Below are 144179 nucleotides of genomic sequence, written 5' to 3' on the forward strand. Positions count from 1 at the left end.
ATAATGCTTGGTAAAAGTGTGCAGACTCGACCAGGTAGCCGCCTGGCACACCTGCTGAGCCGTAGCCTGGTGCCGTAATGCCCAGGACGCACCCATGGCTCTGGTAGAATGGGCTCTCAGCCCTGAGGGAACCGGAAGCCCCGCAGAACGGTAGGCTTCAAGAATTGGTTCCTTGATCCACCGAGCCAAGGTTGACTTGGAAGCCTGCGACCCTTTACGCTGGCCAGCGACAAGGACAAAGAGTGCATCCGAGCGGCGCAGAGGTGCCGTGCGGGAAATGTAGATTCTGAGTGCTCTCACCAGATCCAACAAATGCAAATCCTTTTCACATTGATGAACTGGACAAGGACACAAAGAAGGTAAGGAGATATCCTGATTGAGATGAAAGGAGGATACCACCTTAGGGAGAAACTCCGGAATCGGGCGCAGAACCACCTTGTCCTGGTGAAACACCAGGAAGGGAGATTTGCATGACAGCGCTGCTAGCTCGGACACTCTCTGAAGAGACGTGACCGCTACTAGAAAGGCCACTTTCTGTGAAAGGCGAGAAAGGGAAACATCCCTCATAGGCTCGAAAGGCGGCTTCTGGAGAGCAATTAGAACCCTGTTCAGATCCCAGGGCTCTAACGGCCGCTTGTAAGGAGGGACGATATGACAAACCCCTTGCAGGAACGTGCGTACCTGAGGAAGTCGTGCTAGGCGCTTCTGAAAAAATACAGATAGCGCTGAGACTTGTCCCTTGAGGGAGCCGAGCGACAAACCTTTTTCCAACCCGAATTGCAGGAAGGAAAGAAAAGTAGGCAATGCAAATGGCCAGGGAGAAACTTCCTGAGCAGAGCACCAAGCTAAGAATATCTTCCACGTCCTGTGGTAGATCTTGGCAGAGGATAGTTTCCTAGCCTGTCTCATGGTGGCAATGACCTCTTGAGATAATCCTGAAGACGCTAGGATCCAGGACTCAATGGCCACACAGTCAGGCTCAGGGCCGCAGAATTCTGATGGAAAAACGGCCCTTGAGACAGCAAGTCTGGCCGGTCTGGTAGCGCCCACGGTTGTCCTACCGTGAGATGCCACAGATCCGGGTACCACGACCTCCTTGGCCAGTCTGGAGCGACGAGGATGGCGCGGTGGCAGTCGGATCTGATCTTGCGTAGCACTCTGGGCAACAGTGCCAGAGGAGGAAACACATAAGGGAGTTGAAACTGCGACCAATCCTGAACTAAGGCGTCCGCCGCCAGAGCTCTGAGATCGTGAGACCGTGCCATGAAGGCCGGAACCTTGTTGTTGTGCCGGGACGCCATTAGGTCGACGTCCGGCATCCCCCAGCGGCGACAAATTTCCTGAAACACGTCCGGGTGAAGAGACCATTCCCCTGCGTCCATACCCTGGCGACTGAGGAAGTCTGCTTCCCAGTTTTCTACGCCCGGGATGTGAACTGCGGATATGGTGGATGCCGTGTCTTCCACCCACGTCAGAATCCGCCGAACTTCCTGGAAGGCTTGCCGACTGCGTGTCCCTCCTTGGTGGTTGATGTATGCCACCGCTGTGGAGTTGTCCGACTGAATTCGGATCTGCTTGCCTTCCAGCCACTGCTGGAAGGCTTGTAGGGCAAGATACACTGCTCTGATTTCCAGAACATTGATCTGAAGGGTGGACTCTTGCTGAGTCCACGTACCTTGAGCCCTGTGGTGGAGAAACACTGCTCCCCACCCTGACATACTCGCGTCCGTTGTGACCACCGCCCAGGATGGGGGTAGGAAAGACTTTCCTATTGACAATGAGGTGGGAAGAAGCCACCACTGAAGAGAATCCTTGGCCGCCTGAGAAAGGGAGACGTTCCTGTCTAGGGACGTCGACTTCCCGTCCCATTGGCGGAGAATGTCCCATTGTAGTGGACGCAGATGAAACTGCGCGAAAGGGACTGCCTCCATTGCTGCTACCATCTTCCCCAAGAAGTGCATGAGGCGTCTCAAGGGGTGCGACTGGCCCTGAAGGAGAGATTGCACCCCTGTCTGTAGTGAACGCTGTTTGTCCAGCGGAAGCATCACTATCGCTGAGAGAGTATGAAACTCCATGCCAAGGTATGTTATCGATTGGGTCGGGGTGAGATTTGACTTTGAAAAGTTGATGATCCACCCGAAATTCTGGAGAGTCTCCAGCGCAACGTTCAGGCTGTGTTGGCATGCCTCTTGAGAGGGTGCCTTGACAAGTAGATCGTCCAAGTAAGGAATCACGGAGTGACCCTGAGAGTGCAGGACAGCTACTACTGCTGCCATGACCTTGGTGAAGACCCTTGGGGCTGTCGCCAGACCGAAAGGCAGGGCTACGAACTGAAGGTGTTCGTCTCCTATAACGAAGCGTAGAAAACGCTGGTGCTCTGGAGCAATCGGCACGTGGAGATAAGCATCTTTGATGTCTATTGATGCTAGGAAATCTCCTTGAGACATTGAGGCGATGACGGAGCGGAGGGATTCCATCCGGAACCGCCTGGTTTTCACATGCTTGTTGAGCAGTTTTAGGTCCAGAACAGGACGGAAAGACCCGTCCTTTTTTGGCACCACAAACAAATTGGAGTAAAAACCGTGACCTTGCTCCTGAAGAGGAACAGGGATCACCACTCCTTCTGCCTTTAGAGAGCACACCGCCTGCAGAAGAGCATCGGCTCGGTCGGGAGGCGGAGAAGTTCTGAAGAATCGAGTTGGAGGACGAGAATTGAACTCTATCCTGTACCCGTGAGACAAAATGTCTCTCACCCAACGGTCTTTGACCTGTGGCAGCCAAATGTCGCAAAAGCGGGAGAGCCTGCCACCGACCGAGGATGCGGAGAGAGGAGGCCGAAAGTCATGAGGAAGCCGCCTTGGTAGCGGTTCCTCCGGCTGCTTTCTTTGGGCGTGACTGAGCCCGCCAAGAATCTGAATTCCTCTGATCCTTTTGAGTCCTTTTGGACGAGGAGAATTGGGACCTGCCCGAGCCTCGAAAGGACCGAAACCTCGACTGTCCCCTCCTCTGTTGGGGTTTATTTGGTCTGGGCTGAGGTAAGGATGAATCCTTACCCTTGGACTGTTTAATGATTTCATCCAATCTCTCACCAAACAGTCTGTCACCAGAAAATGGCAAACTGGTTAAGCACTTCTTGGAAGCAGAATCTGCCTTCCATTCCCTTAACCACAAGGCTCTGCGTAAAACCACGGAGTTGGCGGACGCCACTGCCGTACGGCTCGTAGAGTCCAGGACAGCATTAATAGCGTAAGACGCAAATGCAGACATTTGAGAGGTTAAGGACGCTACTTGCGGAACAGATGTACGTGTGACAGTGTCCACCTGCGCGAGACCAGCTGAAATAGCTTGGAGTGCCCATACAGCTGCGAATGCTGGAGCAAACGACGCGCCGATAGCTTCATAGATGGATTTCAACCAGAGTTCCATCTGTCTGTCAGTGGCATCTTTAAGTGAAGCCCCATCTTCCACTGCAACTATGGATCTAGCCGCAAGCCTGGAGATTGGGGGATCCACCTTTGGACACTGGGTCCAGCTCTTGACCACGTCCGGGGGAAAAGGGTAACGTGTATCCTTAAGACGTTTGGAGAAACGCTTATCCGGATAAGCGTGGTGTTTCTGAACTGCCTCTCTAAAGTCAGAGTGGTCCAGAAAAGTACTCAATTTACGCTTGGGATACCTGAAGTGGAATTTCTCCTGCTGTGAAGCTGACTCCTCCACTGGAGGAGCTGGGGGAGAAATATCCAACATTTTATTGATGGACGCTATGAGATCATTAACTATTGCGTCCCCATCAGGTGTATCCAGATTAAGAGCGGTGTCAGGATCAGAATCCTGATCAGCTACCTCTGCCTCATCATATAGAGAGTCCTCCTGCTGGGACCCTGACCAGTGTGATGAAGTCGAGGGTCGCTCCCAGCGAGCTCGCTTAGGCTGTCTGGGACTGTCGTCCGTGTCAGAGCCTTCACCCCGGGATGCATGGGACCCCCCCGGAGCACGGATTTGTTCCAAATGAGGGGGGCCAGGGAGCATTGAATCAACAGTGCCCAAGGTCTGAGGTACCGGTCTGGACTGCAAAGTCTCAAGGATTTTAGTCATAGTCACAGACAATCTATCAGCAAAAACTGCAAACTCCGTCCCCGTCACCTGGACAGTGTTCACAGGTGGTTCTCCTTGGGCCACCTCTAGCAGAGGTCCCGGCTGAGCAAGTGCTACAGGGGCCGAACATTGCACACAATGGGGGTCAGTGGCACCAGCCGGTAGAACAGCCTCACATGCGGTACAGGTAGCATAGAAAGCCTGTGCCTTGGCCCCCTTGCTTTTTGCGGACGACATGCTGTTGTCTAGCAATCTAGGAGGGTATATAGCCAAGAATAGCGACCGTACAGTGCAATGTATAGCATACAAGCAAATGAACACTTCGGCACTAGTGGGGTCAGCACCCGAGGTGCCGCTTACCGCCCGCTCCAAACGGGTGTGTGGTCGCCAGAATCCCGTGTCTGGGTCTCCCAGAGCTTGTCTCCCTTCTCCACTGAGACAGCAAACAGGAATGGCTGCCAGCGTCCTGTGAAGAGGGGCGGGCCGTGGGCGTGCCCCAGACAAAGAGCGGGAAACTAGCGTCCCACTGTGCCCAGTGAGGGGGCTGGAGTATGCTAAGCAGACTCCAGCCCTCGGCGCTGACGTTCTGGACAGCGTCCCGCCCTTCCCCTGACTGGCAGGCCTGGGGGCGGGAACGAAACGGAACTAGGCCGCAAAAGCCGGGGACTCGATTTATAAGCGCGGCCGCCGTATAAGCACGGCCAGCGCGGAAGTCCCCGGCGCACCACAAGTCCCAGCCGCGCCGCAGTGTAAAAAACCGCCAGCAGCGGCCGGCGCGGCAGTTCCTAATACATAAACTCACTCAGCAAAGCTGCAGTGAGTAATAGCACAAGCGCGCCGCGCTGCTGCCCCCGGCGCACTAACACACCCAGCAATGCTGGTGTGTGTGTGCGCGATCTGTACGGGGACACAGAGTACCTTAATGTAGCAGGGCCCTGTCCCTGACGATAATCAGCTCCATGTCCAGCAGATTCCCAGGGGCTGTGGACGGAGCACGGTCTCCTGTGCCATGGAGACCGATAGGATCCCACTTCACCCAGAGCCCTAAGGGGATGGGGAAGGAAAGCAGCATGTGGGCTCCAGCCTCCGCACCCGCAATGGGTACCTCAACCTTAACAAACACCTCCGACAAAAGTGGGGTGAGAAGGGAGCATGCTGGGGGCCCTAGTATGGGCCCTCTTTTCTTCCATCCGACAAAGTCAGCAGCTGCTGCTGACTAAACAGTGGAGCTATGCGTGGATGTCAGCCTCCTTCGCACAAAGCATGAAAACTGAGGAGCCCGTGATCCCACGGGGGGTGTATAGGCAGTAGGGGAGGGGCCTTACACTTTTAAGTGTAATACTTTGTGTGGCCTCCGGAGGCAGTAGCTATACACCCAATTGTCTGGGTCTCCCAATAGAGCGACAAAGAAAACGCAGGTTGTGAAAAACGCACCAAAAACGCACCAAAAACGCACCTAAAAAGCAGCAAAAACGCACCTATAATTACAAGCATTTTTTGTGACATTTCCAGACTCTCTCTGACAAGGTGCAGTTTTGGCTGCAGTTTTGGCTACAGTTTGTGAACACAAAAAGATGCAGCGTGCGCATGGGCTATGTGTGCACGTTTGCGCTCTGCACCGCACCTAAAAGGTGCGCTTCAGAGCGCAGCTGAAAAGCTCCGTTCTGAAGCGCATGGTGCCAGCAGAGAACGTGCGCTCTGCATGCAGCTCCTGCCATAGACAGAGCAGGGGCTGCTGGCAAAGCGCACGGAAGAAGTGACATGTCACTTCTTAGAACGCGCGCTCCGGGCAGCAGCCGAAGCGCTGCGCTCTAAGACGCCACGTGCGCACGGCCCCTGCACAATCTCCATAGATTGTGCAGGGGACGCAGGAAGCATGTAGTTACGCTGCGCTGCAGAGCGCAGCGTAACTGCATGAATTACGCACACGTGCGCACATAGCCTTAAGGCCGGTCCCACTTGCGATTGCCGCGCGTATATCTCGTGCAAGTTTCACGGTGCAACACCCATCATGGACTCACACTCTCACAGGAGCGGGTCGGTTGCATGCATCTCTGCAGCCGACCCGCTCCTGTGAGCAGCATGTGAGTTTGTGACAAGTGATGCGCGAGCTTCACGGTGTATCACCCGTCACAGACTCACATGCTGCTCACTGGAGTGGGTCAGCTGCATAGAGATGCATGCAACCGACCCGCTCCTGTGAGAGAGTGTAGCTATGTTCAAACTCTGCATCTTTTCTAACCACAAAGATGCAGCGTTGTTGGCCCCAAAAACCACAGCTGCGGCAAAAACGCATAAAAAATGCATGTGTTTTGACGCATTTTTACCGCATTTTGCCCAATGCACTTTTTTAAGTCAAATCTATTGACTGGAAGGGCTTAAAAAACGCTGGAAAAATGCAAAAAGAATAAGATGCAGTGTGTGAACATAGCCTAAGAATGGGTCCAGCAGCAATCTGTTGGCAAAAAAGTTGTGCAAAAACATCTCTTTTTGTCTGGTTTTAAATAACTGATTTCAGCTGGATGTTTTTTAGCTTTTTTTTTTTTTAACATTTGAAGTCTGTGGAAAATGGATCCATTAATTAGCCAACCATTTTTATTTTATTTATAAAGGATTTTTTTTTTTTTGCTTAGGCTGCTTTTATACATCCGTTTTTTGCTGTGCGGCACAATCCAGCTCTTTGCAGAAAAAACACAACCGTTTTTTTTTTCTGCCGGTTGCGTTTTTTCCGCATAGACTTTCATTAGTGCCGTATTGTGCAGCATGGGCTTGCGTTCGGTCCGGTTTTTGCCGGATGCGGCATATTTAGCTGATGCGGCGGCCGGATGGAACGTTGCCTGGCACGTTTTTTTGGCCGGCAAAAAAACCCGCATCGCGCTGCATCCGGCCGATGTGGCGCTTTTTCCAATGCATGCCTATGGATGCCGTATGCGGCGCGATGCGCCAAAAAACGCATCCGGCCGCCGCATGCGTTTTTTTGCACTGCGCATGCTCAGTAGCGTGTTGCAACCGGCAAAAAACGGACGGGCTGCATGTAAAAACTTATACAAAGGATGCGTTTTTTTCGCCGCATCCGTTGCATAGGTTTTAGAGGCGGATTTAGCCGCACTGCTAAAACCGGAGGTGTGAAAGCAGCCTAACTGGATCAGTTTCAAATGAAAGATAAATAGCAATCCATTAACAAATCCGTTTTCAATAGACTCCAATATTAAAAAAAAAACATCCAGCTGAAATCAGTTAATTAAAAGCGGATAAGAAAGTTGTGTCCGGACAACTTTTTAAGCAACGGATTGCTGCTGGATTGCAAGTAAATTGCATTGAAGTCAAAGGTAAATGAGTCACAGAGACAGAAAAACAAACACGTTTAGGGCTCTTTTCCCACTAGCGTATAACTTCCTGTGCGAGAGCATTGGAAGCGATATGCTAATGTTCCACTGGTGCGAGCGTCAGCCGAGGGTCATGCGACTGTGATGCGATCTTGCGATCAGATCACAGCTGCGGAGAAGAGGGAGGGAGCACTTTCTCCCCATCTTCTCCACTGTCTGTCTCTGCTTACATTGCCCTGCACTTGTATGACATGCGAGTGCAGTGCGATGTTTCACACGCTCCCATAGGCTTGCATGGGGGTGCGTGAGCTGAGACTCGCTGCCAAACGCAGCATGCTGCGATTCATTACGCATGCCGCTGTGGCATGAGAAATCAAACACAGATGGACACTGCCCCATAATCTTGCACTTGTGTAAGTGCAATCCGATGTTTTATCGGATCGCACTCACACATGAAAATCGCAAGTGAAACAGTCCCCTTACGCTGCTTTCACACATCAATCCGGTTTGTGCCTGATGCAACGGTTCCGTCTCAGAGTGTGTAAAAACTGATGGGATGGATCCGGAAAAAAACGGATCAGTTTTTTTTTTTTTAAAGCTGAGAGAGAGGGAGAGACCCCATCATCACCGCACATGCATGCACTCCCGCATGCATCATCACCGCACACACCCCAGCACTCCCGCATGCATCATCACCGCACACACCCCGGCACTCCCGCACTCATCATCATCACCGCACACACCCCGGCACTCCCGCACGCATCATCACCGCACACACCCCGGCACTCCCGCACGCATCATCATCACCACACACACCCCGGCACTCCCGCATGCATCATCACCGCACACACCCCAGCACTCCCGCATGCATCATCACCGCACACACCCCGGCACTCCCGCATGCATCATCATCACCGCACACACCCCGGCACTCCCGCACTCATCATCATCACCGCACACACCCCGGCACTCCCGCACTCATCATCATCACCGCACACACCCCAGCACTCCCGCATGCATCATCACCGCACACACCCCGGCACTCCCGCACTCATCATCATCACCACACACACCCCGGCACTCCTGCACGCATCATCAACGCACACACCCCGGCACTCCCGTACGCATCATCATCACCGCACACACCCCGGCACTCCCGCACGCATCATCATCACCGCACACACCCCGGCACTCCCGCACTCATCATCATCACCGCACACCCCGGCATTACCTCAGTGACGTCACCGCTGATAGCGCGCCTCCCTTCAGTTGCTGCGTGGAGCTCCCAGGAGCAGCGGTGTTTTACTGTCACTCCTGTCAGCTTCATGTAGCAGAGCTGAAATCGTCGCGGGACCTCTGTGGATTACGTCGGACCTGGAGGGGTATTTGGGGATTTTAATAAAATGGTGAAAGAGGGTGTTTTTTTGTCTTTTATTACAAATAAAGTATTTTTTCGGGTGTATGTGTTTATTTACTTCAACTTACAAGTTAATCATTGGGGGTGTCTCATAGACGCCTGCCATGATTAACCCCTTATTACCCTGATTGCCACCGCACCAGGGCAATTCAGGATGAGCCGGGTAGAGTCCCGGGACTGTCGCAACTAATGGATGCGGCAATTCCGGGCGGCTGCTGGCTGATATTGTTAGGCTGGGGGGCTCCCCATAACGTGGGGCTCCCCATCCTGAGAATACCAGCCTTCAGCTGTGTGCCTTTATCTTGGCTGGTATCAAAATTGGGGGGGACTGCACGTCATTTTTTTTTAATTATTTATTTATTTTACTGGAAGATATAGACCCGCCCACCGGCGGCTGTGATTGGTTGCAGTGAGACAGCTGTCACTCATCATGGGGGCATGTCTGCCTGCAACCAATCATAGGCTCCGGTAGGCGAGGAAAGCAGTGAATACGAGATTGAATAATTGGCGGCCGGCATTTTCAAATCAGGAGAAGCCGCCAGAGGAGTGTGAGAGCCGTGCAGCGCCGCGCCGGTGATCGGTGGGTGGGTGAGAGTGAGTCAGTGAGTGTGAGTGTGAGAGAGAGAGGCTGGGGCCACACGGGGCACTACTGCGATGCTCGCATGACACTTGGCTCGCGCTGGCAGCACAGCAGGAGCCGAGAGTCATGCTAGTGTCCCTGCATCTGCGGTCCGACCGTGCGAGCGGACCTCAGCTGCGGGAGGCGGGCAAGTTCTCAGGAGGGGCAGGCCGACACGGAGGAGGGGAAGGTGAGATATATCTCCCGCTCTCCTCCGTTGCCGGCTATCGCTCTGCACACGCGGTACACCAGTGTACCGCGAGTGCAGATTTTTCTCTCGCCCCATTCACTTGAATAGGTGTGAGAGAAAAGAGTCTCGCATTACAGTTGCAGCATGCTGCGATTGTTTTCTCGGTCACATTAGGGCTGAGAAAATAATCGCTCATGTGTGCTGACACACAGGCTAGAATTGGTCCGAGTGGAATGCGATGTTTTATCGCACTCCACTTGCACCGATTTTCTTAGGCCAGAGAGAGAGAGATATTTTCTGACAAGCAATGTTTTTCTCACTTCTGGGCATGCTCAGAAGTAAAAACCGTACATGCTTCCGGCGTTTGATGCATGCCACCGGATTCGGCGTGCATAGACTTTCATTCTGCACCATGTCGCATGCGGCGCTATGCGGTTTTTTGCCGCTGGCAAAAAACGTTCCTCGCTGCGTCCTGTGCGGTTGCCGGAGTGATGATTTTTGCCGCAACCGGCAAAAAACGGATCAAACGCAAGTACATGCGGCACAATCTGGCGCTAATAAAACTCTATGAGGAAAAAACGCACCCGGCGGCAAAAAAACTGATGCGTTTTTTATGCAAAGCGCCAGATTGTGCGGCACAGCAAAAACCTGATGTGTGAAAACAGCCTTAGAAACACTTGCAACTCTGTATCGGAGATGTGGTAGGTCACAATGCAAATTCATAAGGAATCTTTAGATATGATGTTGCAATTTTTCACAACAATGTCTCTTCTCAGGGTACTTACCTACAATCAGGACCCACTAAGTGTGGCATGTGGAGGGTCCTGACCTGCAGGACCACGAGTCTCCTCCGCAGGAGACAGCAGCTTCTCGTGCCCACGATCAGGGTCCTGGGCGCTGTGGTCTCCTCGTTGTGTTCTCCCTACGGAGGACACTTGCGACTCCGCAGCAAACAATTGACATCCTTGCGGCTCAGAAAGCCGCACTGCAGGTCAGTTTTCGCTGCCGGCTGCACACGCACAGTGGGCACGGGATTTCTAGAAATCCCATCCGCTGTTCTTGTACTGTACAACGTAGCGTTTTGGATGCATCAACACTGATTGTGGGCACATACCCTTAATCTCTTCCCACCCCATGACACATTACGTTATGGAGAGGATTAGGGAGCTGAGCCCACTCCACGCAGGGCAGTTCAGCTGTCACATTTCTCTAACAACAGCTCTGATCACTGCTGTTAACTCCTTAAATGCCGTTGTCAATCTCTGACAGCGGAATTTAAGTAGCGTGAGTATGGTTGGGCGTTTGTCCAGACACCTATCGGCCCTCCAGCAATGCTATCTGTAAGGCCTCTTTCACACATCTGTGTCTCCGGTACGTGTTTGGTCCGTTTCCTCACATACTGGAGACACGGGCACACGTAGACCCAGTAAAATCAATGGGTCTGCGCTCACGTGCATATTCTGCCATGGACCGTGTGAACGTGTGGAGCATACAACAAGTAGACATGTCCGTTTTTCTCTGGCATCACGGGTGTCACACGAAACGCAAACGGGTCACACGGAGGTTTTCTGTGCGACACACACCGGAGAAAACACGTGTCTGCGAGAAATAAAAAAAAATACTTTACTCACCTTCTCCAGCCCTGCAGTCTCTGCCGCTGCTGTCACTTGCTTCCGACCCCCGCTCATTATGCTCATTGCATATTCACTTCACTGCGGCCGGAAGCTGCAGCAGCGGGGAGGCGGCAGGACCGGAGACCGAAGATCAGCAACGCCAGGGACAGGTGAGCAGAAAGTTCCCGTTCTCCGTGTGTTATCACGGAGAACACACGTGTGTCATAAACACGGCTCACAGAGTGCAAAACATGCGTGATTTTCACGGACGTGTGAAAGAGGCCAAATGCAGATGGGCTGAAATAGAAATCTGGGCTCTTGCTATTTTCCTATTGCCGGACATATTACTTCTTTTATCATTAAGCTGCGACTTCTTCATGTCTTATGGATCTTGTATAAATTAATATCAGCCTTTTTAGAACATTATCAGATGCTGGATTTTTTTTTATTTTTTTTATTTTTCTACTTTTTTTTGCAGCACAGCAAGTGTACATTCAATCGAATCTTCAAAGGGTGAGCTATCATTTATCTATTTTGCACATTTACAGAGGTTGTCCACTACTTTTACATTGATGGCCTATGTGGCGCCAGACCCCGTGGGCACGTCACCTATCCTTAGGATCATCAATGTCTGATCGGCCGGGGTCCAACACCCCGCACGTCCGCTGATCCGCTGTTCTCAGTGCGAAGGGCAACTTGTGGCCGGAAATTCTCAGTCCCGGAGATCCCCAGTCAACTCATAGCAGCCGCGGCCAGGTACTGCACATCCGCCTCCCATTCACATCAACAGGAGGCGGATGTGCCATACCTGTCCGCAGCCGCTGTCAGAACCGAGAATTTCCGGCCACGGGTTGCCCCCAGCACCGAGAACAGTTAACCGGTGGGGGTGCCTGGGGTTGGACCCTGGCCGATCAGACATTGATGACCTATCCTCAATGTAAAAGTAGAGGATAACCTTTAAAGGGAACCTGTCACCAGTTTTTTTTACTATTAAACCAAAAGTGTCACCTTCTGCAGCTCCCTGTCTGCATTATATGAAGATGCACCTTGTTGCTGACCCCCCCCCTTTCAGACCGCAAAAATAACTTTATAAAATCTCATCGTTTTGTATGCTAATGAGCTGTGTTGGCCAGGTAGGCGGGGTCTATTTTGGCTCCTGTCCCTCCTCTTGGCCTTGCTCGCCGTCCTCCTGTCATGATTAACGCGCCGCCGGCCAAATCTCGCGCAGGCGCAGTTCGCTCTGCCCCTATTACGGACCGAGCAGAAAACAGTTTCCCTCACGCGCCGGTGATGTATCTGCGCTTGCGCGAGTCTTGACCAGCGGCGTGCATGAGGACGGCAGGCAAGGCCAAAAGGAGGGACAGGAGCCGAAATAGAGCCCGCCCATCTGGCCAACACAGCTCGTTAGCACACAAAATGGTGAGATTTTATAATGTTCTTTTTGCGGTCTGCAAGTGGGGGTCAGCAACAAGGGGCATCTTCATACAATGCAGCCCAGGAGCTGCAGAAGGTGACACTTTTGGTTTAATAGTCAAAAAACTGATGACAGGTTCCCTTTAATGGCGAATATGGGGGGGAAAAAAGCAAAAAAAGCTATGAAAATTAAAAAAAATTATGGTACTTTATGAAATTTTTAAATATAAAACACATTTGGTATGGTCACCTGCGTCAGCGTCTGCAATAACTAACATATTTATCCGATACGCCAAACGCGTAAAAAAAAATATGTACAAGTCAGAATCGCAATTTTGGGTCATTTCACCTCATAAAAAAATGCAGAATAAAATAAGAAAGTTGTGTGCACCCCAATACGGGAATGATGAATACTACAGATAAGACTGCGAAAAACAAGCCCAGATGCAAGTGTATGACCAAAAAAAGAAGGACGTCAAGGCTCCCTGAAAGCTAAAAGAGGGCTTGGGGCCAGGAGAATGGCCACAAAGAAAATTATATACTACTTTGAGGGCTGAATATAAATGTTCAAACACAAATATACATATTAATATTTAATATATTATTTAGATTCTTCCCTTTCAATATAAATATAAATATAAATATATATATATATATATAAATAAAAATAAAATGAAGCGCTCTGAGGTGAGGAGACGCGGTGTATGTGGTGCGGACATTTACTTCTGAGGCGAGCGCCGCTACCTCTCCACTAATAAAGGAGATGGGCGGGGCAAAACTCGGACTGACAGGCGCTGCAGCCAATGAGCGCCCGGTAAGTGACTGTCAGCCTGTCCGGTGTTGCCGGAAGTATGGCGGCGGCGACCGTGTGAGGTGGTCGCTGAGGCGGTGAAACATGGCGGCGCCGGGAGGCCGCAGCGGGGATGTCATACACCTCAATGTAGGGGGCAAGAGGTGAGTGGAAAATGGAGGGTTAAGTGAGCGCTGCTGGCATGAAAAGCAGAGAGGAAACGGCTGTATACTACTGGTGTGAAGACCTGTGTGTGGTTGTGTTCGTGTGTCAGGTCCATGCCCCTTACATTATGGCTTCCTGTACTGAACACAAGATATTTTTTTTCCTTTCTGTCCTAAAAGTTAAAGTAAATGATGTTTAACCCTCTGGATCTGGGGGACATCGGTTGGCTGCCAGGATCTGGTGGGGACATTGGTTGGTTGGCAGGATCTGGGGGGACATTGGTTGGTTGGCAGGATCTGGGGGGACATTGGTTGGTTGGCAGGATCTGGGGGGACATTGGTTGGCTGGCGGGATCTTGGGGGACATTGGTTGGTTGGCGGGATAAGGGGGGACATTAGTTGGTTGGCAGAATCTGGGGGGACATTGGTTGGCTGGCGGGATCTTGGGGGACATTGGTTGGTTGGCGGGATCTGGGGGGACATTGGTTGGCTGGCGGGATCTTGGGGGACATTGGTTGGTTGGCAGGATCTGGGGGGACATTGGTTGGCTGGCGGGATCTTGGGGGACATTGGTTGGTTGGCGGGATCTGGGGGGACATTGGTTGGTTGGCAGGATCTGGGGGGACATTGGTTGGCTGGCGGGATCTTGGGGGGCACTGGTCGGTTGGCAGGATCTGGGGGGACATTGGTTGGTTGGCAGGATCTGGGGGGACATTGGTTGGCTGGCGGGATCTTGGGGGACATTGGTTGGTTGGCGGGATCTGGGGGGGACGTTGGTTGGCGGGATCTGGGGGGACGTTGGTTGGGGGGACATTGGTTGGTTGGCGGGATCTGGGGGGGACATTGGTTGGTTGGGGGGACATTGGTTGGTGGGATCTGGGGGTGTTGGTTGGTAGGATTTTGTGGTCGTTGGTTGTCAGAATCTGGGGGGGCAATGGTGGGTTGCCGGGCGGGGGGGGCACTGGTGTGTTGCCGGGAGGGGGGGCACTGGTGTGTTGCCGGGATCAGGGGGGCAAACATATTCTGTGTCAAAGTTCATTAGCTGATAAAGTTTGTTGAAAGGCTGCACTGCAGCCTATCAACAAGCTTTATTGCATGCTGAAGATGTGTGTACGCTCCTGTGAACAAGAAAAAATAAAAATGACTGGATCGCCTCCTTATTTTTGATAACCACTGCAGGTACAGCAGTCAGCTGGGGGCTGGTATTTTTTATTTATTTATTTTTTAATTTTATACTTGCGGGGTTAGTAATGGGGGGTGACTGATAGATGCCCCTCCATTATTAACCCGTGGGCTTGATGCCAGCTGTCAATTCTCAGCCGACATAAGCCCCAATCGGGAAAAGGGCCAGAATTTGTGCAGCTAATGGATACGCTACTTCTGGGGCGGCTGCGGGCAGATATTTGTAGGCTGGAAAGGTGCCAATAATATGGGCTTTTTCAGCCTGTTGTCAGCCCCCAGCTGTCTGCTTTACCTAAGCTGGTTATCAAAAATAGGAAAGGAGCCCACGTCATTTTTTTAATTTATTTGTCGGGAAGTGTTGTCTGCCTCCCCCGTCTGATGTTGGGAAGCGTTGTCTGCCTCCCCCGTCTGATGTTGGGAAGCGTTGTCTGCCCCCCCCCCCCCCGTCTGATGTTGGGAAGCGTTGTCTGCCCCCCCCCCCCCCCCGTCTGATGTTGGGAAGCGTTGTCTGCCCCCCCCCCATGTGATGTTGGGAAGTGTTGTCTGCCCCCCCCCCCTCCCCGTCAGATGTTGGGCAGTGTACATCTAGGAATCACTGGTTCGGGACGCCATCTGCGCGGCGCTGACATCACAAAAAGAGTAAAGTTGGCATCGCTCCCGCTATTGTTCAGTTTTTTCCATGAATACATCTAGGCGGAGATGTTCATCTCAGGAAGTTGCACAGAACCAACACTTATGTGCTAAATCTGTGCTGAATCTTCTCTCCACCCATGTAGGGAAAACTTACACCTACTCATAAATGACTTTCATTCCATACAGTAATGAAAATGGCAGGAATTACAATTAGATAGGGAGTTACAGATCCACAGTGTTCCACAACCCTTGTGCCCTATTCCCAGGGGTCCCGGAAGCTCTGATGTTGGGGGCTTTGCTCCTTATCTCCTAACTGGATAAAGGCCGGTGAACCTAGCCACCGTTACTCCTGAAAATTGGTATCTTGTCAGTTTAGAAAACGTGTTTTCATGTAATAATGAAGGGTCCTCTTCTTAGAAGTAGGGAACTTCCCGATCGGAGACCCCCTTGTGTTATTAGTGGAGAGATCTGCACTGTGTATAGCGTATTTCTGTAACAGCGAAGGTCTATGTGCTATTAATACGAGTGACCACCATGGTATAATGTCATTGTCACCCGCAGGTTCAGCACCTCCAGGCAGACCCTGACCTGGGTATCGGACTCCTTTTTCTCCAGGTATTGTATAATATACATTTTAAGAGTTTCGCATTGTTATAGCATTATTGGGTTGTAATCCCAGTACAGTGGCACCTCGGTTTACAAGAACAATCCGTTCTGGGAGTGTGCTTGTAAACCAAGTTTACTCGTCTAGCAAAGCAAGATTTCCCATAGGAAATCATTGCAATGCAGACAATTCGTTCCACAACTTGTGCAATGTCCCATCCTGGTCCCCTATTGTGCCATTCCACACACGCACAAACACGCATGCACACACACACATATTATGCTCACCTTACCTTCCGTTCCATCGCCGGCCTCCTGGTTCTTGTAGTTCGCCGGTACAGGATGTGAATCAGGTAACCATCGCAACCGATGCCGGGCCTACCTTCGGCTGCCGGGCCTACCTTCGGCTGCCGGGCCTACCTTCGGCTGCCGGGCCTACCTTCGGCTGCCGGGCCTACCTTCGGCTGCCGGAGCACTGACGTCAAAGGCATGTGCCGCTTGCCTCTGATTGGTCAGCACGCTGTCTTTGAGTAGTGGCTAACAGCGGAAGGTCGTCCATCGTCGCGATGGTTACCGATACACATCCTGTACCGGCGAACTACAAGAACCGGGAGGCTGGCGATGGAACGGAAGGTAAGGTGAGCATAATATGTGTGCGTGTGTGTGTGTGTGTGTGGACTGCAAGAGCGGGACAGAGAGCGGTGAAAGTACGGACCCGGAAGTGTGTGCGGTGAGTATCTGCTCGTACGGCAAAGCTTGCTCGTAAAGTGAGTTACAAGTTTACAGCAAGCTTTCCTCGTATAGCGAAATACTTGCAAACCGGGTTACTCGTTAACTGAGGTTACACTGTATTTATACTGAAACTGACCTGCAGCCGTCCTCACAGCTTCTTTACATCAGCTACATACACCATGGAGAAAAAAAAATGACCAGACTGATGTACTTACTTCTGTAAGGCCTCTTTCACACGTCCGTGAAAATCACGCACGTTTTTCACGGACGTGTCAGAGGTGTGTTTTGCCCTCCGTGAGCAGTGTTTATGGCACTACATGTGTTCTCCGTGATAACACACGGAGAACAGGAACTTTCTGCTCAACTGTCCCTGGCGTCGCTGTCCGTGGTGCTGATCTACGGTCTCCGGTCCTGCCGACTCCCCGCTGCTGCTGCTTCCGGCCGCAGTGAAGTGAATATGCAATGAGAATAATGAGCGGCAGTCAGCAACAAGTGACAGCAGCGGCAGAGACAGCAGCGCTGGAGAAGGTGAGTAAAGTTTTGTTATTTTTTTTTACAGACACGTGTGTTTTCTCCGGTGTGTGTCGCACTGAAAACCTCCGTGTGGTCCGTTTGCGTTCCGTGTCACACCCGTGATGCCGGACAAAAACGGACATGTCTACGGGTGGAGCACACGTACACACGGTCCATGGCAGAATACGCATGTGAGCGCAGACCCATTGATTTTAATGGGTCTACGTGTGTCCGTGTCTCCGGTCCGTGAGGAAACGGACCAAACACGTACCGGAGACACAGACGTGTGAAAGAGGCCTAAGAGACTTTTCTAGGCCCGTAATGTGATTTGTGCAAAGGTAATTGTACAGGAGGAGGAGGTGAGCTGTGATCGCCTAGTGCAAACGGGTGGGTCTGTGTTATTCACTGTATATAGAGGGGTTATCAGTCATTGAACAGGAAGAGGAGGTGAGCTGTGATATCACCTATTGTGGATGGTGCATCCTGGTTATCTACTGTATATAGGAGTGATAGCAGTCATTATACAGGAAGAGGAGGTGAGCTGTGATATCGCCTATTGAGAATGATGGATCCTGTGTTATCTACAATGTAGAGTGGTGTTAACAGTCATTGTACAGGAGGTAGAGGAGGAGGTGAGCTGTGACATCACCTATTATGAATGGTGGATCCTGTGTTATCTAATGTATACAGAAGAGTTATCGGTCATTGTATATGAGGTGAAGGAGCTAAGTCATGACCTCACATAGTGTGAATATTGGATTCTGTGTTATCTACTGTATATAGAGGTGTTATCAGTCATTGTAAAGGATAAGGGGGTGAGCTGTGACATCACCTATTAATGGTGGATCGTGTAATATACTGTATATAGAGGTGTTATCAGTCATTGTACAGGAGGAGGAGGTGAGCTGTGACATCACTTATTGTGAATGGTGTTATTAGTTATTGTACAGGAGGAGGTGAGCTGTGCTATCACCTGTTATGAACGGTTGATCCTGTGTTATCTATTGTATATAGTTGTTGTACAGGAGGAGGAGCAGGTGAGCTGTTCTGTCCTCTCTCTCTCTGTGTAATGACCTCTGCACAGGTAGCAGAACACTCTCCCAGACAAATCAACTTGTCATCTGCAGGTTATTGATCTCACGTGCCTGGAGTAAAGCAGATCTCCAAATACTGTTAATAGATACCCAGGCGCAATATCTGCCCCCGTAATTGTGCAGGAAATCGGATCAAGAACATTTAAGGATGCTTTACACGCTACGATATCATTAATGTTTTATCGTCGGGGTCAAGTTGTTAGTGCCGCACATCCGGCGTTATTAACGATATCGCAGCGTGGGACACTGACATGCGACCTTAAGCGACCTCTAAAATGGTGAAAATCGTTCACCATGGAGAGGTCGTCCCAAACTCAAAAATCGGTAAGGGTTGTTTATCCAGGTGGTTCATCGCTCATGCGGCAGCACACATCGCTATGTGTGACACCGCAGGAGCGAGGACCGTCTCCTTACCTGCAGCCGGCCGCAATGCGGAAGGAAGGAGGTGGGCGAGATGTTACGTCCCGCTCATCTCCGCCCCTCCGCTTTGATTGGCCGGCCGCTTAGTGACGTTGTGGTGACGTCGCTGTGATGCCGAACGTCCTCCCACTTGAAGGAGGGATTGTTCGGCAGTCACAGCGACGTCGCCGACCAGGTAAGTACGTGTGATGCTGCCGTAGCGATAATGTTCGCTACGGCAGCGATCACAAACAATCGCATGCGCGACGGGGGCGGGTGCTTACACGCTCGATATCGCTAGAAATTGCTAGCGATATCACTACCGTGTAAAGCCCCTATTACAATTACAAAAAAATTTGTTATTGCTGGTTTTGATTCTGAAATTATTTATTAATAATAATAATAATAATAATAATAAATTATTATTATTATTATTATTAAAAATAATACATTCTCAAAATATTTTTTCTTTGTCGCGCCATTGGGAGACCCAGACAATTGGGTGTATAGCTTCTGCCTCTGGAGGCCACACAAAGTATTACACTTTTAAAAAAGTGTAACCCCTCCCCTCTGCCTATACACCCTCCCGTGGATCACGGGCTCCTCAGTTTTATGCTTTGTGTGGAAGGAGGCACACATCCACTCATGCATTCTCATACTTAGTTATGTCGGATGGAAGAAAAGAGGACCCCGATGGGGTCCCCGGCATGTTCCCTTCTCACCCCACTAAGTCGGCGGTGTTGTTAAGGTTGAGGTACCCATTGCGGGTACAGAGGCTGGAGCCACATGCAGTCTCCTTCACCATCCCTTATGCGGCTCTGGGAGAAGTGGAATCATATGCGGTCATCCATGCTGGGACCGTGCTCCATCCGCAGCCCCTGGTGGAACCTGCCGGACCGGAGCTTCTTCACCCTCAGGGACCGGGCCCTGCAACTTGTAAGGCACTCTGTATCCTCATGTGGGGACTGTACAGGGGTCGCACCTTCTCCCCGGAAGCCGCGGTAGTTCCGTCCGTTGTCTTATCGGCAGACTTCCGCGCCGACCGTGCCTGCTTGTCGGGCGCGGCCTTAAATTTAGTCCCTGGCTTCGCCGCGGCCTAGTCCGAAAAATCCCGCCCCCGAGCCTGCCTGTCAGGGGTAAGGGCGGGATTACCGACATGACGTCGGCCTTGAGGGCTGGAGCATCCTGCATGTCTCCCTCCCCCCTCATTGACCACTTGGGGACTCCAGATTCCCGCTCTCTGCTGGCGCCGCCCCCGGCTCCACTCCCCCCCTGAGAGCTCCGGCAGCCATTTTTACAATTCTGCCGGTGGATGCTACTCAGCAGCAAGGCGCTGCAGCTCCGGGGGATCCACGACAGGGAATCTGGAGGACACACTCCGCTTGTTTGCGGTTGGTAAGCCACACCGGTCACCCGGTGCTGGTTCCCCTAGGGTGCCGGGACATTATATATATATATATATATATATATATATATATATATATATATATATATATCTCTATAATAATAGATATATATATATCCGTTCGGAAAGGTTGTATCCCCTTTTCCCATATACCCTCAGTGGTCACTCTCCTAAGAGACAACAGCATGTCGTCCACAAGGAGCAAAGGTACTAAGGCACAGGTCTTTTTTGCGGCCTGTACCTCTTGTGGGGCTATGTTGCCTGCGGGATCCACCTACCCTCACTGTGATCAATGCTCGACTCCTGCCACGCTTGCTTAGCCGGAGCCTAGGGCACTTGTGGGCCCCTCGGCTCATGTAGATCCCCCTGCTCCCCCTGAGCAGGCTGCAGGGACAGAGTCACCGTCGTTGGCCTCTTTCGCTGAGAAACTCTCTGTCACTTTCTCAATCCATTGCAGTCTATGGACAAATGGTCATCTAAGCTCCTTGAGGCATTGCAGTCCAGACCGGGCCCTTCACAGGCCCCAGACCCTGTTAGTTTGTCTCCTCCAGGCCCTTCTCGGTCCGCGCCGCAGCGCGCCCCCAGGATAGCCCCTAGGTCTCAGGCGGAGGAATCCTGCCCGGATCGCAGCCCCAGACCTGCTAAGCGGCCTCGCTGGGACTCTTCCCCGGCCTCCTCACGCTGCTCTGGATCCCAGTTTGAGGACTCTCAGGAAGACGAGGCGGACGTGGGAGCTTAGGGCTCTGACCCTGACTTCGCCCTTAACCTGGATACTCCTGAGGGGGACGCCTTAGTAAATGATATTATCTCGTCCATCAACCAGGTGTTGGATCTCTCACCACCGCCGCCTCCTGCAGAGGAGTCGGCTTCTCAGCAGGAGAAACACCAGTTTCGATTCCCCAAACGTACGCGCAATACGTTTTTTGATCACTCTAACTTCAGGGACGCTGTCCAGAAGCCCAGAGCGGTCCCGGACAAGCGCTTTGGGAAACTGCACACTGACACGCGTTATCCCTTTCCACCTGAAGTCGTTAAGGGCTGGGCACACTCTCCCAAGGTGGATCCTCCAGTCTCTAGATTGGCGGCTAGGTCCGTTGTGTCTGTTGCCGATGGCTCATCCTTGAAGGATGCCACTGACAGACAGATAGAGCTCTTGGTGAAGTCTATTTATGAGGCCACGGGCGCATCTTTCGCCCCGGCCTTTGCGGCCGTGTGGGCTCTACAAGCAATCTCCGCATGTCTGACTGAGATTAATGCTGTCACGCGGAATTTTGCTCCGCATGTTTCTTCTTTGACCTCTCAGGCATCAGCATTTTCGTCCTACGCCATGAACGCCGTCCTGGACTCCGCTAGCCGTACGGCTGTAGCATCCGCTAACTCAGTGGCAGTCCGCAGTGCCATGTGGCTGCGCGAAGGAAAGCAGACTCTGCTTCCAAAAGGTTCTTAACTGGTTTGCCTTTTTCTGGCGAACGTTTGTTTGGCGAACGGTTGGATGAGATTATTAAGGAATCCTCGGGAAAGGACTCCTCCTTACCCCAGTCCAAACCTAAGAGACCTCAGCAGAAAAAATTCCAATCGAGGTTTCGGTCCTTTCGTCCCTCCGCCAAGCCCCAATCCTCTTCGTCCAACCGGCTGGAGAAAGGCCAGAGGAACTCCTATGCGTGGCGGTCCAAGTCACGCCCCCAAAAGGCCGCAGGAGGCACTGCCTCCAAGACTGCCTTCTCATGACTCTCGGCCTCATCTAGCCACATCCTCGGTCGGTGGCAGGCTCTCCCGCTTTGGCGACGCCTGGTGGCCACACGTCCAAGACCGATGGGTGAGAGACATTCTGTCTCATGGTTACAGGATAGAGTTCAGCTCTCGACCTACGGCTCGCTTCTTCAGAGCCTCCCCACCCCCCGCACAGGCCGACGCACTTTTTCAGGCAGTGGACGCTCTAAAGTTAGAAGGAGTAGTGATTCCCGTTCCCCTTCAGGAACGTGGTCGCGGATTTTACTCCAACTTGTTCGTGGTGCCAAAAAAGGACGGGTCATTCCGTCCCGTTCTGGACCTCAAGCTGTTCAACAGACATGTGAGAACCAGACGGTTTCGGATGGAATCTCTCCGCTCGGTCATCACCTCGATGTCACAAGGAGACTTCCTAGCATCGATCGACATCAAGGATGCTTATCTCCATGTGCCGATCGCACCCGAACATCAACGTTTCCTGCGTTTCGCCATCGGGGACGAACACCTCCAGTTCGTCGCATTGCCCTTCGGCCTGGCGACAGCCCACCGGGTTTTCACCAAAGTCATGGCATCCGTCGTGGCGGTCCTGCACTCTCAGGGCCACTCGGTGATCCCCTACTTGGACGATCTCCTAGTCAGGGCCCCTTCTCGGGTGGCGTGTCAACAAAGTCTTACCGTCACTCTGGCGACTCTCCAGCAGTTCGGGTGGATCATCAATTTCCCGAAATCCAAGTTGACGCCGACCCAATCACTGACTTACCTCGGGATGGAGTTTCATACCCAGCCAGCGTTAGTCAAGCTACCGCGGGACAAACAGCTTTCTCTGCAGGCGGGGGTGCAGTCACTTCTTCGGAGTCAGTCACACCCCTTAAGGCGCCTCATGCACTTCCTGGGGAAGATGGTTGCAGCTATGGAGGCAGTGCCGTTCGCGCAATTCCATCTACGGCCACTCCAATGGGACATTCTCCGCAAATGGGACAAGAGGTCGGCTTCCCTCGACAAGAACATCTCTCTTTTCCTTGCAACCAAAACATCACTTCAGTGGTGGCTCCTACCCACATCTCTGTCCGGGGAAAATCCTTCCTACCCCCAACCTGGGCCGTGGTCACCACGGACCCGAGTCTGTCAGGTTGGGGAGCGGTTTTTCTCCACCACAGGGCTCAAGGAACCTGGACTCCAATAGAATCGTCCCTTCAGATCAATATCCTGGAGATAAGGGCAGTATATCTAGCCCTATTGGCTTTCCATCGGTGGTTGGAGGGCAGGCAGATCCGAATCCAGTCGGACAACACCACTGCCGTCGCCTACATCAACCACCAAGGCGGCACTCGCAGTCGTCAAGCCTTCCAGGAAGTCCGGCGGATTCTGCAGTGGGTGGAAGGCTCAGGCTCCACCATCTCCGCAGTTCACATCCCGGGCGTAGAAAACTGGGAAGCAGATTTTCTCAGTCGTCAGGGCATGGACGCGGGGGAATGGTCTCTTCACCCAGATGTGTTTCGAGAGCTCTGTCGCCGCTGGGGAACGCCGGACGTCGATCTCATGGCGTCACGACACAACAACAAGGTCCCGGCCTTCATGGCACGGTCTCGGGATCACAGCGCTCTGGCAGCGGACGCTCTGGTCCAGGACTGGTCGCAGTTTCGACTGCCATATGTGTTTCCCCCTCTGGCAATGCTGCCCAGGGTACTGCGCAAGATCCGGTCCGACTGCCGTCGCGCCATTCTCGTCGCTCCAGACTGGCCGAGGCGGTCGTGGTATCCGGATCTGTGGCATATCACGGTGGGTTAACCGTGGGCACTTCCAGACCACCCAGACTTGCTGTCACAAGGCCCGTTTTTCCATCTGAATTCTGTGGCCCTCAACCTGACTGTGTGGCCATTGAGTCCTGGCTCCTAGCGTCTTCAGGGTTATCTCAGGATGTCATTGCCACCATGAGACAAGCCAGGAAGCCAACGTCCGCCAAGATCTATTACAGGTCTTGGCAAATCTTCTTATCCTGGTGCTCTGATAACGGTTTTCTTCCATGGCCGTTTGCATTACCCACATTCCTTTCATTCCTACAATCTGGAATGGACAAGGGTTTGTCCCTCGGCTCTCTCAAGGGCCAAGTGTCGGCCCTCTCCGTGTTTTTTCAAAAGCGTCTAGCCAGGCTTCCGCAGGTCCGCACGTTCCTGCAGGGGGTTTGCCACATGGTTCCACCTTACAAGCGTCCGTTGGAACCTTGGGACCTTAACAGGGTTCTGACGGCTCTTCAAAAGCCGCCTTTTGAGCCGCTGCGGGATGTCTCTCTCTCCCGTCTTTCTCAGAAGCTGGCCTTCCTGGTGGCAGTCACATCACTTCGGAGAGTTTCTGAGCTTGCAGCGTTGTCATGCAAAGCCCCCTTCCTGGTTTTCCACCAGGATAAGGTGGTTCTGCGTCCTGTCCCGGAATTTCTCCCTAAGGTGGTATCCTCTTTTCATCTAAATCAGGATATCTCCTTGCCTTCCTTTTGTCCTAATCCTATCCACCAGTGTGAAAAGGATTTGCACTCTTTAGATCTAGTGAGAGCACTCCGGTTCTACGTGTCTCGAACGGCGCCCCTGCGCCGTTCAGACGCGCTCTTTGTCCTTGTCGCTGGCCAGCGTAAGGGCTCTCAGGCCTCCAGGTCAACCTTGGCTCGGTGGATCAAGGAACCGATTCTCGAGGCCTACCGTTCTTCTGGGCTTCCGCTCCCTTCAGGGCTGAAAGCCCATTCTACCAGAGCCGTAGGTGCGTCCTGGGCATTGCGGCACCGGGCGACGGCTCAGCAGGTGTGTCAGGCAGCTATGTGGTCTAGTCTGCACACTTTCACGAAACACTATCAAGTACATACCTATGCTTCGGCAGACGCCAGTCTAGGTAGGCGAGTCCTTCAGGCGGCGGTTGCCCACCTGTAAGAGGGGGCCGTTTTCGGCTCTTTTTATTGAGGTATTCTTTTACCCACCCAGGGACTGCTCTTGGACGTCCCAATCGTCTGGGTCTCCCAATGGAGCGACAAAGAAAAAGGGAATTTTGTTTACTTACCGTAAATTCCTTTTCTTCTAGCTCCTTTTGGGAGACCCAGCACCCGCCCCTGTGCCCTTCGGGCTGTTGTTCTTTTGTGTACACATGTTGTTGATGTCGAATTGTTCTTATGGTTCATGGTTTCAGTTCTCCGAACATCCTTCGGATTGAATTTACCCTAGACCAATTTATAAGTTTTCTCCTTCCTGCTTTTGCACCAAAACTGAGGAGCCCGTGGTCCACGGGAGGGTGTATAGGCAGAGGGGAGGGGTTACACTTTTTAAAGTGTAATACTTTGTGTGGCCTCCGGAGGCAGAAGCTATACACCCAATTGTCTGGGTCTCCCAATAGGAGCTAGAAGAAAAGGAATTTACGGTAAGTAAACAAAATTCCCTTTTTTTCGGACAGTACGAATTCTAAACACTAATCAGAAATATTACAAAACAATATTTTGCTTCTTGGCCAACATTGACATGGTCTTTTTTTTTTTTTTCCTGTTTTTTCTTCTTCAGTCTTCTCAGCGGCCGAATTTCCTCCCTGAAGGATGAAACTGGCGCGGTGAGTTGTTTTTTTTTTTTTATCAGAAAGCCCCTTTTAATTGACCTATTTCAGTGTGATAATAATGACTTTGCTTATTCTTCTATAACAGATCTTTATCGACAGAGACCCCACAGTGTTTGCTCCGATACTAAACTTCTTACGAACCAAAGAACTCGATACCAGGTTAGTAAATGCAGAGGACACGTAGCGATTCCTTTTGTGATCTCTTTTGCATGCGGTACATATCTGTATTTACCCTCGTGCCATTTTTCCTCTTTGGTGTTTTGCAGAGGTGTAAACAGTTCCCTTCTCCTACATGAAGCTGAATTTTATGGGATCACGCCACTAGGTAACACGGTTGTCTTGCTTTGTTGATCTGTATTACACGAGAAAGAATGTAATCTATTGATAAATCTCTTCTTTTTTCTCAGCGCGACGCCTACAGCTGTGTGAAGAGTTGGAACGCTCCTCATGCGGGAGTGTATTATTTAATGGATACCTCCCCCCTCCAGGTAAGAGGCTGAAAATCTTTTAGGATTTTTTTTTTTTCCTTTTTAATTTTACCCTTTTTGAAACTACTTAAAGGGAACCTGTCAGGTGCAATATGCACCCAGAACCACGAGCAGTTCTGGGTGTATATTGCTAATCTCTGCCTAACCTAGATCTTTTACCTTATGCTAATGAGCAAGCGGACTAGTCCCCTGGGCGTTGGTTCCCCTGGCTAGTCGACCCCATTAGTAGGTTAGTATACCTCTGTAGGTGTGGTCACATGCTAATGAATGTGCAGCCGTCAGAGTATGATCTCACTCACCTCTCCACCGCCATTGCCACCCGACACTGGATTTCGGCATGACCCCGGAGTTTCGGTCATGGTCACTATGAAGCCAGGTGTATACGCGCCCTGGCTTCAAACTGAAGTAGTGCGCATGACCGAAACTCCAGGATCATGAGCACTGAGCCGAAATCCATTGTCGGGCGGCGATGGCAGCAGAGAGGTGAGTGAGGTCATCCTCTGACGCTGCACATTCATTAGCATGTTGGCACACCTACGGGGCGTACTAACCTACTAATGGGGCCGACTAGCCAGGGGAACTAACGCCCAGGGGACTAGTCCCCTCACTCATTAGCATACAATAAAAGATTTTTAGAAATACTTTCTCTAAAGATCATTTTATCTATGCTACCAGATACAGGGACGGATAGGCAGGAATTAGCAATATACACCCAGACCTGCTTGTGGTTCTGGGTGCATATTGCACCTGACAGGTTCCCTTTAAACACCATTGGGGGGAAATCACTACATAGGAATTATACAGCTGATAATTAATAGTTGTAAAAAATATCTGAAAACTCCAAGCTCCGCCAAGTGTTGACTGCCTGCGAAAATAGTGATGATCTAACTCTAGTGTCGAGGTTCAGGAGCAGGCAATGTAAGCTGCAAGTTACAGCATGCCGAGTCCCCTCCCAGATTTTCTACAGAGAAGAGGAAATGTTGAGTAAAATGTTCCTCAGGAACACTTTGCCCAAACCTTTTTTTTTTTCTTTTTAACTTTATTTAAATAGTTTTTTCTTTGTCGCTCCATTGGGAGACCCAGACAATTGGGTGTATAGCTTCTGCCTCCGGAGGCCACACAAAGTATTACACTTTAAAAAGTGTAACCCCTCCCCTCTGCCTATACACCCTCCCGTGCATCACGGGCTCCTCAGTTTTATGCTTTGTCTGGAAGGAGGCACACATCCACTCATGCATTCTCATATTAGTTATATCGGTTGGAAGAAAAGAGGGCCCTCACGGGGCTCCCGGCATGTTCCTTCTCACCCCACTACGTCGGCGGTGTTGTTAAGGTTGAGGTACCCATTGCGGGTACAAAGGCCGGAGCCTCATGCCGTCTCCTTCACCATCCCTTAGCGGCTCTGGGAGAAGTGGGATCCTGAGCGGTCATCCATTTACTGGGACCGTGCTCCCTCCGCAGCCCCTATGGGAATCTGCCGGACAGGAGTCTATTCATCCTCAGGGACCGGGCCCTGCATCTCTAAGGTACTCTGTGTCCCCATGGGGACTGTGCAGGGAGCGCACCTTCTTTCCGGACGCTGCAGCAGCTGCTGATTTGAGAAGACCAGCGGACTTCCGCGCCGACCGCGCCTGCTTGTCGGCCGCGGTCTTAAATTTAGTCCCCGGCTTCATCGCGGCCTAGTAGCAAAAATCCCGCCCCCGGGCCTGCCTGTCAGGGGTAAGGGCGGGACTGCCGATCTGACGTCGGATGTGAGGGCCGGAGCATCCTGTATGTTTCCTCCCCCCTCACTGATCACTGTGGGGACCCCAGATTCCCGCACCTTTCTAGCGCCGCCCACGGCTCCACTCCTCCCCTGAGAGCTCCGGCAGCCATTTTTTGGCATTCTGCCGGTGGAGGATTATCAGGAAAGAGCTCTGCAGCTCTGGGAGACCTAAGGCAGGGAATCTGGAGGACACACACTCCGCTTTTTAGCGGTCGGTAAGCCACACCGGTCACCCGGTGCTGGTCCCCCTAGGGTGCCGGAATAGATACGTATTTATATATATATTTCTGTTCGGTCGGGCTGTATACCCTTTCCCATATACCCTCAGTGATCACTCTCCTAGGAGACAACAGCATGTCGTCCACAAGGAGCAAAGGTGCTAAGGCACAGGGTTTTTTTGCGGCCTGTACCTCTTGTGGGGCTATGTTACCTGCGAGTTCCACCTACCCTCACTGTGAGCAATGCTCGACCCCTGTTTCGCTTGCTCAGCCGGAGCCTCGGTCACTAGTGGGCCCCTCGGCTCATGTAGACCCCCCTGCTCCCCCTGTCCAGGCTGCAGGGACAGAGTTCGCCTCTTTTGCTGAGAAACTCTGAGTCACTTTCACAATCCATGGCTCAGTCTATGGACAAATGGTCTGCCAAGCTGCTAGAAGCTTTGCAGTCCAGACCTTCCCCGACTTCTTCACGCTGCTCGGGTTCCCAGCTTGAGGACTCTCTGGAGGACGAGGCGGACGTCGCAGCTCAGGGCTCTGACCCTGACGTCGCCCTTAACCTTGATACACCTGAAGGGGACGCCTTAGTGAATGATCTTATCTCGTCCATCAACCAGGTGTTGGATCTCTCTCCCCCGCCTCCTACTGTAGAGGAGTCGGCGTCTCAGCAGGAGAAACACCAGTTTAGGTTCCCCAAACGTACACGTAGTGCGTTTTTCGATCACTCTAACTTCAGAGACGCTGTCCAGAAGCCCAGAGCGGTTCCGGACAAGCGCTTTACTAAGCGCCTCACTGACACACGTTACCCCTTCTCCTCTGACGTAGTTAAGGGTTGGGCTCAATGTCCCAAGGTGGATCCTCCAGTCTCTAGGCTGGCGCCTAGATCTGTGGTATCGGTTGCAGATGGCTCATCACTAAAAGATGCCACTGACAGGCAGATAGATGGATTTCACCAGGAGCTCTATGAAGCCACGGGCGCGTCTTTTGCCCCGGCCTTTGCAGCCGTGTGGGCACTCCAAGCTATCTCAGCTTGTCTGGCTGAGATTAATGCGGTCACACGTAATTCTGCTCCGCAGGTTGCGTCTTTGACTTCTCAAGCGTCAGCTTTTTCTTCCTACGCCATGAACGCAGTCCTAGATTCTGCTAGCCGTACAGCGGTGGCATCCGCTAATTCTGTGGCAGTCCGCAGGGCCATGTGGCTGCGCGAATGGAAGGCAGACTCGGCCTCCAAGAGGTTCTTAACCGGTTTGCCGTTTTCTGGCGACCGCTTGCTTGGCGAACGATTGGATGAGATTATTAAGGAATCCAAGGGAAAGGACTCCTCCTTACCCCAGTCCAAACCTAAGAGACCTCAGCAACGAAAAATACAATCAAGGTTTCGGTCCTTTCGTCCCTCCGCCAAGCCCCAATCCTCTACGTCCAGCAGGCCGTAGAAAGGCCAGAGGAACTCCTATGCGTGGCGGTCCAAGTCACGCCCCCAAAAGGCCGCAGGAGGCACTGCCTCCAAGGCGGCCTCCTCATGACTCTCGGCATCCCCGGGCCGCATCCTCGGTCGGTGGCAGGCTCTCCCGCTTTTGCGACACCTGGTGGCCACATGTTCAAGACCGATGGGTGAGAGACATTCTGTCTCACGGTTACAGGATATAGTTCAGCTCTCGTCCTCCGACTCGTTTCTTCAGAACCTCTCCGCCCCCCGCTCGGGCCGACGCACTTTTTCAGGCAGTGGACGCTCTGAAGACAGAAGGAGTTGTGATCCCCGTTCCCCCTCAGGAACGTGGTCGCGGCTTTTACTCCAACTTGTTCGTGGTGCCAAAGAAGGACGGATCATTCCGTCCCGTTCTGGACCTCAAACTACTCAACAGACATGTGAGCACCAGAAGGTTTCGGATGGAATCTCTCCGCTCGGTCATCGCCTCGATGTCACAAGGAGACTTCCTAGCATCGATCGACATCAAGCATGCTTATCTCCACGTGCCGATCGCACCCGAACATCAACGCTTCTTGCGTTTCGCCATCGGGGACGAACACCTTCAGTTCGTGGCATTGCCTTTCGGCCTGGCGACAGCCCCACGGGTGTTCACCAAAGTCATGGCATCCGTCGTGGCGGTCCTACACTCTCAGGGCCACTCGGTGATTCCCTACTTAGACGATCTCCTAGTCAGGGCACCTTCTCGGGTGGCGTGTCAACACAGCCTTACCGTCGCTCTGGCGACTCTCCAGCAGTTCGGGTGGATCATCAACTTCCCAAAATCCAAGTTGACACCGACCCAATCACTGACTTACCTCGGGATGGAGTTTCATACACAGTCAGCGGTAGTCAAGCTACCGCTAGACAAACCGCTTTCTCTGCAGGCAGGGGTGCAATCTCTTCTTCGGGGTCAGTCACACCCCTTGAGGCGCCTCATGCACTTCCTGGGGAAGATGGTGGCAGGGATGGAGGCAGTGCCGTTCGCGCAATTCCATCTGCGGCCACTCCAATGGGACATTCTCCGCAAATGGGACAGGAGGTCGACTTCCCTCGACAGGAACGTCTCTCTTTCCCTTGCAACCAAGACGTCTCTTCAGTGGTGGCTCCTTCCCAATTCTCTATCGCAAGGAAAATCCTTCCTACCCCCAACCTGGGCTGTGGTCACCACGGACGCGAGCCTGTCAGGGTGGGGAGCGGTTTTTCTCCACCACAGGGCTCAGGGAACCTGGACTCCGATAGTGTCTTCCCTTCAGATCAATGTTCTGGAGATAAGGGCAGTGTATCTAGCCCTATTGGCTTTCCATCGGTGGCTGGAGGGCAGGCAGATCCGGATCCAGTCGGACAACGCCACTGCCGTCGCATACATCAACCACCAGGGCGGCACGCGCAGTCGTCATGCCTTCCAGGAAGTCAGGCGGATTCTGCAGTGGGTGGAAGCCACAGCCTCCACCATCTCCGCAGTTCACATCCCGGGCGTAGAAAACTGGGAAGCAGATTTTCTCAGTCGTCAGGGCATGGACGCGGGGGAATGGTCTCTTCACCCAGACGTGTTTCGAGAGATCTGTCGCCGCTGGGGAACGCCGGACGTCGATCTCATGGCGTCACGGCACAACAACAAAGTCCCGGCATTCATGGCTCGGTCTCAAGATCACAGAGCTCTGGCGGCGGACACATTAGTTCAGGATTGGTCGCAGTTTCGACTGCCTTATGTGTTTCCTCCTCTGGCGATGCTGCCCAGAGTGTTACGCAAGATCAGGTCCGACTGCCGTCGCGCCATTCTCGTCGCTCCAGACTGGCCGAGGCGGTCGTGGTACCCGGATCTGTGGCATCTCACGGTGGGTCAACCGTGGGCGCTTCCAGACCGCCCAGACTTGCTGTCACAAGGGCCATTTTTCCATCTGAATTCTGTGGCCCTCAACCTGACTGTGTGGCCATTGAGTCCTGGCTCCTAGCGTCTTCAGGGTTATCTCAGGATGTCATTGCCACCATGAGACAGGCCAGGAAGCCAACGTCCGCCAAGATCTATTACAGGTCTTGGCAAATCTTCTTATCCTGGTGCTCTGATAATGGTTTTACTCCATGGCCGTTTGCCTTACCCACTTTTCTTTCATTCCTTCAATCCGGAATGGACAAGGGTTTGTCACTCGGCTCTCTCAAGGGACAAGTATCGGCGCTCTCTGTATTTTTTCAAAAGTGCCTAGCCAGGCTTCCGCAGGTCCGCACGTTCCTGCAGGGAGTTTGCCACATAGTCCCACCTTACAAGCGTCCGCTGGAACCCTGGGACCTTAACAGGGTGCTAACGGCTCTTCAGAAACCACCTTTCGAGCAGCTGCGGGATGTCTCTTTATCACGTCTTTCGCAGAAGGTGGCCTTTATAGTGGCAGTTACATCGCTCCGTAGAGTGTCGGAGCTGGCAGCGCTGTCATGCAAAGCCCCCTTCCTGGTCTTTCACCAGGATAAGGTGGTTCTGCGTCCTGTCCCGGAATTTCTCCCTAAGGTGGTATCTCGTTTTCATCTCAATCAGGATATCTCCTTACCTTCATTTTGCCCTAATCCAATTCACCAATATGAAAAGGATTTGCACTCCTTAGATCTAGTGAGAGCACTCCGACACTACGTGTCTCGCACGGCGCCCCTGCGTCGTTCAGATGCGCTCTTTGTCCTTGTCGCTGGCCAGCGTAAGGGTTCGCAGGCTTCCAAGTCAACCTTGGCTCGGTGGATCAAGGAACCGATTCTTGAAGCCTACCGTTCTTCTGGGCTTCCGCTTCCTTCAGGGCTGAAAGCCCATTCTACCAGAGCCGTGGGTGCGTCCTGGGCATTGCGGCACCGGGCTACGGCTCAGCAGGTGTGTCAGGCAGCTACCTGGTCTAGTCTGCACACTTTCACGAAACACTATCAGGTGCATACCTATGCTTCGGCAGACGCCAGTCTAGGTAGGCAAGTCCTTCAGGCGGCGGTTGCCCACCTGTAAGAGGGGCCATTTCGGCTCTTTTTTATCGAGGTATTCTTTTACCCACCCAGGGACTGCTTTTGGACGTCCCAATTGTCTGGGTCTCCCAATGGAGCGACAAAGAAGAAGGGAATTTTGTTTACTTACCGTAAATTCCTTTTCTTCTAGCTCCTATTGGGAGACCCAGCACCCGCCCCTGTGCCCTTCGGGCTGGTTGTTCTTTTGTGTACACATGTTGTTCATGTTGAATTGTTCTTTTGGTTCATGGTTTTCAGTTCTCCGAACATCCTTCGGACTGCATTTACCTTAGACCAATTTATAAGTTTCCTCCTTCCTGCTTTTGCACCAAAATTGAGGAGCCCGTGGTCCACGGGAGGGTGTATAGGCGGAGGGGAGGGGTTACACTTTTTCAGTGTAATACTTTGTGTGTCCTCCGGAGGCAGAAGCTATACACCCAATTGTCTGGGTCTCCCAATAGGAGCTAGAAGAAAAGGAATTTACGGTAAGTAAACAAAATTCCCTTCTTTTTCCCCCTCTCCCATCTTGGTGTGCTTTTGTAAGATCCTGAACAAGAGTTACTTTTTTTTTTTCTAAGTTTCTTTAGAAGCCAATCCACCGGACAGATTCTCCGGGGGTCCTGTGATGCTGCTCGGCAGGAGCTCGGTGCAGTGGACTCAGAGGAGATGCCAGCAGACTCCGGATCGTGTTGCTGTACCAGCTCACAAGGATTTGGAAGCTAGTATTCGAGTCCAAATGAAAAAAAGAGTCGGTTGTCCAGGTGCTGCACAGATCCGATAGACACCGGGTTTTATTGCACATCACGTTTCTGGGACGATCTGTCTCTTTCATCAGTGAGCACCTGATGAAAGGGACGGATCGTCCCAGAAACGCGTTTTAGTTAAAGGGAACCTGTCACCATTTTTTCGGCATATAAGTTGCGGCCACCACCATTCTAACATGCTGTATATATGAGCCCAGACCGCTGTGTAGAACACAGTTTATAATATTCACCTAATGGTCGCGCTGCAGTGGAGTTGGGCCATATGGGTGTCTCCGTTGTCCGGTTCCGGCGCCTCCTGTTTTGGCCTCCTGAAGTTTGTGTACATGACTCGTTTTAAGTCATACACCCTCGCCGGTCTCGCGCAGGCGCACTACAATACTTCGATCTGCCCTGCTCAGAGCAGATCAAAGTGCACCTGCGCAGGACCTCAATGCCGGCAAGTGTGGCATCATGCACCCTGACTACAGAAGAAGGAGGACAAAGATGGCCGAAGGATGTGGCACCGGAGAACGGAAACGCCCATATGGCCCAACTCCACTGCAGCGGGACCGTTAGGTGAGTATTATAAAGTGTTTTTTATGTTCTACACAGCGGCCTGAGCTCTTATATACAGCATGTTAGAATGCCGTATATATAAGAGCCCACTGGCGGTGGCCGCAGCTTATATGCCGAAAAAACGGTGACAGGTTCCCTTTAACTCAATCACCCAGTGTCTATTGGATCTTTGCAGAGCTCGGACAACAGCCTCTTTTTTTTTTTTTTTTTTCTTTTTCTTTTGGACTTTGTCGTATACTAGCTTCCAAAACCTTGGGATTGGCAGCACAATCTGGAGTCTGCTGTCGTCTCCTCTGAGATCGCTGCACCAAGCTCCTGCCGAGCAGCGCCAATAAGCATCACAGCACCCCTGGAGAATCGGACCGGTGGATTGACTTCTAAAGAAAGTTAGAAAAGAGTAACCCTTGTTCAGGATCTTACGCTTGGTCCAGAGTTGTGTCTGTCAGCACAACAGAATTAGTGAGTGACAACAATCTCACTTTCTTTGTCGCTCCTAATTGGGAGACCCAGACAATTGGGTGTATAGCTATGCCTCCGGAGGCCACACAAAGTATTACACTAAAAGTGTAAAGCCCCTCCCCTTCAGCCTATACACCCCCCGTACTGCTACGGGCTCATCAGTTTTTATGCTTTGTGCGAAGGAGGTCAGACATCCACGCATAGCTCCACAGCTTAGTCAGCAGCAGCTGCTGACTATGTCGGATGGAAGAAAAGAGGGCCCATAACAGGGCCCCCAGCATGCTCCCTTCTCACCCCACTCTTGTCGGCAGTGTTGTTAAGGTTGAGGTATCCATTGCGGGTACGGAGGCTGGAGCCCACATGCTGCTTTCCTTCCCCATCCCTCAATTAGGGCTCTGGGTGAAGTGGGATCCCATCGGTCTCCAGGCACAGGAGACCGTGCTCCATCCACAGCTCCTGAGGACCCTGCTGGATAGGAGCCGAGTATCGTTCAGGGACATGGCCCTGCTACTTGGAGGTACTCTGTGTCCCCGTGGGGACCGCGCACAGCAACACTCCAGCATTGCTGGGTGTGCTAGTGCACCGGGGACAGCAGCGCTGGCTGCATTTGTGCCACTATACACTTCAGCGTCGCTGAGTGTATTTGTGTAGGGGGACTGCCGCGCTGACCGCCGCTGCCATGGTTATCACTGCGGCGCGGCTGGGACTGTTAGTGCGCCGGGGACTTCCGCGCCGACCGCGCTTATACGGCGGCCGCGCTTATAACTATAGTCCCCGGCTTCTGCGGCCTAGTCTCATTCTTTTCCCGCCCCCAGCCCTGCCAGTCAGGGGAAGGGCGGGACGCTGTACAGGTCGGCAGCACTGAGGGCTGGAGCATGCTTTGCATACTCCACCCCCCTCACTCTGCACAGTGGGGCACCAGTTCCCGCACTTTTCTGGGTCACGCCCACGGCTCCCTCCTCTCCCCAGGACGCTGGCAGCCATTCCTCTCAGCTCTGCTAACGCTGGAGAGGAGAGACAAGCTCAAAGAGACCCAGGCAGGAATTCTGGTGCCCACACAAACGCTTTGCGCAGGCGGTAAGCAGCACCTGTGGTGCTGGCCCCACTAGTGCAGAAGTGTATTTATAGTTTATATGATTATAGTCTATACTTTACACTGTAGGGTTCACTGTTGATTTGTGGCTATTTACCCTCCTGTATTGCTCAGAGGAGACAACATACTATGCTGCCTGTGCAGCATGTACGGCTATACTGCCGGCAGGTTCCACTGACCCTCATTGTGTACAATGCTCGGCCCCTGTGGCACTTTCTCAGCCGGAGCCTCTGCTAGGGGTGGCCCAGGGAGAACCACCTGTTAACACTGTCCAGGTGACAGGGACGGAGTTTGCAGTTTTTACTGAAAGACTTTCTGAGACTATGGCTAAGATATTAGAAGCCTTGCAGTCCAGGCCGGCATCTCAAGCCAGGGGCACTGTGGTATCATTGTCCCCTGGTTCCCCTCAGTTGGAACAGCAATGTCTTCCCGGGGTGTCTCATGGATCCCAGGGTGAGGTCTCTGACACGGACCGCAGCCCCAGACCGACTAAGCGAGCTCGCTATGAAATTCCCTCGACATCATCACAATGTTCAGGGTCTCAGCGAGAGGACTCTCTGTATGATGAAGCGGAGGTAGCTGATCAGGATTCTGATCCTGAAGCCGCTCTCAACCTTGATACTCCTGATGGGGACGCCATAGTGAATGATCTTATTGCGTCCATCAATGAAATGTTGAATATTTCTCCCTCAGCTCCTCCAGTGGAGGAGTCAGCTTCTCAGCAGGAGAAATTCCGTTTCAGGTTTCCCAAGCGTACAAAGAGTATGTTTCTGGACCACTCTGACTTCAGAGAGGCAGTCCAGAAACACCGAGCTTATCCAGATAAGCGTTTTTCCAAGCGCCTTAAGGATACACGTTACCCTTTTCCCCCTGACGTGGTCAAGGGCTGGACTCAGTGTCCCAAGGTGGATCCTCCAATCTCCAGACTGGCGGCTAGATCCATAGTTGCAGTGGAAGATGGAGCTTCACTCAAGGATGCCACTGACAGACAGATGGAGCTCTGGTTGAGATCCATCTATGAAGCTATCGGCGCGTCTTTTGCTCCAGCATTCGCAGCCGTATGGGCACTCCAAGCTATCTCAGCTGGTCAGGCGCAAATTGACGCACTCACGTACGTCTGCGCCGCAGGTGGTGTCCATAACCTCTCAAACGTCGGCATTTGCGTCCTACGCTATTAATGCTGTCCTGGACTCTGCGACCCGTACGGCGGTTGCAGCCGCCAATTCGGTGGTAATACGCAGGGCCTTGTGGCTGCGGGAATGGAAGGCAGATTCGGCTTCCAAAAAGTGCTTAACTGGATTGCCATTTTCTGGCGACCGTTTGTTTGGTGAGAGATTGGATCAAATCATCAAACAATCCAAGGGAAAGGAAACATCCTTACCCCAAGCCAAACCAAAAACACCCCAACAGAGGAGGGGACAGTCGAGGTTTCGGTCCTTTCGGGGTGCGGGCAGGTCACAATTCTCCTCGTCCAAAAGGCCTCAGAAGGATCAGAGGAACGCCGACGCATGGCGGTCTAAATCACGCCCTAAAAAGACCGCCGGAGGTGCCGCTACCAAGGCGGCTTCCTCATGACTTACGGCCTCCGAGTCCTCACACCGCATCCTCGGTCGGTGGCAGGCTCTCCCGCTTTTGCGACACCTGGCTGCCACAAGTAAAAGACCGTTGGGTGAGAGACATTTTGTCTCACGGTTACAGGATAGAGTTCAGCTCTCGTCCTCCGACTCGATTCTTCAGAACATCTCCGCCTCCCGAGCGAGCCGAGGCTCTTCTGCAGGCGGTGGGCATTCTGAAGGCAGAAGGAGTGGTGGTCCCGTTCCTCTTCAGCAACAGGGTCACGGTTTCTACTCCAACCTGTTTGTGGTTCCAAAGAAGGACGGGTCCTTCCGTCCTGTTTTGGACCTAAAACTGCTCAACAAACACGTAAGGACCAGGCGGTTCCGGATGGAATCCCTCCGCTCCGTCATCGCCTCAATGTCCCAAGGAGATTTCCTAGCATCGATCGATATCAAGGATGCTTATCTCCACGTACCAATTGCTCCAGAGCATCAGCGCTTCTTGCGCTTCGCCATAGGAGACGAACACCTTCAGTTCGCGGCACTGACGTTCGGCCTGGCGACAGCCCCAAGGGTTTTCACCAAGGTCATGGCTACAGTAGTTGCGGTCCTCCACTCTCAGGGTCACTCAGTGATACCTTACTTAGACGATCTGCTGGTCAAGGCACCCTCTCAAGAGGCATGCCAACACAGCCTCAACGTTACTCTGGAGATTCTCCAGAGTTTCGGGTGGATCATCAATTTTCCAAAGTCAAATCTGACACCGGTCCAATCACTGACATATCTTGGCATGGAGTTTCATACTCTTCCAGCGATAGTGAAGCTTCCGCTGGACAAACAGCGTTCACTACACACAGGGGTACAATCTCTCCTTTAAGGTCGGTCACACCCCTTGAGGCACCTCATGCACTTCCTGGGGAAGATGGTGGCAGCAATGGAAGCAGTCCCTTTCGCGCAGTTTCACCTGCGTCCTCTTCAATGGGACATCCTACGCAAGTGGGACAGGAGGCCGACGTCCCTAGACAGGAACGTCTCCCTCTCTCAAGCAACCAAAGCTTCCCTTCGGTGGTGGCTTCTTCCCACCTCATTATCGAAAGGGAAATCCTTCCTACCCCCATCTTGGGCGGTGGTCACGACGGACGCGAGCCTGTCAGGGTGGGGAGCAGTTTTTCTCCACCACAGGGCTCAGGGTACGTGGACTCAGCAAGAGTCCTCACTTCAGATCAATGTTCTGGAGATCAGGGCAGTGTATCTTGCCCTAAAAGCGTTCCAGCAGTGGCTGGAAGGCAAGCAGATACGAATTCAGTCGGACAACTCCACAGCGGTGGCTTACATCAACCACCAAGGTGGGACACGCAGTCGGCAAGCCTTCCAGGAAGTCCGGAGGATTCTGCTGTGGGTGGAAGCCACAGCATCCACCATATCCGCAGTTCACATCCCGGGCGTAGAAAACTGGGAAGCAGACTTTCTCAGTCGCCAGGGCATGGACGCAGGGGAATGGTCCCTTCACCCGGACGTGTTTCAGGAGATCTGTTGCCGCTGGGGGATGCCGGACGTCGACCTAATGGCGTCACGGCACAACAACAAGGTCCCAACATTCATGGCTCGATCTCAAGATCACAGAGCTCTGGCGGCAGACGCCTTAGTTCAGGATTGGTCGCAGTTTCAGCTTCCTTATGTGTTTCTTCCTCTGGCTCTGTTGCCCAGAGTGTTACGCAAGATAAGAGTCGACTGCCGCCGCGCCATCCTCGTCGCTCCAGACTGGCCGAGGAGGTCGTGGTACCCGGATCTGTGGCATCTCACGGTCGGCCAACCGTGGGCACTGCCAGACCGACCAGATTTGCTGTCTCAAGGGCCGTTTTTCCATCTGAATTCTGCGGCCCTCAACCTGACTGTGTGGCCATTGAGTCCTGGATCCTAGCGTCTTCAGGATTATCTCAAGAGGTCATTGCCACTATGAGACAGGCTAGGAAACCAACGTCCGCCAAGATCTACCACAGGACGTGGAAAATATTCCTGTCGTGGTGCTCTGCTCAGGCGTTTTCTCCCTGGCCATTTGCCTTGCCCACTTTTCATCTCAATCAGGACATCTCCTTACCCTCGTTTTGTCCTCATCCAGTTCACCAATGTGAAAAGGATTTGCACTTGTTAGATCTGGTGAGAGCACTCAGACTCTACATTTCTCGTACGGCGCCCCTGCGCCGCTCCGATGCTCTCTTTGTCCTTGTCGCTGGCCAGCGTAAAGGGACACAAGCTTCCAAATCAACCCTGGCTCGGTGGATCAAGGAACCAATTCTCGAAGCTTACCGTTCCTCGGGGCTTCCGGTTCCCTCAGGACTGAAGGCCCATTCTACCAGGGCCGTGGGAGCGTCCTGGGCCTTGCGACACCAGGCTACGGCTCAGCAGATGTGTCAGGCAGCTACCTGGTCGAGCCTGCACACTTTCACGAAACACTATCAGATGCATACCTATGCTTCGGCAGATGCCAGCCTAGGTAGGCGAGTCCTTCAGGCGGCAGTTGCCCACCTGTAGGACGGAGCCGTTACGGCTCTATTATGAGGTATTATTTACCCACCCAGGGACTGCTTTTGGACGTCCCAATTGTCTGGGTCTCCCAATTAGGAGCGACAAAGAAGAAGGGAATTTTGTTTACTTACCGTAAATTCCTTTTCTTCTAGCTCCAATTGGGAGACCCAGCACCCGCCCCTGTTTTTTGTATACACATGTTGTTCATGTTAAATGGTTTCAATTCTCCGATATTCCTTCGGATTGAATTTACTTTAAACCAGTTTATAATTTTTTCCTCCTTCTGGCTTTTGCACCAAAACTGATGAGCCCGTAGCAGTACGGGGGGTGTATAGGCTGAAGGGGAGGGGCTTTACACTTTTAGTGTAATACTTTGTGTGGCCTCCGGAGGCATAGCTATACACCCAATTGTCTGGGTCTCCCAATTGGAGCTAGAAGAAAAGGAATTTACGGTAAGTAAACAAAATTCCCTTCTTTACTCTACCATTTATAGATTCACACAGGAGCGCCTCCATCGTTTTGTTTTATTACTGGAGATATGCGGCTGCCGGAGGAGTGCGGCACAGGCTCTCTTATAGGGAATGGCGTTCCTATGTATGGGGGGAGTTGGAACAGAGGCCGATCCAGCTTTCTGCTGACCAATATCTAATGTTTTTTGTTTTTTTTTTTTTGCCTGAGCACAATTTGAGATGAGTAGGAAAGTCAGAGGAGCTCTAGCTTATGCCTCTTTCACACGTCCGTGAAAACTACGCGCGTTTTTCACGAACGTGTCAAATGTGCGTATTGCTATCCGTGATAACACACGTAGAACAGGAACTTTCTGCTCACCTGTCCCTGGCGTTGCTGTCCGCGGGGCTGATGTACAGTCTCCAGCCCTGCCGACTCCCCGCTGCTGCCGCTTCCGGTGTGCATATGCGATGAGCATAATGAGCGGGGGTCGGAAGCAAGTGACAGCAGCAGCACAGACAGCAGCGCAGGAGAAGGTGAAAAATTAACTTTATTTCACAGACACGTGTGTTTTCTCCGGTACGTGTCACACGGAGCACATCCGTGCAGTCCGTGTGACACCTGTGCTGCCGGAGAAAAATGGACATGTCTACGTGTGGGGCACATGGACACATGTATGCTCCACATGTCCATGGCAAAACACGCATGTGTGCGCAAACCCATTGACTTTAATGAATCTACGTGTGCACGTGTCTTCGGTACGTGTGAAAATGGACCTCACATGTACCAGAGATACGGACGTGTGAAGGAGGCCTTACAGAAGACTTCTATGCTCGCCATTAAGCCATGGTTTGCACATCATTGCCCGGTCCTGTACCGTGCACCTCAATCAGGTTTGTAGGATTCAAAAGGAGGAGCAGGGATGAGGCCGGAGGGAAGTGTGCATTGTGGAGACACAGCCCTATAGACTGCTATCACTAGCATGGTCTACCATGGTCCTAAATGCTTCAAGGGAGTCTGTCAGCACAGAATGACTGTTCAAACCAAGCACAGACTGGGTGCACCCTTGGTGTGGCCAAAAATTTAAAGTGCACCAATCACCAGGATTTCCGTACGTAAACTAAAACTAGTGATATACTGGTGCTATCATGCTGATTCTATACATACCTGTAGTTGTGAGATCGGATGCATAGGTTTTGAAATACAGGCAAGTAAAGTTACAGAAATGTACAGCTTTTTGATTGGCAGCAGCTGCTGAATAGCTAATAGGTGGGTTGGGTTTTGCTACCTATTCCCACCCCTGTTTGCTGTCTGGCCTCTGTAGATGCTAGACTGTATGGGCTCCTTCCAGGTACGAGTCATTTCTGTCACGTGATAGGGACGTGTTAGAAATGCAGCCCATAAAGGCCAGACAGCAGACAGGGGCGGGAATAGATAGCAAAACCCCACCCACATATTAGCTATTCGGCAGCTGCTGCCAATCAAAAAGCTGTACATGTCTGTAACTTTACTTGCCTGTATTTCAAAAACTATACCTCCGATCTGACAACTAAAGGTATGTATAGAATCAGCATGATAGTACCAGTATAGCACTGGCTTTAGTATATATAGGGAAATCCTGGTGATTGGTTCACTTTAAGTGCACCTTCCCACCTACTTGTTTACCCTGTTTCTCCACCTCCTCTATTTTGATTTGTAGTGAAGTCAAGAGATTGCAGCACTTGTTTGTACAGCTAATTGCAGTCTTCTGTCAACTCGCGTCTGGATGTTTCAGCCTCTCCCAGGCTTTCCACAGCAGTGAGAACTAAACCTCACAATGCACATTATATAGTTACAACCACAGGAAATGATATCACACGTGTACAAACAAAGAGCGATAAAAATAACTCTCAAAATTTGAATGCAATATCTACATAGGTGTAATAGAGACCCATTTCCAACAACCACCACTCCAGCGTTCTAATGGTACATTGTGTTTGCTAACTGTGTTAGAAGGCTAATGGATGTTTAGAAATCCCTTTAAAACCCTCGTGCAAGTATGTTAGCACAGCTAACACCTGGGCCTGATAGCTGCACATGTCTGCTGTTCAAATGGGTTGAAATGTGCAGGACTCTCCGCCGGCTTACTGCAGCAGCCGGTGGTGATTATACCAACATCACCCATGACGTACCCAATACGTCATATGTTGTAAAGAGGTCTGAATAAAATCCTAAGATTTCAACCTACAAAAAACTACTTAATTACCTAGAAAAGACTATTTTTAATTCATATTCTCTATTTAGTCCACAAGAATGTATTGTCTGCACCTCATGGATCCAAACGCTTCTCGTCTGAGAATAGCTTTGTTTATGCTGCCTCCCCTTGTTGGGATATTCACTGCTCCAGGACTTGGTACTTTAGTTGAGATACCGCATAATTTTTCTCCTTGAAATGTTGTGGAAATGGTAAGAGCCGATTCTGACATCTAATCGTCCTCTATTTTGATTGACAGCTCTGGCTTTATACAGACAGAGAAGGGAGTAGGTAGATGGAAAACAAGCAGAAGGTGCACTTAAATGTTGGCGATCTTTTGTCTCAGGATGTACAAATTCACTACATATCGGCTTCGTTACTACTAAGGACCCGGATCGGACGCTGAAGCCGCGCGGATCTGGATTTTTACAGTTCAGGTCCGCTCAACACTAATCGCAGTGTGTAAGGTATCCTTAAAGGCCGGTTTCACATCTCCGGTATTTTGCCGGATTCGGCGCAAATGCAGTACAGTTACATTAATTTACAGTGGAAGCGAGACACCATGCGGACACATGCGGTTGTGTATTAAGGATGTGTCCTCATGGTATCGCTCTTCCACTGTAAAAGAATGTAACTGTACTGCATGTGTGCCGGATCCGGCTTCCAGCAAAATACCAGAGATGTGAAACCAGCCTTTAAGGGTACCTTACACACTGCGATTAGTGTTGAGCGGACCCGAACTGTAAAAATCCAGATCCGCGCGGTTTCAGCGTCCGATCCGGGTCCGACCCGGACGCGGGAATCCGGCTGCACGATCTGGATCCGGGATTTTTTTTTTTTTTCCTCTCGCTTTCTCTTGCTCTCACTCGCTCTCTCTCTTTCGTCCGGACTTCTTTGCCAACCCGCGACGGATCCGCCGGACCTGGATTATTGGAAGTCCGCTCAACTCTAACTGCGATATCAGTACCGATGTCGCTAGCAAGTGTACCTGCGCCCGTCGGTTGTGCAACACGGGCAAATCGCTGCCCGTGGCGCACAACATCGCTAACACCCGTCACACGGATTTACCTTCCTGCAACGTCGCTGTGGCTGGCAATACACCTCCTTTCTAAGGGGGCGGTTCGTCCGGCGTCACAGCGACGTCACACGGCAGCCGTCCAATAGCAGAGGAGGGGCGGGGATGACTGGGCGGAATATCCCGCCCACATCCTTCCTTCCGCATTGCCGGTGGACACAGGTAAGGAGATGTTCGTCGTTCCTGAGGTGTCACACACAGCGAGGTGTGCTGCCGCAGGAACAACGAACAACATCGTACCTGCAGCAGCAACGATATTAAGGAAATGAGCGACGTGTCAACGAGCAACGATTTTTCACGTTTTTGCACTTGTTGATCGTCGCTCCTTGGTGTCACACGCTGCGATGTCGCTACCGGCGCCGGATGTGTGTCACTAACGACGTGACCCCGATGATATATCGTTAGCGATGTCACAGCATGTAAAGTACCCTTTAGAGCTCGCAGAAGGGAACGACCCGATGAACACTCCTTGATTTCAGCTTGAAAATATATATTTTGTGTTGCAGTCTTTCCAGCCAAGAAGAGGAATCGTCACAGCGTGTCCGGGCTGCAGGTCAGCTCTCGAAGTGCGGGGAATGAGCGCGCGCCAGTTCGAAGGAGTAACACTATGCCCCCCAATTTGGGGGGTGCTGGCATTCTTGGACGTCTGTTAGAAGAAAGGAGCTATGGAAATGGAGGTTGGTTGTTGTAATGTACATGTATACAATAGAGATAGATGGACATGGATCTGTAGATAACCAGTACGTGGATCCATGTAGATATTGGAAGGTTACACGAGGGGGCACCCGGCCATAAAACACGGATGCTTTTTGTCAGATTGCACATTGAGAATAGCACATTTCTTTGTCGCTCCATTGGGAGACCCAGACAATTGGGTGTATAGCTTCTGCCTCTGGAGGCCACACAAAGTAATTACACTTTAAAAAGTGTAACCCCTCCCCTCTGCTATACACCCTCCCGTGCATCACGGGCCCCTCAGTTTTTTGCTTTGTGTTGAAGGAGGCACACATTCACGCAAGCTCCACGTTTTAGTCAGCAGCAGCTGCTGACTTTATCGGATGGAAGAAAAGAGGGCCCCTATAAAGGGGCCCCCGGCATGCTCCCTTCTCACCCCACTCAGGTCGGCGGTGTTGTTAAGGTTGAGGTACCCATTGCGGGTACACAGGCTGGAGCCACATGCCGTTTTCCTTCCCCATCCCTTAGGGGCTCTGGGGAAGTGGGATCCTATCCGGTCATCCAGACACTGGGACCGGTCTCCCTCCGCAGCCCCTGGGGGAATCTGCCGGACAGGAGACGGAGTATCGTCAGGGACATGGCCCTGCATCCACAGGTACTCTGTGTCCCCGTTGGGACGGCGCATAAAGCACCTTGGGCCCGGACGCTGCAGCGACTGCGGCGGGGATATGGGTCCGGGACTACCGCGCCGACCGTGCACTGCCGGCCGGCCGCGGTTTTAACTTTAGTCCCCGGCTTTTACGGCCTAGTATTGGATTCTCCCGCCCCCAGGCCTGCCAGTCAGGGAAAAGGGCGGGACGGTCGGTATGACGCCGACAGTGAGGGCTGGAGTACACTGAGCTGTCCTCCGCCCCCCTCACTACTCACGCTGGGGCACCAGATTCCCGCACTTTTGTGACTACGCCCACGCCTCCCTCCTCCTCAGAGAACGCCGTCAGCCATTTTTTCAGCACATCTGCGGTGGAGAACTTCTGGCTGCAGCTGAGGGAGACCCGGGGCAGGGAATCTGGTGGCCACACAGAGCGGTTGGTAAGCCACACCGGTCTGCCGGTGCTGGACTCCCCAGAGTGCCGAACGGTATATATATATATCCTTTGTATATACATTGGCTGGTTCGGCTGTGCTGTAACTTGGGGCTATATATATCCCTCAGTGTTCACGGTGCTCCCTTACTTATCTCTTGGAGGACAACAACATGTCGTCTGCAAAGAGCAAGGGTACCAGGGCACAGGCTTTTTTTGCAACCTGTACCTCATGTGCGGCTATGCTACCTGCAGGTTCCACCTACCCTCATTGTGTGCAATGCTCGGCCCCTGTGACACTCACTCAGCCGGAGCCTCACGCACTGGTGGGACCCCCGGCTCAGGTAGAGACACCGGTTCCCACTGTCCAGGTGACAGGGACAGAGTTTGCAGTTTTGGCTGACAAACTGTCTGAGTCGCTTTCACAGTCCATGGCTCAGTCTATGGACAAATGGTCTGCTAAGATACTAGAAGCCTTGCAGTCCAGACCAACATCACAGATGCAGGGCACTGTGCGTTATTCGTCCCCAGATCCCCCTCAGTTGGCGCAGCAATCTGCTCCTGAGGTGACACATAGGTCCCACGGTGAGGACTCCGACTCGGACCGCAGTCCCAGACCGGTGAAGCGGGCTCGCTGGGGACCTTCCTCCACTTCATCACGCTGCTCAGGGTCTCAGCATGAGGACTCTCTAGAGGATGAGGAGGAAAGCGCAGCTCAGGGCTCAGACCCTGACGGTGCTCTCAATCTAGATACACCTGAAGGGGTCGCCATAGTAAATGACCTTATAGCGTCCATCAGCCAGGTGCTAGAAATTTCTCCTCCAACTCCAACTGTAGAGGAGGCGGCTTCACAGCAGGAGAAACACCAGTTTCGGTTTCCCAAACGTACACGGAGTGCCTTTGTCGATCACTCTAATTAATTTCAGGGATGCTGTCCAGAAGCACAGAGCATACCCGGACAAGCGTTTTACTAAGCGCCTTAATGACACACGTTATCCCTTCCCCCCGGAAGTAGTGAAGGGTTGGGCTCAGTGTCCAAAAGTGGATCCTCCAGTCTCTAGGCTGGCGGCTAGATCCATGGTATCAGTGGCAGATGGCTCATCGCTCAAGGATGCCACTGACAGGCAAATAGAGCTCATGATGAAATCCATCTATGAAGCCATAGGAGCATCTTTTGCTCCGGCTTTTGCGGCAGTGTGGGCGCTCCAAGCTATCTCAGCTTGTCTGTCTGAGATTACGGCGGTCACACGCACCGCTACTCCGCAGGTTGTGTCTCTGACTTCTCAGGCGTCGGCTTTTTCGTCCTACGCCATGAACGCCGTCCTGGACTCGGTGAGCCGTTCAGCGGTAGCATCCGCCAATTCGGTGGCAGTCCGCAGGGCCATGTGGCTACGCGAATGGAAGGCAGACTCTGCCTCCAAGAAATTCTTAACCGGTTTGCCATTTTCTGGCGACCGTTTGTTTGGCGAGCAATTGGACGAAATTATTAAACAATCCAAGGGAAAGGACTCGTCCTTACCCCAGTCTAAACAAAACAAACCTCAACAGCGGAAGTTTCAATCGAGGTTTCAGTCCTTTCGGCCCTCGGCCAAGTCACGTTCCTCCACGTCAAACAGGTCGGAGAAGGGCCAGAGAAACCCTTCTGCATGGCGGTCTAAGGCACGGCCTAAAAAGACCGCCGGAGGCACCGCCACCAAGGCGGCCTCTTCATGACTCTCGGCCTCTCCAAACCGCATCCTCGGTCGGTGGCAGGCTCTCCCGCTTTTGCGACGCCTGGTGGCCACATGTCCAAGACCGATGGGTGAGAGACATTCTGTCTCACGGTTACAGGATAGAGTTCAGCTCTCGTCCTCCAACTCGTTTCTTCACAACATCTCCGCCCCCAGAGCGAGCCGCTGCACTCTTTCAGGCGGTGAATGCGCTGAAGGCAGAAGGAGTGGTGATTCCCGTTCCCCCTCAGGAACATGGTCACGGCTTCTACTCCAACTTGTTCGTGGTGCCAAAAAAGGACGGATCTTTCCGTCCCGTTCTAGACCTCAAACTGCTCAACAAGCATGTCAGCACCAGAAGGTTTCGGATGGAATCTCTCCGCTCGGTCATCGCCTCAATGTCACAAGGAGACTTCCTAGCATCGATAGACATCAAGGATGCTTATCTCCATGTGCCGATCGCACCCGAACATCGTTTCTTGCGTTTCGCCATTGGGGACGAACACCTTCAGTTCGTGGCACTGCCATTCGGCTTGGCGACAGCCCCACGGGTCTTCACCAAGATCATGGCAACAGTGGTGGCGGTCCTACACTCTCAGGGCCACTCGGTGATCCCTTACTTAGACGATCTCCTAGTCAAGGCACCCTCCTGGGTGGCTTGCCAGCACAGCCTGACCATTGCCCTGGAGACTCTCCAGAGGTTCGGGTGGATCATCAATTTCCCAAAGTCAAAATTGACACCGACCCAATCCCTGACTTACCTCGGGATGGAGTTTCATACCCTGTCAGCGATAGTGAAGCTTCCGCTGGACAAACAGCATTCACTACAGACAGGGGTCCAATCTCTTCTTCGGGGTCAGTCACACTCTTTGAGACGCCTTATGCACTTCCTAGGGAAGATGGTGGCAGCAATGGAAGCAGTTCCCTTTGCGCAGTTTCATCTGCGTCCACTTCAGTGGGACATTCTCCGCAAATGGGACAAGAGGTCGACGTCCCTCGACAGGAACGTTTCCCTGTCAAGAGCAGCCAAAACCTCCCTTCAGTGGTGGCTTCTTCCCACTTCTTTGTCGAAGGGAAAATCCTTCCTGCCCCCATCCTGAGCTGTGGTCACGACAGACGCGAGCCTGTCAGGGTGGGGAGCGGTCTTCCTCCACCACAGGGCTCAGGGAACCTGGACTACGACAGAGTCCTCCCTGCAGATCAACGTTCTGGAGATAAGGGCAGTGTATCTAGCCCTAAAAGCGTTCCAGCGGTGGCTGGAGGGCAGGCAGATCTGAATACAGTCGGACAACGCCACGGCGGTTGCATACATCAACCACCAGGGCGGCACACGCAGTCGTCAAGCCTTCCAAGAAGTTCGGCGGATTCTGCTGTGGGCGGAAGCCACAGCCTCCACCATCTCCGCAGTTCACATCCCGGGCGTAGAAAACTGGGAAGCAGACTTTCTCAGTCGCCAGGGCATGGACGCAGGGGAATGGTCTCTTCACCCGGACGTGTTTCAAGAGATCTGTTGCCGCTGGGGAACGCCGGACGTCGATCTAATGGCGTCTCGGCACAACAACAAAGTCCCGGCATTCATGTCACGGTCTCAGGATCACAGGGCGCTGGCGGCAGATGCGTTAGTTCAGGACTGGTCGCAGTTTCGACTACCCTATGTATTTCCCCCTCTGGCACTTCTGCCCAGAGTGTTACGCAAGATCAGGTCCGACTGCAGGCGCGCCATCCTCGTCGCTCCAGACTGGCCGAGGAGGTCGTGGTACCCGGATCTGTGGCACCTCACGGTGGGGCAACCGTGGGCACTCCCAGACCGACTAGACTTGCTGTCTCAAGGGCCATTTTTCCATCTGAATTCTGCGGTCCTCAACCTGACTGTGTGGCCATTGAGTCTTGGCTCCTAGCCTCATCAGGTTTATCTCAAGATGTCATTGCCACCATGAGACAGGCCAGGAAATCAACGTCCGCCAAGATCTACCACAGGACTTGGAAGATCTTCTTAGCCTGGTGCTCGGATAGGGGTTTTGCTCCCTGGCCGTTTGCATTGCCCACTTTTCTTTCCTTTCTTCAATCAGGATTGGACAAGGGTTTGTCTCTTGCCTCTCTCAAGGGACAAGTGTCGGCGCTTTCAGTGTTTTTTCAAAAGCGTCTAGCCAGACTCTCGCAGGTCCGCACGTTCCTGCAGGGAGTTTGCCACATAGTCCCACCTTACAAGCGTCCGCTAGAACCCTGGGATCTTAACAAGGTGCTGACGGCTCTCCAGAAGCCACCTTTCGAGCCGATGCGGGAGATCTCTCTATCTCGCCTTTCACAGAAAGTGGCCTTCCTAGTGGCAGTCACTTCACTTAGGAGAGTGTCTGAGCTAGCAGCGCTGTCATGCAAAGTCCCCTTCCTGGTCTTTCACCAGGATAAGGTGGTCCTGCGTCCGGTCCCGGAATTTCTCCCCAAGGTGGTATCCTCTTTTCATCTCAATCAGGATATTTCCTTGCCTTCTTTTTGCCCTCATCCAGTTCACCAATGTGAAAAGGATTTGCACTTGTTAGACCTCGTGAGAGCACTCAGGCTCTACATTTCTCGCACGGCGCCCCTGCGCCGTTCGGATGCGCTCTTTGTCCTTGTCGCTGGCCAGCGTAAGGGGTCTCAGGCTTCCAAGTCAACCTTGGCTAGGTGGATCAAGGAACCGATTCTTGAAGCCTACCGTTCATCGGGGCTTCAGATTCCTTCAGGGCTTAAAGCCCATTCTACCAGGGCCGTAGGCGCGTCCTGGGCTTTGCGGCACCAGGCTACGGCTCAGCAGGTGTGTCAGGCGGCTACCTGGTCGAGTCTGCACACCTTCACTAAACACTATCAGGTGCATGCCTATGCTTCGGCAGAGGCTAGCCTAGGTAGGCAAGTCCTTCAGGCGGCAATTGCCCACTTGTAAGAGGGGGCCGGTTTCCGGCTCTTTTTATCGAGGTATTCTTTTACCCACCCAGGGACTGCTTTTGGACGTCCCAATTGTCTGGGTCTCCCAATGGAGCGACAAAGAAGGGAATTTTGTTTACTTACTGTAAATTCCTTTTCTTCTAGCTCCTATTGGGAGACCCAGCACCCGCCCCTGTTCCCTTCGGGCTGTTGTTTTTTTGTGTACACATGTTGTTCATGTTCAATTGTTCTTTGGTTCATGTTTTCAGTTCTCCGAACATCCTTCGGATTGAATTTACCTTAGACCAATTTATAAGTTTCCTCCTTCCTGCTTTGGCACCAAAACTGAGGGGCCCGTGATGCACGGGAGGGTGTATAGGCAGAAGGGAGGGGTTACACTTTTTAAAGTGTAATTACTTTGTGTGGCCTCCAGAGGCAGAAGCTATACACCCAATTGTCTGGGTCTCCCAATAGGAGCTAGAAGAAAAGGAATTTACGGTAAGTAAACAAAATTCCCTTCTTTTCACATATATAATACAGTTGGTGAGGACACAGACTACATATAAGTAGAACTGGGCGGACTCGCAAAAATCTGAGACCAGTGGGTCCCTGCTGATTTTAAACAAAAAAGAAAAAAAACGGTTCCGGACCGGAATCCGGTACCCATATAAGTCTATGGGATCCCGAATCCGGAGATTAAAATGTTGGTGGAAGGGATGGGGGTATGGGAATGCACGCGGTGTACTCATCGATGCTCCATGTCATGACAGCAAGCTGCTTCCAGGTCACCCATTCACTTCCGGGGCTGCGTGCACTAAAAGTAAAGGTAGATGCTAGAGTGTATGGGCTCCTTTCAGGTATGACGTAATTTGTCACGTGATGGGGGGGGCCTGTTCAAATTACAGTTCAGGATGAACTGCGCCTGCGATGTGTCCTTATCTACTCAGCCTGAGCCACCTGCTTCATGCAGCAGGCAGCTCAGGATGAACTGCGCCCGCGATGTGTCCTTATCTACTCAGCCTGAGCCACCTGCTTCATGCAGCAGGCAGCTCAGGATGAACTGCGCCCGCGATGTGTCCTTATCTACTCAGCCTGAGCCGCCTGTTTCATGCAGCAGGAAGCTCAGGATGAACTGTGCCCGCGATGTGTCCTTATCTGCCCAGCCTGAGCCGCCTGTTTCATGCAGCAGGGAGCTCAGGATGAACTGCGCCTGCGATGTGCCCCCAATGCCAAACATGAGGTTCATGCAGCAGGCAGCTCAGGATGACAACCACTCACACGCAGTCACAAAGGCTGGGGGAACATCTCTCTGAAACCAGTCAGACGCCAGACCTCCTGGTGGGTGGGGAAAGCAGAGAAAGCCTCGCTTATGCAATGAGCAATGATGAGCGGCCCAGGGAGGCAGCAGGACCGCTGCGCAGGAGCAGTTTACAGCCGAGCCGGAGCCTCGGTAAGTATGAAGCGCTCGCTTCATTCTTATTTTCCCTTTTATTTTTTTAGCTTCTCAAGTGCCGGATCAAAACCCGGAATCCCGGGTCCGGCACCTTTTGAAACCGTGCGGATCCGTACTTTTACAGTCCTACATATAAGTCTTTTGTCTCATGGTTTTATATCATGGAGAGACCATACAAACCTTAAATTCTGCTTTACGCTTGATGTCCTACTTAAATATTATTGACTTGGTTGGTTCTAGGACTCTCTGGCGACCCCGGCATGGTGCGAATAATTTGTGGACATCATAACTGGATCGCCGTGGCTTTTGCTCAGTTCATAGTCTGTTACAGGTACGGTTTTGAGTATTGAAGGAAGCGAATCTTTTACAATGAGTGACACAAATAAAATGTAATACATTATTTTCACACTTTTAGGAGCATGCTTCTCTGGCACATTAAAGACAACTATAAACAGAGATAGCTGTCGACCGAATTATCCTTTTATCCTACAGCTATTTCTGTGACTTTTTCCATACACTGGGGGAATGTCTCACCTTGTGGAGGGAGACAGGAGTGTGTAAGGAGACTTGTAGGTCATGCAATGCTTCTTTGGGAAATTAAATATGCAAATAGCCTCTTCAGAATATGATCTCTTGCGCCGTCTGTTGGATGTAAGGCAATGTGCGCACGCTGCTTTTTTTGACGCTTTTTTTGACGCTGCGTTTTTGTGCGTTTCTGTCTCTCTCCCCCTCTGTCTCTCTCCCCCTCTGTCTCTCTCCCCCTCTGTCTCTCTCCCCCTCTGTCTCTCTCCCCCTCTGTCTCTCTCCCCCTCTGTCTCTCTCCCCCTCTGTCTCTCTCCCCCTCTGTCTCTCTCCCCCTCTGTCTCTCTCCCCCTCTGTCTCCCTCCCCCTCTGTCTCCCTCCCCCTCTGTCTCCCTCCCCCTCTGTCTCCCTCCCCCTCTGTCTCCCTCCCCCTCTGTCTCCCTCCCCCTCTGTCTCCCTCCCCCTCTGTCTCCCTCCCCCTCTGTCTCCCTCCCCCTCTGTCTCCCTCCCCCTCTGTCTCCCTCTCCCTCTGTCTCCCTCCCCCTCTGTCTCCCTCCCCCTCTGTCTCCCTCCCCCTCTGTCTCTTTCTGTGCTTATGTCTGTCTCTCTCTGTCCGTCTCCCCACCGACATCATATTACCTCACACATAAGCTTCTTATACTAACAAGTTATTTTGTTCCTATAGCAACCACTGACAGTTGCTATTAATAAGCTGTAGCTCCTATCTCCATTGACTTTAATGGAGACAGGATTTTGGAGAGTAAAGGGGGCTTTACATGCAACGACATATCTAACGATATGTCGTCGGGGTCACGGAATTCGTGACGCACATCCGGCCTCGTTAGCAACGTCCTTGCAAATAACAGCTCCGAGCGAGTGTTAACGATCAAAAATACTCACCTTATCGTTGATCGTTGACACGTCGTTCAAATCCCAAATGTCGTTGCTGCTTTTGGCCGCAGGTTGTTTGTCGTTCCTGAGGCAGCACACAACGCTATGTGTGACACCCCAGGAACGACGAACAACAGCTTACCTGCGTCCTCCAGCAACAAGGTGGGCGTGTCGTTATTGCGGCTGCTCTCCGCGCCTCCGCTTCTATTGGGCGGCCGCTTAGTGAAGTCGCTGTGACGCTGCACGAACCGCCCCCTTAGAAAGGAAGCGGTTTGCCGGCCAGAGCGACGTCGCTAGGCAGGTAAGTCCGTGTGACGGGTGTAAGCGATGTTGTGCGCCACGGGCAGCGATTTGATTTTCTGGATAATACATTTTTTTCTTTGGCGCTCCATTGGGAGACCCAGACAATTAGGGTGTATAGCTATGCCTGCGGAGGCCACACAAAGCATTACACTAAAAGTGTAAAGCCCCTCCCCTTCAGGCTATACACCCCCCGTGCTGCTACGGGCTCATCAGTTTTCTTGCTTTGTGCGAAGGAGGTCAGACATCCACGCATAGCTCCACAGCTTAGTCAGCAGCAGCTGCTGACTATGTCGGATGGAAGAAAAGAGGGCCCATAACAGGGCCCCCAGCATTCTCCCTTCTCACCCCACTCTTATCGGCGGTGTTGTTAAGGTTGAGGTATCCATTGCGGGTACGGAGGCTGGAGCCCACATGCTGCTTTCCTTCCCCATCCCTCAATTAGGGCTCTGGGTGAAGTGGGATCTCATCGGTCTCCAGGCACAGGAGACCGAGCTCCATCCACAGCTCCTGAGGACCCTGCTGGATAGGAGCCGGGTATCGTTCAGGGACATGGCCCTGCTACTTGGAGGTACTCTGGGTTCCCGTGGGGACCGCGCACAGCAACACTCCAGCATTGCTGGGTGTGCTAGTGCACCGGGGACCGCAGCGCTGACTGCGTTTTGTGCCACTATACACTCAGCGTCGCTGAGTGTGTTCGTGTAGGGGCACTGCCGCGCTGGCCGCCGCTGCCATGGGTATCACTGCGGCGCGGCTGGGACTGTTAGTGCGCCGGGGACTTCCGCGCCGACCGCGCTTATACGGCGGCCGCGCTTATAACTCAAGTCCCCGGCTTCTGCGGCCTAGTCTCTTTTTCTTCCCGCCCTCAGCCCTGCCAGTCAGGGGAAGGGCGGGACGCTGTACAGGGTATGGCTACAGTACAGCAGCACTGAGGGCTGGAGCATGCTTTGCATACTCCACCCCCCTCACTCTGCACAGTGGGGCACCAGTTCCCGCACTTTTCTGGGTCACGCCCACGGCTCCCTCCTCTCCTCAGGACGCTGGCAGCCATTCCTCTCAGCTCTGCTAACGCTGGAGAGGAGAGACAAGCTCAGGGAGACCCAGGCAGGATTTCTGGTGCCCACACAACCGCTTTGCGCAGGCGGTAAGCAGCACCTGTGGTGCTGGCCCCACTAGTGCAGAAGTGTACTTATAGATTATATGATTATAGACTATACTTTACACTGTATGGTGCACGGTTGTTTTTGGCTATATACCCTCCTGTATTGCTCAGAGGAGACAACAGCATGTCGTCCACAAATAGCAAGGGTGCCAAAGCACATACTTACTATGCTGCCTGTGCAGCATGTACGGCTATACTGCCGGCAGGTTCCACTGACCCTCATTGTGTGCAATGCTCGGCCCCTGTGGCACTTTCTCAGCCGGAGTCTCTGCTAAGGGTGACCCAGGGAGATCCACCTGTTAACGCTGTACAGGTGACAGGGACGGAGTTTGCAGTTTTTACTGAAAGACTTTCTGAGACTATGGCTAAGATATTAGAAGCCTTGCAGTCAAGGCCAGCATCTCAAGCCAGGGGCACTGTAGAATCATTGTCCCATGGTCCCCCTCAGTTGGAACAGCAATGTCTTCCCGGGGTGTCTCATGGATCCCAGGGTGAGGTCTCTGACACGGACCGCAACCCCAGACCGACTAAGAAAGCTCGCTATGAAATCCCCTCGACATCATCACAATGTTCAGGGTCTCAGCGAGAGGACTCTCTGTATGATGAAGCGGAGCTAGCTGATCAGGATTCTGATCCTGAAGCCGCTCTCAACCTTGATACTCCTGATGGGGACGCCATAGTGAATGATCTTATTGCGTCCATCAATGAAATGTTGGATATTTCTCCCTCAGCTCCTCCAGTGGAGGAGTCAGCTTCTCAGCAGGAGAAATTCCGTTTCAGGTTTCCCAAGCGTACAAAGAGTATGTTTCTGGACCACTCTGACTTCAGAGAGGCAGTCCAGAAACACCGAGCTTGTCCAGATAAGCGTTTTTCCAAGCGCCTTAAGGATACACGTTACCCTTTCCCCCCTGACGTGGTCAAGGGCTGGACTCAGTGTCCCAAGGTGGATCCTCCAATCTCCAGACTGGCGGCTAGATCCATAGTTGCAGTGGAAAATGGAGCTTCACTCAAGGATGCCACTGACAGACAGATGGAGCTCTGGTTGAAATCCATCTATGAAGCTATCGGCGCGTCTTTTGCTCCAGCATTCGCAGCCGTATGGGCACTCCAAGCTATCTCAGCTGGTCAGGCGCAAATTGACGCACTCACACGTACGTCTGCGCCGCAGGTGGCGTCCATAACCTCTCAAACGTCGGCATTTGCGTCCTACGCTATTAATGCTGTCCTGGACTCTGCGAGCCGTACGGCGGTTGCAGCCGACAATTCGGTGGCAATACGCAGGGCCTTGTGGCTACGGGAATGGAAGGCAGATTCGGCTTCCAAAAAGTGCTTAACTGGTTTGCCATTTTCTGGCGACCGCTTGTTTGGTGAGAGATTAGATGAAATCATCAAACAATCCAAGGGAAAGGAAACATCCTTACCCCAGGCCAAACCAAAAACACCCCAACAGAGGAGGGGACAGTCGAGGTTTCGGTCCTTTCGGGGTGCGGGCAGGTCCCAATTCTCCTCGTCCAAAAGGCCGCAGAAGGATCAGAGAAACTCCGACGCGTGGCGGTCTAAATCACGCCCTAAAAAGACCGCCGGAGGTGCCGCTACCAAGGCGGCTTCCTCATGACTTACGGCCTCCTCACACCGCATCCTCGGTCGGTGGCAGGCTCTCCCGCTTTTGCGACACCTGGCTACCACAAGTAAAAGACCGTTGGGTGAGAGACATTTTGTCTCACGGTTACAGGATAGAGTTCAGCTCTCATCCTCCGACTCGATTCTTCAGCACATCTCCGCCTCCCGAGCGAGCCGATGCTCTGCTGCAGGCGGTGGACATTCTGAAGGCAGTAGGAGTGGTGGTCCCGGTTCCTCTTCAGCAACAGCGTCACGGTTTCTACTCCAACCTGTTTGTGGTTCCAAAGAAGGACGGGTCCTTCCGTCCTGGTTTGGACCTAAAACTGCTCAACAAACACGTAAGGACCAGGCGGTTGCGGATGGAATCCCTCCTCCACTCTCAGGGTCACTCTGTGATACCCTACTTAGACGATCTGCTGGTCAAGGCACCCTCTCAAGAGGCATGCCAACACAGCCTCAACGTCACTCTGGAGATTCTCCAGAGTTTCGGGTGGATCATCAATTTTCCAAAGTCAAATCTGACACCGGTCCAATCGCTGACATATCTTGGCATGGAGTTTCATACTCGTCCAGCGATAGTGAAGCTTCCGCTGGACAAACAGCGTCCGCTACAGACAGGGGTACAATCTCTCCTTCAAGGTCGGTCACACCCCTTGAGGCGCCTCATGCACTTTCTGGGGAAGATGGTGGCAGCAATGGAAGCAGTACCTTTCGCGCAGTTTCACCTGCGTCTCCTTCAAGGGGACTGGGAGGTGGTTACGACTGACGCGAGCCTGTCAGGGTGGGGAGCAGTTTTTCTCCACCACAGGGCTCAGGGTACGTGGACTCAGCAAGAGTCCTCACTTCAGATCAATGTATTGGAGATCAGGGCAGTGTATCTTGCCCTAAAAGCGTTCCAGCAGTGGCTGGAAGGCAAGCAGATCCGAATTCAGTCGGACAACTCCACAGCGGTGGCTTACATCAACCACCAAGGTGGGACACGCAGTCGGCAAGCCTTCCAGGAAGTCCGGCGGATTCTGCTGTGCGTGGAAGACGATTGGTCGCAGTTTCAGCTTCCTTATGTGTTTCCTCCTCTGGCACTGTTGCCCAGAGTGTTACGCAAGATCAGGGCCGACTGCCGCCGCGCCATCCTCGTCGCTCCAGACTGGCCGAGGAGGTCGTGGTACCCAGATCTGTGGCATCTCATGGTCGGCCACCCGTGGGCACTGCCAGATCGACCAGATTTGCTGTCTCAAGGGCCGTTTTTCCATCTGAATTCTGCGGCCCTCAACCTGACTGTGTGGCCATTGAGTCCTGGATCCTAACGTCTTCAGGATTATCTCAAGAGGTCATTGCCACTATGAGACAGGCTAGGAAACCAACGTCCGCCAAGATCTACCACAGGACGTGGAAAATATTCCTGTCGTGGTGCTCTGCTCAGGCGTTTTCTCCCTGGCCTTTTGCCTTGCCCACTTTTCTGTCCTTTCTTCAATCCGGATTGGAAAAGGGTTTGTCGCTAGGCTCCCTTAAGGGACAAGTCTCTGCGCTCTCTGTGTTTTTTCAGAAGCGCCTGGCCAGACTTCCACAGGTACGCACGTTCCTGCAAGGGGTTTGTCACATCGTCCCTCCTTACAAGCGTCCGTTAGAACCCTGGGATCTGAACAGGGTGCTGATGGTTCTTCAGAAACCACCGTTCGAGCCAATGAGGGATATTTCGCTCGCACGCCTTTCGCAGAAAGTGGTTTTTCTAGTAGCAGTCACCTCACTTCGGAGAGTGTCTGAGCTAGCAGCGTTGTCATGCAAAGCTCCTTTCCTGGTGTTTCACCAGGACAAGGTGGTTCTGCGTCCGGTTCCGGAATTCCTCCCTAAGGTGGTATCCCCTTTTCATCTCAATCAGGACATCTCCTTACCCTCGTTTTGTCCTCATCCAGTTCACCAATGTGAAAAGGATTTGCACTTGTTAGATCTGGTGAGAGCACTCAGACTCTACATTTCTCGTACGGCGCCCCTGCGCCGCTCGGATGCACTCTTTGTCCTTGTCGCTGGCCAGCGTAAAGGGACACAAGCTTCCAAATCAACCCTGGCTCGGTGGATTAAGGAACCAATTCTCGAAGCTTACCGTTCCTCGGGGCTTCCGGTTCCCTCAGGACTGAAGGCCCATTCTACTAGGGCCGTGGGAGCGTCCTGGGCCTTGCGACACCAGGCTACGGCTCAGCAGGTGTGTCAGGCAGCTACCTGGTCGAGCCTGCACACTTTCACGAAACACTATCAAGTGCATACCTATGCTTCGGCAGATGCCAGCCTAGGTAGGCAAGTCCTTCAGGCGGCAGTGGCCCACCTGTAGGACGGAGCCGTTACGGCTCTATTATGAGGTATTATTTACCCACCTAGGGACTGCTTTTGGACGTCCCAATTGTCTGGGTCTCCCAATGGAGCGCCAAAGAAGAAGGGAATTTTGTTTACTTACCGTAAATTCCTTTTCTTCTAGCTCCAATTGGGAGACCCAGCACCCGCCCCTGTTTTTTGTATACACATGTTGTTCATGTTAAATGGTTTCAGTTCTCCGATATTCCTTCGGATTGAATTTACTTTAAACCAGTTTATAATTTTTTCCTCCTTCTGGCTTTTGCACCAAAACTGATGAGCCCGTAGCAGCACGGGGGGTGTATAGCCTGAAGGGGAGGGGCTTTACACTTTTAGTGTAATGCTTTGTGTGGCCTCCGGAGGCATAGCTATACACCCCAATTGTCTGGGTCTCCCAATTGGAGCTAGAAGAAAAGGAATTTACGGTAAGTAAACAAAATTCCCTTCTTTCTGCTGTTTTAGAATGAAAGAGACGTCTGGATGGCAGCTGATATTCACCAGCCCCTGTCTGGACTGGGTCATTGAGCGGGTGGCTCTTAATGCCAAGACGATTGGAGGATCCCTAGGAGACCATGACAAGATGCTCGCTGTATCCTCGTGCAGTGAGATTATCTTGTGGGCAATCGCCGGTGACGGCACGGGAAGTGAAATAGGTAATGCGGGTGTGAACAGGGCATCTGGAAATTTTCACCACATGCTCAGTGGATATTATAGAAAACTGCAGTATTCACTTTGCTGTGTTGAACAGAGCACTGGGTCGGGGCGTTGCTAGCAGCTTACAATTCTTGTAACTTTTTTCAGGGGTTTTTAGTCTCGGGGTTCCTGCTGAAGCCTTGTTCTTTGTGGGCAACCAGCTAATAGCCACCAGCCACACTGGCAAGATCGGAGTGTGGAACGCAGTGACCAAACACTGGCAGGTGAGACTCTACTTCTGCTCCTGGGACACATTTATCTGTGCTTTTGACTTAATTATGAGTTTTTTGTTTTTTATCCCACATATATTAGCTTAATGTATACATTAAAGAAGTTGGCAACTATTTTTCTCTCTCGCCTCATTGGGGGACACAGAAAACCATGGGTGTATGCTGCTGTACTTTTATATTGATGACCTATCCTTAGGATAGGTCATCAATGTCTGATCGGCCGGGGTCCGGAACTATGCCAGTAAGCTTTTCCCTGTTCTGGTGGCGGCAGCAAGAGGCTTTAAATTCTTATTTCCAGAGCTGCCCCTTCATCTGATAGTGGCCGCGGCTGGGTACTGCACATCCTCCTCCCATTCAAATTAATAGGAGGCAGATGTGCAGTACCTGTCCGCTATCAGAAGTCAGTGCAGCTCTGGAACTGAGCATTTCCGTCTGTTTGCACCCGCCGCCGGGACAGAGAGCAGCTGATCAACAGGGGTGTCAGGTGTCTGATCCCGGTCGACCAGATATTGATCACCTATCCTAAGGATAGGCCATCAATTTAAAAGTAGTGGACATCCCCTTTAACTTGCATCTATAATCCACATTGTATTTATTATGTATATATCGCCATCAGTGGCTACTCTGACACTTCCCGCATTCTCCATTTTCGGACAGATCCAGGACGTGGTGCCTATAAACAGCTACGACACCGCTGGATCCTTCCTTCTGCTTGGGTGTAACAATGGGTCCATCTACTATGTAGGTAAATGGCTGTTTTTAGTTTTTCTGGTCCACGAAGGACAGATTAATTTGTTTTGTTGCAGGAAATGAAATCCAGTCTTTGTCTTTTATAATATTGCTTAGAAGGGAATGCATTATTCTCAGCTCTTTTTTTTTTTTTTAGTTGACTTTTTTTTTTTTTTTCTTTTTTTCATTTTATGTTCTTTTGTCTTTCTGCAGACGTCCAGAAGTTTCCTTTGCGAATGAAGGACAATGATCTCCTTGTCACAGAGCTTTACCGTGATCCCTCGGAGGACGCCATCACTGCCCTCAGCGTCTATCTCACCCCTAAGACAAGTATGAGATTGCGTTCTCCCTCCCCACCTGATGTCTTCAAGTCTCAAATCAGAACTGATCGTCTCTCTGTGCTGATCTCTGCATTGTTAGGCTATGTGCGCACGTGTGCGCTCTGCACCGCACCGAAAAGGTGCGCTTCAGAGCGCAGCTGAAAAGCTGCGTTCTGAAGCGCATGGTGCCGGCGAGAACGTGCGCTCTGCCTGCAGCTCCTGCCATAGACAGAGCAGGGGCTGCCGGCAAAGCGCACGGAAGAAGTGACATGTCACTTCTTAGAACGCAGCGATTCGGGCAGCAGCCAAAGCGCTGCGTTCTAATATGCCACGTGCGCACGGCCCCTGCACAATCTCCATAGACTGTGCAGGGGACGCAGGACACATGCAGTTACGCTGCGCTACAAAGCGCAGCGTAACTGCATGAATTACGCACACGTGCGCACATAGCCTTAAATTGCCTATAAAATCACAACTGGGTTCTGTTACTTTTGGAGAATAAATATTTTCATCATTGACATATTTTCATATCTCACCGTGTCTCTTCTGACTTAATATCACGTCACTTTCTTCCACAGGCGACAGTGGTAATTGGATTGAGATTGCGTATGGCACAAGTTCTGGAGTTGTCCGAGTTATAGTTCAGCACCCAGAGACTGTTGGCTCCGGACCTCAGCTCTTTCAGACTTTTACAGTACACCGCAGCCCAGTCACCAAAATCATGCTGTCAGAGCGACATCTCATATCAGGTAATTATTTTTTTTTTTATTGTATGCATCCAGAATCCCTTTTACCTATGAATTTATTAATATGCACTGTATGTGCGTGGGGCTCACAACCTGAGGGCCACATGTGGCCTGCCATGACATTTTGTGTAGTCCCCCAACCTTATTATACAGTAATTTCTTTGTCGCTCCATTGGGAGACCCAGACAATTGGGTGTATAGCTTCTGCCTCCGGAGGCCACACAAAGTATTACACTTTAAAAAGTGTAACCCCTCCCCTCTGCCTATACACCCTCCCGTGCATCACGGGCTCCTCAGTTTTATGCTTTGTGTGGAAGGAGGCACACATCCACTCATGCATTCTCATATTAGTTATATCGGTTGGAAGAAAAGTGGGCCCCCACGGGGCCCCCGGCATGTTCCCTTCTCACCCCACTAAGTCGGCGGTGCTGTTAAGGTTGAAGTACCCATTGCGGGTACAAAGGCCGGAGCCTCATGCCGTTTTCCTTCACCATCCCTTAGCGGCTCTGGGAGAAGTGGGATCCTGACCGGTCATCCATTTACTGGGACCGTGCTCCCTCCGCAGCCCCTGTGGGAATCTGCCGGACAGGAGTCTATTCATCCTCAGGGACCGGGCCCTGCATCTCTAAGGTACTGTGTCCCCATGGGGGCTGTGCATGGAGCGCCTTCTTCCCGGACGCTGCAGCAGCTGCTGATTTGTGAAGACCGGCGGACTTCCGCGCCGACCGCGCCTGCTTGTCAGCCGCGGTCTTAAATTTAGTCCCCGGCTTCATTGCGGCCTAGTAGCAAAACTCCCGCCCCCGGGCCTGGCTGTCAGGGGTAAAGGCGGGACTGCCGACCTGACGTCGGATGTGAGGGCCGGAGCATCCTGTATGTTTCCTCCCCCCTCACTGATCACTGTGGGGACCCCAGATTCCCGCACTTTTCTAGCGCCGCCCACGGCTCCACTCCTCCCCAGAGAGCTCCGGCAGCCATTTTTTTGGCATTCTGCCGGTGGAGGATTACCAGGAAAGAGCTCTGCAACTCTGGGAGGCCTAAGGCAGGGAATCTGGAGGACACACACTCCGCTTTTTAGCGGTCGGTAAGCCACACCGGTCACCCGGTGCTGGTCCCCTTAGGGTGCCGGAATAGATACGTATTCTATATATATATTTCTGTTCGGTCGGGCTATATACCCTTTCCCATATACCCTCAGTGATCACTCTCCTAGGAGACAACAGCATGTCGTCCACAAGGAGCAAGGGTGCTAAGGCACAGGGTTTTTTTGCGACCTGTACCTCTTGTGGGGCTATGTTACCTGCGGGTTCCACCTACCCTCACTGTGAGCAATGCTCGACCCCTGTTTTGCTTGCTCAGCCGGAGCCTCGGTCACTAGTGGGCCCCTCGGCTCAGGTAGACCCCCCTGCTCCCCCTGTCCAGGCGGCAGGGACAGAGTTTGCCGTTTTTGCTGAGAAACTCTCTGAGTCACTTTCACAATCCATGGCTCAGTCTATGGACAAATGGTCTGCCAAGCTGCTAGAAGCTTTGCAGTCCAGACCGGTCCTTACACAGGCCCCGGGCCCTGTTGGATCGTCGCCTCCAGGCCCCTCTCGGTCCGCGCCGCAGCACGCTCCCAGGGGGGGCCCTAGGTCTCACGTGGAGGACTCCTGCCCGGACCACAGTCCCAGACCGGCTAAGCGGGCTCGCTGGGAATCTTCGCCGACTTCTTCACACTGCTCGGGTTCCCAGCTTGAGGACTCTCTGGAGGACGAGGCGGACGTCGCAGCTTAGGGCTCTGACCCTGACGTTGCTCTCAATCTTGATACACCTGAAGGGGACGCCTTAGTAAATGACCTTATCTCGTCCATCAACCAGGTGTTAGATCTCTCTCCCCCGCCTCCTACTGTAGAGGAGTCGACTTCTCAGCAGGAGAAACACCAGTTTCGGTTCCCTAAACGTACACGGAGTGCGTTTTTCGATCACTCTAACTTCAGAGATGCTGTCCAGAAGCCCAGAGCGGTTCCGGACAAGCGCTTTACTAAGCGCCTTACTGACACACGTTACCCCTTCCCCTCTGACGTAGTTAAGGGTTGGGCTCAATGTCCCAAGGTGGATCCTCCAGTCTCTAGATTGGCGGCTAGATCTGTAGTATCAGTTGCAGATGGCTCATCGCTAAAAGATGCCACTGACAGGCAGATAGAGCTCCTGGTGAAATCCATCTATGAAGCCACGGGCGCGTCTTTTGCCCCGGCTTTTGCAGCCGTGTGGGCACTCCAAGCTATCTCAGCTTGTCTGGCTGAGATTAATGCGGTCACACGTAATTCTGCTCCGCAGGTTGCGTCTTTGACTTCTCAGGCGTCAGCTTTTTCTTCCTACGCCATGAACGCAGTCCTAGACTCTGCTAGCCGTACAGCGGTGGCATCCGCTAATTCTGTGGCAGTCCGCAGGGCCATGTGGCTGCGCGAATGGAAGGCAGACTCGGCTTCCAAGAGGTTCTTAACCGGTTTGCCGTTTTCTGGCGACCGATTGTTTGGCGAACGATTGGATGAGATTATTAAGGAATCCAAGGGAAAGGACTCCTCCTTACCTCAGTCCAAACCGAAGAGACCTCAGCAACGGAAAATACAATCGAGGTTTCGGTCCTTTCGTCCCTCCGCCAAGCCTCAATCCTCTTCGTCCAGCAGGCCGGAGAAAGGCCAGAGGAACTTCTATGCGTGGCGGGCTAAGTCACGCCCCCAAAAAGCCGCCGGAGGCAATGCCTCCAAGGCGGCCTCTTCATGACTCTCGGCATCCCCGAACCGCATCCTCGGTCGGTGGCAGGCTCTCCCGCTTTTGCGACGCCTGGTGGCCACATGTTCAAGACCGATGGGTGAGAGACATTCTGTCTCACGGTTACAGGATAGAGTTCAGCTCTCGTCCCCCGACTCGTTTCTTCAGAACCTCTCCGCCCCCCGCTCGGGCCGACGCACTTTTTCAGGCGGTGGACGCTCTGAAGACAGAAGGAGTTGTGATCCCTGTTCCCCCTCAGGAACATGGTCGCGGCTTTTACTCCAACTTGTTTGTGGTGCCAAAGAAGGACGGTTCATTCCGTCCCGTTCTTGACCTCAAACTACTCAACAGACATGTGAGCACCAGACGGTTTCGGATGGAATCTCTCCGCTCGGTCATCGCATCGATGTCACAAGGAGACTTCCTAGCATCGATCGACATCAAGGATGCTTATCTCCATGTGCCGATCGCACCCGAACATCAACGCTTCTTGCGTTTCGCCATCGGGAACGAACACCTTCAGTTCGTGGCATTGCCTTTCGGCCTGGCGACAGCCCCACGGGTGTTCACCAAGGTCATGGCATCCGTTGTGGCGGTCCTACACTCTCAGGGCCACTCGGTGATTCCCTACCTAGACGATCTCCTAGTCAGGGCACCTTCTCAGGTGGCGTGTCAAAACAGCCTTACCGTCGCTCTGGCGACTCTCCAGCAGTTCGGGTGGATCATCAACTTCCCAAAATCCAAGTTGACACCGACCCAATCACTGACTTACCTCGGGATGGAGTTTCATACACAGTCAGCGGTAGTCAAGCTACCGCTGGACAAACAGCTTTCTCTGCAGGCAGGGGTGCAATCTCTTCTTCGGGGTCAGTCACACCCCTTGAGGCGCCTCATGCACTTCCTGGGGAAGATGGTGGCAGCGATGGAGGCAGTGCCCTTCGCGCAATTCCATCTGCGGCCACTCCAGTGGGACATTCTCCGCAAATGGGACAGGAGGTCGACTTCCCTCGACAGGAACGTCTCTCTTTCCCTTGCAACCAAGACGTCACTTCAGTGGTGGCTCCTGCCCAATTCTCTATCGCAGGGAAAATCCTTCCTACCCCCAACCTGGGCTGTGGTCACCACGGACGCGAGCCTGGCAGGGTGGGGAGCGGTTTTCCTCCACCACAGGGCTCAGGGAACCTGGACCCAGGTAGAGTCATCCCTTCAGATCAATATTCTGGAGATAAGGGCAGTGTATCTAGCCCTATTGGCCTTTTATCGGTGGCTGGAGGGCAGGCAGATCCGTATCCAGTCGGACAACGCCACTGCCGTCGCATACATCAACCACCAAGGCGGCACTCACAGTCGCCAAGCCTTCCAGGAAGTCCGACGGATTCTGCAGTGGGTGGAAGCCACAGCCTCCACCATCTCCGCAGTTCACATCCCGGGCGTAGAAAACTGGGAAGCAGATTTTCTCAGTCGTCAGGGCATGGATGCGGGGGAGTGGTCTCTTCACCCAGACGTGTTTCGAGAGATCTGTCGCCGCTGGGGAACGCCGGACGTCGATCTCATGGCGTCACGGCACAACAACAAAGTCCCGGCATTCATGGCCCGGTCTCAAGATCACAGAGCTCTGGCGGCGGACGCATTAGTTCAGGATTGGTCGCAGTTTCGACTGCCTTATGTATTTCCTCCTCTGGCGATGGTGCCCAGAGTGTTGCGCAAGATCAGGTCCGACTGTTGTCACGCCATTCTCGTCGCTCCAGATTGGCCGAGGCGGTCGTGGTACCCGGATCTGTGGCATCTCACGGTGGGTCAACCGTGGGCGCTTCCAGACCGCCCAGACTTGCTGTCACAAGGGCCGTTTTTCCATCTGAATTCTGCGGCCCTCAACCTGACTGTGTGGCCATTGAGTCCTGGCTCCTAGCGTCTTCAGGGTTATCTCAGGATGTCATTGCCACTATGAGACAGGCCAGGAAACCAAGATCTATTACAGGTCTTGGAGGATCTTCTTATCCTGGTGCTCTGATAAGGGTTTTACTCCCTGGCCTTTTGCCTTACCCACTTTTCTTTCATTCCTTCAATCCGGAATGGACAAGGGTTTGTCACTCGGCTCTCTCAAGGGACAAGTATCGGCGCTATCTGTATTTTTTCAAAACCGCCTGGCCAGGCTTCCGCAGGTCCGCACGTTCCTGCAGGGAGTTTGCCACATAGTCCCACCTTACAAGCGTCCGCTGGAACCCTGGGACCTTAACAGGGTGCTAACGGCTCTTCAGAAACCACCTTTCGAGCCGTTGCGGAATGTCTCTTTATCACGTCTTTCGCAGAAGGTGGCATTTCTAGTGGCAGTTACATCACTCCGTAGAGTGTCGGAGCTGGCAGCGCTGTCATGCAAAGCCCCCTTCCTGGTTTTTCACCAGGATAAGGTGGTTCTGCGTCCTGTCCCGGAATTTCTCCCTAAGGTGGTATCTCCTTTTCATCTCAATCAGGATATCTCCTTACCTTCATTTTGCCCTAATCCAATTCACCAATGTGAAAAGGATTTGCACTCTTTGGATCTAGTGAGATCACTCCGGCTCTACGTGTCTCGCACGGCACCCCTGCGCCGTTCAGATGCGCTCTTTGTCATTGTCGCTGGCCAGCGTAAGGGTTCGCAGGCTTCCAAGTCAACCTTGGCTCGGTGGATCAAGGAACCGATTCTTGAAGCCTACCGTTCTTCTGGGCTTCCGCTTCCTTCGGGGCTGAAAGCCCATTCTACCAGAGCCGTGGGTGCGTCCTGGGCATTGCGGCACCGGGCTACGGCTCATCAGGTGTGTCAGGCAGCTACCTGGTCTAGTCTGCACACTTTCACGAAACACTATCAGGTGCATACCTATGCTTCGGCAGACGCCAGTCTAGGTAGGCGTCTAGTCTGCACACTTTCACGAAACACTATCAGGTGCATACCTATGCTTCGGCAGACGCCAGTCTAGGTAGGCGAGTCCTTCAGGCGGCGGTTGCCCACCTGTAAGAGGGGGTCGTTTTCGGCTCTTTTTATCGAGGTATTCTTTTACCCACCCAGGGACTGCTTTTGGACGTCCCAATTGTCTGGGTCTCCCAATGGAGCGACAAAGAAGAAGGGAATTTTGTTTACTTACCGTAAATTCCTTTTCTTCTAGCTCCTATTGGGAGACCCAGCTCCCGCCCCTGTTCCCTTCGGGCTGGTTGTTCTTTTGTGTACACATGTTGTTCATGTTGAATTGTTCTTTTGGTTCATGGTTTTCAGTTCTCCGAACATCCTTCGGATTGAATTTACCCTAGACCAATTTATAAGTTTCCTCCTTCCTGCTTTTGCACCAAAACTGAGGAGCCCGTGATGCACGGAAGGGTGTATAGCAGAGGGGAGGGGTTACACTTTTTAAAGTGTAATACTTTGTGTGGCCTCCGGAGGCAGAAGCTATACACCCAATTGTCTGGGTCTCCCAATAGGAGCTAGAAGAAAAGGAATTTACGGTAAGTAAACAAAATTCCCTTCTTCCTTGTCAAAGGGAAGAATAGTAGCACTCTGATCAGGAGCAGGGGTAGACAAGTAAGGCTATGTGCGCACTCTGCGTTTTTTTGACGCTGCGTTTTTGTGCATTCTTGGCCTCTAAACGCACCCGCTGCAAAAACGTGCAAGAAACGCATCGGGAAAAATGCATGCGTTTTGACCACATTTTGGTGCGTTTTTGGCTGCGTTTTTGATCTCTGCGGTTTTCCAATGCATTACGTGGGGGGAAACGCAGGAAAGAATTGACATGTCCATTTTTTTTTTTTTTTTTTTAAAAAGCTCAAAAACGCAGCTTAAAAAAAAAAAAAGTTGTGTGCGGACAGCAAAAATGAAAACTTATAGACTTTGCTGGGGATGCAAAGTCATGCAGTTTTGAGCCAAAAAATGCAGCGAAAAATGCATTGTGCGCACATAGCCTAAGAATAGGGCATTGGGTAACCAGATCTGTGTTCTCCATAAATCAACATTTCTTTATCGTTCCTTATGGGAGACCCAAACCATGGGTGTATAGCTTCTGCCTCCGGAGGACACACAAAGTACTACACTCAAACGTGTAGCTCCTCCCTCCGGGCTATATACACCCCCTGGATGACAATCTAACCAGTTCAATGCTTTGTGTTTCAGGAGGTACACACACTTGCATTCTCTGATACTTTTTTTCATTTTTATTTTAATTTTAAAGATTTGGAAGAAAAGCGGGTCCAGTCTGGACTCCCGGCATGTCCCTTCACACCCCACTCTGTCGGCGGTGCTGTTAAGGTTGACTTATAAGGCTGGAGCCTTCACATGCCGCGCTCCTTCACATCCTCTGAGAGGCTCTGGGTTGAAGTGGGAGCTTCCACGGTCCTCTCTGCTCGCAGAAGACCGGTCTCCATCCGCAGCCCTGTCTGGTTCCTGCTGGAAGGAGCATTTACCCCCCTCTCCAGGGACATGGCCCTGCGTCTCAAAGCTAAGTATTGAGACGTTTTTCAGGGGTCCCGGGTATTTTTACTAGGGGGACAGTATGTGTTGTATCGTTACTGTAAATTCCGGCCGGTTCTGGGGGTTTCCCCTGAGAACCGCGCCGAAGGTGCCTGCTCGTCGGCCGCACTTTAAAATCTAGGCCCCGGCTTCAATTTGGGCATAGTTTCGGTTTCGGCTCCTCTGCATGTCATGCATACAGTATGCATAGCGCGGCGCCGCCCACCGCTCGGCCAGCAGGGGAGGACACTCCTCTCTGGGGAGATGTTTCCTCCCCTGTATCTCTCCCTGGCCCTCCGTTTTCCCGCTCTTGGGCTAATTCACGCCCCCCCTCCTCCTCCCAGCGCCATTTTCTCAGCGTTCTACACTGACGGCGCTGGATGCTGCAGCTGCTGCTGTTTAGGAAGGCTGACGCTTCACTGGGGCTTGGAGCTGTGGAATCCGGAGGGCACACAGAGAGCGGGCTGGTAAGCCACAACCTCTGGTTGTGGGCTTTTTATTATACACTCTCAGGGCATTCTACAGGAGTGTATTCTTGCTGCAGAGCTGCCACCTCAGCAGCATGTCTGTCACCCGAAGCAAGGCTGCAAACATGTACGCTATATGCCCTGCTTGTAAGCTCATTCTGCCTGAGCCAAGCACATACCCACATTGTGATGCCTGTGCTAATATGGTTGTGTCTCAGCCTGTAGCCTCCTCAGGGGTCCCTCTGGCTGCTCCGGCCCCGGTGGCTGAACCCCCGGCTTGGGTAGCTTCCTTCTCACAAGCTATTTCCCAGTCTTTTGCCGACTCCATGGGGCAGTTGTCCCGGACACTGCTGTCCATGCATCAGCCCCCTTCTCAGGGTGCCTCTGCTGCTCCGAGCTCTGCAGAGCTCTCAGAGCATGTCCTAGGACCCCGTCCCCCTAAACGGAGACGCAGGGACCCTTCTCCTTCCTCGTCCCACGGCTCTGATTCACGAGCCGAGGTGCAGGGCGAGGAGGACTCGTTTACTGTGGGCTCAGACGCTACCTCTATGTACCCCATTGACTTGTCTGAGGGTGATGCGGATGTCAGTGACTTGATTGCGTCCATTAACTCCGTACTGAACCTCAACCCACAAGAGTCAGAGGAACAACCCTCTCTGGTAGAGGTACACCAGTTTACCTCTCCTAAGAAACCTAGGAGTATGTGTTTTTTAACCACTCCAGCTTTCACACCACTGTTACCAAGCCCAGGGCCTGTCCTGACAAACGTTTTCCGAAGCGTAGTTCAGATGACCGCTTTCCTTTTCCACCAGAGGTGGTTAAGGAATGGGCACAGTCCCCAAAGGTAGACCCTCCGGTGTCCAGAATCTCAGCCCGCACAGTCGTAGCTGTGGCTGATGGCACTTCTCTTAAGGATCCCACTGACCGCCAGGTTGACCTTCTGGCCAAGTCTATATATGAGGCGACAGGAGCCTCGTTCTCCCCGTCTTTTGTGGCAGTGTGGGCTCTTAAGGCAGTCTCTGCCTCTCTGGCAGAGATACATTCCCTCACCAGGGAATCTATTCCTGAGACGGATGCCTTAACTTCTCAAGCTTCGGCTTTTGCATCCTACGCCATGTCTGCTATCCTGGAGGCTTCTCACCGCACGGCGGTGGCCTCCGCTAACTCCCTCGCGATCCGCAGGATCTTTTGGCTTCGAGAGTGGAAAGCAGACGCTTTCTCTAAGAAGTTCCTTGCGAGTCTCCCTTTCTTTGTCGATCCATTGGGAGACCCAGACAATTGGGTGTATAGCTTCTGCCTCCGGAGGCCACACAAAGTATTACACTTTAAAAAGTGTAACCCCTCCCCTCTGCTATACACCCTCCCGTGCATCACGGGCTCCTCAGTTTTATGCTTTGTGTGAAGGAGGCACACATGCACGCAAGCTCCACAAGTTAGTCGGCAGCAGCTGCTGACTATATCGGATGGAAGAAAAGAGGGCCCATAACAGGGCCCCCAGCATGCTCCCTTCTCACCCCACTCTGAGTCGGCGGTGCTGTTAAGGTTGAGGTACCCATTGCGGGTACAAAGGCTGGAGCCACATGCTGTTTTCCTTCCCCATCCCTTAGGGGCTCTGGGAGAAGTGGGATCCTAACCGGTCATCCAGCCACTGGGACCGGGCTCCCTCCGCAGCCCCTGGGGGAATCTGCCGGACAGGAGACGGAGTATCGTCAGGGACATGGCCCTGCATCCACAGGTACTCTGTGTCCCCGTTGGGACGGCGCATAAAGCACCTTGGGCCCAGACGCTGCAGCGACTGCGGCGTGGGTATGGGTCCGGGACTACCGCGCCGACCGTGCACTGCCGGCCGGCCGCGGTTTTAACTTTAGTCCCCGGCTTTTGCGGCCTAGTATGGGATTCTCCCGCCCCCAGGCCTGCCAGTCAGGGAAAAGGGCGGGACGGTCGGTATGACGCCGACAGTGAGGGCTGGAGTACACTGAGCTGTCCTCCGCCCCCCTCACTACTCACGCTGGGGCACCAGATTCCCGCACTTTTTGTGACTACGCCCACGCCTCCCTCCTCCTCAGAGAACGCCGTCAGCCATTTTTTCAGCAACTTCTGGCTGCAGCTGAGGGAGACCCGGGGCAGGGAATCTGGTGGCCACAAGCCACATCCGCAGCCCCTGGGGGAATCTGCCGGACAGGAGACGGAGTATCGTCAGGGACATGGCCCTGCATCTACAGGTACTCTGTGTCCCCGTTGGGACGGTGCATGAAGCACCTTGGCCTCAGACGCAGCTGCGACTGCGGTGTGGATTTTTTGTCTGGGACTACCGCGCCGACCGTGCCTGTTTGCCGGCCGCGGTTTTTACTTTAGTCCCCGGCTTTTGCGGCCTAGTGTGTTAAACTCCCGCCCCTGAGCCTGCCAGTCAGGGAGAAAGGCGGGACGGTCGGTATGATGCCGACAGTGAGGGCTGGAGCGCACCTCGCTGTCCTCCGCCCCCCCTCACTGATCACTATAGGCCACCAGATTCCCGCACTTTTGTGACTACAGGGACAGAGCCCTGCATCATAACGTACTCTGTGTCCCCTGAGGGACGGTGCATGCAGCATCTGTGTTACAAACGCCGCAGCGGTTGCTGACTGGTTTGTGAGACTGGGACTACCGCGCCGACCGCGCCATGTTTGCCGGCCGCGTTTTTAAATTTAGTCCCCGGCTCTTACGGCCTAGTGCCATATACTCCCGTTCTCGGGCCTGCCAGTCAGGGGTAACGACGGGACGGCCGACTGGACGTCGGCAGGGAGAGCTGGAGCATACGTTGGTATCCTCCTTCCCCCTCACTGAGCACTGGGGGGCACCAGTTTTTCAGGTGCTGTCCCCCCCTTGGTGCCGCAGTGTGTGTATATATGTGTGTATATATATATATATATATATATATATATATATATATATATATATATATATATATATATATATATATATATATATATATATATATATATATATATGTATGTATGTTTATTTATATGGTATAGGATCTCACTGTTCGGCAGCATTATCTGCTTTTGGCTGTATACCCTCACAGATTACTCTGCGGACGACATGCTGTTGTCTGCTTTTAAAGAGTAAGGGTGCCAAGGCACTGGCTTATTTTACAACCGGTACCTCTTGTGCGGCTATATTACAGGCACTGCACAGATGACAGCGACAGAGTTTGCATGATGGAATCAGCAAATCTCTGAATAGCTTTCACATTCCAGGACTCAGTCTATGGACAGAGGGTCTGCTAAGATACTGGAAGCCTTGCAGTCCAGACCGATAACACAGGGCCAGGGAGCTGTGAGTTCATCGCTCCCGGGTCCCTCTGGGTCGGTACAACATCCTGGGGTAACACCCAGATCCCACGGTGAGAACTCCGTCACGGACCGCGGCCTATGATAGGCTAAGCGGGCCCGCTGGGAACCTTCCCCGAATTCTTCAGGAGTGCGTGTTTTCAATCACTCTAACTCCAGAGGGGCCGTCCAGTAGCACAGAACTTGACGGACAAGCGCTTACTAAGCGCCTTATTGACAAGCGTTACCCTTTTCCCCCCTGACGGGCTTAAGGGTTGGGCTCAGTGTCACAGAGTGGATCCTCCAGTCTCTAGGCTGGCGGCTAGATCCGTAGTATTAGGGGCAGATGTCCATCTCTCACGAATGCCACTAACAGGCAAATAACGCTTATGATGAAATCCATCTATGAAGCCATAGTCGCATCTTTTGCTCCAGCCTTCACAGCCGTGAGGGCACTCCAAGCTATCTCAGCTTCTCCGGCTGAGATTATTTCGGTTGCACATACATCTGCCACGCAGGTTGTGTCCTTCACTTCTCAGGCGTAGGTTTTTTCGTTCTACGCCATGAACGCCGTTCCTGGACTCTGCGAGCCGTACAGCGGTAGCATCAACCAATTCAGTGGCAGTCTGCAGGGCCATGTGGCTATGTGAAGGGAAGGCAGGCTCTGCTTCCAAGAAGTTCTTAACCGGTTTGCCATTTTCTGGCGACCGTTTGTTTGGCGAGCAATTGGATGAAGTTACTAGACAGTCTCGTCCTTGCCCCAGTCCAAGACCGATGGGTGAGAGACATTCTGTCTCACGGTTACAGGATACAGCTCTGCTCTCGTCCTCAGACTCGTTTCTTCAGAACATCTCCGCCCCCCGAGTGAGCCGATGCACTTTTTCAGGCGGTGAACACTCTGAAGCCTCGATGTCACAAGGAGACTTCCTAGCATCAATTGACATCAAGGATGCTTATCTCCATGTGCCGATCGCACCCGAGTTTCAACGCCTTCTGCGTTTCGCCATCAGGGATGAACACTTTCAGTTCGCGGCACTGCCATTCGGCCTGGCGACAGCCCCACGGGTCTTCACCAAGGTCATGGCAGCAGTGGTGGCGGTCCTACAGGGCCACTCGGTGATCACTTACCTAGACGATCCTCTAGTCAAGACACCCTCCTGGGTGGCATGTCAACACAACCTGACCATTGCTCTGGAGACTCTCCAGGGGTTCGGGTGGATCATCAAAATTCCAAGGTCAAAACTGACACCGACCCAATCACTGACTTATCTCGGGAGGGAGTATTATACTCTCTCAGCGATAGCGAAGCTTCCGCTGCATAGTCAGCGTTCACTACAGACAGGGGTGCAATCTCTCCTTCGGGCCCAGTCACCCCTTGAGGCGCCTCATGCACTGTCCCAGGAAGATGGTGGCAGCAAGGGAGGCAGTTCCCTTGCGCAGTTTCGTCTGCGTCCGATTCTATCGGACACCGCAAATGGGACAGGAGGTCGACGTCCCTAGACGAGAACGTCTCTCTTTCCCTTGCAGCAAAACCTCTCTTCAGTGGTGTCTTCTTTCCACTTCCTGGGCGAAGGAAAAATCCTTCCGGCCCCCAGCCGGGGCTGGGGTCACGACGGACGCGAGTCTGTCAGGGTGGGGAACGGTCTTCCTCCACCACTCGGCTCAGGGAACCTGGACTCCGACAGAGTCCTCCCCTCGGTTCAATGTTCTGGAGATAAGGGCAGTGGATCTAGCCCTAAGGGTGTTCCAGCGGTAGCTGGACGGCAGGCAGATCCGAATTCAGTCGGACAACGCCAAGGCAGTTGCGTACATCAACCACCAGGGCGGCACACGCAGTCATGAAGCTTTCCGAGCAGTTCGGCGGATGCGGCTGTGGGCGGAAGCCACAGCCTCCAACATCTCCGCAGTTCACATCCCGGGCGTAGAAAACTGGGAAGCAGATTTTCTTTGTCGCTCCATTGGGAGACCCAGACAATTGGGTGTATAGCTACTGCCTCCGGAGGCCACACAAAGTATTACACTTAAAAGTGTAAACCCCTCCCCTCTGCTATACACCCTCCCGTGCATCACGGGCTCCTCAGTTTTTATGCTTTGTGCGAAGGAGGCACACATGCACGCATAGCTCCACATCTTAGTCAGCAGCAGCTGCTGACTATGTCGGATGGAAGAAAAGAGGGCCCATATTAGGGCCCCCAGCATGCTCCCTTCTCACCCCACTCTGGTCGGCGGTGTTGTTAAGGTTGAGGTACCCATTGCGGGTACAGAGGCTGGAGCCCACATGCTGTTTTCCTTCCCCATCCCTTTAGGGCTCTGGGTGAAGTGGGATCCTAATCGGTCTCAAGGCACAGGGGACCGTGCTCCCTCCGCAGCCCCTGGGGAATCTGCTGGACAGGAGCCGGGTATCGTCAGGGACAAGGCCCTGCTACTGTGAGGTACTCTGTGTCCCCGTGGGGACCGCGCATGGAGCGCTGGTGCCATATACACTGCAGCACTGCTGGGTGTGTTAGTGCGCCGGGGGACCACCGCGCCGGCCGCGCTGTGAGGTACTCTGTGTCCCCGTGGGGACCGCGCATGGAGCGCTTGTGCCATACACACTGCAGCACTGCTGGGTGTGTTAGTGCGCCGGGGACTACCGCGCCGGCCGCGCTTATTTGCGGGCCGCGCTTATAAATTTAGTCCCCGGCTTTTGCGGCCTAGTATCGCATATTCCCGCCCACAGGCCTGCCAGTCAGGGGAAGGGCGGGACGCTGCACAGGACGTCAGCGCTGAGGGCTGGAGCATACTCTGTATCCTCCTCCCCCCTCACTCAGCACAGTGGGGCACTAGATTCCCGCACTTTCTAGGGCACGCCCACGGCCCCCTCCTTCCCACAGAGCGCCGGCAGCCATTACTGTCAGCACTTCTGACGCTGGAGGGGAGAGACACCAGGGAGGCCCAGGCAGGGATTCTGGTGATCACACATATCTATATATATATGCCATACATGTATGGTCGCACTGTTGAATTTTGGCTACTCCAGGAGAAGCCTTACAGTCCTCCCGGGCACTTTTCAATCATTACCGCCCCCGGACCTGCCAGTCAGGGGGAAGGGCGGGACAGTCGGGCTGACGCCGACAGTGAGGGCCGGAGCACACTTCGCTGTCCTCCGCCCCCCTCACTATTCACGCTACGGCACTGATCCCCGCAAAGTACTCAGTGTCCCCTTAGGGACGGTGCAGAGAGCACCTTCGCCTCAGACTTGGCGACTACCGCGCCGACCGCGCCTGCTGGCCGGCTGCGGTCTGTAACTTTAGCTCCCGGCTTTTGCGGCCTAGCGCCTTAAACTCCCGCCCCTGGCCCTGCCAGTCAGGGGGAAGGGCGGGACGGTCAGTCGGAGGCTAGCAGTGACGGCTGGAGCACACTTGGCTGTTCTCCGCCTCCCTCACGTTTCACTCAGGGCACCAGATTCCCGCACTTTTGGGGTTACGCCCACGGCTCCCCCATCCACTGTACGCCGACAGCCTTGTTTTCAGCAGCACATACTGCTTCAGGGTCGGTACACCAGGGGGCTTCTTCTCGATGCTGGGCCCCCTAGAGTGATGAACCGTATATGTGATGCACTGTATATATGGATATATAATGTTTGTATGCAGTTTCACAGTTCGGCGGTACATATGTATCCTCAGTGATCACTGTGAACATTGCTCGGGCCATGTGGCTCTCGCTCAGCCGGTGTCGGGGGCACTGTTGAGCTTCGCCGGCGTTCCCTGTCCAGGCGGCAGGGACAGAGTTACAGCTTGCTGAGAAACTCTCTGGGTCATTTTCACTATCCATGTCTCAGGCTATGGACAAATGGTCGGCTAAGAGACTAGGAGTTTGCAGTCCAGCCCGGCCCCTTACACAGGCCCCGGGCACTGCGGGATCGCCCCAGGCCTCTATCGGTCTGCGACGAAGCGTGTTCCTGGGGTGGCCTCTAGTTATTACGTGGTGAACTCCAGCACGAACCGCAGTCCCAGTCCGGCTAAGCAGCCTTGCTTGGAATCTTCCCCGACTTCTTCAAGGGTCTCAGCTTGAGGACCCTCTAGAGGATGGGGCGGAGGTCGCAACCCAGGACTCTGTCCGGACGTGGCTCTCAAGGCTTCACAGATACTGTCCAGAAGCACAGAACGCCTTATAACACACGTTGTCCCTTCCCCTCTGACGTTGTTCAGGTTTGGGCTCAGTGTCATAAAGTGCCCTCCAGTCTCTTGACCGGCGGCTAGATCTGTAGTAGCAATGGCTGGCGGGCCCACGCTCAAGAATGCCACGGACAGACAGATAGAACTCCTAATGAGATCCATCTATGAAGCCATAGGCGCGTCCGTTGCCCCAGCCTTTGCAGGGGTGGGCACTCCAGGCTATTTCAGCTGCTCTGCTCAGATCAATGCGGTCATCCTGTGCTTCGCAATTAGCGTCTTTGACGTCTCAGGCGATGGTATTTTCATCCTCCGCCGTGCACAGAGAACCTTTTCTGCATGGCGGTCCAGGTCAGGGGAGTGGTCCCCACATGTCCAAGAACGATGTAGGAGACATTCTGTCTTTCGGTCACAGGATAGAGCTCAGTTCTCGTCCTCCGACTCGTTGTTTCAGAGCATCTCCGTCCCCCGAACGAGCCGATGCACGTTTCCAGGCGGTGAACACTCCGAAGGCAGGAGGAGTTGCGATCCTCGTTCCCATTCAAGAACGTAGTCGCGGTTTTTTACTCCAGCTTGTTCGTGGTACCAGATAGGAGGGATCACTCCGCCCTGTTCTGGACTTCACACTGCTCAACGGACAGAGAACCTGACGGTTCCGGATGGAATCTCTCCGCTTGCCATCGCCTTTGAAGGCCCAAGGATGCTTCCTAGCATCAATCGACATCAGGGATGTTTATCTCCACGTGCCGATTGTACCAGAATATCAGCGCTCCCTGCGCTTCGCCATAGGGAACGAACACTTTCTGTTCGTGGCACTAACTTCCGGCCTGGTGACAGCCCTACGGGCCTTCACCAAGGTCATGACAACGGTGGTAGCGGTCCTACTCTCTCAGGCAATCTGCTGGTCAAGGCCCCCTCTCGGGTGGCATGCCAACACAGCTTCCGCTGGACAAACAGCGTTCACTACTGACAGGGGTGCAATCGTTCCTTCGAGCCCAGTCACACCCTTTGAGGCGCCTCATGCACTTCCTAGAGAAGTTGGTGGCAGCAATGGAGACAGCTCCGTTTGCGCAGATTCATCTGCGCACACTTTATTGGGACTTTCTCCGCAAATGGGACAGCAAATCGACGTCCCTCGACAAGAACGTTGCTCCTTCTCGGGCAGCCATGGCCTCCCTTCAGTGGTGGCTTCTTCCCACTCTTGTCGAAGGAAAAATCCTTCCTGCCCACATCCTGGGCTGTGGTCACGGCGGACGCGAGTCTGTCAGGGAGTCTTCCTCCGCCACAGGGCTCAGGGTACATGGACTCAGCAGAGTCCTCCCTCCAGATCAATGTTCTGGAGGTAAGGGCAGTTTCTTTGTCGCTCTATTGGGAGACCCAGACAATTGGGTGTATAGCTACTGCCTCCGGAGGCCACACAAAGTATTACACTTAAAAGTGTAAGGCCCCTCCCCTTCTGCCTATACACCCCCCGTGGGATCACGGGCTCCTCAGTTTTCATGCTTTGTGCGAAGGAGGTCAGACATCCACGCATAGCTCCACTGTTTAGTCAGCAGCAGCTGCTGACTATGTCGGATGGAAGAAAAGAGGGCCCATACTAGGGCCCCCAGCATGCTCCCTTCTCACCCCACTTTTGTCGGCGGTGTTTGTTAAGGTTGAGGTACCCATTGCGGGTACGGAGGCTGGAGCCCACATGCTGCTTTCCTTCCCCATCCCCTTAGGGCTCTGGGTGAAGTGGGATCTTATCGGTCTCCAGGCACTGAGGCCGTGCTCCATCCACAGCCCCTGGGAATCTGCTGGACATGGAGCGGAGTATCCTCAGGGACATGGCCCTGCTACGTTGAGGTACTCTGTGTCCCCGTGGGGACCGCGCACAGACACACGGCAGCACTGCTGGGTGTGTTAGTGCGCCAGGGATGGCGGCGCTGCCCGCACTGGTGCCATCGCACACTACAGCGTGCTGGGTGTGTTAGAGTATTGGGGGACTGCCGCGCTAACCGCCGCTGCCATTTTTTATCTCAGGCGCGGCTGGGACTTGTGGTGCGCCGGGGACTTCCGCGCCGACCAGGGCTTATATGCCGGGCCGCGCTTATCACTCTAGTCCCCGGCTTTTGCGGCCTTCTCTCACTTCGTTACCGCCCACTGGCCTGCCAGTCAGGGTAAGGGCGTGACGCTGCACAGCACGGCAGCGCTGAGAGATGGAGCATGCTTTGCATACTCCACCCCTCTCACTGTACACAGTGTGAAACCGGATTCCCGCACTTTCTGGGGCACGCCCACGGCCTCCTCCTCTACACAGGACGCCGGCAGCCATTCATGTCAGTTTTTTCTGTGACTGAGAAAAGAGACAAGTTTGGGAAGACCCTGGCAGGGATTCGGGTGGTCACACAACCGCTGTGTGCGGGCGGTAAGCAGCACCTGTGGTGCTGACCCCACTAGTGCCGAAATGCACATATAGATATATGCTTGTACGCTATACATTGCACTGTTCGGTCGCACTTTTGTATTTTGGCTATATACCCTCCTTGATTGTTCGGGGGAGATAACAGCATATCGTCTGTGAAAAACAAGAGTGCAGAAGCACAGGTTTTCTATGCAGCCTGTACAGCATGTACGGCTATACTGTCGGCAGGTTCCACGGACCCCAATTGTATGCAATGCACGGCCCTTGTGGAACTTACTCAGCCGGAGTCTCTGCTAATGGTCCAGGTGGTGGGGACGGAGTTTGCAGTATCTACTTCAGACTTTCTGAGACTATGGCTAAGATACTAGAAGCCTTGCAGTCCAGACCGGTCCCTCAGACCATGGGCTCTGTTGATTCATTGCCCCTGGTCCCCCCCCCCAGTTGGTACAACAAGGTGCTCCTGGAGTGTCTCAGGGATCCCAGGGTGAGGGGTCTGACTCGGACCGCAGTCCCAGACCCCCTAAGCGACCTCGCTGGGAGCATCCCTCGACGTCACAGCATCATTCAGGGTCTCAGCATGGGGACTCTCTCTATGATAAGGCGGAGGTATCTGATCAGGATTCTGATCCTGAGAACGTGCTCTACCTGGATACACCTGACTGTGACACCGTAGTGAACGATCTTACGGCGTCCATCAATCATATGTTGGTTATTTCTCCCTCAGCTCCTACGCCTGAGGAGTCAGCTTCTCAGCAGGAGAAGTTCCGTTTCAGGTTCCCCAAGCGTACATTGAGTACGCTTTCTGGATCACTCTGACTTCAGGGAGGCAGTCCAGAACCACCAGGCTTCTCCAGATATCGTTTTTGCCTTTAAGATACACGTTATCTCTTCCCTTTTGACGTTGTCAAGGGCTGGGTTCAGTGTTCCAATGTGGACCTCCTATCTCCAGCGGCTAAATCCTTAGTTGCAGTGGAAGATATGGCTTCACTCAAAGATGCCACTGACAGACAGATGGAGCTCTGGTTGGAATCCATCTATGAAGCTATTGCCGTGTCTTTGCTCCAGCTTTCGCAGCCGTCTGGGCGCTCCAAGCGGTCTCAGCGGCTCAAGCGCAAATTGAGGCAGTCACACGTATGTCTGCGTCGCAGGCTGCGTCTTTAACATCTCAAACGTCAGCGTTTGCGTCATACGCCATTAATGCTGTCCTGGACTCGGCGAGCCGGAAGGCGGTTGCGTCCGACAATTCAGTGGTAATACGCAGAGCCTTGTGGTTGCGGGAATGGAAGGCAGATTCTGCTTCCAAAAAGTGCCTAACCAGTTTGCCATTCTCTGGCGACCGCTTGTTTGGTGAGCGACTGGATGAAATCAAACAATCCAAGGGAAAGGATACATCCTTTCCTCAGGCTAAACCGATCATACCCCAACAGAGGAGGGGACAGTCGAGGTTTCGGTCCTTGCGGGGCGCAGGCAGGTCCAATTCTCCTCGTCCAAAAGGCCTCAGAAGGATCAGAGGAACTCCGACGCGTGGCGGTCTAAATCACGCCCTAAAAAGACCGCCGGAGGCGCCGCTACCAAGGCGGCTTCCTCATGACTTACGGCCTCCTCACACCGCATCCTCGGTCGGTGGCAGGCTCTCCCGCTTTTGCGACACCTGGCTGCCACAAGTAAAAGACCGTTGGGTGAGAGACATTTTGTCTCACGGTTACAGGATAGAGTTCAGCTCTCGTCCTCCGACTCGATTCTTCAGAACATCTCCGCCTCCCGAGCGAGCCAAGGCTCTGCTGCAGGCGGTGGGCATTCTGAAGGCAGAAGGAGTGGTGGTCCCGGTTCCTCTTCAGCAACAGGGTCACAGTTTCTACTCCAACCTGTTTGTGGTTCCAAAGAAGGACGGGTCCTTCTGTCCTGTTTTGGACCTAAAACTGTTCAACAAACACGTAAGGACCAGGCGGTTCCGGATTGAATCCCTCCGCTCCGTCATCGCCTCAATGTTCCAAGGAGATTTCCTAGCATCGATCGATATCAGGATGCTTATCTCCACGTACCAATTGCTCCAGAGCATCAGCGGTTCCTGCGCTTCGCCATAGGAGACGAACACCTTCAGTTCGCGGCACTGCCGTTCGGCCTGGCGACAGACCCAAGGGTTTTCACCAAGGTCATGGCTACAGTAGTTGCGGTCCTCCACTCTCAGGGTCACTCAGTGATACCCTACTTAGACGATCTGCTGGTCAAGGCACCCTCTCAAGAGGCATGCCAACACAGCCTCAACGTTACTCTGGAGATTCTCCAGAGTTTCGGGTGGATCATCAATTTTCCAAAGTCAAATCTGACACCGGTCCAATCGCTGACATATCTTGGCATGGAGTTTCTTACTCTTCCAGCGATAGTGAAGCTTCCGCTGGACAAACAGCGGTCACTACAGACAGGGGTACAATCACTCCTTCAAGGTCGGTCACACCCCTTGAGGCGCCTCATGCACTTCCTGGGGAAGATGGTGGCAGCAATAGAAGCAGTCCCTTTCGCGCAGTTTCACCTGCGTCCTCTTCAATGGGACATCCTACGCAAGTGGGACAGGATGCCGACGTCCATAGACAGGAACGTCTCCCTCTCTCAAGCAACCAAAGCTTCCCTTCGGTGGTGGCTTCTTCCCACCTCATTATCGAAAGGGAAATCTTGCCTAACCCCATCCTGGGCGGTGGTCACGACGGACGCGAGTCTGTCAGGGTGGGGAGCGATCTTTCTCCTTCACAGGGCTCCGGGTACGTGGACTCAGTAAGAGTCCTCACTTCAGATCAATGTTCTGGAGATCAGGGCAGTGTATCTTGCCCTAAAAGCGTTCCAACAGTGGCTGGAAGGCAGGCAGATCCGAATTCAGTCGGACAACTCCACAGCGGTGGCTTACATCAACCACCAAGGTGGGACACGCAGTCGGCAAGCCTTCCAGGAAGTCCGGCGGATTCTGCTGTGGGTGGAAGCCACAGCACCCACCATATCCGCAGTTCACATCCCGAGCGTAGAAAACTGGGAAGCAGACTTTCTCAGTCGCCAGGGCATGGATGCAGGGGAATGGTCCCTTCACCCGGACGTGTTTCAGGAGATCTGTTGCCGCTGGGGGATGCCGGACGTCGACCTAATGGCGTCTCAGCACAACAACAAGGTCCCGGCATTCATGGCGCGGTCTCACGATCACAGAGCTTTGGCGGCAGACGCCTTCGTTCAGGATTGGTCGCAGTTTCAACTCCCTTATGCGTTCCCACCTCTGGCACTGTTGCCCAGAGTGTTACGCAAGATCAGGTCCGACTGCCGCCGCGCCATCCTCGTCGCTCCAAAATGGCCAACGAGGTCGTGGTACCCGGATCTGTGGCATCTCACGGTAGGCCAACCGGGGGAACTATCAGACCGACCAGACTTGCTGTCTCAAGGGTCGTTTTTTCCTTCAGAATTCTGCGACCCTCAACCTGATGGAGTGGCCATTGAGTCCTGGATCCTAGCATCTGCAGGGTTATCTCAAGGGGTCATTACCACTATGAGACAGGCCAGAAAACACACATCTGCCAAGATCTACCACAGAACGTGGAAGATATTCTTATCTTGGTCCTCTGCTCAGGGAGTTTCTCCCTGGCCAATTGCCTTGCCTACTTTCTTTCCTTCCTGCAATTCGGTTGGAAAAAGGTTGTCGCTCGGTTCCCTTAACGGACAAATCTCAGCGCTCTCTGTATTTTTTTCAGAAGCGCCTAGCAAGACTACCTCAGGTACGCACGTTCCTGCAGGGGGTTTGCCGCTTAGTCCTTCCTTACAAACGACTGCTAGAACCCTGTGATTTGAACAGGGTGCTGATGGTTCTGCAGAAACCACCATTCGAGCCTATGAGGGATTTTTCTCTCTCACGCCTTTCGCAGAAAGTGGTTTTCCTAGGAGCAGTCACTTCACTTCGGAGAGTGTCTGTCGGGGCAGCATTGTCGTGCAAAGTCCCCTTCCCGGTGTCTCACCAGGTCAAGGGGTTCTGCGTCCGGTTCCGGAATTTCTCCCTAAGGTGGAATCCCCCCTTTCATCTCAATCAGGGTATCCGTACCCTCTGTTTGTCTTCATCCAGTTCACCAATGTGAAAAGGATTTGCACTTGATTAGATCTGGTGAGAGCACTCAGACTCTTCATCGATCGTACGGCGTCCCTGCGCCGCTCGGAAGCACTCTTGTCCTTGTCGCTAGCCAGCGTAAAGGGTTACAGGCTTCCAAATCAAGACTGGCTCGGTGGTTCAATGAACCAATTCTCTAGCTTATCGTTCTGCTGGGCTTACGGTTCCCTCAGGGCTGAAGGTCCATTCTACCAGAGCGGTGGATGCGTCCTGGGCTTGAGGCACCAGGCTACGGCTCAGCTTGTGTGTCAGGCGGATACCTGGTCCAGCCTCCACACTTTCACGAAACACTGTCAGGTGCATACCTATGCTTCGGCGGATGCCAGCATAGGCAGACGAGTCCTTCAGGCGGCGGTTGCCCACCTGTAGAAAGGGGCCGTTTTACGGCTCTATTACGAGGTATTATTTTACCCACCCAGGGATTGCTTTTGGACATCCCAATTGTCTGGGTCTCCCAATAGAGCGACAAAGAAGAAGGGAATTTTGTTTACTTACCGTAAATTCCTTTTCTTCTAGCTCTAATTGGGAGACCCAGCACCCGCCCCTGTTTTCTTCAGCGCTCTATTGGGAGACCCAGACGATTGGGGTATAGCTACTGCCCTCTGGAGGCCACACAAAGCACTACATTAAAAGTGCAAGGCCCCTCCCCCTCTGGCTATACCCCCCCGTGGTATCACGGGTTCTCCAGTTTTAGCTTTGTGTGCGAAGGAGGTCAGACATTCCATGCATAGCTCCACAGATTTTAGTCAGCAGTAGCTGCTGACTATGTCGGATGGAAGAAAAGAGGACACATATAGTGTTCCCAGCATGCTCCCTTCTCACCCCTGGATGGTGTTGTAAGGTTGAGGTACCTATTGCTGGTACAGGGCTGGAGCCTGACATGCTGTTTTCCTTCCACATCCCCTTGTAGGGCTCTGTGGAAGTGGGATCCTGCCGGCCTCTCAGCTCTGATGCCGGGCTCCATCCACAGACCCATTAGAACCTGATGGATTCGGAGCAGGAGTACGATCAGGGACAGGGCCCTGCATCTTACAGGTACTCTGTGTCCCCGGCAGGCACAGACACACTCCGGGCTGGCTGGGTGTTATAGTGCGCCGGGGACCGCAACGTGGAGTTGGTGTCCCTACAGATTACTGGGGGATTGTTTGTGTTTGGGAACGCAGCGCCGACCCCCTCTGGACCGGGCGGCGCTGCTGTGACTTGTGGTGCGCCGGGGATCCGCCGTCCGCGCTTTTACGGCGGCGGCGGTTATAACTTTAGTCCCCGGCTTTTTGGGCCTAGGACGCCGGCAGCTCCGTTTCGTTCCCGCCCCCACCCTGTCATTCAGGGTAGGGGAGAGACGCTGTTCGCAAGCAGCGACGAGGGCTGGAGCCTGATTTACATGCTCCAGCCCTCTCACTTGGCACAGAGGGAAGCAGGCTTCCCGCTCTTGGCCAGGAACGCCCAGGGCCCGCCCCCCTTCCTCTCTCGAGACGCCGGCAGCCATTACATGCATGCCTGGCTGGAGGAAGGACGCAAGGCTCTGGGAGACCTGGACTAGGGGCTATCTGGCGACCACACACCCGCTTTTTAAGCGGGCGGTAAGCGATTTTTCTGTGCTGGTCCCTCTAGTGCCTCACTGTGTATCAGTGTACTGGATACAGTTATATAGATATTGTATTTCTTGCACTGTGAGGTGCGCTTCTGGCTGCATATCCCAGATCGCTCTGTGGAAGCAGCAACATGTCATCCTCAAAACGCAAGGCGGCCAAGGCAAAAAGGGCTGTGTATACTGCGTGTGCTGCTTGTGGGGCTAATCTACCAGCAGGCTCTGATGACCCCCATTGTGTGCAATGCTCCGACCCGGTGCTGCTTCGCCAGCCGGAGTCAGGAGAGGTAGCGACCCAGGCTGAGACGCTTGTAAGTTCTGCCCCGGTGACAGGGACGGACTTTGCAGTTTTTGCAGATAATATGTCTGTATCTATGGCAAAAATCCTTGAGACCTTGCAATCTATGCATGGGGCTCAGTCTCTGGGCACGGCGAGGCCTCTGTCCTCAGGTCCCCCTTACTTGGAATGTATCCAGCCCACAGGGGGGTCCCCGGCTTCACAGGCCGAGGATTATGACTCAGATGATGGCCCCAGCCACCCTAAGCGAGCTCGCTGGGAAAGACCCTCGACGTCTTCACACTGCTCAGGGTCTCAGCGCAATCAGTCTCCCTGTGATGTGTCTGATGAGAGTGATCAGGAATCCATTCCTGGAACCCCTCTCAACCTGGATACCCCGGATGGGGATGCCATGGTAGACGACCTTATCTCAGCCATCAATAGGCTGTTGGATATTTCTCCCCCAGCCCCTTCAGCAGAAGAGGCGGCTGCGGAGCAGGAAAAGTTTCGTTTCCTTTATCCCAAGCGTAAATTGAGTGCTTTGTTAGATCACTCTGACTTCAGAGAATCAATCCAGAAGCACGACGCTCACCCAGAAAGGCGTTTCTCTAAACGATCTAAAGATACGCGTTTCCCTTTCCCCCCTGAGGTGGTCAAGCGCTGGACACAGTGTCCAAAGGTAGACCCCCCGATTTCCAAACTTGCAGCTAGATCCATAGTTGCAGTGGAGGATGGCGCTTCACTTAAAGATGCCAATGACAGACAGATGGACCTTTGGTTAAAATCTGTCTATGAAGCTATAGGCGCGTCGTTTGCTCCGGCATTCGCAGCCGTATGGGCACTCCAGGCTATTTCAGCTGGCTTAGCAAAAGTGGATGCTATCATGCATCCAGCAGTGCCGCAAGTGGCGCACCTTACCACGCAGATGTCGGCGTTTGCGTCTTACGCTATCAATGCGGTCCTAGAATCTACCAGTCGCACCTCAATGGCGTCCGCCAATTCGGTAGTTTTGCGCAGAGCCTTGTGGTTAAAGGACTGGAAAGCAGATGCTGGTTCCAAAAAATGTTTAACCAGTTTGCCTTTGTCTAGAGAGAGACTGTTTGGCGAGCCATTGGCTGACATCATTAAGCAGTCCAAGGGTAAAGACTCCTCTTTACCACAACCCAGAACACCCAAACCTCAGCAGAAAAAGTGGCAGCAGAGGTTTCAGTCCTTTCGAGGTTCGGGCAAGACACCATTTACCTCGTCCAAAGGGACTCAGAGGACGCAAAGAAACGCAGATTCGTGGCGGACTCACACACGCCCCAAGAAAGCAAATGGAGGTACCGCTTCCAAAGCGGCTACCTCATGACTTCCAGCCCCCCCCCTCCGCATCGCCGGTCGGGGGCAGGCTCTCCCGCTTTTCCGGCATTTGGATGTCACAGGTCAAAGACCGGTGGGTGACGGACATTTTGTCTCGCGGGTACAGAATCGAGTTCAATTCTCGTCCTCCAGCTCGGTTCTTCAGAACCTCCCCACGTCCAGACCGAGCAGATGCTCTGCTGCAGGCGGTGGATTCCCTAAAAGCGGAAGGAGTGGTTATCCCAGTCCCTCCTCAGGAACAAGGGCAAGGGTTTTACTCCAATCTCTTTGTGGTTCCAAAAAAGGACGGCTCGTTCCGTCCTGTTCTGGACCTAAAACGGCTCAACAAACATGTGCACGCCAGGAGGTTCCGGATGGAAACCCTCCGCTCTGTCATTGCCTCAATGTCCAGAGGAGACTTCCTTGCCTCAATAGACATCAAAGATGCTTATCTCCACGTGCCAATTGCTACAGAACATCAACGTTTTCTACGTTTTGTGATAGGAGACGACCATTTTCAGTTCGTAGCTCTTCCATTTGGTCTGGCGACAGCCCCACGGGTCTTCACCAAGGTCATGGCGGCGGTGGTAGCAGTCTTGCACTCTCAGGGACACTCGGTGATTCCTTACCTAGACGACTTATTGGTCAAAGCTCCCTCTCAGGAGGCATGCCAACTCAGCCTGAATGCTACGCTGGAGACTCTACAGTCTTTCGGATGGATCATCAACTTTCCAAAGTCGATCCTATCACCGACTCAGTCACTAACGTATCTTGGCATGGAGTTTCATACTCTAGCAGCGATAGTGAAGCTTCCGCTGGACAAGCAGCGGTCACTACAGACAGGGGTGCAATCTCTCCTGCAGGGCCAGTTGCATCCCTTGCGGCGCCTCATGCATTTCCTAGGGAAGATGGTGGCAGCCATGGAAGCAGTTCCCTTTGCGCAGTTTCATCTGCGCCCACTTCAATGGGACATTCTCCGCCAATGGGACGGGAAGTCAACGTCCCTGGACAGGAAAGTCTCGCTTTCCCAGACGGCCAAAGACTCTCTACAATGGTGGCTCCTTCCCACATCATTGTCTCAGGGAAGATCCTTCCTGCCCCCATCCTGGGCAGTAGTCACGACAGATGCGAGTCTGTCAGGGTGGGGAGCAGTATTTCTCCACCACAGGGCTCAGGGGACGTGGACTCCGCAGGAGTCCACCCTTCAGATCAATGTTCTGGAGATCAGAGCAGTGTATCTTGCTCTACTGGCCTTCCAACAGTGGCTGGAAGGAAAGCAGATCCGAATCCAATCGGACAACTCCACAGCGGTGGCATACATCAACCACCAAGGAGGGACGCGCAGTCGGCAAGCCTTCCAAGAAGTCCGGCGCATTCTAATGTGGGTGGAGGACAGAGCATCCACCATATCCGCGGTTCACATCCCAGGCGTAGAAAACTGGGAAGCAGACTTCCTCAGTCGCCAGGGCATGGACGCAGGGGAATGGTCCCTTCACCCGGACGTGTTTCAGGAAATCTGTCGCCGCTGGGGAGTGCCGGACGTCGACCTAATGGCATCCCGGCACAACAACAAGGTCCCGGCATTCATGGCGAGGTCGCGCGATCAAAGAGCTCTGGCGGCAGACGCCTTGGTTCAAGATTGGTCGCAGTTTCAGCTCCCATACGTGTTTCCGCCTCTGGCGCTCTTGCCCAGAGTGCTACGCAAGATCAGATCCGAGTGCAGCCGCGTCATACTCGTCGCTCCAGACTGGCCGAGGAGGTCGTGGTATCCGGATCTGTGGCATCTCACGATCGGTCGACCGTGGTCACTGCCAGACCGACCAGACTTACTGTCCCAAGGGCCGTTTTTCCATCAGAATTCTGCGGCCCTGAACCTGACTGTGTGGCCATTGAGTCCTGGATCCTAGCATCTGCTGGATTATCTCAGGGAGTCATTGCCACAATGAGACAAGCTAGAAAGTCGAATTCGGCTAAGATCTACCACAGAACGTGGAAGATTTTCTTGTCCTGGTGCTCTGCTCAGGGAGTGTCTCCCTGGCCATTTGCATTGCCCAAGTTTCTTTCCTTCCTGCAATCGGGGTTAGAAAAGGGCTTGTCGCTCAGCTCCCTTAAAGGGCAAGTTTCGGCACTATCCGTGTTTTTTCAGAAGCGTCTAGCACGTCTTCCTAAGGTGCGCACGTTCCTGCAGGGGGTCTGTCATATTGTGCCCCCGTACAAGCGACCGTTAGATCCATGGGATCTGAACAGGGTACTAGTTGCTCTCCAGAAGCCGCCCTTCGAGCCTCTGAAGGAAGTTTCCTTTTCTCGGCTGTCGCAGAAAGTGGCGTTTCTTGTTGCAATCACATCGCTTCGGCGAGTGTCTGAGCTGGCAGCTCTGTCATCTAAGGCTCCCTTCCTGGTGTTCCACCAGGACAAGGTTGTGCTGCGCCCCATTCCGGAGTTTCTCCCTAAGGTCGTATCCTCTTTTCATCTTAATCAGGATATTTCCTTGCCTTCTTTTTGCCCTCATCCGGTTCACCGGTATGAAAAGGCCTTACGTTTGCTAGATCTGGTGAGAGCACTCAGAATCTACATTTCCCGCACGGCGCCCATACGCCGTGCCGATGCACTTTTCGTCCTTGTCGCTGGTCCGCGCAAGGGGTTGCAGGCTTCTAAAGCCACCCTGGCTCGATGGATCAAAGAACCAATTCTAGAGGCCTACCGTTCTGCGGGGCTTCCGGTTCCTTCAGGGCTAAAAGCCCACTCCACCAGAGCCGTGGGTGCGTCCTGGGCATTACGTCACCAGGCTTCGGCTCAACAGGTGTGCCAGGCAGCTACCTGGTCCAGTCTGCACACTTTCACCAAGCATTATCAGGTGCATACCTATGCTTCGGCGGATGCCAGCTTAGGTAGAAGAGTCCTGCAGGCGGCAGTGACACCCCCGTAGGGGAGGGCTGTTTTGCAGCTCTAACATGAGGTATTTATTTACCCACCCAGGGACAGCTTTTGGACGTCCCAATCGTCTGGGTCTCCCAATAGAGCGCTGAAGAAGAAGGGAATTTTGTTACTTACCGTAAATTCCTTTTCTTCTAGCTCTTATTGGGAGACCCAGCACCCGCCCTGTTGTCCTTCGGGATGTTTTTTTGTTGTTTGCGGGTACACATGTTGTTCATGTTGAACGGTTTTTCAGTTCTCCGATGTTATTCGGAGTTAATTTGTTTAAACCAGTTATTGGCTTCCTCCTTCTTGCTTTGGCACTAAAACTGGAGAACCCGTGATACCACGGGGGGGTATAGCCAGAGGGGGAGGGGCCTTGCACTTTTAATGTAGTGCTTTGTGTGGCCTCCAGAGGGCAGTAGCTATACCCCAATCGTCTGGGTCTCCCAATAAGAGCTAGAAGAAAAGGAATTTACGGTAAGTAACAAAATTCCCTTCTTTTTGTATACACATGTTGTTCATGTTGAATGGTTTCAGTTCTCCGATATTCCTTCGGATTGAATTTGCTTAAACCAGTTTATTGGCTTTCCTCCTTCTTGCTTTTGCACTAAAACTGAGGAGCCCGTGATCCCACGGGGGGTGTATAGGCAGAAGGGGAGGGGCCTTACACTTTTAAGTGTAATACTTTGTGTGGCCTCCGGAGGCAGTAGCTATACACCCAATTGTCTGGGTCTCCCAATTAGAGCTAGAAGAAAAGGAATTTACGGTAAGTAAACAAAATTCCCTTCGTTCTAGCCCTAAAAGCGTTCCAGCCATGGCTGGAAGGCAGGCAGATCCGAATTCAGTCGGACAACGCCACGGCGGTGGCATACATCAACCACCAAGGCGGCACAAGCAGTCGGCAAGCCTTCCAGCAAGTCCGGCGGATTCTGCTGTGGGTGGAAGCCACAGCCTCCACCATCTCCGCAGTTCACATCCCGGGCGTAGAAAACTGGGAAGCAGACTTTCTCAGTCGCCAGGGCATGGACGCAGGGGAATGGTCTCTTCGACGGACGTGTTTCAAGAGATTTGTTGCCGCTGGGGGAAGCCGGACGTTGACCTATTGGCGTCCCGGCACAACAACAAGGTCCCGGCATTCATGGCACGTTCTCAAGATCACAGAGCTCTGGCGGCAGACGCATTAGTTCAGGATTGGTCGCAGTTTCCACTGCCTCACGTATTTCTCCTCTGGCACTGCTGCCCAGAGCGTTACGCAGGATCAGATCCGACTGCCGCCGCGCCATCCTCGTCGCTCCAGACTGGCCGAGGAGGTCGTGGTACACGGATCTGTGGCATCTCACGGTAGGCCAACCGTGGACACTACCAGACCGGCCAGCCTTGCTGTCTCAAGGGCTGTTTTTCCATCTGAATGCTGCGGCCCTCAACCTGACTGCGTAGCCATTGAGTCCTGGATCCTAGCGTCTTCAGGGTTATCTCAAGAGGTCATTGCCACTATGAGACAAGCCAGGAAACCAACGTCCGCCAAGATCTACCACAGGACGTGGAAGATCTTCTTATCCTGGTGCTCTGATCAGAGTTTTACTATCTGGCCATTCGCCTTGCCCACTTTCTGTCCTTCCTTCAATCCGGAATGGAAAAGGGGTTGTCTCTCGGTTCCCTCAAGGGACAAGTTTCGGCGCTTTCTGTGTTGTTTTCAAAAGCGTCTAGCCAAACTCCCTCAGGTACACACGTTCCTGCAGGGGGTTTGCCACATAGTCCCTCCTTACAAGCGTCGGCTAGAACCCTGGGATCGGAACAGGGTGATACCGGCTCTTCAGAAACCACCCTTCGAGCCAATGATTGATATTCCTTTCCACGACTTTCGCAGAAGGTGGTCTTCCTAGTGGCAGTCACGTCACTCCGCAGAGTGTCTGACATAGCAGCGCTGTCATGCAAAGCCCCCCTTCCTGGTGTTTCACCAGGACAAGGTGGTTCTGCGTCTGGTTCCGGAATTTCTCCCGAAGGTGGTATCCTCTGTTCATCTCAATCAGGATATCTTCTTACCTTCTTTTTGTTCTCATCCGGTTCACCAATGTGAAAAGGATTTGCACTTGTTAGGTCTGGTGAGAGCACTCAGACTCTACATTTCTCGTACGGCGCCCCTGCGCCGCTCGGATGCGCTCTTTTGTCCTTGTCGCTGGCCAGCGTAAAGGGTCGCAAGCTCCCAAGTCAACTTGGCTCGGTGGATCAAGGAACCAATTCTTGAAGCCTACCGTTCTGCTGGGCTTCCGGTTCCTTCAAGGCTGAAGGCCCATTCTGCCAGAGCCGTGGGTGCGTCCTGGGCGTTACTGCACCAGGCTACGGCTCAGCAGGTGTGTCAGGCGACTACCTGGTTGAGTCTGCACACTTTCACGAAACACTATCAGGTGCATGCCGATGATTCGGCAGATGCCAGCTTAGGTAGGCGAGTCCTTCAGGCGGCGGTTGTCCACCTGTAGGAAGGAGCCGTTTTACGGCTCTTTTACCGAGGTATTCTTTTACCCACCCAGGGACTGCTTTTGGACGTCCCAATTGTCTGGGTCTCCCAATGGAGCGACAAAGAAGAAGGGAATTTTGTTTACTTACCGTAAATTCCTTTTCTTCTAGCTCCAATTGGGAGACCCAGCACCCGCCCCTGTTCCCTTCGGGCTGTTGTTCTTTTGTGTACACATGTTGTTCATGTTCAATTGTTCTTTTGGTTCATGGTTTCAGTTCTCCGAACATCCTTCGGATTGAATTTACCTTAGACCAATTTATAAGTTTCCTCCTTCCTGCTTTTGCACCAAAACTGAGGAGCCCGTGATGCACGGGAGGGTGTATAGCAGAGGGGAGGGGTTACACTTTTTAAAGTGTAATACTTTGTGTGGCCTCCGGAGGCAGAAGCTATACACCCAATTGTCTGGGTCTCCCAATAGGAGCTAGAAGAAAAGGAATTTACGGTAAGTAAACAAAATTCCCTTCTTTGCTGGGTCCCGGCTGTTTGGGGAACAGCTGGATGACATAATTAAGGAAGCTACTGGCGGGAAGATTACTTCCTTGCCACAAACTAAAGCCAAGAAACCTGTCCAGGGCAGGAACCAATCGAGGTTTCGTTCCTTTCGTTCCTCTAACTGGTCATCCTCTAAGCCCTCGACCTCGTCCACTACCGCAGCCAAGGATCGTAAACCCAACTGGCGCGCAAAGCCGCGTCCTCAAAAGACCGGAGGAGCCGCTGCCACTAAGGCAGCCTCCTCTTGACTATCTGGCTGCGCCAGCAACGTCCTTGGTCGGTGGCAGGCTCTCCCACTTTGGCGACGTGTGGTTTCAACACGTCTCCAATCAGTGGGTGCGGGATATCATCTCCCACGGCTACAGGATAGAATTTTCTTCCAGCCCGCCAAACAGATTTTTTCTGTCCACCCCCCCCTGCTCCAAAGCCGCCGCCTTCTCTCAGGCCGTGGCATCCCTGCAGGCCAACGGTGTAATTGTTCCGGTTCCCGCCCGGGAACGGTTCAGCGGTTTCTACTCAAACCTCTTTCTAGTCCCCAAAAAGGACGGTTCCTTCCGGCCCATCCTGGATCTCAAGCTTCTCAACAAGCATGTTCAGGTGCGGCACTTTCGAATGGAATCTCTGAGATCGGTCATTGCCTCAATGACCCAAGGAGATTTTCTGGCATCCATCGACATCAGAGATGCCTATCTGCATGTGCCTATTGCGGTTTCACACCAGCGTTGGCTACGCTTTGCAATCGGAAAGGAACATTTCCAATTCGTGGCTCTCCCCTTCGGCTTAGCCACGGCTCCTCGAGTATTCACCAAGGTCATGGCAGCAGTGGTTGCGGTCCTGCACCTCCAGGGGTTGGCAGTGATTCCTTACCTGGACGACCTTCTAGTCAAGGCCTCATCCAGTGCAGACTGCCAGCGGAGTGTCTCTCTCACTCTCGCCACGCTAGTTCAGTTCGGGTGGCTTGTCAACCTGCCCAAGTCCACTCTGACCCCGACCCAGGTGCTTTTGTACCTAGGGATGCAATTCGAGACTCTGCCGGCACTTGTCAAGTTGCCCTTAGTCAAACAGCAGTCCCTTCGGCTGGCGGTGCGCTCTCTGCTGAGGCACCGCCGTCATTCCATCAGACACCTCATGCAGGTGCTGGGTCAGATGGTGGCGTCAATGGAAGTGGTTCCCTTTGCCCAGTTCCATCTGCGTCCCCTGCAGCTGGACATTCTCCGCTGTTGGGACAAGCGGATCTCTTCCTTGCACAGGCTGGTGGCTCTGTCGTCACAGACCAGGAGCTCCCTTCAGTGGTGGCTTCGGCCCCTCTCTCTGTCACAGGGACGCTCCTTCCTGACTCCGTCCTGGGTGATCCTCACCACGGATGCCAGCCTTTCCGGTTGGGGAGCAGTATTTCTCCATCACCGAGCACAGGGCACTTGGACTCCGTCCGAATCAGCCCTCTCGATCAATGTGCTGGAAATCAGAGCTGTGCTCCTAGCTCTCGTAGCCTTTCACCACCTGTTGGCAGGCAGGCACATTCGAGTTCAGTCGGACAACGCGACAGCGGTTGCCTACATCAATCACCAGGGCGGGACTCACAGCCGTCTGGCGATGTTGGAGGTTCAACGAATCCTCCAGTGGACGGAGGACTCCAAGTCCACCATATCTGCAGTCCACATCCCAGGCGTGGAAAACTGGGAGGCCGATTACCTCAGCCGTCAAACCGTGGACAGCGGCGAGTGGGCCCTGCATCCGTCAGTGTTCAGATCAATCTGCCGCAAGTGGGGCACTCCGGAAGTGGATCTCATGGCATCCCGGCACAACAACAAGGTTCCGGTTTACATGGCTCGCTCCCACGATCCTCAAGCCTTCGCAGCAGACGCACTGGTTCAAGATTGGTCTGAGTTCCGTCTGGCCTATGTGTTTCCCCCTCTGGCGCTCTTGCCCAGGGTTCTGCGCAAGATCAGAATGGAGGGCCGTCGAGTCATACTCATTGCTCCGGACTGGCCCAGGCGAGCTTGGTACCCAGACCTGCTCCGTCTGTCCGTAGAGGTGCCGTGGCATCTCCCGGACCGCCCAGACCTTCTCTCTCAAGGTCCGTTCTTCCGCCAGAATTCTGCGGCTCTCAGATTGACGGCGTGGCTCTTGAGTCCTGGATCCTAACGGCTTCAGGCATTCCCTCTGAGGTCATCTCCACCATGACTCAGGCTCGGAAGTCTTCTTCGGCCAAGATTTACCACAGGACTTGGAGGATTTTCCTGTCCTGGTGTCGCTCTTCCGACCATGCCCCTTGGCCGTTCTCCTTGCCGACCATCCTGTCTTTTCTACAGTCTGGTCTACAGCTAGGACTGTCCCTCAATTCCCTCAAGGGACAGGTGTCGGCTCTGTCGGTTTTGTTCCAGCGGCGTATCGCCCGAGTGGCCCAGGTGCGCACCTTCATGCAGGGCGCATCTCACATCATTCCTCCTTACCGGCGGCCCTTGGATCCCTGGGACCTTAATCTGGTCCTCACGGCCTTACAGAAACCCCCCTTTGAGCCTCTCAGGGAGGTTCCCTTGTTTAGACTTTCACAGAAAGTTGTTTTTCTAGTAGCCATAACTTCTCTCAGGAGAGTTTCTGATTTGGCTGCGCTCTCTTCGGAATCCCCCTTTTTGGTGTTTCACCAAGACAAGGTGGTTCTTCGTCCGACTCCGGACTTTCTCCCTAAGGTGGTGTCTCCTTTCCATCTTAACCAGGACATTTGATTGCCTTCTCTTTGTCCGGCCCCTGTGCATCGCTTTGAGAAGGCGTTGCATACTTTGGATTTGGTGCGAGCGCTCCGAATCTATGTGTCACGCACCGCCGTTTTTAGGCGGTGCACCTCACTTTTTGTGCTAACCACTGGTCAGCGCAAGGGTCTCGCTGCTTCTAAACCGACCCTAGCTCGTTGGATCAGGTCGGCTATCACCGATGCCTACCAGTGTTCTCAGGTGCCTCCCCCGCCAGGGATTAAGGCGTACTCGACCAGAGCTGTCGGTGCCTCCTGGGCTTTCAGGCACCAGGCTACGGCTCAGCAGGTTTGTCAGGCTGCCACGTGGTCCAGTCTGCACACTTTTTCGAAGCACTACCAAGTGCATGCTCATGCTTCGGCAGATGCGAGCTTGGGCAGACGCATTCTTCAGGCGGCTGTCGCCCATTTGTGAAGTTAGGTTTTGCCTACTTCTCAGTTGGTTTATTTCCCACCCATGGACTGCTTTGGAACGTCCCATGGTTTGGGTCTCCCATAAGGAACGATAAAGAAAAAGAGAATTTTGTTTACTTACCGTAAATTCTTTTTCTTATAGTTCCGAAATGGGAGACCCAGCACCCTCCCTGTTGCCTGTTGGCAGTTCTTGTTCCGTGTGTTTTCACCGGCTGTTGTTAGTAGACAGAGTTCCGGCTATTCCGAGTTTTACTCTATCTCTACTTATGGGTGGATGTCCTCCTTCAGCTTTTGCACTGAACTGGTGAGATTGTCATCCAGGGGGTGTATATAGCCCGGAGGGAGGAGCTACACGTTTGAGTGTAGTACTTTGTGTGTCCTCCGGAGGCAGAAGCTATACACCCATGGTTTGGGTCTCCCATGTCGGAACTATAAGAAAAAGAATTTACGGTAAGTAAACAAAATTCTCTTTATTGGGGTTCCTCTGCAGATATATGCACGTCAGAAACCAATGTAACGAACATGTTTCAGACTGGCATATTACATTGCCCCTATACAAACCAATATGCCTGGACCAACCCCAGGTCTCCTGACTTAAACCTACAGCCTCAAAGACACATCTGCAAGGAGTTTGTATGTTCTCCCCGTGTTTGCGTGGGTTTCCTCCGGGTTCTCCGGTTTCCTCCCACACTATAAAGACATACAGATAGGGACTCTAGATTGTGAACCCCAATGGGGACAGTGTTGCCAATGTATGTAAAGCACTGTGGAATTAATAGCGCTATATAAATTAATAAATATTATTTTTATTTATTTATTTATTATTATTATTATTATTATTAGATGGTGTAAGATTGCTTTGGGAAACCCACAGCCAGTCCGCGCATTGCGGACCATATTTGAACTGCAATACGCCTGCCTGAATACTGAATAAATATCTAGCAATCAATCCAAGTTGCTGCATGTTTTGTTTTTTTTTGTTTTTGTTTTTATGTAGAAGAATCTGCAAAAAACAAACAAGTTTTCTCTGTCTCTCCAATGGGGTGCACAGGAGACAATGGGTGTACTCTGCTGCCATCCAGAGGCTGACAATAAGTATTACAACAAAGACAAAAAAAAAAAGTCGGCTTCTCCCCGCAGGCTGCACCTGCCTACTGACAACCAAGCTATTCAGTTTAGCGTGAAATAATTTGGATTTTTCATCACACTATTGATTCAGAAATTGCTTTAAAAATTCACAGAAAGGAAAGACATTTACATGTAACTCTATCATTGCTGTATTTTATGTTTTTATTTATTTTTTTTTTTTTATCTACTCCTTTCTCACTTTTACTTGATCTGTTTGATACTACAGATGTGGACGGTCCCGTTACTGTTTCGGCTGTAACCTCTTTACTTTTGTCCCTACTCAGTTTGTGCAGATAATAATCACGTGCGCACGTGGACGGTCACTCGCTTCCGGGGCATGATCTCTACCCAGCCGGGATCCACACCGTTGGCATCTTTCAAAATCCTTTCTCTAGAAGATATTGACGGACATGCGGGATGCAGCGCAGGGAATGATATTGGTAATGTTTAGGAGAATTGCACTGTGCCTAGTCAGAGATACTGGGACACTTCAACCTGTTACCTTTGGAAAATGTTATCAATGCTTAACACCAGTTTTGTGCTACTTTTTTAGATAAATAATATACATATATACACTAGAAGGTGGCCCGACTCTACGCATCGGGTATTCTAGAATTTGCGTATTGTGTAGTTCATGTATGATTTTTGTTAGATAGATAGATAGATAGATAGATAGATAGATATAGATATAGATGTTGTTGTGTGTAGTTACCAAGTGTTTGTGTAGGGCGCTGTACATGTTCTGGGTGTTGTCTGGGTGTGGCGGGGGGTGAGAGCGGTGTTGTCTGGGTGTTGCGTTGTTTGTGGAGCGCTGTGTGTCTGTCGCGTTGTGTGTGTGTGTGTGTGTGTTGCGCGGTTTGTGTGGGTGTGGTGTGTTTTGGGGGAGGTATGTTTTGTGCAATGTGTGTGTTGTGCGGTATGTGCGTATATTTATGTATGCCGCGGTGTCTGTGTGTTGGGTGTTGTGTGTGTGCAGCGTTGTCTGTGTGTGTGGGTGTCTGTGTATGGCGGTGTTTGTGGTTCCCTGTGTGTGTGTGTGTGTGTGTGTGTGTTGGGGGGAGGTGTACACCTCCCATCGTGCTCCATCCCCCATGCTGCGCACCCCCCATCATGCCCCATCCCCTATGCTGCGCATTCCCCATCGTGCTCCATCCCCCATGCTGCGCACCCCCCATCGTGCTCCATCCCCCATGCTGCGCACTCCCCATCGTGCTCCATCCTCCATGCTGCGCACTCCCCATCATGCTCCATCCCCCATGCTGCGCACCCCCCATCATGCTACATCCCCCATGCTGCGCACTCCCCATCGTGCTACATCCCCCATGCTGCGCACTCCCCATCGTGCTACATCCCCCATGCTGCGCACTCCCCATCGTGCTACATCCCCCATCGTGCTACATCCCCCATCGTGCTACATCCCCCATCGTGCTACATCCCCCATCGTGCTACATCCCCCATCGTGCTACATCCCCCATCGTGCTACATCCCCCATGCTGCGCACTCCCCATCGTGCTACATCCCCCATGCTGCGCACTCCCCATCGTGCTACATCCCCCATGCTGCGCACTCCCCATCGTGCTACATCCCCCATGCTGCGCACTCCCCATCGTGCTACATCCTCCATGCTGCGCACTCCCCATCGTGCTACATCCCCCATGCTGCGCACCCCCCATCGTGCTACATCCCCCATCGTGCTACATCCCCCATGCTGCGCACTCCCCATCGTGCTACATCCCCCATGCTGCGCACCTGCCATCGTGCTCCATCCGCCATGCTGCACACTCCCCATCGTGCTACATCCCCCATGCTGCACACTCCCCATCATGCTACATCCCCCATGCTGCGCACTCCCCATCGTGCTACATCCACCATGCTGCGCACTCCCCATCGTGCTACATCCCCCATGCTGCGCACTCCCCATCGTGCTACATCCCCCATGCTGCGCACTCCCCATCGTGCTACATCCCCCATGCTGCGCACTCCCCATCGTGCTACATCCCCCATGCTGCGCACCCCCCATCGTGCTACATCCCCCATCGTGCTACATCCCCCATGCTGCGCACCTGCCATCGTGCTCCATCCGCCATGCTGCACACTCCCCATCGTGCTACATCCCCCATGCTGCGCACTCCCCATCGTGCTACATCCCCCATGCTGCGCACTCCCCATCGTGCTACATCCCCCATGCTGCGCACCTCCCCATCGTGCTACATCCCCCATGCTGCGCACTCCCCATCGTGCTACATCCCCCATGCTGCGCACCTCCCCATCGTGCTACATCCCACATGCTGCGCACTCCCCATCGTGCTAGATCCCCCATGCTGCGCACTCCCCATCGTGCTACATCCCCCATGCTGCGCACTCCCCATCGTGCTACATCCCCCATGCTGCGCACTCCCCATCGTGCTACATCCCCCATGCTGCGCACTCCCCATCGTGCTACATCCCCCATGCTGCGCACTCCCCATCGTGCTACATCCCCCATGCTGCGCACTCCCCATCGTGCTACATCCCCCATGCTGCGCACTCCCCATCGTGCTACATCCCCCATGCTGCGCACTCCCCATCGTGCTACATCCCCCATGCTGCGCACTCCCCATCGTGCTACATCCCCCATGCTGCGCACTCCCCATCGTGCTCCATCCCCCATGCTGCGCACCCCCCATCGTGCTCCATCCCCCATGCTACGCACCCCCCATCGTGCTACATCCCTCATGCTGCGCACTCCCCATCGTGCTACATCCCCCATGCTGCGCACTCCCCATCGTGCTACATCCCCCATGCTGCGCACCCCCCATCGTGCTCCATCCCCCATGCTACGCACCCCCCATCGTGCTACATCCCTCATGCTGCGCACTCCCCATCGTGCTACATCCCCCATGCTGCGCACTCCCCATCGTGCTACATCCCTCATGCTACGCACCCCCCATCGTGCTCCATCCCCCATGCTGCGCACTCCCCATCGTGCTCCATCCCCCATGCTGCTCACTCCTAATCGTGCTACATCCCCCATGCTGCGCACCCCATCGTGCTACATCCCCCATGCTGCGCACCCCCCATCGTGCTACATCCCCCATGCTATAATAGTTCTCCTATTATACTCAGAGAGGAGTATAATAGGAGGACTGTAATAGGAGGAGTAGTCCTGGGGGGAGAGGAGTATAATGCCGGCTCCCTGCACATGTGTACCGGGAGCCGGTGTACACTGGTAACTATGATACACATCGGGTAACCAAGGGTCCGTAGTTACCCGATGTGTATAATGGTTACCAGCGTTCACGGGCTCCGTCAAGATCCCAGCATCGCAAGGTTATGTCTGTCGCTGCTGGGATCGTGACGGAGCCGGTGTAGAAGCAAGCGATATCCGAGGATGTTGTGAGTGTGTGGATGTGATGTGTGATGTGTGAGGTGTGTGTGAGAGTGAGTGTGATCTGATGTGTGTGTGTGTGTGTACTCACCTGGGAGTCGGAGCTCCGTGTCAGTTGGGCCAGAGCGAGCGTGCATTGCGTGAGGGGGGCGGGGCCTGCAGAGAGCCGGGGCGAGAGGCCAATCAGCTTTGTGTCACCGTAAGGACACAATTTTGGAGCAAGACAGACAGACAGACAGAATAAGGCAATTATATATATAGATAGATATATATATAGCACCAGTTTTGTGCTACTTTTTAGATTGGAAAAAAAATAAAATAAATATATATATATATATATATATATATATATATATATATATATATATATATATATATATATATAATTTTACTTTTCTTTGTCGCTCCATTGGGAGACCCAGACAATTGGGTGTATAGCTTCTGCCTCCGGAGGCCACACAAAGTATTAGACTTTAAAAAGTGTAACCCCTCCCCTCTGCCTATACACCCTCCCGTGGATCACGGGCTCCTCAGTTTGACCTCTCAAGCGTCAGCTTTTTCTTCCTACGCCATGAACGCAGTCCTGGACTCTGCTAGCCGTACGGCTGTAGCATCCGCTAACTCCGTGGCAGTCCGCAGGGCCATGTGGCTGCGCGAATGGAAAGCAGACTCTGCTTCCAAAAGGTTCTTAACTGGTTTGCCTTTTTCTGGCGAACGTTTGTTTGGCGAACGGTTGGATGAGATTATTAAGGAATCCTCGGGAAATTACTCCTCCTTACCCCAGTCCAAACCTAAGAGACCTCAGCAGAGAAAAATCCAATCAAGGTTTCGGTCCTTTCGTCCCTCCGCCAAGCCCCAATCCTCTTCGTCCAACCGGCCGGAGAAAGGCCAGAGGAACTCCTATGCGTGGCGGTCCAAGTCACGCCCCCAAAAGTCCGCAGGAGGCACTGCCTCCAAGACGGCCTCCTCATGACTCTCGGCCTCATCTAGCCACATCCTCGGTCGGTGGCAGGCTCTCCCACTTTGGCGACGCCTGGTGGCCACACGTTCAAGACCGATGGGTGAGAGACATTCTGTCTCATGGTTACAGAATAGAGTTCAGCTCTCGACCTACGGCTCGTTTTTTCAGAACCTCCCCACCCCCCGCACATGCAGACGCACTGTTTCAGGCAGTGGACGCTCTAAAGATGGAAGGAGTTGTGATTCCCGTTCCCCTTCAGGAACGTGGTCGCGGATTTTACTTCAACTTGTTCGTGGTGCCAAAAAAGGACGGGTCTTTCCGTCCCGTTCTGGACCTCAAGCTGCTCAACAGACATGTGAGAACCAGACGGTTTCGGATGGAATCTCTCCGCTCGGTCATCGCCTCGATGTCACGAGGAGACTTCCTAGCATCGATCGACATCAAGGATGCTTATCTCCATGTGCCGATCGCACCCGAACATCAACGTTTCCTGCGTTTCGTCATCGGGGACTAACACCTCCAGTTCGTCACATTGCCCTTCGGCCTGGCGACAGCCCCACGGGTCTTCACCAAAGTCATGGCATCCGTCGTGGCGGTCCTGCACTCTCAGGGCCATTCGGTAATCCCATACTTGGACGATCTCCTAGTCGGGGCCCCTTCTTGGGTGGCGTGTCAACGAAGTCTTACCGTCACTCTGGCGACTCTCCAGCAGTTCGGGTGGATCATCAATTTCCCGAAATCCAAGTTGACGTCGACCCAATCACTGACTTACCTCGGGATGGAGTTTCATACCCTTCCAGCGTTAGTCAAGCTACCGCGGGACAAACAGCTTTCTCTGCAGGCGGGGGTGCAATCACTTCTTCGGAGTCAGTCACACCCCTTAAGGCGCCTCATGCACTTCCTGGGGAAGATGGTTGCAGCTATGGAGGCAGTGCCGTTCGCGCAATTCCATCTACGGCCACTCCAATGGGACATTCTTCGCAAATGGGACAAGAGTTCGGCTTCCCTCGACAAGAACATCTCTCTTTCACTTGCAACCAAAACATCACTTCAGTGGTGGCTCTTACCCACATCTCTGTCTCGGGGAAAATCCTTCCTACCCCCAACCTGGGCCGTGGTCACCACGGACGCGAGCCTGTCAGGTTGGGGAGCGGTTTTTCTCCACCACAGGGCTCAAGGAACCTGGACTCCAATAGAATTGTCCCTTCAGATCAATATTCTGGAGATAAGGGCAGTATATCTAGCCCTATTGACTTTCCATCGGTGGCTGGAGGGCAGGCAGATCCGAATCCAGTCGGACAACGCCACTGCCGTCGCCTACATCAACCACCAAGGCGGCACTCGCAGTCGTCGAGCCTTCCAGGAAGTCAGGCGGATTCTGCAGTGGGTGGAAGTCACAGGCTCCACCATCTCCGCAGTTCACATCCCGGGCGTGGAAAACTGGGAAGCAGATTTTCTCAGTCGTCAGGGCTTGGACGCGGGGGAATGGTCTCTTCACCCAGACGTGTTTTGAGAGATCTGTCGCCGCTGGGGAACGCCGGACATCGATCTCATGGCGTCACGACACAACAACAAGGTCCCGGCCTTCATGGCACGGTCTCAGGATCACAGAGCTCTGGCAGCGGACGCTCTGGTCCAGGATTGGTCGCAGTTTCGACTGCCATATGTGTTTCCCCCTCTGGCGATGCTGCCCAGAGTAATACGCAAGATCCGGTCCGACTGCCGTCGCGCCATTCTCGTCGCTCCAGACTGGCCGAGGCGGTTGTGGTATCCGGATCTGTGGCATCTCACGGTGGGTCAACCGTGGGCGCTTCCAGACCGCCCAGACTTGCTGTCGCAAGGGCCGTTTTTCCATCTGAATTCTGTGGCCCTCAACCTGACTGTGTGGCCATTGAGTCCTGGCTCCTAGCGTCTTCAGGGTTATCTCAGGATGTCATTGCCACCATGAGACAAGCCAGGAAGCCTACGTCCGCCAAAATCTATTACAGGTCTTGGCAAATCTTCTTATCCTGGTGCTCTGATAACGGTTTTCCTCCATGGCCGTTTGCTTTACCCACATTTCTTTCATTCCTACAATCTGGAATGGACAAGGGTTTGTCCCTCGGCTCTCTCAAGGGCCAAGTGTCGGCGCTCTCCGTGTTTTTTTCAAAAGCGTCTAGCCAGGCTTCCGCAGGTCCGCACGTTCCTGCAGGGGGTTTGCCACATGGTCCCACCTTACAAACGTCCGTTGGAACCTTGGGATCTTAACAGGGTTCTGACGGCTCTTCAAAAGCCGCCTTTTGAGCCGCTGCGGGATGTCTCTCTCTCCCGTCTTTCTCAGAAGGTGGCCTTCCTGGTGGCGGTCACATCACTTCGGAGAGTGTCGGAGCTGGCAGCGCTGTCATGCAAAGCCCCCTTCCTGGTTTTTCACCAGGATAAGGTGGTTCTGCGTCCTGTCCCGGAATTTCTCCCTAAGGTGGTTTCCCCTTTTCATCTAAATCAGGATATCTCCTTGCCTTCCTTTTGCCCTAATCCAATTCACCAGTGTGAAAAGGATTTGCACTCTTTGGATCTAGTGAGAGCACTCCGGTTCTACGTGTCTCGCACGGCGCCCCTGCGCCGTTCAGACGCGCTCTTTGTCCTTGTCGCTGGCCAGCGTAAGGGCTCTCAGGCCTCCAAGTCCACCTTGGCTCGGTGGATCAAGGAACCGATTCTTGAGGCCTACCGTTCTTCTGGGCTTCCACTTCCTTCAGGGTTGAAAGCACATTCTACCAGAGCCGTGGGTGCGTCCTGGGCATTGCGGCACCGGGCAACGGCTCAGCAGGTGTGTCAGGCAGCTACGTGGTCTAGTCTGCACACTTTCACGAAGCACTATCAAGTGCATGCCTATGCTTCGGCAGACGCCAGTCTAGGTAGGCGAGTCCTCCAGGCGGCGGTTGCCCACCTGTAAGAGGGGGCCGTTTTTGGCTCCTTTTATTGAGGTATTCTTTTACCCACCCAGGGACTGCTTTTGGACGTCCCAATTGTCTGGGTCTCCCAATGGAGCGACAAAGAAGAAGGGAATTTTGTTTACTTACCGTAAATTCCTTTTCTTCTAGCTCCTATTGGGAGACCCAGCACCCGCCCCTGTGCCCTTCGGGCTGGTTGTTCTTTTGTGTACACATGTTGTTGATGTTGATTTTTTCTTTTGGTTCATGGTCTTCAGTTCTCCGAAGATCCTTCGGACTGAATTTGCTCTAGACCATTTATAAGTTTCCTCCTTCCTGCTTTTGCACCAAAACTGAGGAGCCCGTGATGCACGGGAGGGTGTATAGGCAGAGGGGAGGGGTTACACTTTTTAAAGTGGAATACTTTGTGTGGCCTCCGGAGGCAGAAGCTATACACCCCAATTGTCTGGGTCTAAATTAAAACAATTGTCTGGGTCTCCCAATAGGAGCTAGAAGAAAAGGAATTTACGGTAAGTAAACAAAGTTCCCTTTTTTGATCTTTTAGGTCCCTTCGGAGAACGAGACGACCAGCAGGTTTTCATTCAGCGTGTCGTTCCCGATTCCAACATTGTCTATGTCCGTCTGTCTTCCACCGGAAAGAGGTAACTCATTTTAATGCAATTTTTTTATATCATGATTTAAATGGTTACAATTATTTGGAGATCTGTTTTGATCTTTTTTTTTTCCTTGTTAATTGCACCTTTTCTTCTGTAGGATCTGTGAAGTGCGTTCGGTGGATGGTACCCCGATTACTTCTTTCACAGTTCATGAGTGTGAAGGATCGAGCCGAATTGGTTCCCGCCCCAGACGCTACCTGTTCACGGGTCATGCCAGCGGGTGCCTCCAGATGTGGGATCTTACCACTGCCATGGAGGTGGCAAATAAGGGTGACTGTCGAGGTAGGAGCTTTCTCATCTATTACTAATTCACTATCCAGCTTTCCTGTCCTAAAAGTTGTTGATCCACTTGAAGATCTCTGTAATGGGAACCTGTCACACGATTCATGCTGCCCAAACTGCGGGCAGAATAAATCAGAGCATTGCAGACAGAAATGTTTTTCCCTGGAACACTCTGTTGTTTCAGAGGATTTATAGGTAGAGCAATTCTGAGAAAGGATCTTCTATCGGAGAGACCTGTTGATTACCTGGAGTAGCCCTGGGAGAAGCCGCCCGAGGGCAGCACAGGACTAGTTTCGCCGTAGCATCTGCGCAAAAATGGTACCATTAGAAACGTCAGCTCGAGATGCAAAAAATAAGCCGTCACTGAGCCATAGATTCCAAAAAATGAGAACACTACGTGTTTCGGAAAATGGCGCAAAACGTGCGGCACTTTTATTGGACAAGTTTGTGAATTTTTTTTAACCCCTTAGATACAAGTAAACCTATACATGTTTGGTGTCTACAAACTCATACCGACTTCAGGCATCATACCCACACATCAGTTTTACCATATAGTGAACACCGTGAATAAAACATCCCAAAAACTATTGTGCCATCACACTTTTTTTGCAGTTTTTCCACACTTGTATTTTTTTTTGCTGTTTTCCAGTACACCATATGGTAAAACGTATGGTTTCATTTAAAAGTACAACTTGTCCCGCAAAAAACAAGCCCTCATATGGCAAGATTGACGGAAAAATAAAAAAGTTACGGCTCTCGGAAGAAGGGGAGCAAAAAACAAAAACGCAAAAACGGAAAGTGCCCGGGGGCTGAAAGGCACTTACTAATAGTAAAATAAAATGGTGCAATTCATGTAAAAGGTTGCAAATATAGTTTGGAGGCTTTTACTGTTCTTGTCTTTGTCTTATCCTATAAACGGCATTATTTTTTTCCCATTATTTTCTTCCCCCTTACAGCGGAGTTGGGGGGTCTTACTCAGGGGGAGCTGCTGGAACAGCTGGAGCAGTGTGACCTGGCACTGACTCGTACTCCTGAAATGAGCCCGGCCACGTCATTTTCTCACACTGTGAATCCTCGTGCCTCCATATCAAGGTATGTACTGTCAGTAAAGGATACAATCTGTATGTAATGTGCGCAATGTGATCAGAGTCATGTGCGTCCTCTTTATTCTTTAATAAGAAACTTGTCCTTGACATTGCACAATATATTTACAGGTTGGTCACTACTTTAACAATGATAGTCAATTCTTAAGATACAGTAGGTCATCAATGTCTGATCGGCCATGACCTGACACCCTCACTGATCAACCGTCTTCAGGGGCCGGCGGTGGCAGCAGGCAGCCAGAAATGCTCAGTTTCGGAGCTACCCCGTTTTCTGATAGCGGCGACCGCCGGGTACTGTACATTCACCTCCTATTGATTGGGTGGAAGGTAGATGTGCAGTACCCGGTCGCGGCCGCTATCAGTTGACAGAGCAGTTCCGGAACTGAGCATTTCCTGCCACCACCTACACCGGGAACAGCTGATCGGTGGGAGTGAGGGGTGTCGGGAGTGAGGGGTGTCGGGCCCCAGACGATCAGATATTGAGGACCTATCTTAGGGATAGGCCATCAATGTTAAAGTTGCAGCCAAACTCCTTAATGTTCCAGGACATTGTATGGATAAATGTGAGACATTCTGTAAATCTGCCTGAAAAGTGCGACTAGAGGGAGAAAATTAACTTCTTTTCTCCCGGGAGCCGCTGGCTTTCAGTCATGGTAGTGTGCATAGAATGAATACACTCACCACTCACAGACCCACTCACTACACTGTGAGTGACGGCTGTGAAAACATCCTGGCACTTTGACAGCTGACTCTATAGCATATCTCTCCCGGGGCGTGTTTATAGTATAGTACGTGGTGATGGTAGCCACTCTGTGGACACGCCCATGACTGAAAGCCGGCTGCTCCCGGAAGGAAAGTTAATTTGTTTTCCGCTAGCCGCACTTTCAACTAGGCTGGCATTATAACGCAACAACCCTACATCTCCAGGTAAATAGTATTTTCGAAGCTGACCAGTTCTATTTAATGTCTTTTTTTGTGGTCCCCTCCTGCAGCTTACAGTCCCAGCTAAGTGACGGCTCACGTGATCGCTTCTCCAGGCTTGTGGTGTCCTCTTCACATCGCCCTCCGGCCGCCGCTGTCCGCCCCGCTGAGGCTTGGGCTTCTCTGTGCAGTTTGCAGCCGCATCTCTCAGGAAGCTTCAACTCATTGCACAAGTCGGACACCTTGCCCCGTTCCAGCACAAGACCCGGTAAAGTTCACAACCACCAACTAAAAGTTGATGCCCAAGGCTCTAATCCACCATCTCCACACATCAGCGGCAATTTTGTTGAGCGCTGCCAGGAGCTCGCCCGTGTCACAGAGTCCCATCAATCGGACTCCCGTCGATCTAGCATCGATGTGTCTGCCAACAGAGCCAAGCCATCGCGGAGCTCGGCATCGGTGAGACGGCCAGCCTCCCCTGCACCTCAGCCAACGCCACCCCTATGTATCGCACCATCGCCATCTCCTCAGGCCTCTGCAGCAGTATTCGATATTCCTACACCTTCTCCATCGCCTCCTAAACCTCCACCAAAGCCCAGGCTGAACGAGACGTCTTTCTAACAGTCGCAGCACAACAGAGAAGATCACATCGACTGCCATTTAACACTAGAACTACTGAGGTAGTCATTTTGACTACTTTGCACTATGTACTTCTATATAGGGGTCACGAGTCCAGTAGTTCTAGTGTTAATTCCCCTCCGGACCTATGGAAAGTATTAAAGGGTTTGTCCGATGCTGCCCTGTCCTATTGAAGCTATGGGCAGGCACAACCCCATCGGTGCCCGGGACAGCCCTGTCCTATTGAAGCTATGGGCAGGCACGACCCCATCGGTGCCCGGGACAGCCCTGTCCTATTGAAGCTATGGGCAGGCACGACCCCATCGGTGCCCGGGACAACCCTGTCCTATTGAAGCTATGGGCAGGCACGACCCCATCGGTGCCCGGGACAACCCTGTCCTATTGAAGCTATGGGCAGGCACGACCCCATCGGTGCCCGGGACAACCCTGTCCTATTGAAGCTATGGGCAGGCACGACCCCATCGGTGCCCGGGACAACCCTGTCCTATTGAAGCTATGGGCAGGCACGACCCCATCGGTGCCCGGGACAGCCCTGTCCTATTGAAGCTATGGGCAGGCACGACCCCATCGGTGCCCGGGACAACCCTGATACACGTAGTCATTGTCATTATTATCGACTGGGAATTCTGTTCCATTTCCACATATTATTTTTATTTATTATAAATCTACTTTTATAAACTTTATACTGATTTTACTAGTAGAAGAAACAGCAGCAATACCGAATCAAGTCCCGATTTACACCTTTAGGATTTGTGCCTTATTAGAAGATGAGCCTGAGCCGCATTACTCAATGGTGCCTTTAACAAGTGCAATGCTGGATCATTGAATTAAGGCAATTTTTTTTGTTTTTTTTGTTTTGTTTTTATAAACATTTATCCAGGTATTACAGGAACTGAACAACCTTTGTATACAATCACTGTGAAGGACACACACAGGGAATCATCTTACTGTACGTCCGCCGGCATAGTTCAGGATATATGGATATTTACTTAGCATTTTATTTTTTTATTCTTTGGACGGGTTTGGAAATGGGCATTTTAACTTTTCCTTTGTTTATGTCTGGATGCAATTTTAAAGGGGAAGTCCAGAATCTGTACAGGAGTCTTAAAGAGGTTGTCCACTACTTTTACATTGATGGCCTATCTAACCTGGCTCTAGTCCAGCGGCCACAGCTTACTGATATGGCCGCTGGGTCTTCCAATTATTATTTTTTTTTTTTTTAACAATTTTATTAATCACTTTTTAGGTGTTAATAGGGATGATCGAATATCACAAATATTCGGCAATATTCGGCCTTGCGAATATTCGACGAATAGGCCGCCGCTATGCGAATATTCGATGAGTAGGTCGCCGCTATGCGAATATTCGACGAATAGGTCGCCGCTATACAAATATTCGATGCGCAATGTAAGTCTATGGGAAGCCCGAATAGTTGCTATTCAGAAACTATTCGGGTTTCCCATAGACTTACATTGCGCATCGAGTATTAGCAAATAGCGGAGACCTATTCGTCGAATATGGACGTAGCCGAATATTTGAAGTATTCGATCATCCATAGTGTTAATGTATCTAAATTGTCTCATTCATTGTTTCTATGTTTTGGGCAGATCACCTTGCAACCCTCATGCTATAACATACCACATTTCTTTCAGGTTAAAAGATACACCTAAGTTTAGTTGATGGAAAATTAGATGTTGGACTAGTTATACTTCCCTGATGGTCGAGAGCTGTTAGGGGTTAATATATGCATTCCCAGTGATCTTAGGTTGTAAGGCTATGTGCCCACGGGAGAAAGTAACCACGGATTTTGCCGTGGAAAACACACAGATTTTCTAGATTTTCCAGATAAATCCGCGGTTTGACGCAAGTACAGACACTCCTCATGTTATCCTATGGGATTTGGGGAGTGCTGTATCAATGCTGCGGTATTTGCGGCTGAGGAAAATGCTGTGGATGTCCTGCAGCCGCATGTAACTGCATGTCCATTATTCATGCGGAATTATCTGCGGAATTCTCGCTCCTCCACTGTGGAGATACAGGGCGGGAATTCCGCACAAAATCCGCACTGTTTCCGCAGGTTTACCACAACAGCTCCACAGATATACCGCAGTAATGAATAGCTGCGGATTCCGGGGAGCTGCTGCGGGAAACCTGAGGCAAATTCCGCGGGTACTTTCTCTCGTGGGCACATGGCCTATGGGGTTTAGTATCAGCATTCATTGTGCCCTAAAGTGGACTTCACACGCAACGACATCGCTAACGAGATGTGGTTGGGGTCATGGAATTCGTGACGCACATCCGGCCTCGTTAACGATATCGTTGCGTGTGAAACGCAGGAGCGACCGTTAACGATCAAAATTACCTAATCGTTGACACGTCGTTCCTTTCCCGATTATCGTTGCTGTTGCTGGACGCAGGTTGTTCGTCGTTCCTGCGGCAGCACACATCGCTATATGTGACACCGCAGGAATGAGGAACATCACCGTACCTGCAGCCGCCGGCAATGAGGAAGGCGGTGGGCGGGATATTCGTCCCGCTTATCTCCGCCCCTCTGCTTCTATTGGGTGGCCGCTTAGTGACGCTGCTGTGATGCCGAACGCACCGCCCCCTTAGAAAGGAGGCGGTTTGCCGGCCACAGCGACGTCGCTAGGAAGGTAAGTACGTGTGACGGGTGTAAGCAATGTTGTGCACTACGAGCAGCGATTTGCCCGTGACGCACAACCGACGGGGGCGGGTGCTTTCAGCAGCGACATCGCTAGCGATGTCGCTGTGTGTAAAGCAGCCTTAAGGTTGTAGGGGGTTAATCCTGGTGGCTATGGTTGTAAATGTTTAGTAATAGCATTCCTGGTCGTCTCGTATTGTAAGGGGTAAGTATTAATATTTCTGATGGTGTAAGGTGTTAGTATTATCATTCCTGTTGGAATTGGTTAATGTTAGCATTCCTGGTGGTCTAGGGTTGGAATTGGTTAATGTTAGCATTCCTGATGGTCTAGGGTTAGAAGGGATTAATGTTAGCATTCCTGGTGGTCTAGGGTTAGAAGGGGTTAGTATTAGTATTCCTGGTGGTCTAGGGTTAGAAGGGGGTAGTATTAGCATTCCTGGTGGTCTAGGGTTAGAAGGGGTTAGTATTAGTATTCCTGGTGGTCTAGGGTTAGAAGGGGTTAGTATTAGCATTCCTGGTGGTCTAGGGTTAGAAGGGGTTAGTATTAGTATTCCTGGTGGTCTAGGGTTAGAAGGGGTTAGTATTAGCATTCCTGGTGGCCTAAGGTTGGAATTGGTTAGTAGTAGCATTCCTGGTGGTCTAGGGTTGGAAGGGGTTAATATCAGCATTCTTGGTGGTCTGGGATTGGAAGGGGTTAATATCAGCATTCCTGGTGGTCTAGGGTTGGAAGGGTTAGTTAATTGTCTTCACCTTCCTTTTCTGTCCCCTTACAGCAGTTACGTCAGTGACCAGATGCAGCGTTTTATGAATAGTGAAGGTCTGGTTTCTTGTTGGTGGCATTGTGGGTTTTCGGTGATGTACCCCACTCTCCACTGATACCGAATCCCTGCCTTTCTGACCCCCTCATTATCTGCCTTCACTATTCTCTATTCTTATTGCACTTTTCAGAACCTATATGCATTTTTTGTTTTTTATTTAACTTAAAAAGGGACATGAAAGTGTTACAGATGTTTGCTGTCTATAGGTAATGTGCTGTTATATTGTGACCATTTATGTGCTGTTACTAATATTTTAGGCTTTTGGGTGAGCGACCAGCGAACCTGGTCTGGTATTATAACACGTCTGTAGGTTAGGCCTCTCTGAGGGTTTGTGTTCTTTGTCCTTTTTCCTGTGCAAAAATGTGAAGGACTTTCAGCAGAGAAAAGAAAAACGTTCCATAACCGGAACATGGATCTGAGAACGATTCTGAGTAAACAAATGTATAAGGCCCTGTGCACACATTGCGTTTTATCCATTTTTTTTTAGTGCAGTTGTCCCAAAAATGCTTGCAAATCCTTATGCCAGCAAAGTCAGTGAGAATCCTGAAGATTTGTGCACGTGTTGCTTTTTTTTTTCCCTTGTAGGTTTGGTGCAGCAGCATGTCAATTCTTTCATTGATTTTGTAGCATTTTTCCACCCTAGAATGCATGGTAAAAACGCACTTTTTTTTTTACCTGCCAAGAGATGCAGAAATTTTTGCAACCAAATACACATCACCTAAAATGGGACAAACGAGGAACTTTTAGGGCCCAATTTATCAGTTTGCACTAGTGTCTTACCACGTCAAAGTGACAGGGCGGATACGCCCTTACTTACGTAGCACTCACTAATATAGACATTAGGCACACTGAATACAGTTTTATGGTAAACAATAATGTAACAGTTTATTAAGATTGCATCAGGTTAATGTTTGATCATGGAATGGCAGAAGCAATATTACCCTGTTCTATTGATTCAATTAATGTAAATCATACAATCAATGTAAATCATAGTATATAGAGAAATTAAGCATCAATACATTACCAAGTATTGTAACATCACTTCTCAACCGGAGGGACCACAGTGTCAGCGAGAAGGAGAATACTCTGGTGTTATCATCACAGAAGAAGTGCGTCCACTATACCCTCTGGAATGTCCCTAACTTGCTAAGCAGGACCCCCCCCCTTTTTTTTTTTTTTTTGTGGTACAACATTTTTAATGAAAAAAAATAGCCATTTGTACTTTTTTAGCCTCAAATACATAATTTAAAGAGTTACTGTCACCAGGTGAGAAGTGAGCAGTTTTGGCTCCTATTTTAAACCCACTGCCTCCCTGAGTACTCCGCCCCCTGCTTTCTTTAAATTTGTCATACCTTTCTGGAGACATGAGCCTTTTCGCCCAGTGCCACTTGCTATGGGCCCTCGAAAGGGGGTGTGGCTCACAGGCGGTGTGTCTTTAGGATGCTCTATATTATTACCCTATGAGCCCTGCCCCCTTTCCAAAGACCACAAAACTAGCACCAAACAAAAAAGGACCCCCCTTTTTATACACAGCTCCCACATCCTCCTCCATCACAGCTGTGCAGTATGTTTTAGCCAGATCATCAGTTTCTTGCAGTTGCGCAGTAGGTTATTTGTTACTAATTACAACATAACAATCCAAGGTTTGATTGCTACTGATTATAATCTAACAATTCAAAATTCTCCGATATGTTGTTTTCACAAAGTTAACTCCTCATAATCACGGCATAACGCTCTAAGATTGTAGCATGTGGACAGCATGACCTCCATAATCACCTATTCTGAAGACTGGATATTTTTCTTCTCCCAGTCACACACTCATACTTGTCTCATTCGTATCACAACAAGAAAAATCTTGCAAAATTTTTGGTGCATTCATAGTTGAGCAAAGATTGCAACTTTTGTTGTTATTTTTATTTATCGACTTTTTGAAAAGTGGTGGGAGCTTAGATATAAGGGTGCATGATCGGGCAAACTTATCATCCTTCTGCTTAACTGACAGCTCACTGGCTTGAAGCTGTCAGTCAAGCAGGAGAAAGCAGCACTGGATGGTGAATAGAGCTGGGAAGAGCTTCTACGCGCTGAAATCACTTCAGCCACATTTGCATATTGATGCAAATGCTAATTTATTTGCAGAATTATAACATTTCCAGTATGACGTGTTTTTTTGCAGATATTGCATGTCGGGGCATTGCCCTGATAAGCATCCAGGACCATGGCCCCTACATTCTCAGAAGTAAGCAAAAAAGGGATTTTTATATCCTGGGGAAATTTATTGAATCATTATAAGACAAAAGACAAAGTCTCGCGGATTACATTACATTTCTTTGTCGCTCCATTGGGAGACCCAGACAATTGGGTGTATAGCTTCTGCCTCCGGAGGCCACACAAAGTATTACACTTTAAAAGTGTAACCCCTCCCCTCTGCCTATACACCCTCCCGTGCATCACGGGCTCCTCAGTTTTTTGATTTGTGTGGAAGGAGGCACACATCCACTCATGCATTCTCATATTAGTTATATCGGTTGGAAGAAAAGTGGGCCCCCACGGGGCCCCCGGCATGTTCCCTTCTCACCCCACTACGTCGGCGGTGCTGTTAAGGTTGAGGTACCCATTGCGGGTACAAAGGCCGGAGCCTCATGCCGTTTTCCTTCACCATCCCTTAGTGGCTCTGGGAGAAGTGGGATCCTGACCGGTCATCCATTTACTGGGACCGTGCTCCCTCCGCAGCCCCTGTGGGAATCTGCCGGACAGGAGTCTATTCATCCTCAGGGACCGGGCCCTGCATCGCTAAGGTACTCTGTGTCCCCATGGGGGCTGTGCATGGAGCGCCTTCTTCCCGGACGCTGCAGCAGCTGCTGATTTGTGAAGACCGGAGGACTTGCGCGCCGACCGCGCCTGCTTGTCGGCCGCGGTCTTAAATTTAGTCCCCGGCTTCATTGCGGCCTAGTAGCAAAACTCCCGCCCCCGGGCCTGCCTGTCAGGGGTAAGGGCGGGACTGCCGACCTGACGTCGGATGTGAGGGCCGGAGCATCCTGTATGTTTCCTCCCCCCTCACTGATCACTCTGGGGACCCCAGATTCCCGCACTTTTCTAGCGCCGCCCACGGCTCTACTCCTCCCCAGAGAGCTCCGGCAGCCATTTTTTTTTGGCATTCTGCCGGTGGAGGATTACCAGGAAAGAGCTCTGCAACTCTGGGAGGCCTAAGGCAGGGAATCTGGAGGACCCACACACTCCGCTTTTTAGCGGTCGGTAAGCCACACCGGTCACCCGGTGCTGGTCCCCTTAGGGTGCCGGAATAGATACGTATTTTATATATATATATATATATATATATATATATATATACTTCTGTTCGGTCGGGCTATATACCCTTTCCCATATACCCTCAGTGATCACTCTCCTAGGAGACAACAGCATGTCGTCCACAAGGAGCAAGGGTGCTAAGGCACAGGGTTTTTTTGCGACCTGTACCTCTTGTGCGGCTATGTTACCTGCGGGTTCCACCTACCCTCACTGTGAGCAATGCTCGACCCCTGTTTTGCTTGCTCAGCCGGAGCCTCGGTCACTAGTGGGCCCCTCGGCTCAGGTAGACCCCCCTGCTCCCCCTGTCCAGGCGGCAGGGACAGAGTTTGCCGTTTTTGCTGAGAAACTCTCTGAGTCACTTTCACAATCCATGGCTCAGTCTATGGACAAATGGTCTGCCAAGCTGCTAGAAGCTTTACAGTCCAGACCGGTCCTTACACAGGCCCCGGGCCCTGTTGGATCGTCGCCTCCAGGCCCCTCTCGGTCCGCGCCGCAGCGCGCTCCCAGGGGGGGCCCTAGGTCTCACGTGGAGGACTCCTGCCCGGACCACAGTCCCAGACCGGCTAAGCGGGCTCGCTGGGAATCTTCCCCGACTTCTTCACGCTGCTCGGGTTCCCAGCTTGAGGACTCTCTGGAGGACGAGGCGGACGTCGCAGCTCAGGGCTCTGACCCTGACGTTGCTCTCAATCTTGATACACCTGAAGGGGACGCCTTAGTAAATGACCTTATCTCGTCCATCAACCAGGTGTTAGATCTATCTCCCCCGCCTCCACCTGTAGAGGAGTCGACTTCTCAGCAGGAGAAACACCAGTTTCGGTTCCCTAAACGTACACGGAGTGCGTTTTTCGATCACTCTAACTTCAGAGATGCTGTCCAGAAGCCCAGAGCGGTTCCGGACTAAGCGCCTTACTGACACACGTTACCCCTTCCCCTCTGACGTAGTTAAGGGTTGGGCTCAATGCCCCAAGGTGGATCCTCCAGTCTCTAGATTGGCGGCTAGATCTGTGGTATCGGTTGCAGATGGCTCATCGCTAAAAGATGCCACGGACAGGCAGATAGAGCTCCTGGTGAAATCCATCTATGAAGCCACGGGCGCGTCTTTTGCCCCGGCTTTTGCAGCCGTGTGGGCACTCCAAGCTATCTCAGCTTGTCTGGCTGAGATTAATGCGGTCACACGTAATTCTGCTCCGCAGGTTGCGTCTTTGACTTCTCAGGCGTCAGCTTTTTCTTCCTACGCCATGAACGCAGTCCTAGACTCTGCTAGCCGTACAGCGGTGGCATCCGCTAATTCTGTGGCAGTCCGCAGGGCCATGTGGCTGCGCGAATGGAAGGCAGACTCGGCTTCCAAGAGGTTCTTAACCGGTTTGCCGTTTTCTGGCGACCGATTGTTTGGCGAACGATTGGATGAGATTATTAAGGAATCCAAGGGAAAGGACTCCTCCTTACCCCAATCCAAACCTAAGAGACCTCAGCAACGGAAAATACAATCGAGGTTTCGGTCCTTTTGTCCCTCCGCCAAGCCCCAATCCTCTTCGTCCAGCAGGCCGGAGAAAGGCCAGAGGAACTCCTATGCGTGGCGGGCTAAGTCACGCCCCCAAAAAGCCGCCGGAGGCAATGCCTCCAAGGCGGCCTCTTCATGACTCTCGGCATCCCCGAACCGCATCCTCGGTCGGTGGCAGGCTCTCTCGCTTTTGCGACGCCTGGTGGCCACATGTTCAAGACCGATGGGTGAGAGACATTCTGTCTCACGGTTACAGGATAGAGTTCAGCTCTCGTCATCCGACTCGTTTCTTCAGAACCTCTCCGCCCCCCGATCGGGCCGACGCACTTTTTCAGGCGGTGGACGCTCTGAAGACAGAAGGAGTTGTGATCCCTGTTCCCCCTCAGGAACATGGTCGCGGCTTTTACTCCAACTTGTTCGTGGTGCCAAAGAAGGACAGTTCATTCCGTCCCGTTCTGGACCTCAAACTACTCAACAGACATGTGAGCACCAGACGGTTTCAGATGGAATCCCTCCTCTCGGTCATCGCATCGATGTCACAAGGAGACTTCCTAGCATCGATCGACATCAAGGATGCTTATCTCCATGTGCCGATCGCACCCGAACATCAACGCTTCTTGCGTTTCGCCATCGGGGACGAACACCTTCAGTTCGTGACATTGCCTTTCGGCCTAGCGACAGCCCCACGGGTGTTCACCAAGGTCATGGCATCTGTTGTGGCGGTCCTACACTCTCGGGGCCACTCGGTGATTCCCTACTTAGACGATCTCCTAGTCAGGGCACCTTCTCAGGCGGCGTGTCAAAACAGCCTTACCGTCGCTCTGGCGACTCTCCAGCAGTTCGGGTGGATCATCAACTTCCCAAAATCCAAGTTGACACCGACCCAATCACTGACTTACCTCGGGATGGAGTTTCATACACAGTCAGCGGTAGTCAAGCTACCGCTGGACGAACAGCTTTCTCTGCAGGCAGGGGTGCAATCACTTCTTCGGGGTCAGTCACACCCCTTAAGGCGCCTCATGCACTTCCTGGGGAAGATGGTGGCAGCGATGGAGGCAGTGCCCTTCGCGCAATTCCATCTGCGGCCACTCCAGTGGGACATTCTCCGCAAATGGGACAGGAGGTCGACTTCCCTCGACAGGAACGTCTCGCTTTTCCTTGCAACCAAGACGTCTCTTCAGTGGTGGCTCCTTCCCAATTCTCTATCGCAGGGAAAATCCTTCCTACTCCCAACCTGGGCTGTGGTCACCACGGACGCGAGCCTGTCAGGGTGGGGAGCGGTGTTCCTCCACCACAGGGCTCAGGGAACCTGGACTCCGGTAGAGTCATCCCTTCAGATCAATATTCTGGAGATAAGGGCAGTGTATTTAGCCCTATTGGCTTTTCATCGGTGGCTGGAGGGCAGGCAGATCCGTATCCAGTCGGACAACGCCACTGCCGTCGCATACATCAACCACCAAGGCGGCACTCGCAGTCGTCAAGCCTTCCAGGAAGTCCGACGGATTCTGCAGTGGGTGAAAGCCACAGCCTCCACCATCTCCGCAGTTCACATCCCGGGCGTAGAAAACTGGGAAGCAGATTTTCTCAGTCGTCAGGGCATGGACGCGGGGGAATGGTCTCTTCACCCAGACGTGTTTCGAGAGATCTGTCGCCGCTGGGGAACGCCGGACGTCGATCTTATGGCGTCACGGCACAACCACAAAGTCCCGGCATTCATGGCCCGGTCTCAGGATCACAGAGCTCTGGCGGCGGACGCATTAGTTCAGGATTGGTCGCAGTTTCGACTGCCTTATGTATTTCCTCCTCTGGCGATGCTGCCCAGAGTGTTGCGCAAGATCAGGTCCAACTGCCGTCGCGCCATTCTCGTCGCTCCAGATTGGCCAAGGCGGTCGTGGTACCCGGATCTGTGGCATCTCACGGTGGGTCAACCGTGGGCGCTTCCAGACCGCCCAGACTTGCTGTCACAAGGGCCGTTTTTCCATCTGAATTCTGCGGCCCTCAACCTGACTGTGTGGCCATTGAGTCCTGGCTCCTAGCGTCTTCAGGGTTTTCTCAGGATGTCATTGCCACCATGAGACAGGCCAGGAAACCAACGTCCGCCAAGATCTATTACAGGTCTTGGAGGATCTTCTTATCCTGGTGTTCTGATAATGGTTTTACTCCCTGGCCTTTTGCCTTACCCACTTTTCTTTCATTCCTTCAATCCGGAATGGACAAGGGTTTGTCACTCGGTTCTCTCAAGGGACAAGTATCGGCGCTATCCGTATTTTTTCAAAAGCGTCTGGCCAGGCTTCCGCAGGTCCGCACGTTCCTGCAGGGAGTTTGCCACATAGTCCCACCTTACAAGCGTCCGCTGGAACCCTGGGACCTTAACAGGGTGCTAACGGCTCTTCAGAAACCACCTTTCGAGCCGCTGCGGGATGTCTCTTTATCACGTCTTTCGCAGAAGGTGGCATTTCTAGTGGCAGTTACATCACTACGTAGAGTGTCGGAGCTGGCAGCTCTGTCATGCAAAGCCCCCTTCCTGGTTTTTCACCAGGATAAGGTGGTTCTGCGTCCTGTTCCGGAATTTCTCCCTAAGGTGGTATCTCCTTTTCATCTCAATCAGGATATCTCCTTACCTTCATTTTGCCCTAATCCAATTCACCAATGTGAAAAGGATTTGCACTCATTAGATCTAGTGAGAGCACTCCGGTTCTACGTGTCTCGCATGGCGCCCCTGCGCCGTTCAGATGCGCTCTTTGTCCTTGTCGCTGGCCAGCGTAAGGGTTCGCAGGCTTCCAAGTCAACCTTGGCTCGGTGGATCAAGGAACCGATTCTTGAAGCCTACCGTTCTTCTGGGCTTCCGCTTCCTTCAGGGCTGAAAACCCATTCTACCAGAGCCGTGGGTGCTTCCTGGGCATTGCGGCACCGGGCGACGGCTCAGCGGGTGTGTCAGGCAGTTACCTGGTCTAGTCTGCACACTTTCACGAAACACTATCAGGTGCATACCTATGCTTCGGCAGACGCCAGTCTAGGTAGGCGAGTCCTTCAGGCGGCGGTTGGCCACCTGTAAGAGGGGGTCGTTTCGGCTCTTTTTATCGAGGTATTCTTTTACCCACCCAGGGACTGCTTTTGGACGTCCCAATTGTCTGGGTCTCCCAATGGAGCGACAAAGAAGAAGGGAATTTTGTTTACTTACCGTAAATTCCTTTTCTTCTAGCTCCTATTGGGAGACCCAGCACCCGCCCCTGTGCCCTTCGGGCTGGTTGTTCTTTTGTGTACACATGTTGTTCATGTTGAATTGTTCTTTTGGTTCATGGTTTTCAGTTCTCCGAACATCCTTCGGATTGAATTTACCTTAGACCAGTTTATAAGTTTCCTCCTTCCTGCTTTTGCACCAAAACTGAGGAGCCCGTGATGCACGGGAGGGTGTATAGGCAGAGAGGAGGGGTTACACTTTTAAAGTGTAATACTTTGTGTGGCCTCCGGAGGCAGAAGCTATACACCCAATTGTCTGGGTCTCCCAATAGGAGCTAGAAGAAAAGGAATTTACGGTAAGTAAACAAAATTCCCTTCTTTCTATCATTTACATAACGCATTAATAGATCGGCCTCAATGCTGCTCTTCCAGAAGAACAGGAATCCACAGACCTATAATACCCCGTACATAGAGGAAATATCTCACTGCCACGGTGAGAGCTGGCGTCTACAGGACAACACATTGCATTAATAAAACTGTGCCATTATTTTTAAGATATTATTTTTAGGGTTTTTTTGTATTGTATGTCTGATAATTTTGTCACCTGACTTTTCTAAATTGTTAATAAAAATAAGATTTATGTATGTTCCTTGTATGTACATGTATAATGTTGTTCTATCGATCTTCAAGTGCATCTCAATAAATGAGAATATCATCAAAAAGTAATTTATTTCAGTAATACAATACAAAAAGGGAAACACATATTATATAGAGGCATTACACACCGAGTGCTCTATTCCTATAGATTATATAGAGTCATTACACACTGAGGGATCTATTCCTATAGATTATATAGAGTCATTACACACCGAGGGATTATTATTATTATTATTATTTATTATTATAGCGCCATCAATTCCATGGCGCTTTACATGTGAAAGGGGTATACATAATAGGGCAAGTACAATAATCATAAACAATACAAGACACAGAGATACAGGAGGAGAGAGGACCCTGCCTGCGAGGGCTCACAGTCTACAAGGGATAGGTGAGGATACAGTAGGTGAGGGTAGAGGTGGTCGTGCGGCGCTGTATCAGACTGAGGGATACGGCAGGTTGTAGGCTTGTCGGAAGAGGTGGGTCTTCAGGTTCATTTTGAAGCTTGTCAAGGTAGGCGAGATGTGTTGTGGCAGAGCGTTCCAGAGTATGGGGGAGGCACAGGAGAAATCTTGGATGCAATGGTGGGAAGAGGAGATGAGAGGGGAGCAGAGAAGGAGATCTTGTGAGGATCGAAGGTTAGGTGCAGGTAAGTACCGGGATACTAGGTCAGAGATGTAGGGAGGAGACAGGTTGTGGATGGCTTTGTAGGTCATGGTTAGGGTTTTGAAGTGGAGTCGTTGGGCAATGGGAAGCCAGTGAAGGGATTGGCAGAGAGGAGCGGTCGGGGAGTAGCGGGGGGACAGGTGGATTAGTCGGGCAGCATAGTTTAGAATAGATTGTAGGGGTGCGAGACTGTTAGAAGGGAGGCCACAGAGCAGGAGGTTGCAATAATCCAGTCGGGAGATAATAAGGGCATGTACTAATGTTTTCTTCATCGTTCCTTATGGGAGACCCAGACCATGGGTGTATAGCTTCTGCCTCCGGAGGACACACAAAGTACTACATTAAAAAGTGTAGCTCCTCCCTCCAAGCATATACACCCCCTGGATAACCAAATCTAGCCAGTTCAATGCTTTGTGTTCAGGAGGCACACATCCACACATGCATTCTCATCTGATTTTTGATTTTAAAGAGTTGGAAGAAAAGCGGGTCCAAGCTGGACCCCCGGCATGTCCCTTCTCACCCCACTGTGTCGGCGGTGTTGTTAAGGTTGATTTCAAGGCTGGAGCCTTACATGCCGCGCTCCTTCACCATCCCTCGGGCTCAGGCTTGAAGTGGGAGCCAGCACGGTTCTCACTGCTTTGCAGGAGACCGGTCTCCATCCGCAGCCCTTTCAGGACCCTGCCGGACGGAGCACTCATCCCTCAGGGACCTGGCCCTGCGTCTCACAAGCTAAGTATTTGAGACGTTATTGCAGGGGGTCCTTTGCATCTTTATTGTTGGGGAGAGTGTGTCAGGTTACTTTGGTGACATTTCCGGCCGGTTCTCTGCTTTTCACCTGAGAACCGCGCCGAGGGTGCCTGCTCGCCGGCCGCATTGTAAAATTTAGGCCCCGGCTTCGGCTGCAGCCTACTTTCGTTTTCACTGCCCCTGCATGTCAGTCATGCAGAGGGACAGTGCGGGGCCGCCCACCGGCCGTTCAGCACAGGGGAGGACACTCCTCTCTGAGGAGATGTTTCCCTCCCCTGTATATCTCCTTGGCCCTCCGGTTCCCGCTCTTGGACTAGGCCCCGCCCCCCCTCCTCACTCCGGCGCCATTTTATCAGCGTTCTCACACTGATCGGCGCTGGCTGCTGCATCTCTGCAATCTGTCTGGGGGTCCGAGCTGTGGGATCCCGAGGGCACACAAAACGGTCTGGTAAGCCACAACCTCTGGTTGTGGACTTCCTTATACACTCTGGGGGTCATTCTGAAGGAGTGTGTTCTTTACTGGAGAGCCTCCACCTCAGCAGCATGTCTCACACTAGGAGCAAGGCTGTACTCAATATGCACTGCATGTAAGCTCGTACTGCCTGAACCGAGCACATATCCACATTGTGATGCCTGCTCTAACATGGTGGTGCCTCAGCCTGGAGTCTCCCCAGTTGTCCCTCCGGCTGCTCCGGCCCCGGTGGCTGAACCCCCGGCTTGGGTAGAATCGTTTTCTAAGGCTATCTCCCAGTCCTTTGCCGACTCCATGGGACAGCTGTCCCGGACTCTGCTGAGCATGCATCAGCCCCCTTCTCAGGGCGCCTCTGCTGCTTCGGCTCGCTCTGCAGAGCTCACAGAGGATTCTTCATCTGCTCCCAGACCCCGTCCTCCTAAAAGGAGATGCAGGGTCCCCTCTCCTTCCTCGTCCCGCGGCTCCGATTCACGAGCCGACTCGCAGGATGAGGAGGATGTCTTTACTGGGGGCTCGGACGCTACCTCCATGTGCCCCATTGATCTGACCGAGGGTGATGCAGATGTTAGTGATTTGATTGCGTCCATTAATTCCGTACTGGACCTCAATCCGCCAGTATCAGAGGAGCAACCCTCTCTGGCAGAAAAGCACCAGTTTACCTTGCCTAAGAGAACAAGGAGTGTGTTCTTTAACCACTCCAGTTTTCAAGCCACTGTGTCCAAGCCCAGAGCCTGTCCTGACAAACGCTTCCCAAAGCGTGGTTCTGATGACCGGTTTCCTTTTCCACCAGAGGTGGTCAAGGAGTGGGCTCACTCACCAAAGGTAGACCCTCCGGTGTCTAGACTCTCAGCCCGGACAGTTGTATCTGTGGCTTATGGCACCTCACTTAAGGATCCCACTGACCGCCAGGTTGACCTCCTGGCCAAGTCTGTCTATGAGGCGGCAGGGGCCTCGTTCTCCCCATCCTTTGCAGCAGTGTTGGCTCTCAAAGCCATCTCTGCTTCCCTAGAGGAGATGCATTCCCTCACTAGGGACTCTATGCCTGAATTGGTTGCCTTAACTTCCCAGGCTTCAGCCTTTTCAGCCTACGCCATTTCTGCCATGCTGGAGGCCTCTCACCGCACTGCGGTGGCCTCCGCTAATTCCCTCGCTATCCGCAGGATCTTGTGGCTTCGACAGTGGAAGGCAGATGCTTCCTCAAAGAAGTACCTTGCTGGGCTCCCATTTGCTGGGTCCAGGCTGTTCGGTGAACAACTGGATGAAATAATTAAGGAGGCTACTGGCGGGAAGAGTACTTCCTTGCCACAGACTAAAACCAGGAAACCTGTCCAGGGCAGGAACCAGTCGAGGTTTCGTTCCTTTCGTTCCTCTAACTGGTCGTCCTCTAAGCCCTCGGCCTCGTCCACTAACTCAGCCAAGGACAAGAAGCCCACCTGGCGCAAGAAGCCGCGTCCACAAGGGTCCGCAGGAGCTGCTGCCACCAAGGCAGCCTCCTCTTGACTATCTGGCCGAGCCAGCAACGTCCTTGGTCGGTGGCAGGCTCTCCCACTTTGGCGACGTGTGGTTTCAACACGTCTCCGTTCAGTGGGTGCTGATATCATCTCCCACGGCTACAGGATAGAGTTCTCTTCCAGCCCGCCAAACAGATTCTTTCTGTCAACTCCCCCCTGCTCCAAGGCCGCCGCCTTCTCTCAGGCCGTGGCATCCTTACAGGCCAACGGAGTAATTGTACCGGTTCCCGCCAGGGAACGGTTCAGAGGTTTTTACTCAAATCTCTTCCTAGTCCCCAAAAAGGACGGTTCCTTCCGGCCCATCCTGGATCTCAAGCTTCTCAACAAGCATGTTCAGGTGCGGCATTTTCGCATGGAGTCTCTGCGATCAGTCATTGCCTCAATGACCCAAGGAGATTTCCTGGCATCCATCGACATCAGAGATGCCTATCTGCATGTGCCAATTGCAGTTTCACACCAGCGTTGGCTACGTTTTGCAATCGGAGAGGAACATTTCCAATTCGTGGCTCTCCCCTTCGGGTTAGCCACGGCCCCTCGAGTATTTACCAAGGTCATGGCAGCAGTGGTTGCGGTTCTGCACCTCCAGGGGTTGGCAGTGATTCCTTACCTGGATGACCTTCTTGTCAAGGCTTCATCCAGTGCAGACTGTCAGCGGAGTGTCTCGCTCACTCTCGCCACGCTTGTTCAATTCGGGTGGCTTGTCAATCTGCCCAAGTCCACTCTGACCCCGACCCAAAAACTTACGTACCTAGGGATGCAATTCGAGACTCTGCCGGCACTTGTGAAGCTGCCCTTAGTCAAACAGCAGTCCCTCCATCTGGCGGTGCGCTCTCTGTTGAGGCCCCGCCGTCATTCCATCAGGCACCTCTTTCAGGTGCTGGGTCAGATGGTGGCGTCAATGGAAGCGGTTCCCTTTGCCCAGTTCCATCTGCGTCCTCTGCAGCTGGACATTCTCCGCTGTTGGGACAAGCGGACTTCTTCCTTGCACAGGTTGGTGGCTCTGTCGCCACAGACCAGGAGCTCTCTTCAGTGGTGGCTTCGGCCCCTCTCTCTGTCTCAGGGACGCTCCTTCCTGATCCCGTCCTGGGTGATTTTCACCACGGATGCCAGTCTATCCGGCTGGGGAGCAGTATTTCTCCACCACCGAGCACAGGGCACTTGGACTCCGTCCGAATCAGCCCTCTCAATCAATGTGCTGGAAATCAGAGCTGTGCTCCTAGCTCTCGTAGCCTTTCACCACCTGTTGGCGGGCAAGCACATTCGAGTCCAGTCAGACAACGCGACAGCAGTTGCCTACATCAATCACCAGGGCGGGACTCGCAGCCGCCTGGCAATGTTGGAGGTTCAACGCATCCTTCAGTGGACGGAGGACTCAAAGTCCACCATATCTGCAGTCCACATCCCAGGCGTGGAAAACTGGGAGGCAGTTTATCTCAGCCGTCAAACCGTGGACAGCGGCGAGTGGGCTCTGCATCCGGCAGTGTTCCGGTCGATCTGCCGCAAGTGGGGCACTCCGGAAGTGGATCTAATGGCATCCCGGCACAACAACAAGGTCCCGGTTTACGTGGCTCGCTCCCACGATCCTCAGGCCTTTGCAGCGGACGCGCTGGTTCAGGATTGGTCCCAGTTCCGTCTGTCTTACGTGTTTCCCCCTCTAGCTCTCTTGCCCAGAGTCCTGCGCAAGATCAGAATGGAGGGCCGTCGGGTCATACTCATTGCTCCAGACTGGCCCAGGCGAGCTTGGTACCCAGACCTGCTCCGTCTGTCCGTAGAGGTGCCGTGGCATCTCCCGGACCGCCCAGACCTTCTCTCACAAGGTCCGTTTTTCCGCCAGAATTTTGCAGCTCTCAGATTGACGGCGTGGCTCTTGAGTCCTGGATCCTGACGGCTTCCGGCATTCCTCCCGAAGTCATCTCCACTATGACTCAGGCTCGGAAGTCTTCCTCGGCCAAAATTTACCACAGGACTTGGAGAATTTTCCTGTCCTGGTGTCGTTCTTCCGGCCATGCCCCTTGGCCTTGTTCCCTGCCGACCCTTCTGTCCTTCCTGCGGTCTGGTCTGCAACTAGGACTATCCCTCAATTCCCTCAAGGGACAGGTCTCGGCTCTGTCAGTGTTGTTCCAGCGGCGTATCGCCCGGCTGGCTCAGGTGCGCACCTTCATGCAGGGCGCATCTCACATCATTCCGCCTTACCGGCGGCCTCTGGATCCCTGGGACCTTAATCTGGTCCTCACGGCCTTGCAGAAACCCCCTTTTGAGCCTCTTAGGGAGGTTTCTTTGTTTCGACTTTCACAGAAAGTCGTCTTTCTGGTGGCCATAACTTCTCTCAGGAGAGTCTCTGATTTGGCTGCGCTCTCTTCGGAGTCACCTTTTTTGTTTTTTCACCAAGACAAGGTGGTTCTCCGTCCGACTCCGGACTTTCTCCCTAAGGTGGTGTCTCCTTTCCACCTTAACCAGAACATTTCATTGCCTTCCTTTTGTCCGGCTCCTGTGCATCGCTTTGAGAAAGCGTTGCATACTTTAGATCTGGTGCGGGCGCTCCGGATCTATGTGTCACGCACCGCTGCTCTTAGGCGGTGCACCTCTCTTTTTGTGCTGACCACAGATCAGCGCAAGGGTCTCTCGGCTTCTAAACCGACCCTAGCTCGTTGGATTAGGTCGACCATATCCGATGCCTACCAGTGTACTCAGGTGCCTCCCCCGCCGGGGATCAAGGCGCACTCGACCCGAGCTGTCGGTGCCTCTTGGGCTTTCAGGCACCAGGCTACGGCTCAGCAGGTCTGTCAGGCTGCCACTTGGTCTAGTCTGCACACCTTTTCGAAGCACTACCAAGTGCATGCTCATGCTTCGGCAGATGCGAGCTTGGGCAGACGCATCCTTCAGGCGGCTGTCGCCCATTTGTGAAGTTAGGTTTTGCCTACTTCTCAGTTTTCTGTTTATTTCCCACCCATGGACTGCTTTGAGACGTCCCATGGTCTGGGTCTCCCATAAGGAACGATGAAGAAAAAGAGAATTTTTCTTTTTCTTATAGTTCCGACATGGAAGACCCAGCACCCTCCCTGTTGCCTGTTGGCAGTTTTCTTGTTCCGTGTGTTTTCACCGGCTGTTGTTGTAGACAGAGGTTCCGGTTGTTCCGGGTTTTACTCTATCTCTACTTGTGGGTGGATGTCCTCCTTCAGCTTTTGCACTAAACTGGCTATATTTGGTTATCCAGGGGGTGTATATGCTCGGAGGGAGGAGCTACACTTTTTAGTGTAGTACTTTGTGTGTCCTCCGGAGGCAGAAGCTAAACACCCATGGTCTGGGTCTCCCATGTCGGAACTATAAGAAAAAGAATTTACGGTAAGTAAACAAAATTCTCTTTTTTGCAGCTTCTTGGGAAAGGATTGTTCGGATCCGTGAAATATTTTTAAGTTGGAGGTGGCAGGAGGTGAAGAGGGCTTGGATGTGTGGCTTGAAAGAGAGATCAGAGTCTAGGAATACTCCCAAGGAGCGAGCACGAGGGACCGGGGAGAGTGGGCAGCCATTGACATTGATGGATATGTCAGGTGGGGGAGTTGAGTGATGGGGGGGAGGAGAAAGACAATGAATTCTGTTTTGTCCATGTTCAATTTTAAGAATCGGGCAGAGAAGAAGGATGAAATAGCAGACAGACATTGTGGGATTCTGGTTAGTAGGGAAGTGATGTCAGGTCCAGAGAGGTAGATCTGTGTATCATCAGCGTAGAGATGATACTGGAAGATGTGGGACTCTATGAGCTGTCCCAGGCCAAGTATGTAAATGGAGAACAGCAGGGGTCCAAGAACTGAGCCTTGGGGGACCCCGACAGATAGGGGGTGAGATGAGGAAGTGGTGTGAGAGTGGGAGACGCTGAAAGTTCGGTCGGTTAAGTATGAGGAGATCCAAGATAGCGCCAAGTCTGTGAGGGATCTATTCCTATAGATTATACTATACCAAAAAAGAGGAAACCGAACTAAAAAGGTCACTATCTTTATTAATACATGATTAAAAATGCACACATAATAAAAAACACAGCTATTGACTGGAAAAGGGGCGTCAAGAAAACCTGCATGGCATATATGGATCATATACAAAATAGTACAATATATAATGAATACTAGGGTAGGCGTCGCGTTAGGCTACTTTCACACATCCGGTTTGAGCAGTGCGGCTCAATCCGGCTGTGAAACCTATGCAACGGATGCGGCGAAAACACCGCATCCTTTGCATAAGTTTTTACATGCGGCCGGTCCGTTTTTTTCCGGTTGCGGCACGCTACTGAGCATGCGCAGTGGGAAAAACCGCATGCGGCGGCCGGATGCGTTTTTTTCCGCATCGCGCCGCATCCGGCATCCATAGGCATGCATTGAAAATGCGCCGCAGCGGCCGGATGCGGCGCAATGCGTTTTTTTTTTGCCGGAGCAAAAAACGTTGCAGGGAACGTTCTATCCGGCCGCCGCATCGGCTAAATCTGCCGCATGCGGCAAAAACCGGATTGAACGCAAGCCCATGCGGCACAATACTACGGCACTAATGTAAGTCTATGCAAAAAAAACCCGCAACCGGTGTTACAAAAGCCGGTTGCAGTTTTTCTGCAGAACGCCGTATTGTGCCGCAGAGCAAAATCCGGATGTGTGAAAGTAGCCTTACCTAGAGGAGGCTGTGCTCTGTTACCTATTAGGTGAATATATCATTATACCACTATCTAGTGTTATTCTGTGCCGATTCTGACACTTTTTCAATTATATGTTCTCTCCTACTGGTTGACACTGTCTTGAGCCGTCTCCTCTCTGAATCTTACCTGCTTTTTGAGGCTTCTGGTTTAGTGTCTTGTGGATTTTCACCATGATGGTCACCCTGCTGGTTATTATCAGCTGAATCATCAGCCGATTTTTACTCTAATACTTTAGCACTTGACACTTTATTTGTCTATTGTGTTTTTCTATTTATTTATTTATTCATCTATTGAATCCTCCACACTAACCCCCTTGCCTCATTATTCATTATATATTGTACTATTTTGTATATGATCCATATATGCCATGCAGGTTTTCTTGACGCCCCTTTTCCAGTCAATAGCTGTGTTTTTTATTATATGTGCATTTTTAATCATGTATTAATAAAGATATATAATATTCAGTGACCTTTTTAGTTCGGTTTCCTCTTTTTTGGTATAGTATATATAATCCCGAATGGTCCTATTGATCCTTTATCCCCACACTTTGAGATTATAATTATTGATTTTCATATTTAATATCGAATATGTATTAGTGGCTTTGTGTGGTATGGATTTTATCCTCTAACTATTGGTGTTTCCTATAGATTATATAGAGTCATTACACACCGAGGGGTCTATTCCTATATATTATATAGAGTCATTACACACAGAGGGGTCTATTCCTATATATTATATGGAGTCATTACACACAGAGGGATCTATTCCTATATATTATATAGTCATTACACACAGAGGGATCTATTCCTATATATTATATAGAGTCATTACACATAGAGGGGTCTATTCCTATATATTATATAGAGTCATTACACACACAGAGGGATCTATTCCTATATATTATATACAGTCATTACACACAGAGGGGTCTATTTCATGTGTTAATTCTGTTAATGTTGATGATTATGGCTTACAGCCAATGAATACCCAAAAGTCATTATCTCAGAAAATTAGAATATTATATAAGACCAACTGAAAAAATGATATTAAACTCAGAAATTTTGGCGCCTACTGAAAAGTCTGTACAGTAAATGCCTCAATATTTGGTCGCGGCTCCTTTTGCATGAATTACTACATCAATGCGGCAATGTGGCATGCAGGCGATCAGCCTGTGGCACTGCTGAGGTGTTATGGAAGCCCAGGTTGCTTTGATAGTAGCCTTCAGCTCGTCTGCATTGTTGGCTCTGGTGTCTCTCATAGATTCTCTATGGGGTTTAGGTCAGGCGAGTTTGCTGGCTAATCAAGCCCAGTGATACTGTGGTTATTACACCAGGTATTGGTGCTTTTGACAGTGTGGACAGGGGCCAAGTCCTGCTGGAAAATGACATTTCCATCTACAAAAAGCTTGACTCATCAGAGGGAAGCATGAAGTGCTCTAAAATTTCCTGGTAGACGGCTGCGCTGACTTTGGTCTTGATAACACACAGTGGAGCTACACCAGCAGATGACATGGCCCCCCAAACCATCACTGATTGTGGAGACCTCACACCAGACCTCAGCAGCTTGGATTGTGGCCTCCACTCTTCCTCCAGACTCTGGGACCGCGATTTCCAAAAGAAATGCAAAATTTACATTCATCTGAAAACAACACCTTGGACACTGAGCACAGTCCAGTTGTTTTCCTCCTTGGCCCAGGTAAGACGCTTCTGGCGTTGTCTATTGGTCATGAGTGGTGACACAAGGAATGTGACACTTGTAGCCCATGTCCTGGATACGTCTGTGTGTGGTGGCTTTTGAAGCACTGACTCCAGCAGCGTCCACTCCTTGTGAATGTCACCAACATTTTTTAATGGCCTTTTCTTAACAATCCTATCAAGGCTGCGGTTATCCTGGTTGCTTGTGCACCTTTTTCTTCCACAATTTTTCCTTCCACTCAACTTTCCATTAATATGCTTGGATACAGCACTCTGTGAACAACCAGCTTCTGTAGCAATGATCTTTTGTGGCTTACCCTCCTTGTGGAGTGTGTCAATGACTGCCTTCTGGACATCTGTCAAGTCAGCAGTCTTCCCCATGATTGTGTAGCCTACTGAACCAGACTAATGGACCATTTTAAACGCTTAGGAGGCCTTTGCAGGTGTTTTGTGGTAATTATTCTAATCTCCTGAGATAACTTGGGTATTCATTGGCTGTAAGACATAATCGTCAACATTAACAGAAATAAACACGTGAAATAGATCACTCTGTGTAATGACTCTATATAATCTATAGGAATATATCCCTCTGTGTGTAATGACTTTATAATATATAGGAATAGATCCCTCGGTGTATAATGACTCTATATAATATATAGGAATAGATCCCTCTGTGTGTAATGACTTTATATAATATATAGGAATAGATCCCTCTGTGTGTAATGACTCTATATAATATATAGGAATAGATCCCTCTGTGTATAATGACTTTATATAATATATAGGAATAGATCCCTCTGTGTGTAATGACTTTATATAATATATAGGAATAGATCCCTCTGTGTGTAATGACTTTATATAATATATAGGAATAGATCCCTCTATGTGTAATGACTCTATATAATATATAGGAATAGATCCCTCTGTGTATAATGACTTTATATAATATATAGGAATAGATCCCTCTGTGTGTAATGACTTTATATAATATATAGGAATAGATCCCTCTGTGTGTAATGACTTTATATAATATATAGGAATAGATCCCTCTGTGTGTAATGACTTTATATAATATATAGGAATAGATCCCTCTGTGTGTAATGACTTAATATAATATATAGGAATAGATCCCCTCTGTGTGTAATGACTCTATATAATATATATAGGAATAGATCCCTCTGTGTGTAATGACTCTATATAATATATAGGAATAATATATGGGAATAGATCCCTCTGTGTGTAATGACTCTATATAATATATAGGAATAGATCCCTCTGTGTGTAATGACTCTATATAATATATAGGAATAGATCCCTCTGTGTGTAATGACTTTATATAATATATAGGAATAGATCCCTCTGTGTGTGTAATGACTCTATATAATATATAGGAATAGATCCCTCTGTGTGTAATGACTTTATATAATATATAGGAATAGATCCCTCTGTGTGTAATGACTTTATATAATATATAGGAATAGATCCCTCTGTGTGTAATGACTTTATATAATATATAGGAATAGATCCCTCTGTGTGTAATGACTTTATATAATATATAGGAATAGATCCCCTCTGTGTGTAATGACTCTATATAATATATAGGAATGGATCCCTCTGTGTGTAATGACTCTATATAATATATAGGAATAATATATGGGAATAGATCCCTCTGTGTAATGACTCTATATAATATATAGGAATAGATCCCTCTGTGTGTAATGACTCTATATAATATATAGGAATAGATCCCTCTGTGTGTAATGACTTTATATAATATATAGGAATAGATCCCTCTGTGTGTGTAATGACTCTATATAATATATAGGAATAGAGCCCTCTGTGTGTAATGACTTTATATAATATATAGGAATAGATCCCTCTGTGTGTAATGACTCTATATAATATATAGGAATAGATCCCTCTGTGTATAATGACTTTATATAATATATAGGAATAGATCCCTCTGTGTGTAATGACTTTATATAATATATAGGAATAGATCCCTCTGTGTGTAATGACTTTATATAATATATAGGAATAGATCCCTCTGTGTGTAATGACTTTATATAATATATAGGAATAGATCCCTCTGTGTGTAATGACTCTATATAATATATAGGAATAATATATGGGAATAGATCCCTCTGTGTGTAATGACTCTATATAATATATAGGAATAGATCCCTCTGTGTGTAATGACTCTATATAATATATAGGAATAGATCCCTCTGTGTGTGTAATGACTCTATATAATATATAGGAATAGATCCCTCTGTGTGTAATGACTCTAATATTTTTCACTTTTTGTATTGAATTACTGAAATTAATTTTTTGAGGATATTCTAATTATTGATATGTACTTGTCTCTCTCTCTCTCTATCTATCTATCCCTCTATCTATCTATCTATCTATCCCTCTATGTATCCCTCTATGTATCCCTCTATGTATCCCTCTATCTATCCCTCTATCTATCCCTCTATCTATCCCTCTATCTATCCCTCTATCTATCCCTCTATCTATCCCTCTATCTATCCCTCTATCTATCCCTCTATCTATCTATCTATCCCTCTATCTATCCCTCTATCTATCTATCTATCCCTCTATCTATCTATCCCTCTATCTATCTATCTATCCCTCTATCTATCTATCCCTCTATCTATCTATCCCTCTATCTATCTATCTGTCTATTTATCTATCTATCCATCTATCCCTCTATCCATCTATCCCTCTATCCATCTATTCCTCTATCCATCTATCCCTCTGTCTATCTATCCCTCTGTCTATCCCTCTGTCTATCTATCTATCTATCCATCTATCCCTCTGTCTATCTATCCCTCTGTCTATCTATCCCTCTGTCTATCTATCCCTCTGTCTATCCCTCTGTCTATCTATCTATCTATCCATCTATCCCTCTATCTATCTATCTATCCCTCTATCTATCCCTCTATCTATCCCTCTATCTATCCCTCTATCTATCCCTCTATCTATCCCTCTATCTATCCCTCTATCTATCCCTCTATCTATCTATCTATCTATCTATCCCTCTATCTATCCCTCTATCTATCCCTCTATCTATCCCTCTATCTATCCCTCTATCTATCCCTCTAGCTATCTATCTATCTATCTATCCCTCTATCTATCTATCCCTCTATCTATCTATCATGACTTGCAAGTAAAAGTTTGACCAAAACAAATACAAAATGTTTTGCCAGTAGTAATATGTTACTGCCCATCATGTATAGGAACCTGTATATATAATTTATATTACATGGAAACAAAACAAATAAAGGGAAAACACATAAAATGATATATAGTTTTTATTATATGTGCACTGTGTGCACCAGTAACATATTCTCTATTGGTGTCATTTGCGAGTTCAGAAGGTGCAGGCGCACACGACTCCCAGGACCATGATATTCCCCACAGTGGCAAGAATGGCAATCCACGTCCAGATAGATTCGCAGGTAATTCTCCCTCTATCGGCGGGATCTGCCCTGTGCATTGGTCCAGTGCTGAGTGTAGAAAGCGAAGTCTGGAGAGAGACGTCCTCATTGTAAGAGGCATATAGAAATAGCCCACTCATGGCCGAAATCTACAAAGACAGAAAAATGGACACTCCTTGAGTGGGTTCATAATGGATAGTGTTGTACATACTGTGCCTAATGCAAAGAGTGAAATGTGATTTCCCTCACCATCTCACAATGGTGGTATTTACCAGGAGAACCTGCGACATTTCCAAATTGCAAAATTACGGGTTGCTACACCCCACAGTACCGAGCACCCGAGCATGGTAGTGCTCACTCATCACTAGTTATGAGTACGGAGCACCCGAGTATGGTAGTGCCCGCTCATCACTAGTTACGAGTACTGAATACCCGAGCATGGTAGTGCCCACTCATCACTAGTTACGAGTACCGAGCATGGTAGTGCCCGCTCATCACTAGTTACGAGTACCGAGCATGGTAGTGCCCGCTCATCGCTAGTTACGAGTATCGAACACCCGAGCATGGTAGTGCCCGCTCATCACTAGTTACGAGTACAGGGCACCCGAGCATGGTAGTGCCCGCTCATCACTAGTTACGAGTATCGAACACCCGAGCATGGTAGTGCCCTCTCATCACTAGTCTCTTTGTAGTCCACGCATGAAAGGTTTGACACTTAAATTGACCGTCTGCATTAAGAAAAAAACATTTAAAATATCTTATCAGAGAATTCTGAATTTTTCTTTGGCTCCTTTGTCCAGAGCCCTCATCTATTAGCTACAGTGGAGAATATTTTTTGCTTCGGAGGAACAACCAAGTCTATGGATTTAATGGAGTCTATTCATTTCACTGTACACTTCTTAATTTCTCTTGTGGGGCTGCAGAATTTCCTATAAAACGGAAAGGGTTACTCCAGAAAAGTTTATCCTTTAGTCATCAATTGCTGGTGGTCCGACTGCTTCAGATTGGGACCTCATCTTGAATGGAGTGGAGGTTGAGCATGTGCAGCTCCTCACCATTCAGGGCAGGTCTGTAAAGCTCCCAGTGGTCAGGCCCCCAGCAATCAGCCCTGTCCGACATATAGGGGATAGCTTTGTAACCTTTAGCACTTCCACAGATTATAGCTGATCACCAGGGGGTCCTCTGTTACCGAAAATAGGATTGTACAAAATAGGCAACCCAATCAATGTCTCCAGATTGATCAGTGACTCATATTTGGGTATTCAAGGTATGAGAATCCCAGCAAAATGTGCCATTTCATGGTTGGGATCTTATTGTCCATGGTATTTGGTGATTTGCTCCTTACCTGCTCATCCACCAGTGAAAAATCCATTGTTATTTCGTGTCCTGATGCCGTTCCTATGCTGGTATAATCAGGGAACAGTCCATCAATGCAATATAAGTAATTGTATATCAGTGGTATCGCTCTCGCTGGAGGCGAATCTGCCCGTCCCAGTGTAATCGTCGTCCGTGTGCGCAGAGAGCGAGACTTTAATTTGTTAAATCTCTCCAGATGTCCGGGGGCTGATTGTGGTTTGTTTGCCAACAGGATTAGATTGTGTATTTCTGACCCTATCCGAAAGCCTGGCACTGTATCCATGGCACAGAGGGCAGAGGACACCGTGATGATAGCAAAACCCACATCTTCATATGTTTTCAAATCGTTGGGGAAAAAAAAATTGGAATTAAAGTTTCTTTTTTGACTGCGTCGCCAGTTTTTAAGACTGGTAACTTTTTTTTTTTTTTAATCTTTTTTCCTTCAATGGCGCCGTGTGAGGGCTTTTTTTTTATGTGGCAAGCGAACGTTTTTCTTTTATACCTTCTTGAGTAGATGCAACATTTTTTTTTTTCTGTTTATCGCAAAATTTTAGGTAGGTGCATCAACCAAAAAAGTCACGATTCTTGCATCTTATTGATCTTTGTTTTGTTTTCTCATTACTGACTGCATTACCAGTCATATTAATTCGTTATATTTTGATTGATTGGAAATGATGATAAAAAATGTTTATTTTTGTTCCTTTATTACTCATGAATATATACTGTATATGTGTCTATAGGGTGGAGGAAATAGAATCCAGCAGCACGTCCGAGGTAAATAATTAAAATTCCACTTTTGTTTCAGAAAAAAACTAAAACCACATAGGTTAGATGAACATCCAGAGGGTAATAAAAAAAAAGTCTTACGCGTTTCAGGCCTTGGCGGCCCTTAGTCTTAGGGCGGCTTTGCACGTTGCGACATCGCACGTGCGATGTCGGTGGGGTCAAATAAAAAGTGACGCACATCCGGCGTCACTTTCGACATCGTACTGTGTAAATGCTAGATGATACGTTGAACGAGCGCAAAAACGTCATTATCGTATCATATCGTTGCATTCACCGACATTTCCATAATGCCGGTGCCGCGACAGGTACGATGTTGTTCCTCGTTCCTGCGGCAGCACACATCGCTGTGTATGAAGCCGCAGGAACGAGGAACATCTCCTTACCTGCCGCCGGCGGCTATGCGGAAGGAAGGAGGTGGGCGGGATGTTTACATCCTGCTCATCTCCGCCCCTCCGCCGCTATTGGCCGCCTGCCGTGTGACGTCGCTATGACGCCACACAACCCGCCCCCTTAGGAAGGAGGCGGGTCGCCGGCCAGAGCGATGGTCGCAGGGCAGGTGAGTGCATGTGAAGCTGGCGTAGCGATAATTTTCGCTACGCCAGCTATCACACAATATCGTACCTGCGACGCGGGCGGGGACTATCGCGTGTGACATCGCAGCATCGGCTTGCGATGTCGCAACGTGCAAAGCCCGCCTTAGACATATAACAGTCAAATGAGACACAATATATACAAATGCACCCTGTTACTCCTTCAAACAGGGGGAAAAAAAAAAGTGTCTATGTATATAAATATAATATACATACTAGTTGTAGTACCCAGCGTTGCCCTGGATAGTAATTAAGTGCCTCTCTCCCCCTGTCTTAGGCCCTGTGCGCACTAGAAAATGGAATTTTCTTAAGAAAATTCTGCACCCTCTGAAAGATTACCGCACGTGCGGTAAAAAAACGCAGCAAACCGCACCCAAAAACCGCATGCGGTTTTACCGCTGTATTGCCTTAAATTTTCCGCAGGTTGTTCCCTGTGGTTTTTTTTACCATTATCTATGGCAAAAACCGCAGGTACCTGCAGAAAAGCAGTGACATGCTCATTAATTCCACAGCAAAAGCAGCAGGGACAAAAAGAACGCAGTGTGCGCACAGCATTTTTTTTACTATAGGTTTTGCTGGGGAAGGACTGTAGCAAGGTTATTAACATTTTCTGCAGCAAAACCGCGGTAAAAAACGCAGTGTGCGCACAGGGCCTAAGTCTCCCTCTCTGTATCTGCCTCATTCTCTCTGTCGGTCTCCCTCTGTCTCCCTATTCGTCTGTCTCTATCGCTCTGTTTTTCTTACTGTCTGTCTATTTCTCTCTCTGTTTGTCTCTGTCTTCCCCTCTGTCTGTCTTTCGGTCTCTCTGTCTTTTTCTTTATCCGTCTCTCTGTCTCTCTCTGTGTCTCTCTCTCTCCCTGTCTGCCTCTCTCTCTGTCTTTCTCTTTGTCTCTCTCTCTCCCTGTCTGCCTCTCTCTCTCTCTGTCTTTCTCTTTGTCTCTCTCTCTCCCTGTCTGCCTCTCTCTCTCTCTGTCTTTCTCTTTGTCTCTCTCTCTCCCTGTCTGCCTCTCTCTCTCTCTGTCTTTCTCTTTGTCTCTACCCGTCTGTTTGTGTCTGTGTCTGCCTCTATCTCTGTCTATATCTGTCTGTGTCTCTATCCGTCTCCCTCTCTCTCTCTCTCTCTCTCTCTCTCTCTCTGTCTCTCTATCCGTCTCTTCACCAAAACCATATTACCTTACACATAGGCTTCTTATACTAATAATAATAATAATAGTAATGTCCTTGGTTGCTATAGGCAACGAATCACAGCTCCTATTAATGACCTGTAGCTCCCGGCTCTATTGACTTTAATGTGAACAGGTTTTTTGGGGAATAACTGTAAAGTGCGGGGTTAAATTTTCCCCTCAAAACATAGTCTATGATGTTCCCTGAGTCACATGAGGTAGCTGTGCAAAATTTTGTGATTGTAAATGCGACCGTGCGGATTCCTTTAGCGGACATACACGCAGACACACCTTTGTATATTAAATCTCAATATATCCATAAGTAATAAAGGAACAAAAATAATCATAGTGTGTATGTGTGTGTGTGTGTGTATGTGTGTGTATATATATATATATATATACATACATACATACATACATACATACATACATACATACATACATACATACACACACACATCTATATATATATACGGTGTGTGTATATATATTATATATATATACGGTGTGTGTGTATATATATATATATATAATTGTGAGACTGTGACCGGGGTTATCTATGACGGCCGGTATTTCTTCAGCGCTCTATTGGGAGACCCAGACGATTGGGGTATAGCTACTGCCCTCCGGAGGCCACACAAAGCACTACACTAAAAAGTGCAAGGCCCCTCCCCTTCTGGCTATACCCCCCCGTGATATCACGGGTTCTCCAGTTTTAGCTTTGTGTGCGAAGGAGGTCAGACATCCACGCATAGCTCCACAGATTTTAGTCAGCAGCAGCTGCTGACTATGTCGGATGGAAGAAAAGAGGGCCCATATAGGGCCCCCAGCATGCTCCCTTCTCACCCGTGGATGGTGTTGTAAGGTTGAGGTACTTATTGCTAGTACAGAGGCCGGAGCCCACATGCTGTTTTCCTTCCCCATCCCCATGAGGGGCTCTGGGTGAAGTGGGATCTTACCGGTCTCCAGGCACAGAGACCGAGCTCCATCCACAGACCCAAAAGAACCTGCTGGATATGGAGCTGAGTATCGTCAGGGACAGGGCCCTGCTACATCAAGGTACTCTGTGTTCCCATGCACATCGCGCCCACACACACCAGCATTGCTGGGAGTGTTAGTGCGCCGGGGACAACAGCGCGGAGCGCTGGTGCTATTATTCACTGCAGCTTTGCTGAGTGAATTTATGTATTGAAAACGGCCGCGCCGGCCGCTGCTGGTTGTTTTTTACATTGTGGCGCGGCTGGGACTTGTGGTGCGCCGGGGGACTTCGGCGTCGGCCGTGCACATGGGACGGCCGCGCTTATTACTAGAGTCCCCGGCTTTGCGGCCTAGTTTTCGTTTCGTTCCCGCCCCAGCCCTGCCAGTCAGAGGAGGGGCGGGACGCTGTACAGTAGCTCAGCGCAGGGAGCTGGAGTCTGCTTTGCATTCTCCAGCCCCCTCTCACTGAACACAGTGAGACGCCGGGTTCCCGCTCTTGGCTGGGGCTCGCCCACGGCCCGCCCCTCTGCACAGGACGGGGAAGAGAAGCCGGCAGCCATTATGGTTTCCACTCTGGGAGAACGGAACCAGTCACAGGTTTTTGGGCGACCTCGCACCCGCTCTTGTGCGGGCGGTAAGCAACTGACACCACTAATGCTGAAGTGGGCTTTTGGGCTGTGTGCTGATATGCTATGCACTGTACTGTACTGTCGCTATTCTGGGCAACAGCAGCAAATAAGCAATGCTGCTGAGGCACAAGCTTTCAATGCTTCTTCGTTTGCATGTGCTGCAGTGTTTACTGTCAGATTGGGCAACAGCAGCAGTAGAGCAATTTGTGCTAAGGCACAAGCTTTCAATGCTGCTTCGCTTGCATGTGCTGCACGGTTTATTGTTATGCTATACATTCACTGTATGTCGCTATTCTTGGCTAATGCGCCCAGATAAACAGACAAAAGCAGCAGTAGAGCAATGGTGCTACGGCACAAGTTTTCAATGCTGCTTGACTTGCATGGGCTGCAGTGTTTACTGTCATGCTTGTATGCTATACATTCACTGTATGTCGCTATCCTTGGCTAATGTTCCTGGATAAATAGACAACAGCAGCAGAAAGGCTAGGGTGCTAACGCGCAAGCTTTCAATGCTGCTTGGATTGCATGGGCTGCAGTGTTTACTGTCATGCTGTATGCTATACATTCACTGTATGTCGCTATCCTTGTCTCATGCTCCTAGATAAATAGACAACAGCAGCAGAAGAGCAAATGTGCCAAGCCACAAGTTTTCAATGCTGCGTGTACTACATGTGCTGAAGTGTTTATTTGTACTTCATGCTTGTATGACTATTCACTGTACGGTCGCTATCCTCGGCTAGGCTCTTAGATAGCTAGACAACAACAGCAGAAAAAGACAAGTTGCCAATGCACGGGCTTTCTATGCTGCTTGTACTGCATGTCATACGGTTTCAGGACCCCCAGTGCGTGCAATTGCTCAACCGGGGTCTCTGCTATATGTGGCCAAAGGAACCACCTGTGATCTCTGTCCAGAGACAGGGACGAAGTTGCAGTTTTTCCGCTTATATATTGTCTGTGACTATGACTGACATCTTACAGACTTTGCACCCCAAGCAGACCGTGGGCAATATGGTTGCAATGACCCTGGCCGCCCTGATCTGGAGCATCTCAAGGCGCCAGAGTGATTCCAGGCATCCCAGAGAGCAGGCATCCGACACGGTCGACAGTCCCAGATGGCCTCAGCGGGCTCGCTGGCATTAGCCCTCGACTACATCACTGGGCAAGGTCCCAGCTGGAGTACTCTCTGTACGATGAGGCAGACGTAGCTGTTCAGGACTCTGTTCCTGAGACCGCTCTCAATCCGGATACACCGGATGGTGACGCTATAGTGAATAATCTTATTGCGTCCATCAACGAAAGGTTGGGTATTTCTCCCTCAACTCCTCCAGTGGAGGGGTCAGCTTCACAGCAAGAGAAATCTCTATATATTGAGTATTTGTTTAGCACTCTGACTCCAGAGACGCAGTCCAGAAACGACACGCTTATCACGATAAGCGTTTCTCCGACCGTATTAATGAGACACGTGTCGCTCCCCCTGACGTGGTCAAGCGCTAGACCCAGTATCCAAATGTGGATCCCCCAATCTCCATGCTTGCAGCTAGATCTATAGTTGTAGTGGTGGATAGGACTTCACTTCAAAATGCCATTGACAGGCAGATTGGCCTCTGGTTGCAATCTGTCTATGAAGCTATCGGCAGGTCGGTTGCTCCGGCAGTCGCAGCCGTGAAGGCACTCCAAGCTATTTCAGCTAGTATTGCGCAGGGGGTCGCTGTCACAGGTACTCTCGGTCCCAGCAGCGTCTTTAACTCGCAATGTCGGCATGGCGAATCATGCTGTTATTGCTGTCCGAGACTCTACGAGCCGGACGTCAGTGGCATCCGCCAACTCCGTGTTTTTACGCAGAGGCTAGTAGTTGAGAGATTGGAACAGAGGCTGCTTCCAACGAAGTGCTTAACCAGGTTGCCTTTATCTAGTGATAGTCTGTTGGTAAGGGTTGAATGAAATCATTCAACTATCCAAGACGACTCAAAAAGCCCAGAAGGGCATAGATTCCTAGCGGGCTCAATTCACGCCCGGGGAAGGCAGCCGGAGGATCCGCTACCAAAGCGTTTTCCTCATAATTTTCAGCCCTCTCACTCCGCAACCGCGGGGGGGCAGACTCCCCCGCTTTAGCGGCATTTACCTACCGCAGGTTGAGGGCCTGTGAGTGAGAGTCAGTTTGTTTTCAAACTACCGCACCGACCGAGCCGAGGCTCTTCTGCAGGCGGAAAGAGCCGTAATCCCTGTTCCTCTTCAGGAACCAGATACGCATTTTGCCCCGACCTGGTCGTGGTGCCAAAATAGGACGGCTCCTTCCGTCCCGTTCGGGACTTTATACTGCTTAACGAGCACGTGAAAACCAGGCGGTTCCGGATGACATCACTCCGCTCCGTCATTGCCTCTCTGTCTCAAGGAGTTTTCCTAGCTTCAATAGACATCAGGATGCTTATCTACACGTGCCGATTGCTCCGAGGCACCGGCGTTGGCTACGATTCGTTATTAAAGACGAGAATATTTCGTTTCGTAGCCATACCCTTTGGCTGGCGACAGCCCTACGGGTGTTCACCAAGTTCGTGGCAGCAGAGGGAGCAGTCCCGCGCTCTCACGGTCACTCTGTGATCCTTTACTTGGGCAATCTACTGGTCAAGGCACTCTCCTTTACAAGCATGCCAACACAACCTGAACATGGCGCTGGACCCTTCCCAGAGTTTCGGGTGGGTCTTCAACTTGTCAAGGTTGAACCCAATCGCTGGCATCTCCTGGAGAGTTTTCACACTCTCTCAGCGATAGTGAAGCTTCCGCTGGACAAACAGCGTTCACTACAGACGAGGGGACAGTCTCTCCTTCAAGGAGGCGCCTCATCCAGAGGCGAGTTTTAGCTTTTCCAGACGGTCAAAGACCATCTTCAGAGGAGTCCACTCTTCAACTCAGTGGTCTGGAGCTCTGGGCAGTGTATCTTGCACTGCAAGCCTTCCTGCAGTGGCTGGAATGCAAATAGATCCGAATTCAGTCGGACTATCCACAGTGGTGGCATACACCAACCACCAAGGCGGACTACGCAGTCGACAAGACTCCCAAGAGGTCCGGCGGATTCTGCTATGGGTAGAAGACAGAGCATACACCATATCAGCTGTTCACATCCCGGGCGTACGACACTAGGAAGCAGACTTCCTCAGTCGCCAGGGCGTGGACGCAGGGGAATGGGCTCTGCACCCGTTTGTTTGCAAGAATTCTGTAGACGCAGGATGAAGACGGACGTCGACGTCATGGCTTCTCGGCAACAACAGGGTCCCGATTTTCATGACGCGGTCTTACGATCAAAGAGCTCTGGCGACAGGCGCCTTGGCTCAGGATTGGTCACAGTTCCAGCTACCGATTGCTGCCACACCATCCTCGTCGCCCCAGACTGGCCGGGGAGGTCGTGGTACCGTGATCTGTGGCATCTCACCGTCGGTCGACCGTGAGCACGACGTCATTGCCACCATGAGACGGGCTAGCCAGCCGCGGTCTGCCAAGATCTACCACAACTCGTGGAAGATATTCTTATCTTAGTGTTCTGCTCAGGGAGGGTCTCCCTGGCCATCGGCATTGCCTACTTTGCCTTCCCTCCTGCAATCTGGTTGGGAAAGAGGTTGGTCGCTCGGCTCCCTTTAAGGGCAAGTCTCGGCGCTATCCGTGTTCTTTTCAGAAGCGTCTAGCACGTCTTCCTAAGGTGCGCACGTTACTACAGGGGGTTTGTCATATTGTGCCCCCGTACAAGCGGCCGTTAGATCCATGGGATCTGAACAGGGTACTAGTTGCTCTCCAGAAGCCGCATTTCGAGCCTCTGAGGGAAGTTTCCCTTTCGCGCCTGTCACAGAAAGTGGCCTTTCTGGTTGCGATCACGTCGCTTCGGCGAGTGTCTAAGCTGGCGGCTCTGTCATTCAAGGCTCCCTTCCTAGTGTTCCACCAGGACAAGGTAGTGCTGCGCCCTATTCAGGAGTTTCTCCCTAAGGTTGTATCCGCGTTTCTTCTTAATCGGGATATACCCTTTCCTTCCTTTTGTTCTCATCCGGTTCTCCGGTATGAAAAGGATTTACAGTTGTTAGTTCTGGTGAGAGCACTCAGAATCTACATTTCCCGCACGGCGCCCATGCGCCGCTCTGATGCATTTTTTGTCCTTGTCGCTGGTACGCGCAAGGGGTTGCAGGTTTCTAAAGCCACCATGGCTCGATGGATCAAAGAACCAATTCTTGAAGACTACCGTTCTGCGGGGCTTCCGGTTCCTTCAGGGCTGAAGGTCCATTCTACCAGAGCCGTAGGTGCGTTTTGGGCATTACGACACCAGGCTACGGCTCAACAGGTGTGCCAGGCAGCTACCTGGTCGAGCCTGCACATTTTTTCACCAAACATTATCAGGTGCATACCTATGCTTCGGCGGACGCCAGCCTAGGTAGAAGAGCCCTGCAGGCGGCAGTTGCCTCCCCATAGGGGAGGGCTGTCTTGCAGCTCTAACATGAGGTATTTCTTTACCCACCCAGGGACAGCTTTTGGACGTCCCAATCGTCTGGGTCTCCCAATAGAGCGCTGAAGAAGAAGGGAATTTTGTTACTTACCGTAAATTCCTTTTCTTCTAGCTCTTATTGGGAGACCCAGCACCCGCCCTGTTGTCCTTCGGGATTTTTTTGTTGTTTGCGGGTACACATGTTGTTCATGTTGAACGGTTTTTCAGTTCTCCGATGTTACTCGGAGTTAATTTGTTTAAACCAGTTATTGGCTTTCCTCCTTCTTGCTTTGGCACTAAAACTGGAGAACCCGTGATATCACGGGGGGGTATAGCCAGAAGGGGAGGGGCCTTGCACTTTTTAGTGTAGTGCTTTGTGTGGCCTCCGGAGGGCAGTAGCTATACCCCAATCGTCTGGGTCTCCCAATAAGAGCTAGAAGAAAAGGAATTTACGGTAAGTAACAAAATTCCCTTCGTCTCGCCCCGGTTGTGCTCACTCCATGATAGAAAGTAAATCCACTCCAGGGTTAATGCTGTTTCCCTACAGGCTGAAGGAAGGGTTAAATGGAAACAGGAACGAGGGCAGGTGTGCTGGGTGTGAGGGAGTGAACAGAACTCCCTGAGTTCTCTGCTGGAGAGGCACATGTATATTGTTGTGGACTTTTGTTTGGACATTAAACCGTGTGCTGTGAACCTTAATGCCTGGATCCCGTGTCTTCTGCTGCGCAGCCGACCACGCTACCTCACATATGGTGGAGAATCGGCGGGCATGCCAGCCCGGTGAGGTGTAGCTTCCATTTCTGGTGACCCGGTAGCACATGTCCTGGATTCAAGCGGCTATACTACAGCTCAAACCCGGCGACACCATGGAGGAAATACTAAAGCAGCTGGCTCAGGCTACTGCACAGCAACAACAGATGAATACACACCTGCTCCGGACGTTGGATCATCAGCAGCAACAGCACCAGCAATCCTTGAAATTGCAGGAACAGAGGCACCAAGAGCAGATGGTCCTCCTGGCCAAATCGATCCGTGCCGGACCGGCAGCAACAACCCCGGGACCGGGTGACGACGGCAGCGTCCGGAAAGCGGTGAGACAAGCGTTGCAAAAGATGACCCCAGGGGATGATGTGGAAGCGTTCCTGGCGGTGTTTGAGCGGGTGGCCGAGCGGGAAAAGCTGCCGACCCCCCAGTGGGCTGAGGTATTGTCGCCCTATCTGACGGGGGAACCCCAAAAAGCGTCCCTGGACCTCTGTACCGAGGACGCCATTGACTATGTGACCCTGAAAGCCGAAATACTGGCTCGGTTGGGGGTGAATACCTATGTACGGGCTCAGCGGGTAAATCAGTGGTTCTATGAGGAAGCCAAACCCGTACGCTCCCAGGCCTATGACTTGTTGCATCTTGTAAAAAAGTGGTTGCAGCCTGACATTCTGAGCCCGGCGCAAATGGTGGAAAGGGTAGTAGTGGATCGTTTTGTGCGCACTTTACCCGTCACCATTCAACGGTGGGTAGGACAGGGTGACCCGAGTACCCTGGACCAATTAGTGTCCCTGGTAGAGCGGCATGTGGCTACGCAGGACTTGATACGGGACACTGAGACTTTGCGTACCGCCCGTCGGTCCGGCCCCTCCAAGCCTAGGGCCAAGGACCCACCGCTGACAACGGTGCAGGAGTCCCCTACCGTCCCGTCAGAGGCCGCGCCCGCCATTCCTGAGGTCCGGAAGGTTCTGTACCCTAAACGACAACCCGTCAAGGGGGTTTCCGTCCCCATTAGATGTTGGCGGTGCCAGCGGGTGGGACATATGGAAGCCCAGTGTCCACTCACCACGGAGCCCATGGATTGTGGGGTTACCTGGCGGGGTTCAATGTATGCTCAGGTGGTGTGTACCGCTGACCTGGTCTCCCCAAAGACGGAGCCCCACTTGTGCCAAATACAGGTGAATGGATGTCCGGTTACAGGATTGTTGGATTCCGGGAGCTTAGTGACCCTTGTGCGATCCACCTTGAGGGCTAAAGTAAAGGCCACAGGACGTACCGTGGGGGTGGTTTGCATACATGGGGACCGCCGAGACTATTCCACGGGGATTGTCACCATCACAGCACCTTGCGGTCAGGTGCAACATGAGGTGGGACTTATGAACACTCTTCCTTATGACGTGATCCTAGGAAGGGATCTGCCCTATTTTTGGACTTTATGGAGGGGACCCCCTAAGTCCCCTCAGATATTGGTCAGTCCGGGACCTGAGCCCTACAATCCTGAATCCGGGACGCCTGCCGTAGGGGTCACCATGATAGGGACAGAGTGTGAACCTGATAGGTCACCCCTAGAGGTATTGGCAGGAGAGGCTGAAATGGTCGAGCCCATCCCGGAGTTGGAGGCGTCCCCGGATACGTTTGGGACAGCCCAACTCCAGGACCCTACGTTAATACATGCC

General features: G+C 51.7%; 1 protein-coding gene across 1 annotated transcript; it reads left to right on the forward strand.

The window, feature by feature from the left end:
- Positions 1–13521: 13521 nt before the first annotated feature.
- Positions 13522–107842, forward strand: SHKBP1 (SH3KBP1 binding protein 1). The gene is made up of 18 exons (XM_075323649.1): positions 13522–13627; positions 16004–16057; positions 25450–25495; positions 25587–25660; positions 25768–25826; positions 25909–25989; positions 43616–43786; positions 51167–51257; positions 58227–58417; positions 58566–58681; positions 59345–59432; positions 59630–59746; positions 60315–60485; positions 95874–96029; positions 103389–103485; positions 103598–103782; positions 104739–104874; positions 105878–107842. Exons 1-18 carry the CDS (start codon positions 13569–13571, stop codon positions 106425–106427), a joined length of 2442 nt encoding a protein of 813 aa, XP_075179764.1. The 5' UTR covers positions 13522–13568; the 3' UTR covers positions 106428–107842.
- The last annotated feature ends 36337 nt before the right edge of the window (positions 107843–144179 follow it).

Source organism: Anomaloglossus baeobatrachus, chromosome 9 (genome assembly GCF_048569485.1).
Source record: "Anomaloglossus baeobatrachus isolate aAnoBae1 chromosome 9, aAnoBae1.hap1, whole genome shotgun sequence".
In the NCBI taxonomy this organism is placed as follows: Eukaryota; Metazoa; Chordata; class Amphibia; order Anura; family Aromobatidae; genus Anomaloglossus; species Anomaloglossus baeobatrachus.

Excerpts from the sequence above, each read along its gene's own strand:
- SHKBP1 (XM_075323649.1), top strand. The coding sequence starts at position 13,569 with ATGGCGGCGCCGGGAGGCCGCAGCGGGGATGTCATACACCTCAATGTA. Across the intron at positions 13,628-16,003 it reads CTCAATGTAGGGGGCAAGAG|GTTCAGCACCTCCAGGCAGA; the intron begins GTGAGTGGAAAA and ends TGTCACCCGCAG. Across the intron at positions 103,486-103,597 it reads CTGTCTTCCACCGGAAAGAG|GATCTGTGAAGTGCGTTCGG; the intron begins GTAACTCATTTT and ends TTTCTTCTGTAG.